The sequence below is a fragment of the Dama dama genome, chromosome 1 (genome assembly GCF_033118175.1).
Source record: "Dama dama isolate Ldn47 chromosome 1, ASM3311817v1, whole genome shotgun sequence".
Classification (NCBI taxonomy): domain Eukaryota; kingdom Metazoa; phylum Chordata; class Mammalia; order Artiodactyla; family Cervidae; genus Dama; species Dama dama.
The window spans coordinates 55,001,919-55,146,097 of NC_083681.1; the positions used below are offsets into that span (position 1 = coordinate 55,001,919).

The 144,179-nt window shown below is 39.4% G+C and overlaps 1 protein-coding gene and 1 pseudogene across 13 annotated transcripts; both read left to right on the top strand.

The window, feature by feature from the left end:
• The first annotated feature begins 21,203 nt into the window (after nt 1–21,203).
• EMSY (EMSY transcriptional repressor, BRCA2 interacting) lies at nt 21,204–101,701 on the top strand. 13 transcript variants are annotated; one of them, XM_061150744.1, is made up of 22 exons: nt 21,210–21,709; nt 23,390–23,498; nt 29,008–29,107; nt 30,627–30,701; nt 32,042–32,083; nt 35,474–35,649; nt 37,261–37,413; nt 39,350–39,609; nt 48,583–48,859; nt 53,213–53,467; nt 64,667–64,816; nt 67,555–67,725; nt 73,271–73,407; nt 75,956–76,129; nt 78,026–78,224; nt 85,974–86,138; nt 87,872–88,027; nt 89,040–89,081; nt 91,582–91,733; nt 93,617–94,180; nt 95,139–95,639; nt 99,661–101,701. In XM_061150744.1, exons 2-22 carry the CDS (start codon nt 23,429–23,431, stop codon nt 99,853–99,855), a joined length of 4,014 nt encoding a protein of 1,337 aa, XP_061006727.1. In that variant the 5' UTR covers nt 21,210–21,709; nt 23,390–23,428; the 3' UTR covers nt 99,856–101,701. The 13 variants fall into 13 exon arrangements, with proteins under 13 accessions (XP_061006820.1, XP_061006718.1, XP_061006791.1 ...); XM_061150735.1 differs by lacking the exon at nt 89,040–89,081 and having other exon boundaries at nt 21,206–21,709; nt 37,264–37,413; nt 91,534–91,733; XM_061150728.1 differs by lacking the exon at nt 89,040–89,081 and having other exon boundaries at nt 21,208–21,709; nt 91,534–91,733.
• A 19,596-nt stretch (nt 101,702–121,297) lies between these two features.
• LOC133060837 (prefoldin subunit 4-like) lies at nt 121,298–121,682 on the top strand (annotated as a pseudogene).
• The last annotated feature ends 22,497 nt before the right edge of the window (nt 121,683–144,179 follow it).

Sequence of the window (144,179 nt, forward strand, 5' to 3'; positions counted from 1 at the left end):
CAGCAAGGTCATGGAAAGTTGCTCTGAAGAAGTGATATCTGATGAAGAAGAATAGCCAGGTATGTGAAGAGCCACAGAGAGCAAGTTCCAGGCAGAAAGAACAATATATGAAGAGGAGAAAATGACAAAGTTTTAGAGCAGAATTGAAAGCAATTCCATGTAGCTGGAACACAAAGGGCAGGCGGCAGTTGCTGGAGAAAAGGGGATGGATGTGAGCTACAGGCTGGGAGCTCTGGCATCTCCTAAGGATATTATTTGTTGTTCAGTTGCTCAGTCGTGTCTGACTCTTTTCAACCCCATGGACTATACCACACCAGACTTCCCTGTCCTTCACCATCTCTAGGAGCATGCTCAAACTCATATCCATAAAATCAGTGATGCCATCCAACCATCTCGTCCTCTGTCATCCCCTTCTCCTCCTGCCTTCAATCTTTCCCAGCATCAGAGTCTTTTCTAATGAGTTGGCTCTTTGCATTTGGTGGCCAAAGTATTAAAGCTTCAGTTTCAGCATCAGCCCTTCCAATGAATATTCTGGACTGATTTCCTTTAGGATTGACTGGTTTGATCTCCTTACAGTCCAAGGGACTCTCAAAAGTCTTCTCCAACAGCACAGTTTGAAAGCATCAATTCTTCGGCACTCAGCCTTCTTTATGGTCGAGCTCTCACATCCACACATAACTACTGGGAAAACCATAGCTTTGACTATATGGACTTTTGTTGGTAAAGTAATGTGTCTGTTTTTTATATGCTATCTAGGTTTGTCACAGTTTTTCTTCCAAGGAGCAAGCACCTTTTAATTTCATGGCCGCCGTCACCATCTGCAGTAATTTTGGAGCCCAAGAAAACAAAATCCATCACTGTTTCCATTGTTTCCCCATCTATTTGCCATGAAGTGATGGGACTGGATGCCATAATCTAAGTTTTTTGAATGTTGAATTTTAAGACAGCTTTTTCACTCTCCTCTTTTGCCTTCATTAAGAGGCTCTTCAGTTCCTCTTTGCTTTCTGCCATAAGAATTATTATTATAATTATATATATTATTATAAGTATAATATTAGAATATTATAATTATTGACAAAACCCCTATTCTGCAGTTATTTGTCTGTTTTCTCTAAGACACATTCCCCCACTCTTTGCTTTCTTCAGTATAATAACAAATATAGAAACTTGAAAAATACAATTTTTTAAAGCCTCCCTTGCCAGAAGAAAAGGTATTGGCAGGAGACTGAAAGGCACTGTGAAGGGAAAAAGCCATAGTGTTGTCCCGTTTTTCGGTGGTGCCTCCACCAGCAGCACCCCTGATAGATCAGTACCTACTGTAGGGTGGCTTCTCCCAGGGTGACAGCACCTTCCCCATCTCCCCTTTTCTCTTCTAACTCTCATAAGCTGTTTCTTCCTTAGGCTACCCCCAACAATTTCTTGTTCTCAATCCTTTTCTGTTTGAAATGATCTAGAGCAGTACTGTCCCACATGATGCTCCGTGATGATAGAAATGTCCTAAATGCACTGACCTATATAGTATTCACTAGGCATATATGGCTACTGACTTCTTGAAATGTGACTAGTGTAACTTAGGAACTGACTTTTTAATTACTTTTAGTTTTAATAATTTAAATGTAAATAGCCACACATGGTTAATGGCTACCATACAGGACAGCACAGACCTAGAAGGATTTGTTTTTCTGACTGGACATTGGCTGATGCAATAGTTGATATTGAAAGTGGTTGTGGGGAACCAGCCCTCAAATATGGGGCTCTGGGAGACTTCCCTGGTGGTCCCAGTGACTAAGACTTCATGCTCCCAATGGAGGGGGCTCAGGTTCGATCCCTGGTCAGGGAACTAGATCCCACATGCCACAACTAAAGATTCTGAGTGCCACAACCAGACCCAGGAGAGCCAGATAAATAAATATTTTTTAAAAAGATGGGACCCTCAGTTTGTTAAATGACCTCACTGGGCTTGAATTCAGTGATGAGCTCATTGCCAGTGGAAAATGGGATACTAGGCAGCAAAGAACCCCAACCTTGTGGAATAACAGGCAATAACAGGACTCCAAGTTGGTTTGACATACCCCAGAGCTCCCAAAAGTAGACAAATTCAGTGGAACAGAGAAAGACAGTATATTTCACAGGCAAGCAGCAGGAACAATAACATGGTACAGCTGGTTTTATTGCCCTGAATTCCCCTGGGGACTTCAATGGGCCTAGATGGCACACCAACGGATCTAGGCAATGGGCACTAGAAGGCTTATTGGATGAAAATCATAAGCTCAGAGTTCTGAACTCTCCAGTTGTAGGCACACTGAGAGAACTGGAGAGTTTCTACTATGACTTTAAAATAATTTTTTACCTATTATAGGTTCAGGACTAATATAATTGAAAATCAGACACAAACTTTGATTCTCTGACTGCCCAGTTAAAATGTTAGTGGAATTCACAGGTTTCTTGGGTTTCTTAGAGGAAAGTTAGGGCATGAATGGGAAGGAATGGAATCCTGAGATTTAGAATAGTGAGATTTGGTTTGATTCAGACAAATAAGAGAATCTGAAGTGCCCAAATCCTCCTGAGCTCCAGAAATATTAATATAAAGAAGTGTATGGACCTCTTTTCTGTCTAATTTCTTGGGGAAGTATGAGAATATGATCAAGTTTTTTAAAATCACTCCTTACATATGGGGGTATGTGTGTGTGTATGTGTATTTGTGTATTGTAAGAGAGAAAGAGAGGGAGAGCAGAGAGACAGCACATGTGCATAAAGGTATCTGTATCCCCTAAGACCATTTAGGACCCCTATATTTGAAGATGGAATGTACAAACTCAAAGTTCTTTCCAAGTCAGAAGAATCTACGTCTCCCATCTCCTTCAAATCACTTTCATTCTATGTCTAGCCCTGGCTGTTAGCATAATAGAGGCAGGCAAGGTCCATGTGGAAACACAAAATTTTCAATCATAAATCTATCAGCCTTAGAAAACATTCACAGCCTCTTGCCAAGTCTGATTTCAGTCCTCCTCTTGAGGGCCTACATTTCTCTCTCCCATTTGTTCTACGCTTTTATTGTTTGTTTATTGAAATACTCCACTTGCTGGAAGGCTCCCAAGAAAGTAAGTCATAATGCTATTTTGTTACAGCTGGGATTCTGGGGATGAAGAGGGAGGGAAGGCACCCTCTTCCCTCCCATGGCAACTTCATTGATCAGACTTCAGTGCAGTGATAACACTTCAACACCCTACTTATCTGTGGATAGAGCAATGAATAAGTTGGGGGACCGTGCCCTCAACTTACGGTCTTACAATCTAGTGGTGAAAGTGAAAGTTGCTCAGTCGTGTTGAACTCTTCACGACCCCAAAAACTACAGCCCTTCAGGCTCCTCTGTCCATGGAATTCTCCAGGCAAGGATACTGGAGTGGGTAGTCATTCCCTTCTCCAGGGGATCTTCCTGACCCAGAGGTTGAACTCTGTTCTCCCACACTGCAGGCAGATTCTTTATTGTCTGTGCCACCAAAGAAGCCCCAACAATCTAGTGGTAAAGATAGAGAAGAAAAAGGGACTCTCTGGTGGTCCAGTGGTTAAGACTTTGCCCTCCAATGCAGGGAGTGCTGGTTTAAACCCTGGTTGGGGAGCTAGGATCCCACAAGCCTCACAGCCAAAAAAAACAAAGCATAAGACAAGAAACTATATTGTAACAAGTTCAATGAAGACTTAAAAAAAATGGTCCACATTAAAAAAAAAATCTCTAAAAGAAAATAGAGAGGGGAAAAAAAAGTACAATCCAAGGAGATCAATGTTAGAAGCAAGTGCAAGGTGCTTCAGTATCAACTGAGTTGAGAATAGGAGATAGAGAAAGAGGGGATGCTTTCCTGAACCTGATCCTGAAGGATGAGAAGAGGTGTTCCAGACAAGCATGGGAGTGGGGTTGGCGTTGATTCTGGCAGAGGAAGTAGCACGTGCAAAGTCTTGGAGAGGAGATATAGTGTGTCTTTTCGGGGACGGCAGGTGACCAGTAACCAGAATTTGAAGGGAAAGTGACATAAGATGAGGCTGCACTGGTGAGCAGGGACACCTGTTCTGGAGGAGTTCTAGGTGTAAGAGTGATATGGTCAGCTTTCTCTGTCAGAAATGTCATTCTAGAGAATGGCACAGGGGCTGAGAAACCAGTTAAGAGGCTGCTGTCTTATTCCAGGCTGCATTACTCAGAGAGATGATGGAGGCTTGAAACAGGGTGGTAGGAGTAGGAAGAGAGAAGGATTCAAGAATTTCAGTGTTATTGAAAAGGCAGAATTAACAGACCTTAGTAACCTATTAGACATGAAGAGTGAGAGAGAGAAGGAAGGGTGGATGGTGAGCCCAAGTGTATGGCCTGGCTAACTGCATGTACTCTTTTTTTTTTTCATTTATTTTTATTAGTTGGAGGCTAATTACTTTACAATATTGTAGTGGTTTTTGCCATACATTGACACGAATCAGCCATGGATTTACATGTGTTCCCCATCCTGGACCCCCCTCCCACCTCCGTCCCAATCCCATCCCTCTGGGTCATCCCAGTGCACCAGCCCCGAGCACTTGTCTCATGCATCCAACCTGCATTTACTCTTTAAGTGTGAATCAATGGGAGCTTCAAGCAAGTGCTCTTGGAATTCAGAGGCTAGAGAGACCTCTGTGGGGAGAGACATGGGAGGTGTGGTTAGTGAGGGTCTCCGCTCTCAGAGAGGAGGTTAAATGAGAAGAGTAGGAGGCAAAGATGGGTCAGTGGAAGAGCATGGGATTTTGGCATCAGAGATACAGGGATTCAAATCCCTGCTCTGCCATTAACTTGCTGTGTGATCCAGGCCAATCTTGGGTTCTCTGAGCCTCAGTATCATCATGTGTAAAATTTAGGCTAAGGCTAATTTCTACTCCTACTGGAAAAATTTAGTTTGTAAAAGTATAAGCACTGGACTTAGGCTAATTATCAATGTCTTCAAGTGCATATGTGCACAAATTCACCTTCTGTAATCCATCAGCAAATAGTAAGTACTTATGAGAACATTGTTCTTGTTGTTTTTAATCACTAAGTCATGTCCGATTCTTATAACCCTGTGGACTATAGCCCGTCAGGCTCCTCTGTCCATGGGATTTCCCAGGCAAGAATACTGGAGTGGGTTGCCATTCCCTTCTCCAGGGGATCACTTATAAGACCATGCTGCTGCTGCTAAGTCACTTCAGTTGTGTCCGACTCTGTGTGATCCTGTAGACGGCAGCCCACCAGGCTCCCCTGTCCCTGGGATTCTCCAGTCAAGAACACTGGAGTGGGTTGCCACTTCCTTCTCCAATGTGTGAAAGTGAAAAGTGAAAGTGAAGTCACTCAGTCGTGTCTGACTCTTAGCGACCCCATGGACCGCAGCCTACCAGGCTCCTCCATCCGTGGGATTTTCCAGGCAAGAGTACTGGAGTGGGGTGCCATTGCCTTCTCCATTATAAGAACATAGGCACCATTTATTAAGCCTCATTCAATTTGATAAGCATTATGTATAGCCACTGGGCTTCCCTGGTGGCTCAGTGGTAAAGAATCTGCCTGCAATGCAGGAGACCTGGGTCTGATCCCTGGGTTGGGAAGATTCCCTGGAGGAGGATATGGCAACCCACTCCAGTATTCTTGCTTAGAGAATCCCATGGACAGAGGAGATTGGCTGGCTACAGTCCATAGGGTTGCAAAGAGTCAGACACAACTGAAGTGACTCAGCAGCAGCAGCAGCATGTATAGCCACCATATAATTTAATCTTTACCATAATTCTAATGCATATTATATTATCATCCTCATTCTATAGAGGAGCTGCTGCTGCTGCTAAGTCACTTCAGTTGTGTCCAACTCTGTGTGACCCCATAGACGGCAGCCCACTAGGCTCCCCCGTCCCCGGGATTCTCCAGGCAAGAACACTGGAGTGGGTTGCCATTTCCTTCTCCAGTGCATGAAAGTGAAGTCACTGAGTCATGTCCGACTCTTGGCAACCCCATGGACTGTAGCCCACCAGGCGCCTCCGTCCATGGGATTTTCCAGGCAAGAGTACTGGAGTGGGGTGCCATTGCCTTCTCCCATAAAGGAGGAGAACAATACTCAAAAAGAACTTTGCCTAATGTCACACTGCTAGTAAGTGCTAGAGTGGGGATGAGAGCCTGGATCTGACAAAGCTATAGTTCTAGGTGCTGCGAGAAGATGGCTCCTACCCATCAAGCTTCACTCTTAAGCTGAGGACTCAAAGGCCAAGAAGTGAGATCTATTCTTGTTGGTAGATGGGTTGTTAGTCTTAGACCATCAGACCCTTGAGCAGGGGAGGCCTCTAGTGCCCTCTTGGGGCAAGGGCATCAGGGCAGTGGGCCACTTAGCAGAATCATTTCTTACAGGGTCTCCTGACACAAAGGCATAGATAATTGTTCCTGAAGGAGGAAGGCTGGCAAATTAACATGCACAATCACAGCTATAGGATGTTACATATGAGCTGCTTCTTGTGTTCATGCCTTTGACTTTTCCAGGCTGAGGTCAACCTCAGGAACCTTTGCTGGAGACCTCAGCCTGCTGCTCAAATCCTCTGGCAATAACTATGTACAAAATAAATAATTAATAAATAGCTACATTTGTAATAAATAGCTACATTTACTAAGCACCAAAGACTTTATATATGCCATCTCATTTAACTTTATAACCATCCAACAAAATAGAAAATTAGCATTATAGAATATGTGTGACTTGAATAACTTCACACAGCTCATAAGAGTTAATGACAATAGCCAACATATATTTAATGCTTATCACATGCCAGGTTTCATGACAGACACTGTTGGTTTTCTACATAACAACTATTTCACCCCTTCTCTACTCATGAAATTCTAGTTTTGTTCAGATATCCATCCCTAAGAAAAGACAACTCTATCTCCAGCATGACTGGCAGAGCCAATCATGGTGATTCTATTCCCTTCTGTCAGTGATTAGATTAAAGGCAGCCTTATGACCCAACTTCAGCCAAAGATGTTAGATGGAGCATTAGTGAGGAAGTACCATAAAGACTTCAATGGGAGAGACAGTGTGTTTTGTAATAACATCAGGGAAAGGTTTTCTTGCTCTTAAAAAAACATAAAAGAAATGACCCTCTTTTGCTTTTATACATTGTAGTGTCAGAATGTGATGTTTGGAACTGTGGCAGTCATTTTATGATCATGAGGAAGACCAATCTAGGAAAGCTTATAAGCTGAGGTTGAAAGAGCATAAAGATGGAGCAAATCTGGTTTCTTTATGAATAAACCAATCCTAGAACTTCCCTATTTCTAGACTTCTTGTTCTGTGAAATAATAAATTGTCCTAATTGTTTCAGCCACTTTGAGTTTTTAATTTGTTACTTGCAGCTGAAAACATTCTAACTGGTACGCATGAACTGCATACATGTACACATGTACTTTATAATTTATCACCAAAAATCAGTTAGGATGGTGTTATTGTCCCTATTTTACATATCAGAAAATGAAGGCTCAGAGAACTTGGGTAACGTGTCCTTAGTCAGAGAGATAGGAAATGGTAGAGTAGTGTCTGAACTAGCTCTGTCTAAATCTAGCATCAGAGTTCTTATTTATTTATTTATTTATTTTTGGCTGTCCTGTGTCTTTGGCTGCTCCTGGGCTTTCTCTGGTTATGGTGAGTGGGAGCTACTCTTCATTGTGGTGAGTGGGCTTCTCCTTATGGTGGTTTCTCTTGTTGCAGAGTACAGGCTCTGGGGTGTGCCGGCTCAGTTAGTTGTAATACATGGGCTTTGTTGCCCCAGGGCATTGGGATTTTCCCAGACTAGGGATCAAACCTGTGTCCCCAGCATTGGCAGGCAGATTCTTAACTACTGAACCACCAGGAAAGTCCCAGAGCCAAAGTTCTTAACCACATCATACTTATGTAAGACAACTAAAGCCCAATCTTGTCTGGTTGGCTCCAAGACCATGATTATTCCTTCAGGTTTTATTGCTTCCCAATTTCTGAGATGAAGTTCTCAGAAACTTGAGTTCATGATGGCTGGTACTTACGATATGATGTTCCCCCATCAGGAAGAGGAAGGGCAGTCACAGGATGCAGGCAGGATAGTTGCAATTGAAAGGGACCCAGAACTATGAGTCTGAGTCCCCGTTACCAGCAGACTGAGACTTTCCTGCCACTATGGCTTGAGGACATCTGTTTTAAGTGATCGCCTGGCCTCCAACGAGAGACAACTGGATTAACACTAATGCTTTTGTATATAAAATTCCTCTCTTGTCCCAGGTATTTAGTTCTACCTGGATGGACCTAACCACTTTCCGACTGCCCCAGTAAGAAATTACTTTGCATCATCCCTTGGTAGTGAATCGGGGGTGCCAGGAAGGGAATTCTTATCATCAAATGCAGGATAGTCAAAATAACAGTTAAGATTTCATTCCTTTTCTGAAAAGTCTAGGATTACCTGAGAGGTACCAAGAAGCCTAGAAAATCATTTTGGGATCATTCTGAGATAGTTTCAACATGCCAGGGAAAGTGATTTGAATTTGATAGGAAATGAGTAGCCAATGAGGGCTTTTGATCAGAAACACAACATGCTCAGCATTGTGATTTAGTGTATTTAGTGTTATTTCAGCAGGTACAAGCAGAATTGATGTAGGAAAAGATGGGGATGGGAGACCAGTCTGAAGATTTAAGGAACCCCTTTCTCCCTTACCACCTAATGAAGGCACTACTTTCTGATTAGCAGAGCCCAAATGTCTTGCATACCACGGAAAAACAGCTTCAGTGACCTGGGAAGAAACTCACACCTCACTCTGAATGTTCCCACCCAGCTCAAGGCTCACACATATCACGCTGCATTCAGCAGAGGTGCTGACAGAGCCAGAGGACTAGGATCAGTTACACGGAGAGAGGAGGTAAGACTGCCAGAGCCAAGCTGCAGAGAATTATCACTGAAGACAGGAGGCCCCAAAGGAGCTTGAGGCAGCCTCTCAGCCAGCTGCAAGGAGCTCAGAGCAGGAGTTCCAGGCTCTGGGAAGGCTGGAGGCTTTAGACAGTACTTGGAAGTGCAGGGTCATCAGTCCCAGGATGTGAGGACCGGGGGGTTTCTGAAGGATCCAGTAACCCTCTTCCTGAGAAGCTGGGCTAGTTCTGCATGATTCTGGGAGCAGCCTGGTCTTCTGGCTCTGGTTCTGGAAGCAGGGGTTGCACTGCATTTCCTCCACGCTGTTACCAGCTACAGAGAACTCCTGTTATTAGCTGCCTTTGGGGCCATGGACAAGCTCTTTTCTGAGCCCTCTCAATTTCTTTCTACTTGATTCATCACCTACTCAAGGCTGTGAGAGTCAGGGTTGGCTTCTCTTCGACAGGCTCTGGCCAGACATGCACATGTCTCCTACACCTTCTTTAAGACCAGCACTCCCGGCACATTCCTTCTTGATGGCCTGTGAACATTGCAAGATTTTACGAAAAGTAAGGTGGCCCCGTGAAGTCATCGGTCTTTATATAGCAAACCCCTGCAAGGCAACATAAATGAGTGAGGGGCCTGGGTTTAAGAGAAAGTTGCATTTCTCCAACAGATACACGTTTCTTCACATCTACAAAGAAACACGGTATTCCTTTTTTTCTTTTTTCATTGCCATGGCCCTTGTGATCTAACCTCCATTTCCCCACTTTTCACAGAGACATGGGTACTAAGAAATATTTGTTCTCTTAAAGAAAAACATGAGTGCAAGTGTGATGATAAAGGGTGTGGTGGAGACTAGCAAGTTATAAAACACCTTTGGCATTTAAGAAGGACAAACAACACTCGGCTCATGTGAGAATGAGAGTGTGGTAATGGCTAGATCTTCTGATTTTTCAACAGAAGCTGGAGATCCAGAATTTTTTGTAAACTCTCCCAATTTTAAAACATTGGCTCATTTCCCTCCACTTCCCAACTATGTTTCTATGCTCTTCCCACCACACCAAGCCAGCTGCCACTCCTGCCCAGGCCAGACCTTGATGTCTCTGTAGTGTTGGTCCCTTTCTGCAGTGCTTGTCCTCCCTTTCTCTGCCTAAGAATCTCTTACAATTTCTCAAGACCCAGAACAAACTACCCATCTTTCTAACAACTACCTTTCTCTTTGTAAGATCAGGTGCTCTTCATTCTTTCCCTGCCCCCACAGTACCCTGCTCATACTTCAACTAGACCTCTTACCACATTGTCCTGGAATTGCTGGCTTCCTCGTCTTTTGCTCACCAATCTGAGAACTCCCTGAGGGCAGGAACTTTTATAGTCTCTGACATGAGAACCTAGGGTAGGAGGGTGAGAAATATGCCAAGAAAGTATTGGGTTGGCCAAAAAGTTCTTTTTAAATGAACTTTTTGGCCAACCCAATAGAAATACTTTCTACTATACAGAGGAGAAGATAAATATTCAGACAAGACAGAGAGCCAAAGGCCTGAACATCTCAAGTAATAGGTCCAGGAGGTGATTACAGGTGATAAAGAGAAGACAAGCCCAGAAGCCAGGAATCAGGATGATTAAAATAGGTTGGGAACTGGAATGGTTCAAGACAGATGCTGTGGATGGAAATGGTGTCTGGAGCCTGTTTTTACAGGGTGCTGAGAATGTAATAGGGGCAGAGAAGGGTCTCATTGCCTTAAAATCTTTGTGGTGGCCTCCACTATTAGCCTGATAGTCTGGTGAGTTTTCTCTTCTCCATTTCAATGATTCATTCTCAGTAAGCATCTGCTGAGCATCTATTCTGTGCCAGGCTGTTAGGTACCATAACTATATAGTGGAATCAGATATCATCCCTGTGCTTGAACTTGTGATCTGGTGGAGGAAATAGATGCATAAATAGATAATGATAAGAAAATGAAATAAATGCTACCATAGAGAGAAGCACAGAGTGCTCTGGTAGCGCAGAGCAAGGGCTCTTGATTCATTAAGATCCAGAAATGTAATTTGCCTGAGGACATACAACTAGGAAGGATCAGACCCATTAGACTTAAAAAGCTATTCTTTTTCCATTGTAGAAAATTGGGAGAAGACAGAAATAACTTTATGATGATGGAAGAAATTTATGTGTGTCTGCTTGGTTAAGCTGCAACTGCATGAGACTAGGTTAAACTTGGTTAAAAAAGGATAATTGCGTGAGATTTGGGAAGCAGAAGTGAATCAGCAGGTGCAGCTCTCTGAAGTTGTGGGTCTGAAAGCAGACACGGAGGTCCCAGCAGGTTGGAGCTTGTCTTCATTCTCCTCCACTCCACACCTTGGTCTTCCCACTGCTGACTCTCCTGGCCAGTCCTAACTCCAAGTCCACCAGCAGACATTTGGCTGTGCACCCACAGACCTCCCCCTGAGATGTCTCCATCAGCTCCCCCATCACAGTCCCACTCTGCAGCTGGATGTGCTTGGCTTCTTCTAGGATTGGTGACTTCTAGGATTGGATCCATTGGTGACGCCACTGGTCCACTTTCAGAGCTCCACTGCCCCAATTCCTCCCACGTTGTATAAGTTCCAATTCCTACGATAAACCCCTTATCCCATACTTCAGAGTACTTCTGCTTTCTTAGTTGAACACTTACTGAAATACCATGCTTTTCCCAAAGATGAAAATAATTGAGTAGATACAAGAACCAGACTAAGATTGAAAGTCTATTTTCACCATTATCTCTGTAACTCCAATGCTTCTGCACTTAGCAATTCAGTAAGTATTTGTTGAATTGGGTTGAATTTTTAGGTTGCTTCCAGTTCATTAGTACAGATATCATTTCAAAGAATAGCTTCTGGGGAAGAGATTTTTTTTTTTTTTTTAACTTTTTTGCTTTTGCTTCTGTTTAGTTATTTTCCTAGGATCAATGCAAAGGTATGGAGTCCTTAATGGCTCAGGTTCTGACTCAGGACAGCATCTGTTGCATTGGCTGTATATGTTCATTTCCTGGGGTACAATATATTTTCCTCTGGCTTCAATTTTCCTCTTTCTTCCTCACTTTCTATCCCTCGCAAAAACAGAGGAAAACCTCACTCTTGTGCATTTTCTTTCTCCGAAGAAAGTATTTCACACTCTAATCAGATCAGAAAAAAACAAAAAACAAAAAAACCAACACCCCATATATCGAGTTACCCTTATGGGAATGATCCTCTGGCAGGGGCTGAGTTGGAAGTGAGAGAAACAAAGACATCTGGAAGTGGAGGGGCTCTGCTCACTTGGGTTGCCTGAACAGCAATCAACTCTGAACCACTTAATTGCAGGGGAATTTCCTTCTTGCTACTTAGACCATTCAGCACTGTTGAGCGAAGACACATTACATGCTCACTTTGCCTCCTGGAAAGCTGGGTTCAATGTTGTTTCAATTAGATAACCATTTATGGAATGTCTGTCCTAAGCTAGTCCCTAATGTAGCTTCTGGAGACACTGCCCTGGAGGCATTTTCAGCCAAAGAGGGAGGGAAACACCAGTTATAGCACATCAGTTTATACTAAGTGCTAGAAAATAGGCATAAACAAAGTCCTACCAACAGAGGAGGGAGCAATTACATTCGATGAGGGACTCTGGTGAAGGGGTGGGGGTGAGGGAAGAAAGCTAATGGAAACACTAAAGAATGTACTCACAGAGGGACCTAACCTTTTTAAAGCACTGAACTCGGCTTCAGAGAGCTAACAGTTACTGATAATCTATCCTGTGCTGGTCACCGACCTATGTGCCATATATATGTTGTAACATTAAACCTTCCCCAAAACCCCTGTGGAGGAAACAGAGGAACAAAGAATGGAGATAACTCATTCAATAACTTAAAAGAGGTTAGGACTGAGTTCAAACCCAAATCTTTTTGATTTCCAAGAACATGCCCTGCTCCCATCTGCTTGGAGAATGATTTTCAAAAGACATTTGAGATGGACAGTAAAGAATAAGAAGGATTTTGATAGGCTTCAAAAGGCAAGGGGCTGCATTGAAGGCATGGGGGGAAAGCATTCCAGGCAGAGAAAGAGTAGAAAGAGAACAGTCCCAGGGCAGAGAATGAAGGTGTGAGGCCTGCTTGGCAAACCTTAGGCAGTCTGGGGTGACTATGGAAAGACATTGCCACATGCACATACCACTGTCCTTTTAGGTTCAACACGCCATTCAGTAATTCACTCAATAGTGCTGGGAATTTAGAAGTCAAAATCCTCAGTCCTTGCTCTCAAGGAGTCTCCAATCTAATGAAACTCTGGTGAGATAACTATCAGCATATTGCCTTGTACATTTCAGGTAGGATGTGTGTGTGTGTGTGTGTGTGTGTGTGTGCACACACACGTACATGTGAGCATTTCCTTCCCACAATCATTTCTCACCATATATATTCCTCAGGCTCTTCATAAGCACGTGTTCCTTTATTACCTCTGCCTTTAGCAAGGATTGGACTTGAACTGCTGGCCTTGATGTGATAAGTTTAAAGCCTGCAGCATCTCAGCAAGTGCCCTCTCCATCCATGAGAGACCTGATCTGGTCTTCCACTAGTTCACTTAGAAAATAATGATCAATCCTAGGGTTACAAGGAAAAAAACTTTCACTGAAACTGGCAAGAAAGCAGACACTTTGTACTATTTCTCTGCAGACTTCACAAGTGCTCAACACTATTTGAAAGAGAATATGGCTCCAAGGCTTTCGTTCTGCTGGCTGGAGCAGAATTTTAAAAAATGCATTTCATCTCTGGCAAATCACTGCAGAACGTCATAAACAGCTGGAAACTCTCTGAGGTGAAGACAAGTTGAATATTATGTTTGGATTTATAGTCCCCTCCCCCTTACCCCATGTAGCTGATTTCCATTTCCGACAGGGTTATTATTTCCATCTTTATGAAATATCTTGGATCTCATCTCAGATAATTACTAATTATCATCAGCTCCTCACCTGAGGCACCTTAGCACTTGGGTGAACCTAATTTTTTTATTTTAAAAATGAACTAGGGAAAACTTAATGTGTGAGATTAAGTCTTTATTTCTATTTTCATTTGCAATTCCCTTTGGCTTTCTAATGATCAGGTCATTAATCAGTGTCAAATCACCATCCAGAGCACAGACAGTACTCTTGTTACTTGGGCTCCAACAAGGATTAAATGGCAGTAACTTATGTTTTTAGGTCTGGTGCTCTCTTGTGAGGTGGTGTGGTGATTATTTAGGGTACAGATAAAATCTCAGAGGCCATCTAAGGTTTTTAGCCAAGAGTGTATGTTATAGCATTCTGAAATTTGATAGAGCTTCCCAAGTTGTTCTGACAGGTACTCCCATTTGAGGGCCACTAACCGGGAATCTACTATCCCTCATTTCACTTCTATGTGTCCTACACTTCCATGCCTTTGCTTCTCCTATTTTCTCTGCTGTGATACCCTTGATACCATCTTCTTACTTCTCTGTCTGGTAAAATCCTGCTACTTTGTGAAGCTCAGCTCAAATGCTACCTCTGCTAAGGCGCTTTCTGTGATGGAAATAATCCTTTTCTCCTTGATCCCATAGCACTATTAAATGCCACAATGTCATCATGGACATTCTGTGTTATCACATTCTCCTATGGTAAATAGAACTATCTGCATATGTCTACCTTCCCCACTCAACAGTGAGGTCCAGGAGGATAACGGTTATGACTTATTCATCTTCATAACTTCAGGGCCTGACGTTCTTTCAAAGAATAAATTGATACCCAAAGGAAGTAAACATTGGCCTGCTAAATTTAGCCAGATCTGGGCTTCCTTTGCATTTATTCACTAGGATGCTACAAAGAAAGATGTGCAAGGATGTGAAAGGGAAGGACCTAAAGGCCATGATGTTAAGGTTTTAACATTTTTTTTAAGAACATCACTTTCCCAACAAACACAATAACTGCTTTTATCCAAATTAGTAAAGGCTAGATACTTACTAGAAATTGAAGATGGGTTTTCAGAAAAGCAGACAATCTCACCAAAACCCAAATCTTAATTGATTGGTTCAAATGGTAAACTTCTACATGTGCATATCTATTCATATAATCCCCACTTAGATCAAGATATAGAATATTTATAGCACACTGGCACGTTCCTACATGCTCCATTCAAGTATTTGCTCTCTTCAAGGTATTTAACTTTTCACACATCTAAAACTATAGATTATATCTGATGACTTTTGATCTTTATGTAAATATAATTTCACAGTATGATTGGAACCTCATAGTCTCTGAGCAACCCAGGTCTGCTGTCATAATGGGAAGGAATGAGTGTGTTTTGCGTGTGAGAGAGATATGAATTGTTGTGGACATTTTCCAAGAATAGGCACAGCATCATTTCTGGCCCTACATGTTTTTTTCAGAACACTACCACTCTTCCATCAAGCAATGGAATCTATTTCCCTCTTTTCCCTTGAATTCAGGTGGGCTTGACTGCTCCAGTCAAGAGTATGGCATAAAAAAGGCTCAGACTTCCATAGCTTGATCATAAAAATGATAGTTTCCTTCTCTTCAGTCACTTGTCCTTCAAATCTGGCCACATGTTGTAAGGATGCCCAGGCCACATGGAGATGCCACATACAGATGTTCCCAAGAATAATTCCAGGCAACAACCAACATCAACTGCTAATCATATGAATGAATGAGCACTCATATGCTTCCAGCTCTTAAGACATCAAGTTGCCCCAGCTCATGCCCAGAGGAGTAGAGATGAGCTGTCCCTACTAAACCCTACACAAACTTGGAGATTCATGAGCAAAATAAATTGTTCAAGCCAAAGCAAAGGTTTGTTACACAAACACAGATAACTAAGAGTCTGTAGTGTCTGTGTGTTCTTGAGAAGAGTCTTCTGGTGATATCCAACTTTGGACAATTTTTTCTCTTTAGGCCATTGTAAAATGGAACAATAATTACTATGTTAAGGGAATCTTGAGGTTTAAATGAGGTAATACACTCCCAGGTGCTCTTTTTATAATGGGACCCAAACCACCTAAAGGAAATCAACCCTGCATATTCATTGGAAGGACTGATACTGAAGCTCCAATACTTTGGCCACTTGATGCAAAGAGCTGACTCACTGGAAAAGATCCTGATGCTGGGAAAGAGTGACAAAAGAAGAGGGCGACAAGAGATGAGCTGGTCAGATGGCATCATTGACTCAAAGAACATGAATTTGAGCAAACTCCAGGATAGTAAAGGACAGGGAAGCCAGGAGTGCTGCAGTCCATGGGGTCGCAGAGTTGCACACGACTTAGCGCATGAACAAAAATGCTACCTAAAATTATTTCAACTAGTTTCATCAAGCTGTTCTAGATTTACTATTTTGTACCAAGTCCCTTTCATGGTATGCATGTGTCATATACACAAATATAAACCATCATTCTGTATACACATATGCAGGCACATCATAATACCGCAGCTTCTATGTTGCTTAAATCACTTGCTCAGGCGGAATCCAGCTACAATGTCATGAGGATGCTCAAGCAGCCTTGTAAGGAGTCCACGTAGTGAGAAAAATAACTTCCATCACTAGTTTGCCAACCATGTGAGTGACCTACCTTGGAAGCTGATCCTCCAGCCCTGGTCAGCCTTCAGATGATTGTAACCTCTTAGAGATCCAAAGCCAGAACCACCCTCCTAAGCCACCCATAGAAACTGCAAAAACTGTGTGAAATTTTAAAGGTTTGGGATAACGTATTATACACTAATATTTAACTAATAAATCAGTCAACATGGGGAGGGATGCAGGGATGCAACTGATTCAAGGTTGAGGGCTGCTTTAGGGTCTATGTGGAAGGATAGAGACAGTTGAATGGACTTGAAAGTGCTGATGAGATTGAGCTTGAAATAAATCATCTTGGAGTCCAGGGTAGAAAACAAAATCAGAGGAGGGAACAGACTTGGAACTGGGAGACTGTGAACTACAGATTTCACTGAAGTTGAAGAGCAGGCTTGGTGAGGGTAAAGGAGTAAGAAATCTGCAATAAAAGAGTTTTGATTGTGGAATACCTTGCTTAGTGATTTCAAAGTTGGAACAGATCTGGAGAACAAAGTGCAGGATGGCAATGCTGGCGAAAGGTTTGTATACCTTTCTGGGGAGTACATGGGCCAAGCAATGGGGTAACCTAAGCAGGTATCAGCAGATTATTAAGAATCTCCTTAAGAGTCTTTCATCCCTAGAGTTACAAAATGAGGGTGGAATGGAGTTTGAATGACTTGATGGTAAAAGCCTTAATACAAGAGTAGTTGGCTTTAATACGGATGGTAGTGACAATTTAGAAGAAAGTCAGCCTTTGTTTCTGGTTCAGGATACTGAAGATGGGGGGAGAAGGAAGAACTCTATTTGAAAGAGTTTCAAGGGAAGCAGTGAACTTAAAGAAAACATTAGATTTTACACAAGATTAAAAGGTGACAGCAGTGTTCTAGGTAACAGGTTAGAAGAGTAAGGATGTTTCTTTAGTTCAGCATGAGTTTGCTCATAAAAAAGCTAAAACTTTATTCTTTAAAAAAAAAAACATTTATTTTTATTTTTGGCTGTGCTGGGTCTTTTTTGGCTGAAGCTGCATGGGCTTCTCATTGCAGTATTTCCTCTTGTTGTGGAGCACAGACTCAAGTGCTCCACATATGCGGGCTTCAATAGTTGTGATTCCCAGGCTCTACAGCACAAGTTCAGTAGTTGCTCCTCAGCTTGTGGGATCTTCCTGGATGATGGAAGTGAACCCGTGTCTCATGCACTGGCAGGTAGATACTTTACCACTGAGCTACCAGGGAAGCCCTACAATTTTATCGTTAGGATCTGTGCATGCTTAGTTGCTCAGTTGTGTCCAACTATTTGCAACCACATGAACTGTAGCCCACCAGGCTCCTCCATCCATGGGATTCTCCAGGCAAGAACTCTGGAGTGGGTTGCCATTCCCTTCTCCAGGGTTACCTACCTGACCCAGGAATCAAACCTGGGTCTCCTGTATTATAGGCAAATCTTTTTACCATCTGAGCCACCAGGGAAGCCCATTGGCATGTGGGAGCTTCCCAAGTTTTATGTAGCTGACTGACGTGTTTGAAATTCACAAAACTCACCATAACTGTAGTGGCTGTATGGTGGATGTAGTGGCAAGGAATACAGAAGTTCCTTTGGAGAAAGAGGGTTGGTAAAAAGGTCCATTCCAGAGAGGTGATGAGGCATCACCATCAGCCTACTAAAACAATGAGGTCAGCTACTTAGGAAGCAGAGACTATAGAACTGAATGGTTAGCGAAAGAGAGGAATGGAGGCAGTTGGCAATGCAAAGGCCAGATCTTTTAATCACTTTTGAACCTGTTCCAGATTGCTCAAAACACTTCTGATCCTTCACTGAGCCTGGATATATATAATAATTGTCAGTTATCTCCAATTTACTTCCCTTCTTTCTTTTCTGTCCCCCAAACCCCCATATTTTTGATCTATTTGATAGTCTTTTTTTTTTTTTTTTTTAAATTTTGGTCTTGTTATCCCCTTTTAGCACACATCCTGGCTATACCAGTGTGGTAATACACAACTTTTTTGATGGTTAAGAATCTAAAGGTAGTGTGATAAAGTGGAAAGGGCTGGTTTCCAGTCTCACTCCTGCCATGAAATTCCTATATGACTCTGGTTAACTCACTTCACTTCTTTAGAACCCCAACTTTTTTAATTTAGAAAATGAATCTTTAAGGTCTTATCCATTTCAATTTTCCTATCTATACAAAATCATAGGAGCTTAACAGATATTTTCATAATAGTGAAATCTACCATCTCCAATATAGTACTGCAAAATTAGAATGGTAGATGGCTTGCATCTTGAAGTTTGTTCCAAGAAACATACTTAATCTGCTTTGACAATAGAGGAATAAAGTTTGAAATAAGTATTGTACTACAGTACATTTCCGCAGACCAGAGGTAGAGGAGAGTGGTTCTCACTTTATTTACCATACATTTCCTGGAGTTAAAGTGACTTCACTTGAAATCATGGCTTTGCTACTTACTAGCTTGTTACCTTGGGCAAACTATTTGGTATCTCTGTGCCTTAGTCCCTTCATCTATAAAATAGGGGTAATAATATATCTCATAAGGCTACCATGGAGATTAAATATGTTTACTAGATATGTAACAGCAACTGTAAGAGAAAGCCCTAGATAAGTATTAGCTATTATTATGTGCTAGGCAGAAAAGTACAAACTCTTGTGCCTCTCCTTAAAGAGCTCACTCTCTGTCAGAAAGATTTTCATACAAATGACTGTAACTCAATGTTCTGAGTTCTGTAATAAGAACTTACTACAAAAAGTGGTTGTAGGAGCAGAGACAAAAAATGCCTCTCTTATCCGAGAGGGAAAGGTAGGGACAGGATAATTTTCTTGAGAGTAAAGTTTGAGTCTGATCATTAAAGAAGAGAATTTAATGTTAGGAATATTTAAAGAAGAGAATTTTAGGAATATTTGGGGATATGGAGCAGTGAGAGGCATCGTGGGGAAGGCAGCTTCTTGCTGCAAAAGATAAGTAGGTTCTGAGCAAAGGGAGGATGTGTGGTAGATTAGAGGTAGCAGTTGATGACAGAACATCATCACTTGAGAGTCTGTTAGAAACAGGATCTTAGTCCCTCCTGAGATCTACTCAGTCAAAATCTGTATTTGAATAAGATACTTAGGTGGTTCACTGAACACTTAAGTTTGCAAAGCACTAGCCCAAGGCAGACTCTGGAGCCAAGGTGCTTAGGTTTAAATCCTGGCTTTACCAGTTACTTATTATTATTTTTCTGGCTGAGTCACTGCAGCATGGGAATTGGTTCCCTGACCAGGGATTGAACCCATGCCCCCTGCAGTGGAAGCACAGAATCCTAACTGCTGGACTGCCAGCTAAGTCCCACCATTTGCTTACTATGTGTAACTTCAGGCAAACTATTAACTTTCTTCCTATACCTCAGTTTCCTCATTTGTAATTAGAGATAAACAGCATCTACTTCATAAAAGTTTTAAGAATGGAATGAATATTTTAAAAGCTTAGAACAGTATTGGCACCTAATCAAGCACAAGGATAGGATAAGCTATAATAATTCCTGACTCATACACTAATTATGGTCAGAGTTGGTTTTATAAGCAGCTTGTCTTTCCATCTCTACTCCATTACCTGTCACCTTGACATATGTTGTAGAAGAAGACACTTGGAAGTCAGAAGATGGGGGCGGGGGGGAACCTAGCTCTCTTCAATTCCTAGCTTTGTGGAATAGGGTGAGTTCTTGATCTGTGTTTTTCTTTTTCATAGTAGGGGGTAATCTTAATTAGACTTGGCTCACTAAGATGCTATGAGACTCAAATCAAAGAATATTCAAAATCTTCTATTAAAGTTTCATTTATCATCTTTCCAAGAGTTAAGAAATTGGTCAGAAAACAGGTGATACTTTAGTAGGAAACAGATGGAAGAGAATGCATTGGAAGATCAGGAATGGGATGGTGGGAGACTATTTGTCCACTTCCTGACTTTCTCAAGGGACAGACTTGCATTCCAACACTATAAAATTTTCCTGGGCCTCGAAAAGGATTCTTAGCTAATGGGCAAACAGTACACACATGTTGTTATTTATTTTCCCTACCTAACCTACAATGGAGACCCAAGAATTTTTCTGTACGTTGTGTATCACATCCCAGTAGGGTAAAATTAACCTAACATTTATAAGAAAACTTTGTTAATATCATAAAGCAGATTAAAAACTCCTTTCCATTTGAACATTTTAACCAGAGCAGTCGTTTCCCAAAGAAAAAAATTTGAAAGACAGGGAAATCACAAAATTTAATTAGATCTTCAACAATAGCAGGTACTGGCTTCGATCTTACAGCAGCAATTAACTATATATTGGGCCCCTTTTCCCATCCATTAATTAGGGATAACAATACCCTCTTCACACAATTGTTCTGTGATTAAGAACAAAGGCTAAAGGGTGAACCTGCCAAGTCGCCGGGCCTCAAATAAATCCCTTCTCCTTGCCTTTGACAGAAATGGCACTATCATTCCCACTTCACAGGCAGATAAACCCGAAGTCGAGAACGCTCGGGTCCCGCTTCTCTACTTGCAACTCCGCAACCCCAAGTTCGGGTACGCCCAACTGCGGTGTCCACTGTGTCAGGTCTGGCCGCGTGGATGCTCTCTCCTCGAGCTGCGTTTGGCGGGGCTGGAGGCCGTGATAATTGCTCCCAATACTCTTGAGGAATCCGAGTCTAATCCTCAACGGCCCTTCAGGGACGAACAAACTTCCCAACCGTTCCTAACCCCGCCTAGAATAAAGGTCGCAGGAAACCCTCTGCTCCAGCTACCGACGCCATCTTGGCCACTACGTGTGACGCCACACGTAGCGGAACACGTAGCGGAGAGCCAGCCCATTGGCTGAGAGATCCGAGGAGAGGCGCGCGAAGCCGGGAGAGGAGGGTATGGAAGAAACTACAATCCCAGCTTTCTTTGCGCGTGCCCACCGAGAGCGAAAGAGGAGAGAGTTTGAGTTCAGACCACAATTCCCAGCAATCCTCGCGATGTCTCTCGTTTGCTTTCAAAACGTGGAGGAAAAGAGGGACAGAAGAATGGATATCTTCTGGTGTCCGTTCTTCGAAAGGCGGGAAAGGCGAACTACACCTCCCGACTTGCAACGCGCGGCTGCGCCTGCGCCCTGATACCTGTCGCCATCTTGCCCGTTCAGAGGCACCGCAAACAAACCCAATTCCTGGTGTCCCCTAGTCTTGGCGGAGGAGCCTTTTAGATGAGCTCAGAAAGGCCGGGCAGGTGGGTGACTCTCAGACAGAGTGCTGGGAGGAGCTGGCAGGATAGCCAGTCTGAAGGACCGCCGGGCCAAACATTTGGAGCCTGGCTTGGGGCGCCCAGCCCCATCCTCCGTTGTCTCCTAACGGGATCGTGGGGCTCCCCGAGGTGGGCTTAGGGGAACTGGCAGGCCTGGTGCTGGAATTGCGGGGGTCCAGCTCCTGGGGGCCTGCCGGTGAGTCTTGGTCGTCTACCTGGCTGTCCGAGCGTCTACTCTTTCTCTCCGTTGTCCTCTCCGCTAAGGAGGGAACGAGGCGCTGATGCTTACCAGAGCCCTTGACTCCGGCTGCTGGTCCTTACAGAGCTTGGGTCGCGGACTTGACATTGGGGTGGGCGCTGAGCGGCACGGGTGAGGAGGGTGGGCGGGCTACTCTTGTTGTGGTGTTGCGAGAGTGCGTGTTTGGGGAGGGGGCGGGGCGGGCTAGCCTCCTTGACACTGAGTCGGGGAAGGATTAGACAGGATTCCGTTTCCCGGAGCGGGCTCCGGCAGCCTCTGCCCAGGTTTCCAGTGCGATGCGGCCCCGCAGTAAGGTCCTCTGGCGGGGACGCATCGGGATGCCGTGACGTGGTGCTTGATTCCGGCGGTCGCCGGCCACCTCCAAGATCCTGTCGGGAGGCGGGGACTGGCTTGTGGAGGGAGCGGATTCCTTTGGCTCTGCCCCTTCTTCCTCTTCCCCACCCCTTTTCTTTATGTCATTCTGCCGACTGGGGCGCGCAGTTCAGTTCTCCTTGCTCTGGGTTGGTTCTTAGCTGAGAGGACTATGGGAAGTAGGGGGAGGGGGTTCAACTCCAGGCGTGGAGCTGGAGTTAGCAGCTCTAGCTCTTGGAAAAGAGATAGCAGTTATTACGGATCGATGCCTGACTCCTTGTCTAGACACTGGGCTCGCTCATTCTTACATTCACTCATTCATTCATTCGTGTTACTCTTCCTAGGCACTCATTTATTTAATAGGTACAGCAGATCTCCTGGGGGCTAAGCAGGTATTGTGCAAGGGCCCAGCGCCGTTGTCTTTTTCTAGACCAGGGGATTACCAGTCCGAAGTTTCTGACATCTAAACTTTTGGTAGACGCTTTTGTAAAGACTTCGGGGGGTAAATTCGTCTTTCATTGTTAAGACGAGGAGACAGTTCCATTTACCCACTTAGCATCTTAGGATCTTTACATACTGTATCTCATGTAATTCATAGTGAGAAACTTGGCATAAGTCAAGTGAATTAATTGCCCAAGATTACATAGGTAGTGGCATTTATTTATTAAATAATGTGCCTGCCACTAGGATAAGAACTTCACATACACTTTTATTCAATCCTCATAACTGGGTGATAAAACCTCTACTTTATAGTAACACATGTTCAAGTAGACCTGTTTACCCAGGATCACACAGCCAGTAACTCCTAAGATCTAATTAAAGCCTATAGGTATCTGATACCTGTGTTCTTTCCATGTGATAGGCTGGAGTAGTAAGCTCCCAAATGGTTAAATTCTTCATTTGTCAGAAGTTGGAAAGTGTGGAGGTGAAATAGGCTTTTGTGATACTTTTACTGGTGTTGCTTCTTAATGTGTGGATATCCAGGTGAGTGGGCTTTTGAATGTACTTTTGTAATGGGCTTTTGTAATTTGACTTTTTGGTTTTTGCTTTGGTAGGGAAGATAAGCTCTTTGGGGCTACCAAAAAGAAGCAGCAATGCCTGTTGTGTGGCCAACACTTTTGGATCTCAGCAGGGATGAATGCAAAAGGATTCTTCGAAAATTGGGTATGATTTTCATTTTTGATGTTTTGTGCCTCTGTGTGATGCTTTTTGCTTTCTATTTGGGTCATGACTGTTGCATGGATGTCATATTTCATGCTGTGTTAGATACCCTTTAGAGATATATAGTTCTTGTTTTACTCTTTGTTATTTTCTTAGGGCCTGGCATAGTGCTTTGTACACAGTAGATACATGAATCATATTAATAATAATAGCAGCTAAGAATTCTTCAGGGCTACTGGACTGAGTCCTTTACATTCAACATCTCATTTAATTCTCACTCAAACCAGATAGGTATTTTTCTTTTTATGTCCACATTTTACAGATGACAAAACTGAAACTTAGAACCCAAACTAATTCTTTAGTAAGTCATGGGGTCAGAATCCAGGGAATAGGATTCCAGTCTCACTTTAACATACTTTTAGCCTTCATGAGTGTGTGTGAATTACATGTGTGTGTGCGCGTGCTGAGTCGCTCAGTTGTATCTGACTCTTTGCGACCCCATGGACTGGAGCCATACTGTTTCTGAATTCTGAGTTAATGTAAGCTTTGCTGGTTTTTGGACTGCAAGGAGATCTAGCCGGTCCATCCTAAAGGAGATCAGTCCTGGGTGTTCATTGGAAGGACTGATGTTGAAGCTGAAACGCCAATAGTTTGGCCACCTGATGCGAAGAGCTGACTCATTTGGAAAGGCCCTGATGCTGGGAAAGATTGAAGGCAGGAGGAGAAGGGGACGACAGAGGATGAGATGGTTGGATGGCATCACTGACTCGATGAACATGGGTTTGGGTGGACTCCGGGAGTTGGTGATGGACAGGGAGGCCTGGCGTGCTGCGGTTCATGGGGTCACAACGAGTCGGACACAACTGAGCGACTGAACTGAACTGAAACGATGCTGACTTTCCTAAATTATATTTTACTATCAGTAATAAAACACCATTTACACTTGTAATAAATTATTTAGTGCTTCTTTTCCTTTAGGGCAGTCTTTCTCAAACAGCATTTAGGGAGAGAATTAAGCCCTAATGCTAAGGCCTTCATTGTATGTAATAAACCAACTTTTCTTCCTGCATCTAGAATGGTATGTTATGTATTATCTTTGGGAAAATTGAGAAAAAATTACTCAAATCATTTTCTGTATTCTGTGATTCAAATGAGAATCCTTGGTTGAGAAATGTAGCCTTAGACTCTAAGATTCAAGGAAGACATTTTTGTCTTATTTACCACTGTAGTCTCAGACCAGCACATAGTAAGGGCTCAATAAATGAAAAAAATAATTTGGAAAAGAACATTAAGTGTTTTGGCAGAGGATAGCAATTATTTAGATATCTGTGATTTTGAAGGGGAAAGTGAGGACTTTGAATTCACATAGATTTAGGATCTTGGTCCTGTTACTCATGACTGACATCCTAAAACAAGTTGTTTACTCTCCCTAAATCTATTGATACTTTTGTAAATGAAGGTAATAATATCTGCCTCATAAGTTTGTGGGTTAAGTATATACAAAATGGGGCTATCACAGTGTCCGACATCTGAGTATATGGCATTTTAAAGCAGTTGCTTTCAGACATTTATTTATTGCATTTATTATTATTTTCATTTATTATTATTATTTGAATCATTTCTTCACAAGAAATCTTTGTTGGAAATTCCTGTGGATAAATCTGAATCATAGCTAGTCTGGCCTTAGCTGCTAATAACCTTTGCCCTTTTTATTTTCCCTTGGGGCTACCATGAAGATTTCTATATTTTAAACTATTTCTTAGCATTGTACTTTAGTCCCTTGATTTTTTTTGGTCAATTATTCCTTTATTTTGTCTTTTTAAAATTTAACCTTATAAGTTAAATTTTTACTATCCATTCAAGGTTTTCTATACACTGATAGGCAATTGGTCTAACTTGCTAGCTACCAGTTATAAAGTTGGATTTGTATTTATTTCATAGCTGAAATAGTTACAGAGTTATTGTGATCTGTTCAGATCACAACTGCAGTCAGTTGCTTTAGTTTCTGGGCTTTTAGGACCTCAAATCAAGAGATTATGTTTAAATATAAAAATTGTAAGCTTTAAGTGTTAAATTTATCCTTAATTTTAGTCAGAGCTGTGTAGGTAATGTTGCTGAAGAGCTGCTTCTGTATTGAAGAGAACAGCCTTCCTGTAGGGTAATGTCATCTTCAGTGATCCTTCTTTTGAGAGGTGAGCTTTGATAGTGATTTGCAGAATGACTTCCTCCTTGGCTCATTATCATAACAGTGAAACCTTTGAACTGCTTTCAGACCCTAGCTCTAGGTCCAGAGTTTAGAGAAGGTACTGTGTTTAAGAATTAGCTTAAAATATTTTAAGGATTAGCTTTTAAAAGATTCTTTTAAAACAGTTATACATTATTTTAACATAAGATGCTAAACATTTATATTTTACTTGTGAAAATGTTTGTTGCTCAGTTGTGTAGCCCACCAGGCTCATCATTCCTTGGGATTCTCCAGGCAAGAATACTGGAGTGGGTTGCCATTTCCTTCTCCAGGGGATCTTCCCGACTCAGGGATCAAACTCGGGTCTCCTGCCTGACAGGCAGATTCTTTACTGTCTGAGCCACAAGAGAAGCCCACATAGAAATTGGGATAGAGAATTTCTATCTCTATATAACTCTAACATGGGGCTTTATGAAATACAGTATTCATATTGAATGGCAGGTTTGTTTAAATGGAATGGGTTGAGGCTTTATTAAAATAGTTCAGCAGATCTTTTGTTTTCTGTGGTTTTTCATGTGGTAATTATTTCATTATACTTAAGTGTCATTAAAGTTAACACTGTAATAGAATGGTATCAAAAATAATACCAGAAATTCAACTGAGCTTGATATTTGTCAGAATCTTAGGATTCTCATCAAAATGGAAATCCACAAATGTGAATGAGGTTGGGAAGCTAGCAGATGTTCTTTACAGTGAGTGAATTTCTCATTGAATGAAGGGAAAGTGTGCCTTGGGTTGTGTACCTGTGAGAACTGTGTTCTGAGTTACACAGTTTTCTGTGCGGTTGCTACCTCTTCTATCCGTGACTTTTTAGTTATACTTGGAATAAGACTTGAGATGTCAAAAATCTTTGTCTTTAGTTAATTTCACTTTCTAAAAAATACTGTGAAATAGTGAAATTTTGATCACCATAAATTTCACAGGCCAAAAGTGAACCTTTTCCTCAAATCACTTCTCTCTGACCTCTCCATTTCTTTTTATGGTATTGTCATTCTCCCAAATATCTTGGAAACTGAAAAATCTGGTTATTTTCCGTCTGCCATTCCTTCCACATTTAATCAATCACTGAGTCCTATCAAAAACTTTTTCGACTGGAAATAGTGGCTTTTCTTAGTCTGGCCCCAAATTATTTTTCTATTTTCATCCTTGTTGGATTTTAATCATTTTGAGGATAGGGACCTTGTTTTGTTTATATGAAGATTCGTCTTGGTACCTTGCAGTAGTAGTAGTGTTCAGTTAGTAGTTAGGTTTGAATTAGTGACTAGCCAAGTACAGGCATATTTTTACTTTTCCTAGTATAAAACTCTCAAAATAGTGACTATTACTGGAAGTTTAACGTCTTTATGAAACATTATATGCTCATTTACTCTCTGTTCTTTTTGCATATTTGCATTTCCCCCTGCCTGCCTAGAGCACAGTTCTATTTCTGAGTAAAGCTTATGCTTCTAGACTAGATGATGTTTTTCCTCTGTGCCTTTGCCACTGTATTGTAAACTGTATCAGAATTGTCTGATGACTTGTTTCACAGTTACTTTATTCTAGAGTTAACTTCTTAAGGCAGGGTTTAGCATACTATCTCGTGTATATATAATGGGACTCAATACTGATTTGTTGAATAAAATACTTGATCAGTGAGGCATAAACATTTAGAGTATAGTGATTTCTTAAGTTATCCCCAGTGTCTTTCTGAACTCTACTTTGGGGTCTGATAAAAGCCGAGGTATGTTTTTTAGAACGAAATATTTCCAGGGAAGCACTTTGTCCTTCCAGAGGGACCACATGAAACATCTACCTAATATCCAGTGTAGATTGAACATGCAGGATGTTTACACATGGAATAATTCAGTTGAACAAGACATGTCTATTTAATATGGTCAACTCACTCTTCTATATAAATTCTTTTTTTTTTTTGACAGAACTGTGGATAATATGAACTGAATGAGGCTACTATTTTACTGTTATTGTAGTATCTTGAATGCAGCTATGCATGCCTTAGTTATTTGGCTAAGGCATTGGCAAATACTGGTAGTAAGTTGGATCTATTAAGAAGATAGCTATAGTCTGGATACTTATGTCCCGTCATTTTGTTTTGTTCAGGTCTACTTGTCTCATAGTGTTTATGGTTTGAAACAACTATTTTATTATTTCTCATGATTCTATGGGTTGTTCATCTTGCCTGAGCTCGCTCATGTGGCTCTATTCAGCTGGTAGCTTAGCTGGTTAGTTGGGCTCAGCTAAGATGGCTGGGCCACCCTCTCCATGTGACCTTTCATCCTGTGCTTCTTCACAGCTTGGTGATCTTAAGGTTCCAAGAGAACAAGGCCCTGTGTGCAAGGCTGCTGTTTGCATCATGTATGTGATGTTCCATTGGCCAAAGCAAGTCACATGCCAAGTCCAGAGTCATTGTTGGAGGTACTATAGAAAGGTAGTACATGAGGAAGTACACTGAGAAGCAGGCATGGTTCATTGGGAGCCATTGAGGGCTTTTTGGTTTTATAGTTTAACCACTACTAGGGACAACAGTTTCATTAAATAATGGTTGTTGCTGTGGAAAGTTAGTGAAACGAAACTGTCTGGAATTAGGTTTCAGTGTATTATGTCCTGATTTCTGTAAGAGCGAAAATTCATGTTTGCTTATCAAGCCTTAGTCATTTTGCTGGTGGTTTCAATTTGGTGGTGGTTTCTTCAAGGTACCCTCAATGTATCTTCTAGGACACTAGGTAAAGAGACTAGGATCAGAGATGAGAAAGGATTTACCCAAGGTCACACAACTAATGTCAGTGCTGGAGCCAGAATCTGGTCATTTGACTCTTGATCTAGTAGTTTTTCAGTTGCACGCTACTCACAGATGGAATATAGGTTGAATTCCTAGGCACGCTTAAGGAATTATTTCAAAATTTTATCAGTAAAGCTGCCTATCAATAATACTAAGAACTTCTCTTATCGGCCTTATTATACCACTGGGAACCTATTCCCAGTTGTTGGTAGCATCCAAGTTGACTGTTCTTCAGTGATGATATGTAAAGCAAAACATTTAGACTTTTCTTCCTAAACTTTTACACAAATGACTTCTGTGAGGCAGTAAAAAAGAAAATAAGATTATAAAAGCCACATTTAATGTATGTTAGTAGATAAAATTTTTGAGAGGACATTAATGAAATATTTGCATATTGATTTTTAGGTTTCCTGCCCTGAAGTTTCACTGTATATAGCCATAGTATTAAAATATTGATGGTCTATTTTGATAAAATAATTTTCTTCTTCTAGAATTGGAGGCATATGCTGGAGTTATCAGTGCACTTCGGGCACAGGGAGATCTCACCAAGGAAAAGAAAGATCTTCTTGGAGAACTCTCAAAAGTTCTTAGGTAAATTACCATAAAAGTTTGTGAGACATGACTCTAGAAATTTCATTTTGAGGTATTGTGATACTCCTCCCTCTTAGGCTGAAGACAGAGGTGTTCAGGTTGTTGGTACTTAGAGATCCCAACCCAGTTGTGTGCTTCATTACAGAACATTATGTAATTTACCATTTATTCTGTAATCTAATCAGAAGAGGTTTAAGGCAGGTTCTTTTAGCTTTGGGCCAGTTGGAAAAGGGAAATATGTTTAACCTGGGTAAAGGAAAGAAGAGCTGGCAGTGACTGGATATGAAGATCTAGGGTGGCCAAGTGACGTTTGTTAGGGTGTAGAAGAAGACACTAGGCAGTTGTTGTCTTAGTTGATAGAAATGGGTAGTGATTATGTAGTCACAGCATTAGGGACAGTTGATCCCTTCAGCTTCCCACTAGTGTGGGACTTCATTAAAAAAAATCTGGTGAAAGGGGTTCTTTGGTACTTTGCCTTGGTCCATTCTTAACATCTTGAGCTTTCTCAGAAAATTCAGTTCTGTTTTAACTGAAATTTCCTTTCGACATTCAAGACCATTTTGTCTTATTTTTAAAGTGAAAATAGGGAAGAGATTTTTTTCCCCCTATGTTCAATTAACAGTAAAGTAGATACGTTATTAAATCCTGTCTTAATGCCTTCATACTTAACAATTTATATTTTTTGTTTGTTTATATTGCCTCATAAATTCTGCTTTTAAGCACCTTAAATATTTTAATCAATTGTATAGATTTAGCTTAGCAATAAAGATTACAGTTTCAAGGGTGGTATTCATTTTATTGAGTATTTATGAATGGAATTGGTATAGCCTGTTTTTTTTAGTTGTTTAGATTTAACTTACGTATATTTAATCAGGATCAACATAAGCACATTTTTACCGTAGCGGTGACGTGATATAGTACAGAAGACACATAGCTTCAGTGTTGAGTAATAAAGGAGTAATATCCTGGTATCAAGTTTCATACCATATAGCTATAGGAAACATTATCTTATCACTTTCATTTCTTTATTATATTCACTGAACATAAAATTTTAGACTCTTAAGCTTTAGAAAGGACTTTCTTTTGAGGGCCAAAATCTCAGTAACCATGATTAGCAGTCATTCAGTGGTTTGTATTTTTAGATAACCAGAACCTCTGCTAATCTTTCTGAGTTTTGGACGTTAATGACTTCATAGCAAACTGAATTTGTCTTTCTGTGATTTGTAATTTGTATAATTTGTATAAATTTATAATTTGTAATTTATAATTAGAATCTAGTTACAAATTCTCTCTACAATTGTAATTCTCTCTACAATTACACAGAATCAGTCTGAATCCTTTTCTATGACTTTAATTAAAGCATTTGAATATATATATATATATTAGACCCTTGTCTTTATCTTTTTTACACATCAATTCCCCTCCTCTCCCACAAAAAATGTTGACTTAAGCATTAATAGAAGTATAGAGAAGAGCTGCCTGCTTGGCAGAGTTCTATAATGGCTATTTTTTTTCATAGCATCTCAACAGAACGCCACCGTGCTGAAGTTCGGAGAGCAGTAAACGATGAGCGGTTAACAACAATTGCACATAAGTAAGCCATTAGTCATACCACCCTGACTTTTCATGACGCAGTGTACCATAGTTTTGGAACAGTCTTCCTATTGTGTAGAGGTTCCTGAGTCTTTTATCTTGATAGTAATATCTCTGTACTCAGGGATCCTAACCATAGCTGTGTTAACTGTTTATTCTATTGGTTATGTTTTGCATTTATTTGGTTAGGCAAGCTTTGAGTACTCAGGTCAGATCCTGTTACAATGTAATCTCTGTGTACCTAAAGGCCTCCACAGTTTAGCAGGTGATTCCTTTACTTGAAACAAAGTTTAATAACAAAGTACCCTGCTTCCCAAATTTGACAGCCCCATAGAGGTTCTTTGTAACAGTATTTGATGTATACATATTGCCTTATAAATAGGCATTATAAATTTTTTGACTCATATTTCATGTATTTTGAGATTCAGAAAAAAGATTCTAACATATAGCCTGGTTTTAAGAAATATGAATACAGTATATTTTAATTTACTTTGAAAAGTCAACAAGATTAAAATTATAAAGAATTTTTATCAAATTGCTTTCAAATCATTATAACTATTTGATAGATGGGGTGGAGGGTGGTAGAAGATAGGGACTGAGCATTAATGGAGTATGTATGGAGAGAGTGCCTCCTGAAAAATAAAAAAGAGCAGAAATTATCCTTTAAATGTTAATGCAAGGTGGTAGGAACATTTTATAAAATAAGGTATGTTATAGAGTAATTCATTTGCTTTTTATTTTTGTCTTAATATGAAGTAAAGCTAAAAGAAAAATTTTGATACCTTTCCATTCTGTAATAAATAGTGCTTTTAACCCAATTGGCAGTATTAGTATTGACCCTGAAGATCCATTAGCTTCATATTGTACTTCTCTGTTCCTCATTTTACTTGACTGATAAAATGGGGTGCTACCTTTTTAACTGCATAGTTTGAAAGATAAGCAGTTTTTGAATTTGGAGATTTTCCAGTGGTAGATATCTATGCACTGTAGAAATTTGGAAATTTTCCTCTAGTGACATTAAGTATTGTTAGGCCAACATGGCTGAAACATTTAAATATTAATGTGCTCCTTCTTTTAAATTTCTCTAAACTTTTAAATTGGGATACTCTAAAAATAGTAACTGAGCCTAGATTCTAATTTGAGAACTGGTAATAGGAAACTTAAGTGCTAGATAATGAAGTAGTGAATAGTAGTTTGCATTCAGAGGCACTTAGAGACAAAATTAGTACCTTAAAAACATTGGAACAATATTGTGGGACAATTAGTTATAAGTTGATGCATCAGTTTCATACTTAAAGATAACATTTATTTAGTCTCCTTTTCCTTTTTTCCCCTTTAAAGAATGAATTTATCCTTATATTTGGGTGAAAGACCAAGTTACAGGTATGCAAATAGGTTATTATTATTTCAGGCTTTTTCTTGTATTTATTTCAAAATTGAAGCTCTCAATTATTCAGGGGCACATACTTCATTTACGAATTAACCGAGCCCCTTGCTTTTCCTTCTCTTCTCCTCCTCCCCTTCCTAATACTGCCCACCCTTTAGCTATTTTGCTGCTTGAAAGTAGTCAGAGGGTGGGAAGGGAGAGGAGGTGAATATTTTAATTAGTTATTTTACTACTTGTTAGTTGTTCTGGAAAAGGTTTGATGGAAGAAATTATAAGTATTTGCCAAAGTATTTTGGTTAATATGTGAGTTTCTTTAATCTGTTTGACCTCTCCCTTTCCCTCCTCTCTCTATTAGCATGGATAATTGAGAGTTGGCTTTTACCTACCTGTTTCCTCTTTTTTTCTCTCCTTTTCTGATTTCTTTAATACATGAATTTAATTTTTTGAAAAACGTTTACTTCAGTGTATAATTTTAAGCTTCTCAGGCCTTTCCATACTCCTGTTTTAATATTTTACATTGTGGTTTTAGTTTGACCAGATGTTGTATTTACTTGTGGAGCCCAAGGGGCAATGAGTGGGTAATGCTGAGGAAGACATAGATCCCTCATTCTGTCCGTCTCCTTTGCCCTCTGTAGCAACAGAACCTAGTTCTAAAGATTATCTATAGGAGGGTTTCATACTCTGAGCCTGAAAAAAGTAACTTGAGCCAAAGGAGGAATGCTTCTGAACTGACTGCATTCCCTTTCTCCTCTCCCTTCCCTCCCCCACTCAAAACTGCAGCTTAGGTCAGAAGGAATGTTTGAAAGGTGAAAAGAAAGCCAAGAAAATTGAGCACAAAGGAGGTGGAAACAAAAGGAGTCAAGTGTCTGGGATCAAAGAAAAGCCTTGCTTGAACCATAACACGTTTTTATTATTTGATACTCTAATTCAGTTTTGAAACGTGTCAGAATATTATAGTATTAAAGCCTGGAGTGTTAAGAGGCCTCACAGTTTTTAATTGGCCCACTCTTGGCAGCATTGTATCTAGAGAAAGTAGCTATCCAGAATTACTGATCTCTTAACTCCTTCCCCATCAGCTAGACGTTCATGGATACTGTGTGAGTCTCTCTGTGAGGATTTCGTGCTGGTGCCGTGCACACCAAAGGATGCAAGGGCCAAGGTAGTTCTACTAGTGTCAGACTTCTCAGAAAAGGGGCTTGGAGCAAGGTTTCCACCCCCCTCTTGCTATATTTAGTATAAATAAAGAAATGTTCTCTGAAGCTTAGGAATCCCAGGGAAGCCATGGAATAAGATGTTTACAGAAACCTGTAAAATTCTTTTTAAATGATTTGTGCAACTAATGCATATTTACATCCTCTTTAATAAGCAAATAGGCATTTTTAATCTAATTATAACATGATGAGTAATTTTTCACTCACTTAAAAAAATTGAGCACGTTTGTGTGAGTAGAAATTTGGAAGATTTATAGATATTTTTAGAAATTGCAGTCGTGTTTTTTGCACTGCAGATTCTGTCTTTTCAATAGCATATATATTCGTGTGCTTAAATTATTAATCTTCCATAATTTCTGCCACTATTTAACAGTGTACCAGGTAAGTGTAGACATCATTTTATTTGTGTGGTAAACTTTCATCAAGCAAATTTATTAGTGACATTCTAGTAAAATGGTAGCAAGATAGGAGTAAACCAAGAAAATACTGAAGAGCTTTTAGAATTTTGTCCCTTTGACAGTCAGTATTAGCCCTTTTCTGTCTCTCTTGTTTGTACCATTCTCTATTTCAAAACTAGCGTCAACTTGGAGATTACGTGATAACAGATTTGTGAGGATTATCTGGGTCTTAGGAATCCCTCTTTCCCGTGTCTTAGGTAGGCCTGTGTTAAACCATAGGGAATTTGCAGATTTCCCACAGTAACTCAGTTGGATTCATCAGCTCCTAGAATTTCTTTTCTTAGCTGAATGTAAATTCTTCTCAAGTTGTAATTTGTTTCATTCATTGAAAGTTTGTAGATTAGACAACAGTGTCTAGTTAGTATAAATCAAAGGCGAAAGTTAGACATGAAACACATTTGAAAATTTTTATACCTTCTACTTGTGATGTGGCAGTTCATTCAAGAGCATGATATATGCTTGTTAAAGGAGCTATTTAGTAACTGTGTGACCCTAAGCAAGTTATTTAACCTCTTGGTAACTCAATTTTCCCATCTATAAAATGGAGATGATAATACTACCAATTTCATAGGCTTGAAAGAATTATATGAGTTAATACAGGCAAAATATTTAGAACAATATATCACATGTACTAAGTGCTAATTGATGTTAACTATCATCATCACCATCATCATCATTTTTCCACTATCCACTAACAAGGGCTTTTGTGTACTCTACCAGGAATCAGTGGATACACAGAATCTTCAACTCTAGGTTGGGTTGTAGAATCTTTGGTTTTGAAAAAGGTGCAGAAGTATTTCCAACTTAATGAAGAAACTGATTGATTGATTCTGGGTGAATTTTAAACCTTGACAGTCACTGTTAGTTAGACTGCTGCCTTTATTGAAGCCAAGCAAAGGGAAGCGAAAAGCTGTCTTTTCATGCTTCAACCTCTGTTTGGACTCCTAGGATAAAATTTGTTCAACAAGTTTAGAGTAAAATTGAGAATAGTGTCTGCTAAGGAATAGAGTTCAGTTGCTTCAGACATCTCTGAGAGTGAAGAATGATATAAATAAGTAAAATTAAAATAGTGGCAGATTTCTTCCAGTGTCCTCAGATCCAGTCTATTTTTTTTTTAATAGAAAGGATAATAATATAACACATTGTCAGTGACACCTGCAGTGATATGTGCAGCTTCACACCTCCCAGTACCTAGTCTCCCTCGTTTACTGCCTCAGTTTCCCTTGTTTGAAAGCCTTAGAACCTCTGGCCATGCAGGCAGTTAGGATAATTTTGCAAAAATTCAGTGAATTTCATCCTTAATTATTAAGGAAAGTCTGATTTTTGAAATTGAGTAATTCTTACATTTTTAGCCTAATTACAACATTAAGTTCTAAAAGTTGGTAGAAATACTAGTTTTCATCTTTAATACCAACCAGATTTAAACTAATGAAAATAACGTTGATGTTTATTTACAAGGCATGGGACAGTTTTTCACAGTTTCAGAGATGTTCATTATAAGATTCAGATTATGGAATAAAATGTGCGAAAACCTGAGTGTATGTAAGATTCCTTAAATTCTGATTTTTATTCATAGTTTCGATCTTGCTTAAAATAAAGCCTCTCCTGTTGACTCAGAGTACTTTTTGATAATTTAAAAAGTTATATTTGAATATATGTATTTGATTCAGTTTTAGCAATCGAGAACTCTTGTAGCAGCATTTTCTTTTTTGTTTAGTATGTCTGGACCTAATAGTTCCTCAGAATGGTCCATTGAAGGTCGTCGATTGGTACCCCTGATGCCCCGGCTGGTTCCCCAAACTGCCTTCACTGTAACAGCGAATGCTGTTGCCAATGCGGCTGTTCAGCACAATGCGTCTCTTCCGGTGCCTGCGGAAACAGGAAGCAAGGAAGGTGAGTAAAGAAGTATGTCAGTGTGCAGAGATGACTCTTCTTGGATTCTTCCAAGAAAACTTGTCTTATTTTTCATCTGTTTTTGTCCCAGTATTTAAACGCTATGAAACTAGTGAATAACTCTTGTCCTGAAACTAGAAACTGCCAAGTTTTTAGCCTCAGCCAAAATTAAATATCCCTTTTGTTCAAAGTGTGAATTACATTAATCACAAAATTGCAAAAAGCCTTGGAATGAATTTTTTGATAGGAACCTATCTTGTTAGAAGTGGATAAAAGGCCTTAATGGGTGACATAGAAAATTAATAAGGCAATAGAAGTCATTTATAATAGCTGCTGGAGAAAGATGCTGAACTGATACTTTAGAAAATAAAGTTCTGTTTTTGTCTTCTGGAATCAATGGTATATGCTGCTTCTCTGTTCCATGCAATGTGTTGAATCTGTTAGGGGTTACATGGCTGATGGAGAAGGCTTTCTTATTGTTATTTAATCTAGTCATTGACAGATGCTTTAAAATTCCTTGGAGTCTCCTAAGGTCACCAAGAATAATATTAAATTTGAGAGTGCATGTTTGAGTTGACGTCAGTAGCTTAGTTTGGTGTTATATGAAAATGACCCTGAAAATAATGCAGTTGTCAGATTATTTTGGGGAATTATCTTTTTTTGACTATGGATTGTGGAACAGAGTGAAACATTCCTTTCCTACATGCCAGACTCTGTTTTACACCTAAGGAAGCTATATTTAGGGAGAGACAGTTATCAGTGTTCAAACTTGGCCTTCATTGAATTCCTATTTTCTTTGTTGCAGGAGAGATATCTTTCTTCTCTGCCCTCTTTTATCTTTTCTGTTTACCACCTCGCTGATTCAGTGGAAAGAATATAGAGAATATAGAATTTTTGATAGCTCTAATCTAGGTTTGAGTCCTCATTTGTCATTTCCTTGCTTTGTGACCTCCACCCAGTCTTTTAGCTTCTGTGAGCCTTGGGTTCCTCATCCTTAAAATGAGGATGTGGTGTTGTGAGATTAGTGATAATATATGGGAAGAATTTAGCATAATCCATGGTACTCATTCCTGCTTGTTGCTGTTATTCAAGCAGTTAAAATACCGTGTTGTCATTACCTTAGTTATTATTGCATTGTTTAGATGGTAAGTGACTAGTGAGTTGTTTATAAGAGAAACTTAGCTTGGTTCTCTCTGGGGGCTAAGTTGGAAATTTCTGTGGTTAGGGAAAAATGATCCATCACTCCATCATTGGTACTGCTATTAATATTAGAAAATAAGTATATGCTTTTTGTCCAACTCCTGCCATGAATAAATAATGATTTTCATTTTTCTCAGTTTTGACCTTGGTTTCTTTGTAACTGTGCTCTTCTCTATTGTCAGTACCACCTGTAGACAGCTGCTAAATACTTGGGGAAAACCTAGTTAAGTGATGATTTTCAGGAAAGGTTATTAATTTTTTTAACCTGTGGATCTAATTCCTAGTATTGGCTGCTAACTTCTGGTTATATGAAAATGTTAAAATTGGCCTGCAGTAAAAAAAAGTTGTCTTTGTGTATGCGTGGACAGTTTTGGTGAAAGTTAACAGCAGACTTTTTTATCGTTCCTTCAGTAGTGGTTTGCTATTCCTACACAAGTACCACGTCAACCCCAACCTCTACCCCTGTTCCAAGTGGCAGCATAGCAACGGTTAAGTCTCCAAGACCTGCCAGTCCTGCCTCCAATGTAGTTGTCTTGCCAAGTGGAAGTACTGTTTATGTCAAAAGTAAGTGATATTCTCAGTGTTATCAGGGCCATCTTGGCTAAAAGCTACAGCATAGGCTCTGATTAGATCTGCCTTCCTGATTAATTCATTGGCCCACCGGCTACTAGCAGTGGTTAGTTTTTGAACATTGTAAAGAATTCCTTTCTTTACATATGACTAGGTATATATTGCTTTTTAATAATTTCCGGGGGTTGACTATGTATTCTTTTTTTTGTTTTCTGTGGGGAATCTGCCTTAAACAGTGCTGTCCTCTTAAGTATTCACTTGTTCTGATTTTCATGGAATACAAATGTGAATAGAAACTAAGAGAGTGTGCTTATGTCATTTATTTAGTGTTTATTCCTATAATTGTAGTCTTTGTAGTGTTTTTAAAAATTATGCAACATGTCTTCTAATTGTTAAATTTCAGTGAAGCATTCTAGAGCATCTTTCTTTCATATTTCTAGTTGACTGTAATTTTTTGAGGTTTGTTTGCAGTTTTTAACCCTTTGATTCTACCCTGTGAAGCACTTTGATGTCCAGTTCATTTTTTGCTTTCAATGTTTGTTATGTCAGTATTGATTTGCTTTTAGTGTTAACTGGAGATCATTACTATTTGACTTTGGTTTTTCTCAGTATAGTTATAAACTTAATTTCTTTGTAACTTTTAGAGGTGGACTTTGCTCTTTTAGACAGAAATAATTTTAGGTCATTGTCAGTCTTGGTTAGAGTCTAAAACTTGAAGGTATAAGGAGTTATGTTTTATCACCAATTCCATGAGTCATGCTGTGTGCTTTTGTGGATGTCTGCTTTATAAAGATTTCCTATGTATATTGCAAACTTTTATGTTTTTCATTTGAGTTTTTTTCTTAAGTATAAGACAATTGAGGCTTTAGTACATAAAGAAAAATTTTAAACTTTGGGAGTATTATACCTGATTTCTGTGAATTTAGCCAAAATGGTCTTTTAAAATAACTGTAGAGGTCTATTTTTTAATTGTTTTTTAAGTGTTGAAAGTGAATCCCAAATATGAAGAAAGCATTTCATATAATACATAGCTTGAATTAACTGAAAGTTTATTGCTTTATTCTCAGAAATCACACAGGCAGCATTAGTTTGAGATATAGTCATTCATTCTCCTAACTTCATATGTGCAAGGCACTGTACCAGGGAAACAAACCAATAAGACTGAGTTGTTGCCCTTTGAGAGCTCCTTAATAACAGGAGATGTGCAGACTGACTGCCACATTGCCATGGGATCAGTGATACCGAAAAGAATGTATGAAGTGCTTTCCAAGCTCAGAGGAGACATGGATTAGCTTTGCTTGGAGTAAGGGAAGGCTTCACTGAGGAAATAACTTACAGGATGATGATCACTGGATGGTGAAGAGGTCACTGATGGTATGTGGTGTTCCCCAAAGAACGAGAGTATATAAAGATTCTACATGGATAGAGTATGTGATAAGTTGGCTTTGGGGAATGGTGAGCATGTCAGTTTGCAAGGATTATAGGGTGGGTGGAATAGGGTATTGTGTTCTTAGAAAGATATGGGACCTTGAATGAGACAGTAATGATTTTTGTGCCTTTTCTTGTAGGGAGGTAAAACTAAAAGATTTGAGGCAGGGCACTGGCATGATTAGATGTGAGATTTTTATAACTTGTAGTAGGTTGAAAGGTAGAATGGAAGTGGAGAAATTAGAAGCATGTACACCTTTTAGGAGGTTGTTGCTGAAATACAGGCAGGAGATAAGGAGGCCTAACATGGCTGTAGGGTTAAAGAAAGTCAGGAAGACATTCAGAGATAGCTCCCCTAAGGGAAGATTGATAGAACTGTCTGATTGGGCATGAGGCAAAGGGAGAGGTCAAGGATGACTGATGACATGATGATTTTAAAATGAGGTATAAAATACAAGGTTAGATCGCTATAAAATGTAACAATGTTGTGATTGCCTTACAGGTGTTAGCTGTTCAGATGAAGATGAAAAACCCAGAAAACGAAGGCGAACAAACTCTTCTAGCTCCTCCCCTGTTGTCCTTAAGGAAGTCCCAAAGGCTGTTGTTCCGGTCTCAAAGACGATCACTGTGCCTGTGAGCGGCAGTCCCAAGATGAGCAACATCATGCAGAGCATTGCCAACTCCTTACCACCCCACATGTCTCCTGTGAAAATAACCTTCACCAAACCATCAACACAGACGACAAACACAGCAACACAGAAGGTGTGTGGTAGAGGGGATCTCTGTCTGCCAGGTGCTGTTTTACCCTCGTTCAGTCAATGTGGTTCACACTTAACAAACATGCACTGAGTGCTTACTATGTGCTTGGCATTATGGTGGGAATGTTCACATCTCTTTCTTTAATTCTACATATAAAGCTTTGGGTTAGATACTGTTATTTTACTTTTTGTATATGTTTTTGTAGATGAGGCTCAGAGACGCCACATGACTTGCCTGATAGGACATAGCTAGCAGATCTTCTAAGACTTCCATTTATTTCACTTTTATGGTTCTAATTGGAAAAAAAATTAAAATATAGAGAATTCTTTCAGCCTGTATTTGGATAACTTTACCTTTAGGAACTCAGTATTTATGTTGCCAGAGTAATGAAGTTGTCAGACAGAGTTAGGTGTTTCATAGAAGAAAGGAAGGATGTGATTAAGTGAATAATTTTTATCATATTATTTTTTAATTATTGAAAGCTATCATTGACTCATTTCTAAACTCTTCTGTCAGTATGATCAAGTCATCAGTATTTGGTCAATTTTGTTATTAGAACCCTCTACTTCCCACACTAATCTGGAAACTGATGGGACTCTAGGCTTGTTACACACTGCTGTGTCTAAGATCTCCCTTCACTGTCATTCTGATCTTCCCCTTTCTTGGTTTATTTACAAATTTGCTGAAGTATATCCTCCAGTAGCTTCTTGGTATATGGGTGGGGTGGAAAGTAGAGTTGTTAAGACCTTGTGTGTGTGCGTGCGTTTGTGTGTGTGTGCGCGCACGTGTACACGTGTGTGTGTATGCTCAAGTTCTGTCCAACTCTTTGCAACCCTGTGGACTGTAACCCTCCAGGCCCCTCTGTCCATGGGATTGTCCAGACAAGCATACTGGAGTGGGTTCCTCCTCCAGAGGATCTTCTTGACCCAGGGATCAAGCCCATGTCTCCCACATCTCCTGCATTGCACGTGGATTCTTTACCACTGCGCCACCTGGGAAGTCTTTGAGACCTTACATGGTAGACTGAAAATTTCTTTATTCTACCCTCCTACTGTCTTGATGTCAGTTTAGCAAGGTAAGTTTTCTAGGTGGGAGGTCATTTTCCTTGAGAATTTCGAAGATGTTGCTTCATTGGCTGTTGGTTTACAGTATTGCTTTTGAGAAGTCCAGTAATGCTGTTATAATTCCAGACCCTCTTTTTCTCTTGGAAAGCTCTTAGTAACTGTCAGAGTTCTGAAACTTCAAGGTATTTTCCATGGTTGTGGGTCTTTATTTTATCCATTGAGTTGTATACTCAGTGGCCCCTGTTATTCTAGTCACTCCTATCCTTCAATTCTGGAAAATTTTTTGAATTATTTCTCTTATTTTTCTGTCTTTTTTTGAATCACCTCTTATTCTGGATATTGAATGCTTAGATTGATCCTTTAATTTCAATCTTTCTCATCCCCAATTTCCATTTGTTTGCTTTTTCTACTGTAGTAAAGTAGTTAAAAGTCTGGATTTTAGAAGTAGACTTCCTGAATTTTGAATCTTACTAGCTGTGTGACTTTGGGAAAACTAAACTCTAGATGTAAGTTTTTCTGTTGTAAAATAGTGAGAATAGTATATCTATTTTATAGAGTTTTAGGGTGTAAATAAATGAGATAATAAATGCAAATGCGTAGGATAGAGCCTAGCACATAGTAAATGCTCTGTAAGTATTATTTTCTTTATTTTTTAATTTTACCCTTCATTACTTGTCTGGAATTTTTCACTTCAGTTTTTCTGTTTAAAATTTCTAGTAACTTTCTTGCTCTCTGAAAGTTCCTTTTTTTTTTTTTTTTTTTAATAGTATCTTGCTCTTTCACGGTCACTATGTTCTCTTTTCTAATGATACGATAATTAAAAAATATTTTTTTTCTTTCATATTTTCTCTCATAAATTTCTTTTACCTATTTGTTTTGATCTCTGTCTTTAATTTCAGTTTACTTAAATGTTGGCCACATCTATATATGGAAATAGGCACTAAAAAGCTGATGAATGCTTGTGAGTTGGATGGGACATAACTGGCAGGTGACTTTCATTGTGGGTTGACTTAGCAGGGCTGTTCTGTTGATAAACACTCAGTACCACTTTACCTCCGCCAGTTGTCATTCTCGTTAAGGCTTTTTCATGGACTGGATAGATTCTTTAGAGAAGAATCTTCTAGTCTTCACCTACAGTAGTAAGCCTGTCTGCCAATATTTTGGGAACAAAGGGAGGGAGAGGTCTGGATAGTCTAATCATTCAATACATAGACTTTACTAAATCCCTCTGTTTTCAGCATAGCACTAACTCTCCTCAGCCTTGTATCATCAGATTCCCTTGGATTCAATCTCTCCCTCAAGAGAATAAGTTTTTAGTCTTCCTTTAGGATAGGGGAGATTAGCTGGGGATCTTAACGTCGCTTAAACAGATTTTCAACTGATTTCCATTTTTTTAATCCCTCTGTTACCCCCACTTCAGAAGCATCTGGTACTCTCAAGTTCCTGAGTCTTTCTGGGATTCTCTGAAAGCTGTCTTATTTTTTGTTTCTCTGCTTGCTGGTCTTAGATGTTCAGTTTTTTGAGTATGCTTCATTGGTTATTACTTCTCTGTTTTCCACTTTTCAAAAACTTGGTAGCTGTTGTCTCCTTTCCATTTTAACCTTTTGGGTTTATGTGCCTCTTCTGAAAAATCCCTTCAGACTGTTTTAGAGGGATTTGGGGGAAGGAGTAGAGGTGAATTCTTGTTTTCAATAGTTTGTCTTTCCTGCTTTAAAATCTTCAGATCCATGATAACTTTCATTTAAAGAAGCTCCTTGAGTTTCTTGGAAAGATGTCATTACATAATATATAAAATTTTTAATTTTCTTGATAAACTAGAAATGATAATGAGTTGATCTGTGGAGTATAATTGTCTTCAGTCTTAGGATGAGGCATTATAGTTTAGTATTAAAAATCAGGTAAGGATTTTTGTAGTCAAAGAGGCCTGGGTTAGAACCCCAGCTCTTCCAGTATGTCCTGAGATAAATTAGTCTTTCTAAATCTGTTTCTCCATCTGTGAGATAAGGGTAATGCCTATTTTATAAGGTTATTGTGAGGATTAAATGAGACTGGGTATTTTAAAGTACACAAAATGTATGTACTCAAAAAATATTAGGTCCCTTCCCTTGCTGGTGTTTTAATGGAAAGCAGTGTCACCTAACATTAACTTTCTAATCTTTTTTGGTAGACTTATATAAAAATATTCTACTGGAAGACATAAACCTATAAGTCAAGTCAGTGAACTTTAAAAAAAATTTATTTATACTATTGGGAATGAACTGTTCCAAACAATGAATTTATTTCACTAAGCTTCCCCCTTAATATATAGAAATTGACTATTTTTGCTGACTTCTTAAATGTTACACTGAATATAATTTTTGTATTTGATGGCTCCAAGGTAATCTTTCTGAATATCAATTTTTATATATTTTAATTATTGTTTTCTGGGCAAGTTGTATATTAGGTGTCTTTAGCTTGCTATATTCCAAGAATATTTAAATCTACTTCTGTAAATTTTTACTACCTTTGCTGGATCCATTTTATCAGTAATTCTCTTCTCGTCTCCCTCTTCTCTTCTGCTCTTTTGATATTTGAGAAATAATGTAGCAAAGTTATAGCTAAAAGAGTACCCACCTCCAGTCCATGTCCTTTTATTTCCTTATTCTGTTTTATTATACTTTTATTCATTATACTTATAGCTCATGGACATTATGTTACTTATTTGTTTATTTTCTATTTCTCCCATACAGTATAAGTTGTTACTGAAGGTAGAGACTTGGTCTTATTCATTACTATTTTCTAGTGTTTAGAACAGTGCCTGACATGCAGTAGGTGTTAACTAATATTTGTTGAATGAATAAGTATATATGGTTCTAGTAATCACTCTCAATCTCTCTTGAGCCTCAGTTTCTTTTAAAAACAGAGATAATAGTAGTGCTTACTACTTAATTAATTGAGATGATTCGTGGAAAGTACTTAACATAGTACATATGATGAATACTCAGTAAATGTCACCTGATGTTTAAATTAACTTTCCAGTCTTCTTAGTAAACCTGTATAAAAATTCTTATAATAGATGGGAGCTCACCTATAAGTGAAATTGGTGAACTTTTTAATTTTAATTTTTCCTTTTCTTCTGAATTGTCAGTTGAAAATTGATAGTTGAGGTTATCAGACTTGTAATGCTCATAAGAGGACTTATTTATCTCCAAAGTCATGCATGAGTCATCCCATAATATTCCAGGCTTAGAACCTTAGATTTGTCCTACTGTGTTGAATAAACATGTAAAACAAATTAAATTGGCTTTCCTGGTGGCTCAGTGGTAAAGAATTCACCTGCCAGTGCAGGAGACATGGGTTTAATTCCTGCTCCCAGAAGATCCCACATGCCATTTAGCAATTAAGCCCGTGTACCGCAACTGCTGACCCTGTGCCCTAGAGCCCGGGAGCCCTAACTGCTGTGTCCACGCGCCACACCTGCTGAAGCCTGTGTGCCCTGCGCCCGTGTTCCGTAAGAGCAGCCATTGCAGTGAGAAGCCCATGCACTGCAACTAGAGTAGCCCCCACTTGCCACACCTTGAGAAAGCCTGCCCAGCAATGAAGACCCAGCACAGCCAAAAAAAATAAAATAAAATTAAGACTTATTCATTCCACAAATACTTACTAAGTATCTAGTATCTATTTTGTTTTAGTTGCAAAATGATACTCTTTTACTTCATGTGTATTCAGTGCCATTAGTTTTGTTATTTCTTGGAGAAGCTGAATGTGGGTAGGACTAATAGATACACTGGATTTTTGGTATGTTTTTTGTTTTCCTTTTGCTGGATAATTGGATTTTTTTGAAATCTCTGTAAAGCTGTTACCATTATTCCATTCACCTTGGATTTCTCACAAATCCTATGGAAGTCAACTTAGGAATCACTTTACATTAAGTATAATTATTTATGAATTTGTGGACTTGATTCAAATTCAAATAGACCATGTATTTTCAGGGTAGACAAATTTCCACCTGTGTTAATGTGGTGCCTTCATTTTAAATATAACATTGGTACAGCACTTATATAAACAAAGCAACAGAATATAGCTTTATGCTTTCACATGCTTGATTGATATTTTTCATTTTATCCTTAGGGTGCAAGTCCCAGCACTCTTAAGGAGTTTTTGTGAGTGCTAGAAGGTCAGTAATTTGAATTATGGCCTGAATAAACACTGTTTGGTTCTCTTGGTTTCAAAATCCCTTTGTTTCCCTTGTTGTAACACGTAACTGAAGTACAAGTAAATTTTCTTCAAGGTGGATCTCTAATTTTGGATAACCCCTTTTCAGATCAGAAATTAGCTTGCAGACTGAAATCTCAAAATATATTTTATCATTTATACCTATAACCTAAAACATGCTTTCAAAGATTCTGTATTTTGCTGAACTGTTATTGTCTTAATGTTAGAAGTCTACATATATACTCTAGTTATAAAATTAAAAATATTTGACCCAAGTGTGAATGCTTCCCCTTTCCTACCCATGACAGATATTGCCTGTTAAGTGTGGCATACTTTTCCTGCCAAGCCTTGGCGAATCCTTATCTGTGCTGCAGAGTCCCTCTAAAAGCTGTGCTGTAGGAAGGTACTGCTATTAGTTCAGAATTGGCAAATATGAAACCTACCATTGCTATTACTACTATTAATTGGCTTGGCTAGTTGGTAGTAACTGTGAGCTCTTTGGATTCTCAGGGGTATCAGAATTTGGGAAAAAGATATATAAAATTTTTTAATGAAACAAAAATAGAGTACATTAAAATAACTTTCCACATTAATTTGAATCTTAAAAAATTAATTTCCAGATTGATTTGATCTATAACAGCTTTACTGTTATCCTTCTCACATTTACTAAGTAGTAATAATAAGATACTATTAAATACCATTTGTAAACTGCCAAATATTGACCACCTGCTATGTGCCTAGCACTATGTTAGATGCTTCACATCATTATCTCACTTAATCCGTAGAATGATTTGTAAGGTAAGTATTATTATCCCTATTTTATAGATGAAAATTGGAACCTAGAGATTTTCACATATCCGGGGCACTACCGTTTGTTAGTAGCAGAGGTTCTCTGCTCAAGTGTTCTCAGGTTCATCTGACTCTTAACTTCGGGTCTTTTTACCATACTGGTCTACTTCTCAGTTTATATGATGGCTAATGGTTGTGGTTGTAATAGTGCTGTGTAGGTGTTTGCTGACTGAGTCTGTATAGAAGTATGCTGGTCAACTCTATAGACGTTTTTGCTGGTCAAGACTTGTATGTCTCTCTTGACTCCTCAAATAATCAACAAACTTCTTAAAGTAATGGACACTACTTAGAATTCTTTACCACAGGAATATATACTAATAATGCTCTGACTTCAGAACTTCTTTGAGATGTCAGTACTGAGTATAGACATCAGTAATAATCAACAAACTTCTTAAAGTAATGGACACTACTTAGAATTCTTTACCACAGGAATATATACTAATAATGCTCTGACTTCAAAACTTCTTTGAGATGTCAGTACTGAGTATAGACATCAGTATAGACATACTGAGAATGTCTGATTTAATTTCAGACATTCTTTTAGGACTGATAAAAAAGTCAAAAAAAAGAATTTCTCCCTTAAATTCTTTGGGTTTTTCAAAACAATTTTCTGTCCTAGGTAGGTAAAAAGTAATTCTGGTTAGAGAGGAAAAATTCACTCAGTGTCATTTGGGGTATCACTAAACTACCATTATACTTGCCCAGAATAAAGCTGGTACTACAGATTTATAGTTGGTTTTGTGTTCTCAACTGTAAAATGGGGATAATAATAGTAATCTCTGTGGTAAGACTGTTGGGAGATTTCAAAAACCAGTAGGTATTAGCTCTAGGAGCTAATCTTGATTCTCTTCTTTTCCTCAACTCTGCCATTTCCATACATCAGCAAGTCCTGTTGACTCTATGTCTTAAAATAATCTGAATCTGATCACATATCTTTGACTACTAACACCCCAGTCCGAGCAGCCTCTACCATTTCTTGCCTGGTCTACTGCAGTGACTTCTTTACTAGTCTCACTGCTTCCTCTCTTACCTCTCATCACCTAGCAACTAGAATGATATTTTAAACTATAAATCAGGTTTTGTTTCTTTACTTAAAATCTTCCCTTAGCTTCCCATTATACTTAGTATAAAGTTGAGATTCTTCACTCTAGTTTGCAGATCTGACCTGGCCTCTGCTTGCTTTTGTAACCCTTCCTTGCCCCATATGCTTTTGCTGCACTGGCTCTCTTTTCTGTTTTTAAATACATCAGACTAATTCCTACCTTTGATCTTTTGCACCGTCCTGTTCCCTCTGTCTGAAATGCTTTCACCTCTGTCATCGACATTTTTCAGGTCGTAGTGGTTAACCTTGAAATCTCTATCCTGCCTCTTTTTCCCTCCATTTTCTGTGTCTGTGATCAAATCCGGTTGGTTTTACCTTTAAATATATTCAGAATTCGTTCACTTTTCGTCAGTTCTACTATAGACATTTTGGTTACCATCTTCTCTGCTTGGTTTATTTCAGGAGCCTCCTAATTTGTCTCCCTGTTTCTTCTGTCTCTGCCTGGCTGTACTTTTCACCTAGCAAATTGAGTAATGATGTTTAAAAAGTACTTTATTTTTTAGAACCGATTTGGATTTATAGGAAAATCGAAAAAACAGTACAGAGAGTTCTCATATATTCTGCATTCAGTTTCCCCTGTTCTTAACATTTTGTGTTAATATGGTACATTTGCTCCAATTAATAAACCAATATTGATGCATTAATATTAATAAAGTCCATGGTTTATTCAGATTTCTTTAGTTTTTACCTATTGTCTTTTTCTGTTCCAGGACACCACATTACATTTTCTTGTCATGTCTTCTTAGACTCCTCTTGGTTGTGAAAGTTTTTCATACTTTCCTTGTGTTTGAGGATCTTGACAGTTTTGAGGACTAGTCAGATATTTTGTAGTATGCCCCACTTCTTCATTTATCTCATGTTTTTCTTACGATTACATTATGGTTATGGGTTTTTAGAAGGAAGACCACAGAGATAAAATGCCATTTTCATCATATCATATGTAGGGTATACATATCAACATGATCTTACACCGTCTAGTCCCCCATTACTTTACTAAGTCTGTCTGCTGCTACTCTCTGTTTTATAAATTCCAACCCCATTTATTAGGTCCTTGAGGTTTCTTGAACATACCAAGCTTGTTTCTTCCTCAGGAGCTTAGTATTTGCTGTTCCCTGTTCCACTGGATGCTTTTCCTCTAGGCAGCAGTGTGATTCAACCCCTACTTCTAATTTCTGCTTAGTTGTCACCTTGTCCGAGAGATCTTCATTGAACGTTTTGTAAAAAACCGTATACCACTCCCTTTTTCTTTTGTTTTCTACCTTGCTTTATTGTGTCTTCCATTTATCTCAACATGGCATATATTTACTTTTCTATTTGTTTACTACTGTTTTTCTCACTTTACTGGACTGGAGTTTAATGGAAATTAGAAATGTTTCTGTTTTGTTCATTACACTAGCTTCAGCCTCTAGAACCATGCCTGGCACATAGTAGATGCTCAACAAATATTTATAAATGAATGACTGCCCAAATTATTTTCTAGAAAAATTATGCCAGTTTATACTCCCTGAGCAGTGTATTGAAATGCTGCATCTTGTACAGCATTGAATGTTGTCTTAAAATGTTTGGTTGGTAAAAGTTGTTTCTTTTAAATACATTTTGATGATCACTAGTAAAGGAAATCTTTCATATATTTTTAGTTGTAAATTTCTTTTTCTTGAATTGCTTCATTGTGTTTCATAAGCTATTTTTAAATTGTATATAACTGTGAGTCTAGATACATTAGTAGTATGATAGGTACATGAAAATAACTTATTTTACCTTCCTTAGGTTATTATAGTGACCACATCACCAAGTTCAACCTTCGTGCCCAACATTCTCTCCAAATCCCATAACTATGCAGCAGTCACTAAGCTTGTACCAACATCAGTCATTGCTTCCACAACCCAGAAGCCACCAGTGGTTATAACTGCTTCACAGTCCTCTCTGGTCAGTAGTAGCAGCAGTGGCAGCAGCAGTTCTGCACCGTCACCTGTTCCTAATACAGTTGCAGTAACAGCTGTGGTTTCTTCCACGCCATCTGTGGTCATGTCAACAGTAGCACAAGGTAAGTGGTCATTTATCATGAAGTTCTGTCCCTGTAGTATATGGAATTTTTTTCCATAATATTTTAATTTTATGGGGTATAATTGATTTACAGTGTATTAGTTTCAGGTGTACAGCAAAGTGATTCAGTTATACATAGATTCATTCTTTTTCAGTTTCTTTTCTCTTATAGATTATCACAGAATATTGAGTTGAGTTCCCTGTGCTATATAGTAGGTCCTTGTTGATTGTCTATTTTATATATAGTAGTGTTCATCCCAAGTTTCTGATTTAATCCCCCCCCCCCCCCCCCGACAACACACACACATTTCCCCTTTGTGAAACTGTTATTTGAGGAAAGAGGGATATTTCTCTTGTTGTTGTTCTGTCGCCCAGTTGTGTCCGACTCTTTGTGACCCCATGGACTGCAGCATGTCAGGCTTCCCTGTCCTTCATCATCTCCCAGAGTTTGCTCAAACTCATGTCCATTGAGTTGGTGTTGCTATCCAGCCATCTTGTCCTCTGTTGTCCCCTTCTCTTCCCGCCTTCAATCTTTCCCAGCATCAGGGTCTTTTCCAGTGAGTTGGCTCTTTGCATCAGGTGGCATGAGTATTGGAGCTTCAACTTCAGCATCAGTCTTTCCAGTGAATATTCAGGGTTGATTTCCTTTAGGATTGACTGGTTTGACTGGTATTTCTCTTTGTTATTATTGAAATAGCTTTAGGCAAAATGAATATTCCATGCTTCCGTTTTTCATTCTTAATTTTCTCCAGGTATCTTCTGAATCTCTTGGGAACCTGTGACTTTGACTTCCCTATTTTCTCCTTTGTTTCTTAGCATCCTGTATCTCTTTGAGCCCTAAGTCGTCATAGGGGAGCTAGATAAGACATCTCAGAGATTTCTCCTAAATTCAGTGGAATTCAATAGAGCATCCAAATGTAGACACTCCAAGGAAACTGTATAATTATTTTGAGTTTTTGCTTGAGATATTTAATTTAGATATGAGTGCTAAGAAATTAAGGCATTTTCCTACAAAAAGGTAAGTGTTAGCAGAAGTAACATATAAACTGCAATTGTGATTCTGAGTGCAGGGCTTCTTTAGTAGCTTCTTTGTAGGTACCTGGGGCACTGTGGCATTCAGTGTCTGCTTCTGTTGGGGACTAAAGAGAAACTGGTTTAAAGCTGATGTATCTGTTTCTGGTTATTCTCTTAGGGGCAGCTGGTGGTGGAGGGGGAAGAGTCTTAGTAACAATAAGACCTGGTAGAGGGCTCCATGTTAATAAATATAGTTGTTGTTCAGTTACTAAGTCGTATCTGACTCTTTGTGACCCCATGGACTGCAGCACACCAGGCTTCCCTGTCCTTCAGTATCTCCTGGAGTTTGCTCAAGCTCATGTCCGTTGAGTCAATGATGCTGTCCAGCCATCTTATCCTCTGTTACCTGCTTCTGTTGCCCTCAGTCTTTCCCAACATCAGGGTCTTTTCCAATGAGTTGGTTCTTTGAATCACGTGGACAAGGATTGGAGCTTCAACTTCAGCATCAGTCCTTCCAATGAATATTCAGGGTTAATTTCCTTTAGGATTGACTGGTTTGATCTCCTTGCAGTCCAAGGGACTCTCAAGAGTGTTCTCCAGCACCACTATTAGAAAGCATCAATTCTTTGGCACTTAGCCTTCTTTATGGTCCAGCTCTCACATCCATACATGACTACTGGAAAAATCATAGCTTTGACTATGGACTTTTGTCAGCAAAGTGATGTCTCTGCTTTTTAGTGCGCTGTCTAGGCTTGTCATAGCTTTTCTTCCAAGGAGCAAGCATTTTTTAATTTCATGGCTGCAGTCACCATCTGCAGTGATTTTGAAGCCCAGAAAAATAGTCTGTCACTGTTTCCACTGTTTCCCCACCTATTTGCCGTGAAGTGATGGGATCAAATGTCATGATCTTAGTTTTTGAATGTTGAGTTTTAAGCCAGCTTTTTCACTTTCCTCTTTCACTTAAGAGGCTCTTTAGTTCCTCTTTGCTTTCTGTCATTTAAGTGATATCATCTGACTGGCTCTAAAAAGTAGAGTGTAGGGGAACTGTGTATGCTTGGCTCATGTGTATGGAGAGGAACTACATATTTGGAAAATAAGAAGTCCTAAATTCTACCAATTAGAATGTTTATACTGAATTGATCATTATGAAATAGGATAACTGAAATTTTCTTTTTTATTATGGAAAATTCCAAGCACGTAAGTAGATAGAATAGTAAAATGAATGCCCATGTGCCCATTACTCAGCTTCAGAGATGAGCAATACATGGTCAGTCTTGTTTCATCTATACCTGCTATTTTCCTCGACATATCCTTGACCTGGAATGTTTTGAGGCAAATCCTAAATATCATAATTTCAGTTATAAATACTTCAGTATGTATCACAACATGATTCTTCCCTTCTATCTCCTCTATAGTTTTCATACAGTATTTATCAGACTAGAAGTCATAAATAACCTTTTTTATCTTATCTCTTAAATTCTTCTGACTCTTGTTCTTCGTTAACCGAAGAATGGACTATTATTTATTACTCAGGTTGATTACTATTATTTTTCTACTTTTTATTGTTTCTCAGATAAATCCTGTTGCCATTGCCTTTTCTCTTACTTTGGTGAGAGAAATTTCTTTTGTCTCATTCTTTTAATAATGTTTTATAGACTTGATGAGTTACCTTACTCAATATTGTGACAGTCTTCTGCTTTTATTTTCCTCCTTGATGGCACTTCAACCTAAGTAACATCGTACTTCCTACTTTATTGTATCCACTAATACTCCTGTTCTCTTTACTATATTTATTTTTTTAGTCTGGCCCTGAACGCAGTTCCCATTTTCCATTTCTGTTTCATGAAATCCTCTTCTTATGAAATTCCCCAACCCTGTCAATTCAAATGTGGTCCTGTATAAAAGGATGTAGAGAACATGGATTAGTTAGGAAGTTACTCATGTGCACAGTTTACCTTAGTTAATACAAGAGTTCATTAATGTAATATAAAGGTTAAAGTTTTCAGATAGTTTAAAAATACTTTCACTTGAATGACACTTTATATTCATTAAGTTTTAAAACGTTGGCACTTGAAAGGGGCTCCAGAGATAATCTAGTTTAGTAAAACTAAGCAATATAGCAGACACATGTCACCAAAATCCTAGCAGTCAGGGAGGGATGGAGGTGAGCAAGGTGGGAGAATAATGTGTAAATAAGATGAGTAAGCCCTCCAGCTGATCCTAACTGCATCTTTCTTTTGTCTTCTCTCAAAGTATTCCTCAATCTGTGGTTTTACCTGATCCATTAAACAATCCTTAGAGAATTATAGTGCAGGGTAAACTCAACATTCCAGGAAAACTGAGTCAGAGTGTCTTAAGATTTCTTCTTGGTTTTTATTATTCTCCAGAAATGTTTTACATACAAATGTGATATTTAAATTTTTTTTCTGTACTGCAATATAAATGTCATAATAGGGCTGTGGGGGAGGAAGGTGTGAAATAGCCTGTTTGATAATTAGATTTTTATAATTAGGCTATTAATTTATCAGTTTCTCTTCATTACAGATAATAGTCCTGTTATGTTGTTGATGAATTGTAACATTACTGATGAAAAATCTGGGAGAAGGAATAATTTTTCTCAAACTCATAACATCTCTAGTGAAAATTGTTGGTATTTGCTTCCTGTGCATGCTTGCTAATACTAGCATTGCACTGAAAAATTTCTTAAAACCTCTTATCACGAGAATATTTTGCTATGGATATACTAAATAGTATGCCCACTTGTACCTTTCCACATGATTAATGACCCAGTTCTCAAGGAAAACTGATATTAACTTTATTGGAAGTGAGATACAGAAAAGCTGCTTTGCCATGTTAAATAATTCAAAAGGTGAATGTTTCAGTGTGAATTATTTTGTCTAATGCTATTTTTAAATTGACTCATTAAAACCTGAAAAGCAACGTTTAAAAAACTGTATTCAAAACTTAGTTTGCAAAAAACAAGATCAAACTTAGTTTGCTTTTGTTCTTTTATTCACATTGAGAATCTATATTTTCTAAGAGAAAAACCTATTGAGAGATGTGTGAGACTATGCTGGCTGATGTTTCTTCTGTTTTGACTTTTCACCAAGGGAAAATGAGTTGGTTTTTTGAGTGTTGGAGCAATGATGCCTCTCTTGCAAAGTTTGAGGACTAGATATCAGATATGTAAAATACTACATACATTATATCTGACACTAGGTGTTTAATAATCATTGTTTTTATTGATTTACCTAGTTTTAAACTATTACCTACAGTAATAACCAGAAGTAGCTTTAATTATGCTTCACTTTTAAATGTTCTTTTCCTTACTTTTCTATAGGTGTATCTACATCAGCAATCAAAATGGCATCAACCAGACTTCCTTCTCCCAAAAGCTTAGTGGGTGCCCCAACTCAGATTCTTGCACAGTTTCCTAAACAGCATCAGCAGTCTCCTAAGCAGCAGTTACATCAAGTGCAGCAGCAGACGCAGCAACAGGTGGCCCAGCCTGCTCCGGTGTCTCATCAGCAGCAGCCTCAGCAGTCTCCTTTGCCACCTGGTATCAAGCCTACCATTCAAATCAAGCAGGAGTCAGGTAAACGGAGAAATGTTTACAGGAGATGGTGATTCTTCCCCAGTCACCAGTTCTCTGAAGATGGTAATAATATATATGGATTTACTTCCACATATAGGCTCCTCAAGCACTAGAGTTTTAATTCCAAAACATATTCTGAGGCCCTCCTGCTGGAGATGTTTATATAGAGAGAACTGACGCTTGGGAATAGAGAAGAATGAAAAAGCAGTTTGCACAGCAGCAAGAGGTTTTCTTCAGTGAACTTTCAAGAGAGATAAAGGAAGCAGAGGAAACAAACCCAGATTTTAGAACTATACCCTGGAGCCCACTGGGGTTATAAGTCAGCAGTGGAAAAACTAGTCTGGGGAGTCCTGTATTAGAGGTCATATTGTGATTTTGGCATGAGTTTCTAGGTGCTAGGCAGAGGTACTAAGATTAAAAGACACTGTGTACAGTGAAGAATGTGGCATAACAGTTTATTGAAATCATCTTTAGCACAGTGGGAACTCAGAGGTAGGAGGCAATAACTAAGTTACTGAATTGTAAAGGTACTGAATAGAAAGGCAGATAGGATAGTCTTAGATTTAAGGAGATTAAAAGCCTCTTAGCATACTTAATATCTTTAGGAAAAGAAAATAGATTTTTTTTTTCCTCCTTGGAATCTATATTTTATTTAAGGGTAGAACAGGACTTTGGGAGATCCTGATATTTTCAATTTTTTGTTTACCTTTTTGATAGGAACATTTTATTATTTTTTAAGGTGTAATTGATATAACATTGTATTAGTTTTATATGTAGCATAATGATTTGATGATATATGTATATACTGCAAAATGATTACCACAGTAAGTTAGCATCATCACCACACATAGTTGCAGTGTTTTTTCTTGTGATGAGAATGTTTAAAATTTACTCTCAGCAACTTGGAAATATACCATGCAGTGTTGTTAACCAGAGTCATCATGCTGTACATTACATCCCCAGCACTTGTGTATCTTTCAACTGTAAGTTTGTGCCTTTTGACTGGAAGTTTGTACCATTTGGCCACTGCCTCACAGCTAGTATGAAGTATGGATAGTACAGTGTATCAGTAGTCATAGGGAAATTGATCTCTTGTTTTCTTTTTGCCTGCAGTCTCTGTCAGGCTTTAGTTTCAATGGTATATGTGCTTTCAAGAAAGAATTGTAAAGTTTTCAAAATGCTCTGGAATTTTTTTTAAAAAAGAGCTTTATTGAGAGAGAATTCACCTACCATTCAACCCATTTGGAGTACTATTTAATGGTAGGTAGTATATTTACTTCCTTGCAGGCTCAGATGCCTGCAATGTAGGAGATCTGGGTTCAGTTGTTGGGTCAGAAAGATCCCTTGGAGAAGGGAATGGCTACCCACTCCAGTATTCTTGCCTGGAGAATTCCATGGACAGAGGATCCTGATGAGCTACAGTCCATGGGGTCACAAAGAGTCGGACATGATTGAGCAGCTTTCACTCACTCTGTATATTCACAGATATGTGCAACCATTACCACAGTTGATTTTTAGAATATTTTCATCACTTTCAAAAGAAGTCCCGCCATGACAACCTCTTAGCCTTAAGCAACCACTAATCTACTTTCTGTTTCTAGGTTTCTATATTCTGGATTTTTATGTGAATGCAGTCATTTAATGTGTGATCTTTTATGACTGGCTTCTTTTACTTCACAAGGATTTCAAGGTTCATTTATGAAATAGCATGTATTAGTATTTCATTCCTATGGCCAAATAATATTTTCACATTCTGTTTATCCACTTGTCCATTGATAACACTTGTTTGTCTCTGATTTTTGGATTCTAGCAACTGTAGTTTGTGTGAAGTGATATTTCGTTGTGGTTTTGATTTGTGTTTCTCTGACGACTAGTAGTGTTGAGTGTCTTTTCATGTGGTTATTGGCCCTTTTTATATCTACCTTGGAGAAATGTCTATTTATATCCTTTGCCATTTTTAAATTGAGTTGTCTTTTTATTATTGAATTGAAAGGTTTTTTTCTTGCTATACATATTTTAGATATTAAGCCTTTGTCAGATACATGAACTGCCAACATTTCCTCCCATCCTGCGGGTCGTTTTTTCATTTTCTTGATGATGTCCTTTGAAGCACAAGCGTCTTTAATTTTGATGATGTACAGTTGATTTTTTTCTTGTGTTGTTGTACTTTTGGTATCTTATTTAAGAATCTTTTGCCAGATCCTAGGTTATGAAGATTATCCTTATGTTTTTCCTAAGAGATGGATAATTTTACCTCTTAAATTTAGATCTTTGATCTATTTTGATTAATTTTGTAATGGTATGAAGTGAGGATCCCACTTCATTCTTTGCATATTGAGCTTTGATTATCCCAATACCATGTTTTAAAAAGACTGTTCCCCCTCCATTCAGTGGTCTCAGTACCCTTGTGGAAAATCCACTGAAAACATGTATGACTTTATTTCGGGATTCTCAATTGTATTCCATTATATGTCTGTCTCTGTGCTGATTTGATTACCATTGGTTTATATTAAGTTTGAAATCAGGAAGTGTGAATATTCCTGTTCTATTGTTTTTTAAAAGATATTTTGGCTGTTCTGAGTCCCTTGCAATTCTGTATGAATTTTGAAATCAGCTTGTCAGTTTCTACAAAGAAGAAAGCTGAAAATCTCATGAGTTTGCTTTGAATCTATAGATCACCTGAGGAGTATTACCATCTTTATAATGTTAAATCTTCTGATCCATAAGTATGGGATGTTTCTGTGTTTATTTAGAGCTTTAATTTCTTTCAACATTGTTGAAATGAATGGTTTTCAGTCTATTAACTTTATACTTTTGTTAATTTACTTTTAAGTATTTTATTTTTCTAGTTATTTGGATTAGTATAGAGCTGCAACTGAATCTGTTGATTTTACATCTGCAACTTAGCTAAACTCACTTTTAGTCCTAATAGTTTTTAGTGAATTCCTTAGGATTTTCTATATGAAATATCAAATCATCTGCAAATAGAGATAGTTTCTTCTGCTATAATCAGGATGCCTTGTATTTCTTTTTCTTGCCTGATTTCCCTGACTAGAATGATAAAATTTTGACTATAACTGGCAAGAGTGAATATCATTGTTTTGTTTCTAGTTCCTTCTATTCATAGAACTTCTTTCAGTGTCCATTGTAAGGTGGTCAGTTCAGTCGCTCAGTCGTGTCCGACTCTGCGACCCCAGAAACCGCAGCATGCCAGGCCTCCCTGTCCATCACCAACTCCCGGAGTCCACCCAAACCCATGTCCATCGAGTCGGTAATGCCATCCAACTATCTCATCCTCTGTTGTCCCCTTCTCCTCCCGCCCTCAATCTTTCCCAGCATCAGGGTCTTTTCCAATGAGTCAGCTCTTCGTATCAGGTGGCCAAAGTATTGGAGTTTCAACTTCAACATCAGTCCCTCCAATGAACACCCAGGACTGATCTCCTTTAGGATGGACTGGTTGGATCTCCTTGCAGTTCAAGGGACTCTCAAGAGTCTTCTCCAACACCACAGTTCAAAAGCATCAATTCTTTGGTGCTCAGCCTTCTTTATAGTCCAACTGTCACATCCATACATGACCACTGGAAAAACCATAGCCTTGACTAGAGGGACCTTTGTTGGCAAAGTAATGTCTCTGCTTTTTAATATGCTGTCTAGGTTGGTCAGTTAGCAACAAATTCGCTTCATTTTTAATTTATTTGGTAAAGACTGTTTCATCTGCAGTGTATGAAAGACAGCTTTGCTGAATATCAGATTCTTGGTTGATGAATTTTCTTTGACACTTCGAACACATATTTCTACTGCCTCCTGGCCTCCATTGTTTCCACTGAAAAGTTAGTTTCGAACCTTGATGCAGTTCCCTTGTAAATGGAAAATTGTTCTCTTGATGCTTTCAGGATTTCCTCCATGTCTTTGACTTTCAGCATTTTCAATGTGGTATGCCTGTTTGTGGATCTCTTCGTATTTATCTTCTTTAGTATTTGTCCAGCTTCCTGGATGTGTAAGTTACTGCTTTTCAATAAATTTGGGACATTTTCAGCCATTATTTCTTTAATTGGTCCCTTTTCTCTCTGTTTCTTCCTTTTTGTAGTTACATTACATATGTGTTGTGCACTTAATGGTGTTTCACATTTATGTTCATTTTTTTCATTCTTTTTTCTTTCTGTTTTTCAGCTTGCATAATCTGTAACTGATCTGTCTTTAAATTTGTTAATTCATTTTTCTTCCAGTTCAAATCTACTCTTAAGCCCTTCTAGTGAATTTTTTATTTCAATTACCATACTTTTCAGCTCTACATTTTCCATTTGGTTCTTTTTTGTAATTTCTATTGCTTAATTAATATTCTTTATTTGATGCAGCTTTGTTATCATACCTTCTTTTACTTCTGTAATCATGCTTTCCTCTAGTTCTGTGAACATATGTGTAATGGCTGTTTTGAAGCCTTTTTGTTGTTGTTAAATCTGACACGTGGTTGCTCTCACAGTTTCTGTTGACTGCTTTTTTCCTCCTGTGTAGGTCATGTTTTCCTGTTTTTTTTTGCATGCCTCTTGATGTTTTTGTTGAAAACTGGACATTTTAGATAGTTACATTGATATTTTAGATTGTATATACAGCTAATAGACATTGCATGTTGTAACTGGGTACAGGTCTTCCTTTACCCTCATTTGTGATTTGTTACTGTTATTTGCATGGTTATTTGCTGTTTAGTGACTGGATCAATTATTTTGTTGAAGTTAAGCCCCCACTACTGTTCCTTAGGGAGATATAGCCCAGTCATTCTGAGGTGACAGTGGTATTGGTGTGGCTCTTTCTTCTCTTTTCCTGACCACATCTAGTTGTTAAACTTCACTAACTAATTTCTCTACTGTATGCAACAATGCTCTGGAGCATAAGTTGCTCTACAAACTGTTGCAAATTGTGGCTTCTTTGAAGGAATAATTTCAAAGTTCTATTTTTGATATTTGTTCTGACCATAGGAGGGTTCCTCTCAGCTTCCTTACTATTTGGCTGTCTTCTACAAACTATCTGGCCTATAGTCTATCTTAATTAAATCCATGATTCTACTTATAGAATTGCCTCTCATCTCATCTTCCACTGTTTTGAGATACCCTTAGGCTTGAACTTCTCCACTGTTTTTCAGTTGCTAAGTGAAGTCCGACTCTGCGACCCCATGGACTGCAGCATGCCAGGCTTCCCTGTCCTTCACTATCTCCCGGAGTTTGTTGAAACTCATGTCCATTGAGTCGATGATATCATCAAACCATCTCATCCTCTGTTGCCCTGTTGCAGGAATGGGAAACGCCTTCCAGGGCCCAAGAGTGGGCTCTTGTCTAACACTTGGAAATGAATTGTCCAAGGAGACATATGAGCTGACAAAACAAGAGATTTTATTGGGGAGAAGGAAATGGCAACCCACTCCAGTATTCTTGCCTGGAAAAATCCATGGACAGAGGAGTGTGGCGGGCTGAAGTCCATGGGATTACATGACTGAGCATGTGTGCACGAGGGTGGAGGGAGATGGGTTTGTAGCAATAAACTGGTAGAACTAAAAAAAAAAAAAAAGCAAGAGATTTTATTGGGAAAGAGGTTGCTTGGAGGAGAGCAGTAGGCTAAGGGAAGCCAGGAGAAGTGCTTTGCCACTTGGCTTGCAGTCTGTGGTTTTATGGTGGTGGGGTTAGCTTCCTGGTTGTCTTTGGCCAATCATTCTGACTCAGAGTCCTTCCTGGTGGTGCCAGGGACTGCTCAGCCGAGATGGATGCCAGCAAGAAGGATACTGGGAGGTAGCTGGACACATGGTGTCTCCTTTTGACCTTTCCCAAACTCTTCTGATTAGTGGTGGCTTATTAGTTCCATGTTCCTTGTGAGGACCTCCTGTCATAAAATAACTGAGACAGATGGTTACTATGGTGCCTGGCCAGGGTCGGTGATTTCAGTCAATGTGCTTCTCCTAACAGTCCTCTTCTCTTCCTTCCCTCAATTTTTCCCAGCATCAAGGTTTTTCCCAATGAGTTGGCTCTTCACATCACGTGACCAAAGGATTGGAACTTCAGCTTTAGTATCAGTCCTCCAAATGAATATTCGGGGTTGATTTCCTTTAGATTGACTGATTTGATCTCCTTGTAATCCAAGGGACTCTCAAGAGTCTTCTTTAGCAGCGCATTTCAAAAGCATCAATTCTGTGGCACCCAGCCTTCTTTATGGTCCAACTCTCACATTCATAAATGACCACTGGAAAAACCATAGCTTTGACTGGACGGACCTTTGTTGGTGAAGTACTGTCTCTTCTTTTTAATACACTGTCTAGGTTTATCAAAGCTTTACTTCCAAGGAGCAAGCGTCTTTTAATTTTATGACTATAGTCGCTGTCCGCAGTGATTTTGGAGCCCAAGAAAATAAAGTCTGTCACTGTTTCCATTGTTTCCCTATCTATTTGCCATGAAGTGATAGGACTGGATGCCATGATCTTAGTTTCCTGAATGTTGAATTTTAAGCCAGCTTTTTCACTCTCCTCTTTCACTTTCATCAAGAGGCTCTTTAGTTCTTCTTTACTTTCTGCCATAAGGGTGATATCATCTGCATATCTGAGGTTATTGATATTCCTCCCGGCAATCTTGATTCCAATTTGAGCTTCATCCAGCCCCACATTTAGCATGATATACTCTGCATGTAAGGTAAGTAAGCAGGGTGACAGTATACAGCCTTGACGTACTCCTTTCCCAATTTGGAACCAGTCTTTTGTTCCATGTCTGGTTCTAGCTGTTGCTTCTTGACCTGCATACAGGTTTTTTCAGGAGGCAGGTCAGGTGGTCTGGTATTCCCATCTCTTTCAGAATTTTCCAGTTTGTCGTGACCAACACAATCATAGGCTTTAGCATAGTCAATGAAGCAGAAGTAGGTGTTTTTCTGGAATTCCCTTGCTTTTTCTATGATCCAGTGGATATTGGCAGTTTGATCTCTGCTTCCTCTGCCTTTTCTAAATCCAGTTTGTACATCTGGGAGTTCTTGGTTCAAGTATTATTAAAGCCTCACTTGGAAGATTTTGAGCATTACCTTGCTAGCATGTGAAAGGAGTGCAGTTGTGTGGCAGTTTGAACATTCTTTGGCATTGCCCTTCTTTGGGATTGGAATAAAAACTGACCTTTTCCAGTCCTGTGGCCACTGCTGAATTTTCTAAATTTGCTGGCATACTGAGTGAAGCACTTTCACAGTACCAACTTTTAGGATTTGAAATAGCTCAGCTGGAATTCCATCACCTCTACTAGCTTTTTCGTATGGTACTTCCTAAGGCCTGTTTGACTTCACACTCCAGGATGTCTGACTCTAGGTGAGTGATCACATCATCCTGGTTATCTGAGTCATTAAGACACTATTTTGTGTAGTTCTTCTGTGTATTCTTTCCATCTCTTCTTAATATCTTCTGCTTCTGTTAGGTCCATACCATTTCTGTCTTTTATTGTACCCATCTTTGCGTGAAATGTTCCCTTGGTATCTAATTTTCTTGAAGAGATCTCTAGTCTTTTTCATCACATCCTCCACTGTTTTTGAGAGCACCCTTAGGTTTGAACTTCTCTGTGCTCTGTTACAAATGAGTTCAGTTTCTCTGGGAAGAGACTAGGGAGCTATCTGTTTTACGACCTGTTTTTTATCCTCAGGCAGCTCTAGAACTCTGGGGGAAGGGTAATGGCAGGCTTTTCTCTGAATGTTAGCCCTGCTCTATGAGCTGAGAGCACTCAGTGAAGTCAAGTGTGGGAGAGTGGGCAAGCAGCCTGAGATCCTCTCGGCTTGCTTTCCCCAGTGGTGGAGCCACTGTCTTACAAGCCAGAGCAGGAGTGGTCACGAGCCCAATATTCTCAGAGGCTTTTTACCCAAGATAGAGCCATGGATTGGGGGCTGGGCAGAAGGGTGTATCCACCTCTTGACTGCAGTGGCCTGTGACTTAGCAGCAGGTACCAGGGAACAGGATGAGATAAGCTGAAGTCCTTCTACTCCTCAGAAGAAAGCCTTCCAACTAGGAGCTGGAGAAGGAGAAAACCCTGTGCCTTTGACTATGGCAGTCTGGAGAGGAGTCCTTGCTTCCCCTGTAGGGAGGGATGAGGAGGAACAGGTCTTAGTTTAAATATTATAGATCTTTCCTGTCTTACCAAATGTATTCTTGAATAGATGTTTTTCGTTTGGTCTTGGGACTGTTGCCAGAGCCTTTCATTGGTTGGTTTTATTTATTTATTTATTAAAAATCATTTTCACCAGTTTCATTGTCAGCAGAGCTCCTCATGCTTTCTTGTCAGAAATCAATCTCTGGAATTGTTTTTGTCATTTGCTTATTTTAAATTGAGGTATAATTGACATATAACATATTATTAGTTTGAGATATATAACATAATGATTGATATATGCATATGTTATGAAATGACCCCAATAAGTTTAATTAACATCCATTACCACACAGTTGGCTTCCCAGGTGGCTCAGTGGTAAAGAATCTGCCTGCCAGTATAGGAGACACAGAAGATGCAGGTTCCACCCCTGGGTTGGGAAGATCCTCTAGAGGAGAAAATAACAACCCACTCTAGTATTCTTGCCTGAAAAATCCATGCAGAGAGGGGCCTGGTTGGCTACAGTCCATGTGGTCGCAAAATGTTGGACATAACTGAGCAATTGAGCACACCACACAGTTTGTTTTGTTTTGGTGATGTTAGGGCCCAAATCTTGGCTTTCTCTGCCCTCTGAAGCCAAATAAAAAAATACAAAGACCCAAGAGTTTGGAGGAATTAGAAAGATGGCTTTAATCATCAGCCAGCAGAGGGCGGAGGAGCCTGGTAGGCTGCAGTCCATGGGGTCACTAAGAGTCGGACACGACTGTGCTACTTCACTTTGACTTTTCACTTTCATGTATTGGAGAAGAAAGTGGCAACCCACTCCAATGTTCTTGCTTGGAGAATCCCAGGGACGGGGGAGCCTGGTGGGCTGCTGTCTACTGGGTTGCACAGAGTCGGACACGACTGAAGCGCCTTAGCAGCAGCAGCAGGGGGCGACACAACAGCCTCTTGCCTCAAGAACTGTGCCTCCACTTCCATGAGGAGTCTAGGGGCTTATATAAGATGAGGGCTCGCAGTCAGGAGTCAATGATGAGAAACAAAGGTGTAAGGATCTTGTATTCTTCCTCTTGCATTGTTTGAAAAAAATGATAGAGTGGCATCAGGTAACCCAGTAATTGAATTTGGCAGTTTGGCAGCCCTGTGGCCTTATTTCTGTAGTGCAAAAAGAGAAAAACTATGAGGGGTGATCTATGAAGCGAGTGCTATAAAGGTGAGCACCAGATTCAGGATGTAATTCACACAGAGTCAAAGAATAATAGGTGCAAAATGTAGCTCATGTCGAGTTAGGGGGCAGAAAAGCAATCTTACTTACAGACTAGAGATTAGGATTGATGCTTTTGAATTGCGGTGCTGGAGAAGACTCTTGAGAGTCCCTTGGACAGCAAGGAGATCAAACCAGTCAATCCTAAAGGAAATCAACCCTGAATATTCATTGGAAGTACTGATGCTAAAGTTCCAATCCTTTGGCCACCTGATGCAAAGAACAGACTCATTGGTAAAGACCTTGATACTGGGAAAGATTGAGGGCAAGAGAAGGGGCTGACAGAGGATGAGATGGTTGTATGGCATCACTGACTCAATGGACATGAGTTTAAGCAAACTCCAGGAAATAGTGAGGTACAGGGAAGCCTGGCATGGTGCAGTCCACGGGGTTGCAAATAGTCGGCCATGACTGGGTGACTGAACAAAAACAACAGATTAGGAACAGTTAAAGTAAAAAGTAGGAATGATCAGGCCTGCTCACTGTTTCTCTTTATCTTCTATGTTCTCACGAAAGGGAAGGAAAAAACTTAATTCCTCTTTTTTCCTGTTTACTGCAACAATGAGAGGAATGGTTTTAAAAGCATGAGAGTTATCTTCTTTATGTACCTTAAGCATTGTTGTAATTCATTAATGAGATAATTCTAGAAATCATTTTTCCCCTACAGCTTTATAGTTTATGATTTATTGTAATCAGAATTTGTTTATACAGTAGTAATACTTTTTTTTCTATTGAATCCTTGCTGTGTATTAGGCAATTCACAGTTTTCCCATAATTAATCTTTACAACAATCCTAGAAGGTATATATACTAATGTTATCTTTATTTTATGAATGGAAAGCTGAGTCATAAAGATCATTAAGTAGTTTGACTAATTATGCCTAGATGTTATTATTTTAACTTCTTTGTTGGGTATAAGTATTTTATAATTATTTAAGGCTATTAAATAAATATATTTATTTGCTACCTCATATCTTAACCTAAATCACCATCCAAAAAAGTAATAAAAATTTTAGTTGTCTATTGAAATATATTCTATTCCATGAATTATTTCAGTGAAGTTTAGTGGGGAAAAAGTGTTACTAAAATTTTCCTTCCTTAGTTAGTAGCTGTTAGGACTTAAATTTTTTGTTAGCATGAGACATATTTTTTCAATGGACATCTGAAATTTGGAAAGTCAATGTAACAGTAATATTTAAATAAATTTGAAAAATGTGTAAAAAATATAACATCACCACCCTAATATTTTAACTTTATTTTTGTAATTACTTTCAAATTCTTGTCCACATGTGTATTTTATGTAGGTTCAATAACAGCATATTCTTTACTTTTGACAAAGTAAGCTATTTGAATACTTTAAGTCAGTTTAAAACTAAAAGGTCCAAAAAGAAAATGTTTTTGCTTTTTGTAATCTTCAGAGGTTAGAAAAATCTTTGATAGAGTAGAGAATATATAAAAGCTACATTACCTTTTATTTTTGTCTTCTTATCCTAATCCTTTCATCCCAAGTATTTGCATGGAACACAGATTGTCTGTGAAAGTTAAGATCAATGGCTAATTTGGTTTGAAAGCTCTCATATGATGTAATCATAGACAAAAATCATTTTTCATTAAGAACTTGTTAAATAGTTTTTGTAGTATTTTAATTATATTCCTGAATCAAAGAAATTTGGAAAGATAGGAGTTTGAGGGATAAAAGTTAAAAGAGTATATAATTCATCAGTATGAAAGAAAGCTTCTTTTTAGTCAAGACTCAGTAAATGTGTTTAGCTGCTGCCCTCTTGGGTTGATATAAAGCACGTTATTAAAAAATAATTTGTATTGAGATTTATCTTTCTTCTTTCAAAGGTGTTAAAATCATCACACAACAAGTTCAACCAAGTAAAATCTTACCCAAACCAGTGACAGCAACTCTGCCTACCAGTAGCAATTCCCCTATTATGGTGGTTAGCAGTAATGGTGCAATTATGACAACTAAACTGGTAACCACTCCTACTGGTAAGTTATCTTGAGCATCAGTCCATTCATTCATCATACTCATTGAGTAATTTCTCTGACCCAGTAATTTGCTTAACATTGGGAATATAGAAATTCAGGAGATAATTCTTCAAAGAGGCCTCTCTTGACTGTTCTCTCCTCCCAACTCAAATTAGCTCTCTGCTGTTGTCATGATCCTCTTCTTTTCCTTTGTAACACATACTACAATTTCTAATTATTTAGGTACTTTTTTTGTCAGTTTGTTTGATGTTAATCACTTTATTAGCTTGTGAACTCCATGAGGATAAGGGTCCATATCTGTTTTATTCACCATATGTATGTAGAGCTGATCTGTAAGTAGGTGTTCAGTCAGGATTTGCTGAGTGAATGAAAACACAGTCCCAGCCCAAGAGAATCTCACCCTGATGAGGCTAAGAGTCTTTGTTAAATTATTGTATGGTAAGTGTTAGTCTGACTGAGAGAAGCATTGGATGCCATTTTCCCCAGTTATGAGAGCATCCAGACTATGGCCCAAGGAAGTGACAGTATAGAACATTTTAAATAGTACCATCCTTTGTTACTTTGACCAATTTAATTCCTCTCAGTCTTTTCCATTGTCTATTTCAATGTGATCATAATACCTCTACTAAATCTGGTATGTTAAGTCCCCAGGAGAGTGCTTTACTAGCCATTACTATTAACATAATTAATTAATTCTAACATTATTAATGTTAGAATTAGTATTATCCATTGCTATTATTTTAAATTTGTGTAACTCTTACCAGACTCTTTGAAGAGGGTCAAATTTAGATGATGAGATGAGATTGTTGGATGGCATCACTGACTCAATGGACATGAGTTTGAGCAAACTCCAGGAGATAGTGAAGGACAGGGAAACCCTGGCGTACTGTAATCCATGGGGTTGTGAAGAGTCAGACATAACTTAGCAACTGAACAACAACAGATTTAGATGATAGAATCTGAAGAGTGTAAAGTGATTCCTTTCTCAAGTTTATAAGCTATCACCTATTGGCTATTATATAAAAGTGTATATAAACATTACCCTTAATCTCCCTTAAGCTTTAATGTCTCCGTTTTCAGAGACGAAACAGAGATTTATGTATAGCAGCATTACACAGCCACACAGTCTATAAAAGACAGGACTGGAATTTGAATCCAGGACTGTTTGACTCCCAAAACTTTTTTTTAAAAAGATTGTGATAAAATCATAGATAACATGAAATTTATCATTTTCACCATTTTTAAGTGTACAGTTCATTGGCATTAAGTACATTAATGTTGTTTTGCAACCACTGCAACCATCTAGCTCCAGAACTTTTTTTGTCTTCCCGAACTGAAACTACCCATTAAACAATAACTTTCCATTCCCACCTTCTTCCATTCCCTGACAACTGCCATTCTACAATAATCTACTTAATCTTCTTGCAAAGCCTGTGCTTTAAAAACAGTTTTTCTTTTATTGAATCTATCGTTCTTCACCCAAAACTTTTCTCCATTTGCTTTTACAAAGATATGATTCCTCATGTTAGGAAAAGGTAGTAAAAAATAATGTATGCTTATGTATCTATATTAGAATAAGTGTTTCTGCAAATTTTAAAACAAAAGCTAAAGTTGAAATATTTTCCAGTTACAATTAATTCAAGCTATGTATCTTCACAGCATATTTATTTTGTACTAGATTTATTTTTCTGATTTAGATGTATGTTTGTAATCAATTTAAACTAATTCTACTTAATGTTCCTCTGCCTCTTCCCTTTTTTGGGGTAGTGATTGTATTTTAAAATGGTAAATACTAACTGGATAAAACCAATTTTAGGGGGGTTTTGAAAATGATTATTACAGTGACTTCTGAACCTAATTATGAGAAAAATGTTATCAGTTGAAGAATGTGTTACCTGAATTATCTTCTTTCTCCCCAGAACTAACTGTTCTTAGAAACAGTTTTAGAAACTTAGGAATAGTGTTTCTGAGTTACCAGATGTGTGAGAAGCTACAATAGGTTAATCTGGTTAATTTTTAGTTCCTATTTGGGGGAAGGAAAAAGTCCTAGAAATGGTGGGGGAGAGTGTAAAATCTTTTTGAGAGACAGGAAGAAAAATATTCTAACAGGTCAGTTAAAGTTGAGGAAATATGTAATTGGTGAATTTTCTTGGTAAAAAAATATTCCTGGCAACTCTTGGCAGCTACAACTTTAATCTCTAGTAAAATGTTGGAATAACTCTTTAATGATGGAAATGTATTTAGAGGGTAGCAGAGTACAAAAAGTAAAAGTTTATAAAATTTTAGGCAAACAATATACTGCCTTATTTGCTGCGTGCTGACATTGGATTTGGCACTGAGACAGCATAAAACAGATGCAGAGACCTTGAAATCTATAACAGAAATATCTAAAATGCTCTGGCAGGAAAGATGATTAAGTTTCTTTTGGCACCAAGCTAGTGGAAGAAGGGTAGTGGAAGAAGGGAACAGAGTTAGTTATACTTTTTCTTGGGGTTAGTAATTTGATGCAACACATCACAAAATTTTATGTGTAAAGTTAATTTAAATTGAGTTGGCTGTAGTTCTTGCTATGTGCATTGAAAACTGGCTGTAAATTGTTACTTAATGGCTTGACACCTTGAAATTCCATTTTCAAGTTAAAGCAATGTAGATTACATTGAATTACAGTTAAACTGTATAAATTGTCATTCTTCTAAAAGTGATGACAAGTTTTTTTCTTGGCTTTTCCCTTTTTATAGGCACACAGGCAACCTATACTCGGCCAACAGTGAGCCCATCTATAGGTCGGATGGCTGCAACCCCTGGAGCTGCAACCTACGTGAAAACTACCAGTGGTAGCATTATTACAGTAGTACCCAAATCATTAGCTACCTTGGGGGGCAAGATAATTAGCAGTAATATAGTTTCTGGTAGGTATATCTGAAATGTGTTAAAGGTATAGGTGACCAATAAGAGGAAAAAACATTTCACTGTCAAAGGATACTGGTTGATGTCAGTTTTCTGCTTAGAAATCTAGAACTTTGTTTTTAGCCCTTATGTCTAGTGATGAAGTATAGTTTTTTAGTTCCAGTATAAAATCTTTACATGTTAAGCTTTTGAGAATTTTAAAATAGAAAGAACATTTAGTTGCTTTTAATCAGAATGGAAGGATTATAGTTTACATTTGCATAGAGATGTTTCATCTACAAAATATTGTCCCATCTATCAATTCATTTCTACCTCAAAACTCTGAAATAGTTGGTATCATCTCCAGTTTATAGGTATAGATGTGTTTTACATTTCGGAGATGAACTTGACCTGTCCAAAGCCACATAAACTAGACAGTGAAAGAACTAGTATTTATTTGTCTAAATATGTTTGTGGGATCATAATCTCAGTTACTAACTAGTATTTATTTGTCTGCATATGTTTGCGGAATCATAATCTCATAGTTTCAATTACTAATATCACTTTAGCTTATTAAAAATAAAAATACTTGAATATTTTTATTTGCCTTTCACCGTTTATATTGGCTGTTTACTTTTTAAAAATATTTAACTTAGATAATGAAAGCTAATATTTATTGGTGTTTTAGAACCCTACCTGGTTTTTAATGGCTCATTTATTCCTGCAGTATTTGAGTTGTGTACCCTGAAGTGGAATGTTAACATGGTATCTGTTTTCATTGATTATTATTTTTTAATTAAAATGATGTGAATAATCTCTGACCAGGCAAGCCCTGTGGACTTTTACTGTCTACCGTTTTTGTAGACTAGCCATATTTTGTATGCCCCCAGTGAACTGTTCTGACATTTTAAAGTGAAGGAATTGAAGTTCCTGGCAGTAATATGATGTTGCTGATAACTCAAGGAGTGGAAAAAAAACAAGGCAGGACGTGGTATTGGCATAAAGCTCTATATTTAAAGCTGCTAATTTTGGCTCTAGTTTTTAAGTGTAAGTGAGAAACTTTGATGTTTGCCAAACTAAGGAGGGTGAAACCAGTAGGGAAAGAATCATCATACTCCAGCTTTTAAGAGGATATTTTAAATAAAACAGTTAAAACTCAGATTGTAATTTATTACCTGACAATACCTTTAAATAGTATAGAGCACATACTTAAACATTTTTCAAAAAGTAATCATGTTTTTTATTAGTGTATAACTTTTTATGACCATAGGGTATTTCTTTACTTAGGTAAAGGAATGTCACGAAGCCTCTTGTTTTCAAACCTTATGTATGATTTAGCTGCTCTTTCTGAGGTTAGAGCAGTATACACAAGCACATTTTCCTAGAAGCAAAGGGGCAGTGAGGTATATACCCTACACTTGTAAACACATCATCTACCTTTGTTCTAAAATATAAAGTAACTGGTGGTTCGTTGCTGTTTCAAGTGTATAGATATATAGGGGGAGTTCTTAAACCTTTTCAGCGCTGTAGGAGGTAATGGACTCAAAGCTGAATTAGCTCATGGAGCTCATTTTGCCTTGACCTCTACTTTGCTGTTTGACACTTTCATTCTAAAGAACTTCTCTCATTTCTGAGTACTTTAATCCTTATGTTATGTGTCAATGTTTCTTACTATATTCTTGTTCCATGATACTGGGGTTATTGGTCAGTTTATTTAGTTTTCAACCCCTGTCTTTTCACAGTAAACCAGTAAGCCAGGTTGAATGAATTTAGACAGTTTTCTACCTTCATCCGTGATCAGATGCTGGATGCTAGAGTCAGTGCCCTCACCAACCCCACAACAAACAAGAAATGCTTTTCTTAAAATACACTCATACATCTGGCTTTAAGAATAGAAGGCTTTTTAAAAAAATAATACTTTTATGTTTATTGTGGGGAATTTGGAAAATACAGAAAGGTATACAAAGAAAACTAAAAACCTATAATTTTTGCCATCTAGGGAAATAATCTGTATCTTTCTGTTTATTCCTTTTTCTATTTAGATTTCTGTATAAATGTTTTTGTGCATATATGTATATTTTAAAAATTAAATTTAAATCTATATAATCAGTTTTAATATTTTTTCATATAATAATATCATTTTCTCATTCCATTAAATATATTTTGATACCTCACACCCTAGATTAATGACTATACAATATTCTCTGCTATAATGCACCATAATTTAACAGTTTATTTGTTGCTGAATGTTTTAGGTTACTTAACAGTTTTTTTCTCATTGATAATCCTATGAAGAATATTATTATACATAAATTATTATATGAAATTCTTATTTCCTTTGTATAATATCCTGGAAGGCAAATTCATGCTTCCAAAGTACTTTCTAGAAAGATCAAGTTTTTATTTTTATTAGAATAAGCAGTTAAGTTGAAGGCATGACTGTTTTTTCAGTTATTTCATTTATATCATATTTACTTATATGTATATATATAGAGAGAGAATTATCAGATACGTAAGTCTATTGGTGAGCTTTGTTGAAGGTTGGTTGAAAAATCATGTCTATTTTATGCAGAAGATGGATCCTTTAGAGGTAAAATCATTATCTTGTATCTAAGGACATTATGAGAACCTGTGACAATGGCAGGACTTGATTTTGATTCCCCTTATCTTTAGTACAATGTCTAGGCAAGGGGCTAGTGTTTGTATATTTGTTCATTCATTTATTCATTTGCTCATTGTTTGAGCAGAGTAACATATAAAAAATTACCCCAAAACCAAAATTGCCAGTGATTTAAGGATCAGTGAATAATAAAATCTAGGCCAATTAATCTGTGTTCTTTAAGCCTACGTTCCATAATGCTCAAAGTTTTACAGGCATCTTATTTTTGAATAGGAATCTCTGGAATGCGTCAGTGTCATAGCCTATGATCCAAATGTGATTCACAGTTACTTGCACCTATTGTATTTTGACTCTTTATAAGTAAAGACTGTGTGTCTAGGTGAGTTCTCTAATATGCTATGAGCTAGATGTGGGGTTGGGTGCTGTGATACACAGTGATGTACACAAGGGACATTCTGTGCCCTACAGGATGCTAAACAAGTGAACTTTATACATTCTCTTGTCACATGAGAACTATAGGCTGAATACTATGAAAGCATAGAGGAAGACTTTTTTTTAAATGGGTAATACTTCTTACTTCAATATAATAGATAACACCTGAGATACAAAAATATACTACTAGAATTTTAAATTTTTATAATTTGATAGTTCTAGTTATAAATCGTATTCTATCTTAATATAATGCTATACTTGCTTTTCCTTATGTTATGCCTTTTTCTTCAGTTTTCTAACACCCCGCCTCCCATTTTGTTAAGCTAGGGAACTTGGTTTGCAGCTGTCTCACAAATTGACACACCTGTGATAGAAAGGATTTGATATTTTCATAGTTATAAAGATAATTCATTTGTTAAGTAAGTTTTGTCAAAAATGTGACCCTTATACTTTGCCATAAAGTTAAAGCTTGGTTTACATTTCCTTGAGCTACTATTTAATGCTTACTTTCTAAAAACACTTTTTTATTAACCAAATATTTGGTGAGGGAGCATTGTCAGAGAAGGCATCATAGTCAATCACATTTGAGGAATTGGAGTTAATAAGAGTTAAAGTTGATAAAAGCAAATAATAGGCAGTTTGGTTTTTGTGGCTTTTAACAACTTACTATTCACAGACCACAGATAAAGGAAAAATATTTATGGAACTGGCCCATAGACAAAAGTGCTTTTTTATGTAACCTGAGCACCTTACCTCTGACTGATGAGGCATTAGATGATGGCAAGTGTATTATATTGTAACAAGAGTGCCAAAAATTGACACATGACTAGAACATTCGTATTCTTATCAATCTTATTTCTGAAACAGTAGAGAATGCTAAGGTTTCTCAGTAGAAAAGAATAAAATTTTAATTTTTCTTCTCAAGAGTATATTAATCAGTCATGTATTTAATGTGTATCCATTCTATACTTAGTCATTTGATAAATGATATGCAAACCTGTAGAAGAAAAATATGACTTGCCTGTTTGCATAGCCAGAGGAAATTATAGGTTAAAAGAGCACCTTGGGTCTAGTATGCTCAAGGACTGATGTGGAAATCAGCACACTGAAGAAGAGATATATTTGGTAATCCTGAAAATTAAAGTCTGATGGAACCTGGAGGGCTAAGCTGAAGAGTTTGGTCTTTGTGTGGTAGATAATAGGAAGCCATAATAAAAGAAATTACTCATTAAATTATAAAGTTTATGGTGTACATTGTGCAGTGGGAACAAATAAGATCAAATTATAAAGGATTTTGAAACCCAAGAAGGGAAGTTGAAACTAAATACAGTGGGGATTTGGAAGGTGTTTGACCAGTTTTATATGTTGTTGGTTTGTGGCATGATGAAATGAGGTGGTGTGTGTTTGTTTTTTAAGAATGTTTGCTATGGCAGGATACATCAGAGCTATTTGCATGACAGAGAAACTTGAAATAGGGAGAAGATACAGGAAAGCAAGAGAGATGTGGGCCTGTCTGTTGAGCTGACATTGATAACATTTTGAAAGAAGACATTTGTTATGACAAATTTAGTTCATTCATATACTCATTGAATGATAACTTGAGTAATTGCAATACGATGTGTGCTAAACACTGAGGAGTCAGTGGCATAAAAAATTACAGTTGGAGCTAAGGGGCTTCATTTTGTTAGCGGATGCAGAGTGAAGACAAGGCAAGAATCAAAGATTTGCACCAGGATTTCCAACTTGAACAATTAGAAGAGTATAGGGTATGAATATGATAGGAAGATAAATTTGATAGAAGAGAAACAGGTTGTGGAAAGATGTGGGGGAGAGGGTAAGATACTAATATGTTTGGATTGGTAGATATAGATCTACTATATACATCTTAAAGATTGAAAATATAAATTTACATATTTAAGTGTATAAATTAGGGTTTCATCCTCAGACTTTTCAGAATATTGCAAATTATAAGAGTACACGTTTCATCTGACTTGGTCTGGGACTAGTGTTTATTTTCTTTTTTGTTCACATAAAAATAAATGACATTTCTTTTTCATAAATGTTCTCTATAGTGTTACATGAGAATTTTGATATACATTTACCCTTTTTTATGTTCTTTTTTTGAAGCATTTTCCTTTCATACTAGTCACACAGGTAATACTATTGAGTTTGGGAGAAATGTTTGTTATGAAATAGTCTAATTTGTTTTGGTTAACTAGTCAGAAGAAGAATATCGATAGGGAAGCAGATGGTGATATATTTAGATTCCGAGTTTGGTATGTAGGTCTTTAGATTCCGAAAAGATAAACACTGTAAGAATTGATTCTTAACATTCTTTTCATTCTAGGACAACTTTTAATTTATTATTCCAAGGCCTTCATTTTCATCCTCATGACAGCTTTGACATCTCTGGGGTGACACTGACTACATGTATTTAATTGTGTACAACATAAATAGAAATAACCAAATATCACTAGTCCTTAACTCAGGCCTCCTTTTCTCCCCCCTTCTCTAAGGAACGACTACCAAAATCACTACAATCCCCATGACTTCCAAGCCCAATGTGATTGTTGTGCAAAAGACTACAGGAAAAGGAACCACCATTCAAGGCCTCCCGGGCAAAAACGTTGTCACAACGTTGCTAAATGCTGGAGTAAGTAAGAGCTTGAACTGCTAATTTAGCAGTCTACTAAGGATTTTAAAGACCAGCTCTATAAATATTTGTCTAAGGACTTTAGAACCCACAATGGCTAGAATGGCTTGATTTACTCCTACTGTGATGTAAAAAACACCACCTACTGATGCCATTTTTTACAGTAATTTGTAAAACGTGTTGCTCATATACTATGATTTTCAATCTTAGCTTGGTTCAGATGGAAGATTCTACCAGCCTAACTCAGAGGGAGCTCTGTCAGTGGACAGTTTTATTCCTGCTTATGGCCAGTAGATACCAGTCTAGTACTGGACGTAGGTTAGGCAAAGAGAAATATTTGCCGCTAAGACTAAATTAATGACAAGGATTTGTTTCTTTCATTTTTACTTTTTTTGAACTAGTGGAAAAAAAAAATCAAGTAAATTAGAGAGGCATTTATAGTTCTGAAGGCAGTTAAGAGATTTGAACTTAGCCAAACCTTGGCTTTGTCTCTGAGTATCATAGGTGTTTGGCTAACTTATTCAGCTTCTCTCATCCATAATTTCCTCATTTGTACATTGGGGATGATGATCTCTACCAGTGAGTTTGTTGAGTAATGAGTAACTAACTGGTAACTGTTTTAAAAGTGCTTAAAACAGTACCTGGCACATAAGTCCTCAATAAATTGTTTTTTCTTACTGTTATTACTCTTTGTACTTAACTACAGAGGTTTGGTAGTATCTCTACTTTGCTAGAAAAAGGAATACTATACTTCATTGTAGTTGATCTCTAGTGGCTTCCTTGGCATCATAGTCTTTACAGTGCTGGTGGGTGTCTAGTATTAGATTTTTTCATCATGTAGGAAAGCGTAGATTGTTCCTAGCTTCAGTTCACATAGTAAGCCAAAAATAAAGCCAGAATTAGAATATAGATTTTCAGAAATTTCATGGTTTGTAATTTCATGGAACTTGATATTAAAAGAGAGTGGTACCATGTACTCTAGGTCCTACGGTCATATAGATCTAAAAATAGTATATGTGAGTACTAGCTGCCATGTATATCTAATAGCAAAAAGTTTGACTCAAGAAATGATAGTCAAACAAGATCAGGGTATAAGACCATCCTCTTCACCACATACGTACATGCACGTATACTCATAACTTGCTTACTTGTGCATGTACACACATACACACACACCTGTGCATGTACACACACACACACACACACACACCTGTGCATGTACACACACACACACACACACACACACACACACACACCTGTGCATGTATACACACACACACACAACCAGAAGAGCTTTTTCAAAAAATAAGCCTGATTGTTTTGAATGGGTCTTTATAATTGTACTTGGACAGGGCCCGTTGAGCTTCTTAATAGAAGGGCACACCCACTTGCAAACTAGCAGCTTTTGGCAAATGACTATAGAGCTCTTTTCAGAGATGCTGCCGTGAAGGGTGTGTTATGTATTAAAATAAGTAATCACATGGTTGGCAGACACTCCATGTTTTCCTTAGATTATTGCAGCAGATATTTAAACTTGTGAAGTTTGTAGTCATTTAACCTAAATTCACAGAGTAATTACATTTTTGCCAGTTCACCTAGGTATTTTGTTTTTACTGGCTGCTAAATTTCAGTGGCCACACATTTAGGTGATGGTGACTGAAAAGAAAAACTGATAAGGTGAAAAAATTTTAGATATTTTCCTTTTTAATTTTATGGATTTTAATTTTTAAAATTTTAGTACTTTAGTAAAATGACTGTATTTGACTTTAATTTGTTAAGCTCAAGTATTGACTCCATAAATGATCAGAAAATAGTACTTAAGAATAAAGCAGATGAAAATGTAGAAAATGGTGAAAAGTTAATGGGCTTAACTACCTAGTTAATAGACTAAAGTGATATTAGTAACATGCTAATGTGGGAAATGTCCTATTTCTTCTTTGTTTTTTCCAGTGTAACCTCACAAAAAATGTTAATGTCACTGCTGATTACATTTCTTGCCCATACTATTTCACATAGACATTCTGCTATATAGCCTTATAACTTCATATTTGGGAAATTTAGTTTATTTTGTATGTGAACATTTAGCTATCGGTAGAATGCACAGTAATTTTTTTATTACACATGTTTATTTCATATAAACTGTCACATAAAGATGAATATTGGGGGAGCACGACCTATGGTTCCAACACTTAGAGATAACCATTGTTAACATTTTAGTATATATTCTATAATTTTTGACTCTCTTTTAGTATATACATTCTGTGAATGACAGAGAATACTAAGTATTCTTAAATAAGGTAATTTTTAAAATTGACTCACCAAGAAATATTTACTGCCTTCTTTGGACAGAAGGTTAATCAGATGACTTCTAAGATCATTTCAACTATTTCTAACATTTTTGATCACCTGGAAGCTTATACTTTGTTGCACAATTTGCAACCCTTTCCCCATCATCCTGGTAAAACTTTCCTATGATTTATCAGTAAAAGGACTTTCTTTCCCCATTTAAATGTATGTAAATCTCATGTATTTACTGACTTCAATTTAGGGAGAAAAGACTATTCAGACGGTGCCAACAGGAGCAAAGCCAGCTATTATCACTGCTACAAGACCCATCACCAAAATGATTGTAACTCAGCCAAAAGGTATAGGTTCCACAGTTCAACCAGCAGCTAAAATCATCCCAACAAAAATTGTTTATGGGCAGCAAGGGAAAACACAGGTATGCTAAGATATGGTGATTTTTCTTGACTCTGGTATATTTCAAATTCATAAAATTCCAAGGTAGAAATCTGAACAAAAAGATGAGTAACGTTAAAGAACCAGATTATTAAAAGTTATGATTGGATGTTTATAACCATCTGTTTTCAAAACCTGTGTTTCTCTTTTCAGTACTTAAAAAAAATTAAATATTTGTGTCATGTCATGAGCAAAATTTAGAGAATAGAATCCCCTGGAGTAAAATTTGCTGAAGGTGTATGTTGTTATTTGAGAAGTAGATGGTTGACAGAGGATGGTAATTATTCATAATCTGTCAAAGAATATTTTTGTATAAGCTTATATGACCTTTGAAAGCACTTTAGATATTTACTTATAAAATTTTATTTCCTTGAAACCTAAATAATGGAGAAAGTAGAGATCTGTTCATTTTTCAACCACTAAATGATAAGGGAGCTTTTCTAGAAATTTACCTGGGAAATTGTGTTGCTGGGCTACTGTTTATTTTGCAGGTACTTTACATTTTTGAGAATATAAAAGTAAATGATGTCAGCTCTGGTTAAAAAATGCTATTTTAGAATTTTTGTAAAAGATAATAATTTATAAACTAATAGTTTGCCTTTAGAATCAGTTCCGTCAATATTATAGCCAAATAGTTTATCTATCAAAACCATTAGTTCTATGATTTTCTAATAAGGTCAAATTGCTTTAAATTTCAGTGTTAACTGTTATATTTGCTCCATCATCTTTGTCATAACCCATGTTTTCATTCTTGAATTTTTGGACATGGGTGACAATAGAGTCTGAAAGATTTAGATTCTTATAAATGGAGAAGTAAAAAATAATTGTGGTAAAGTAACATTTTCATTCCATGTACCCAATTGAAGTTAACTCCTGGAGTCCACACTTTGAATTGAATGGTTCAGTGTGAAACTTTCTTCCCATTTCACTTGTTCTACTGTCTGTGGTTTTGATCTTTGCCAAGAGCTGATCTGTCACATGTTCCATATTGACTATAGTAGTTGTCTAAATTGTGGCTCAGCAGTAAAGTATCTGCCTGCAATGCAGGAGACGCAGGTTCAATCACTGGGTGGGGAAGATCCCCTGGAGGAGGGAATGGCAACCCACTCCAGTATTGTTGCCTGGAGATTCCCATGGAGAGAGGAGCCTGGTGGGCTACAGTCCATAGGGTCGCAAAGAGTCAGACATGACAGCATGCACGCACACCCAGTTGTCTAAATTAGTGTTCCTTTCGAGATTTCTTAAAAGATGACTTAGGTCCTAAGCAAGATTACTTTGTGCAGGTGTGTTAATTAGGAATTTCATTTGGTTGCTAAAAAGAAACCTGAAGAACAGTGGCTTAAACAAATTAGGGTTTTATTTTTATTATGTTGATAAATATTTAAAGGAAGGAAATCCTGGACTGTTATTGTGACTCAAAAATTCTCCTGGGAGATCTGAGGAAATCTTTCCTCTTATGCTGACTATGTATAGTATACATAAATACTTAAATTCTATCACACACACACAGACATACACATACTTCCCCTGGGAATCTAGGCTCCTTGTGTCGTTCTGTTCTGCCGTCCTTAGCTTGTGGCTATCATTCTACCATATAACTGCAAATTGTAAAAGGATTCCTGAAGTCATTATAGGCAAGAAAAAACAGGGCAAAGGCTCTTGTCAGGATTGTAGCTGTTGTAGCATGAAATGTATATGTGGCCTGGTATGATTGATTCATAGATTGAATTTGTCTGTGATGATCAATACTGTGCCCCAAGTATAATAAATGGCCAGAGTACGGTTTTCCATGTCAGGAAAATATTTATTTGATCTAGAAGTTAAACATATTTTAAATGCTCAAAAATTTATACTGGTTGTATTTCCACTTGTCTTCTAGGTTCTTATTAAACCCAAACCAGTGACGTTTCAGGCCACAGTTGTTAGTGAACAAACAAGGCAACTGGTCACAGAAACATTACAACAAGCATCCAGGGTGGCAGAGGCTGGTAATTCATCTATTCAAGAAGGAAAGGAAGAACCACAGGGTTATACAGATAGTAGTTCCTCTTCTACAGAGTCCTCCCAAAGTTCCCAAGGTAAGAACCATTTTACTTCTGATTTATATAATTATTGCTGAGATTATGCCTTAGTTCTAAAATAGTTGAATCTAAGGATCTCAAATATGTATGTATTTGTATACATATACAAATATGTATACTTTGACTTGTCAGTTCTTTTGATTTTATTGTTTTTTGTTTGATGTGAGCAGAAATTTTGTTTTCGGTAAGGCTTACCATTCTTTCTTGCCTGGCATATGTTCACCAAATAATTCATAAACTAGATGATGATTTTGGCAGATAGGTATTACCAAACTGGATAGAGCTGTGATTCCTTTTGTTTGCTTTGAGTAAGTAGAAGTGTGCAAGAAAGTGAATGTACCTTTTGAAATGATTTTTGCTGAACCTTGAGAAAGGATCATGGTGGCCAGAGATGGGCCTATAAGTGGGCTGTATGTGGGTGTTCATACATTGCAGTTTGCAAGGGATAAGTCTTAGTTTATTTCTGTTCTAGAATAATAATAGCATTCTCTTTCACTCTCATAGGTGTTCCAGTTTAGATGATAATTGTGTGGTTGTCCTAATTATGAGGAAGGTGATATGAAGCCAGTCTCCATAGTAGGGAAACTAGTTATAGTTAGTGCTATTTTAATTGTGTTGTTGTAGGGAGTCACTTGAAATAAACTCAATAATCATAAGCTTTGAGATTTTCTACAAATCTAGTACCTGTGCCTGTCAGTTACCTTAACCACCCATATTGATCATAAACTTTGAGACTTTGTACAAATCTAGACCCTGATCCTGGGAAAGATTGAGGACAGGAGGAGAAGAGGGCGACAGAGGATGAGATGGTTGGATGGCATCACTGACTAAATGGACATGAGTTTGAGCAAACTCAGGGAGATAGTGAAGGACAGGGAGGCCTGGTGTGCTGCAGTTCATGGAGTTGCAAAGAGTCAGACACAACTGAGCGACTGAAAAACAACAACAAATCTAGTGCCCCTGTGTGTGTCAGTTACCTTAACCACCCGGGCAGTATATTTATGCCGGTACTTACAAGCTCTGCTATATCGAAACAGAACTGTTTACCTTTCTTTGATCATTCTTACTCACACTGTTTCCTCTCCTTACTTCCACATTATTCTCTCTGGAACGCTTTCTTAGCACCTTCAGTTTTTCAATACAGTTTCTTCATATTGTACAGGCATTATTATTTTAACCCTTTAGTGGAATCATCCCAGGTTAGTCTTACTAATGGTTCATATCGCTAATTATTCCATTACTTCAATTTGAACATTTATTTTTAAATTTATACTATGTAATAAACTTTATGAGAAAGCTTCATGAAGAAGGTAGCATTTGAAATGGTCTTTGAAAACTCATTGATAAAAAATAAAATATTGATTTTAGCAAACAGTATGGCTCTCATTTTATAAAATGGATAATTTTCTTCAGCATATTAGTAATAGTAATATTTTCTGAATCAATTTGCTAAGGTTTAATATATCATTCTATATTGGTTATGAATCAGTTTATGTCTGGTTACAGTGGGGTGATATTTACTCTATTTCTTTTAGACTTACTGATTTGATGTGTATAGATTCTGTTCTTAAACTAACAATAAGATTCTTTTTTCCTCTTTTATTTTTAAGTCTGTACTTACTTGAATAATTCCAGCTGTTTTTTCCTTTGAGAAATGTTTTCATAAAAGGCAGGTAAAATGTTTAGGTTATGAATTGGTGCTGAAATGGGAACTTGAACAGTAAATTATATATACACAATCTCAGGTTACCTTTGAAATTGCTGGTTTTTTCCTAAGGGAACTATAAGCCAGTCATTACTTCCCTAACATGCCATTACATTAGGGAGCCTTTAGTTTTCATTCTAAGAAATGGACAAGAACTTGACTATTTTTGGAAGTGATTGAGTGCAGTTTCTTGCTCTTAGATCTGTTATTATATGTGGCATAATTTATTTTTACTTTTGTTATTTATCTTTCATTGCATATTACTTCCTTTAAAATATTTTATAAAACAGAAAAAAATCACCAGAGAGGGATATCTAATATAGTTAACTATAAAGCCAGTTTTTAAAAGTATTTATGTATTTGCTTTTTATTTGGCTGTGCTGGGTCTTCACTGTTTCGTGCAGAGTACTCGTTGTGCTGCGCAGCTCTCTGGTTGTGGCACACAGGCTCCAGAGCGCGTGGGCTCAGGAGTTGTGACATGCAGGGTTAGTTGCTCTGCAGCATGTAGGATCGTAGTTCACTGACCAGAGATCAAACCCATGTCCCCTGCCTTGCAAGGTGGTTTCTTAACTACTGGGCCACCAGGGAGGTTCCTAAAGCCAATTTTTATAGTCTTCATTTACTCCTCTCCCCATTTCACTGTATAGTTTCTTAGTACATTCTCCAAAGCCAAGGGACTAGGAATATATATATGCTGTGTTATAAGAGAAAGGGATAAGGTTTTGCTAAGCCTAAGACTCAAGTTTGGTTTTCATACCTACTGGGAATATAAGCACTGTGTAACAGTCCATTTTTTTCTTTATATTGTTTTTGTAGTTTTTAGCACACCTCTGTTTAGTACTTTTAATGTAACTTCAAATTTATAAAAAGTTGCAGGAGTAAAAAGAACTTCTGTGTATAGTCTTTTACTAGATCCACCACTTATTTATATTTTGCCCTATTTACTTTGTTGTTGATTCTCTTTCTGTGCCGCCCTCTGTGTGTTTATAATTTTTGAATTTTTTAACCATTTGAGAACAAGTTGTAGATGTCATGCCCTTTATCTCTCAATACTTATATTTGTTGGCTTATATTTCTTAAGGGTTAGTCTCTTTATAACTAAAATACAGTTATCAAAATCACAATTTAAAATTTTAGTTGTATAATCTACAATCCATTCAGATGCTATCAACTATCCAATCATGGTCTTTGTAGTTTTGCCACTACAACAACCTACCCCCACCACCAGTCCATGGTCCACATCAATATTATGCATTACATTTAGTTGCATTGTCTGATGTTTATTATTTGATTCAGCATGATTTCCACAGATGTAGTGTATCCTTAGCTTTATCTTATCAGAAGGCACTGATGTCAGTTTGTCCAAATATTGATGATGTTAATGTTGATCTTTTGGTTAATGCCTTCCCTTTTTTTTTGCATTATGAAATTACCATATTTCCCTTTGAGTTTAATGGTAATATATGGAGAGATGGTTTGAAACTATATAAATATCATATCCCTCATCTTTATCTACTAGTTTTAGCATCCAGTGATAATTTTCTAAAGTCTATTATTTGTTACCTAGTTTATAGTTGGCATTCTGCTGTAAGAATAGATTGACTTTTCTTGACTTCGTATTCTTTTTCTAGTGACTTCCTTTATACTAGTCTTAGAATAAAGATGTCTTTTTATGCCAAAGGATTCCTTGATTCTACTTGTGGTTTCTAAACTTTCCCCACCATTCCCTGCCTGAAAGGAGAAGCAGTTTAGACCTTATACCTTATTTCTGAACTATCTCCTCACGGGCTAGAAGAGACCTTCATCTTCACCTTGTTATGGCACTTTCCTTAATCACCCTGGGAGGTTTCATTACTGCTTCTATACTAGGCTTCCAAAATTGCTTTGTACTACCAGCTAGTTTATCATTGATCATTTTATTTTGTACTTTTTTTGTTTGTTTAATATAATTATTTTCTTTTCCACTAGGCTACTAACTTTTCAGAGGCAAGCGTCATACTCATCTCTGTATATTCAGTATTTAGTGAAGAGATTAGCTAGCTCTAAGTAGACACTAGTAAAATTTTCTCTGAATGAACAAATAAAATAGCAACTGTAGCAGCAACTGTGGCACAGGGTTAAGCTTCAGCCTTATAAATTCATTTTTGTTGCCTGAATCCAAAACATTTTTTCCTTTCTGGGGTTTCTCCTAACCTAGTGAGTGGACCTTTTAAGTTCTATACACCTGAAGTATTTTTACATACTGATAGACAGCTAGATGACCAACTCTAATAGTTCAGGGTCATACTTGCCTAGGTCGCTAAATGAAAATTGGGCCACATGCCTTCCACAACTCCTCAGCTTTCCTTCCTATTTGGATCTTCTTTTTTCCCCTTTTTCACTTGGGAACAGGGTTATTGGGCTTATTTGGTTCCATATTTTTTTTTTAAAAGAAAGAAAAAAATGTTAAAAGAAAAATTTATTTCCCAAAAAAGGTTTTAAGTAGACTAGCTAGAATACAAGATTATGTGAAGTAAAATGGAAGAGAAAAAGGAGACAAAATCAAGGGTAGGGATTTAAGATGGAACATATATGAGGCAAATACAAAAATGCATCCTATGAAGACATTGTTTTAAGTAACTTGGTTTCTAGGATGATTTTTCCAGAAGCTTCATGATCTCAGCAGGTCATGGTGAGGGTAAGGAATGAATGAAGGTTAAGCAAAACATACCAATACTTATTGCAGAACTTTTCAGAGTCATTATGTGGTGATATATATTGTGAAAGATCAAGAGTGGCGTATATAATATAAAATGCCCCCCAACTTTTTTGAGCATGGAACCCTTCTTTTGCAAAACATCTTAAAGAACTTATGTTCTTTAAGGAACATTTGGGGGAAAGCTGTGTAAACAGTTAAATACTGTGAAGTTCTTGTTTTGTATGACAGTATTTCAGAGGAAAGATACCTATTACATCAGGGAAAAGATACATCCTGGGTTTAGTATAGAATAGATGAATTAGATGCATGCAACATCTGGGAATCATTTTTATGAAGAACAGTAGGTGGAGACAGGACATTTATCATAAAGAAGAGAAGATGAAGATTGGGTTGGGTTGTGGGGGACACAGGAACTGTTGTCAGTTATCTTAAAGACTGTGACAAAGAAGAGGGAAAAGAATTGGTCTTTGGTAGGTACATGGGCAGAACTAGAACCATTGAGTAGCAATCAGAAGACCTGTTTCCACTCCATACAAGAAAATTTTCTAATTGTCATAACTGCGCAAAGATGGAAAGGAAACTGCCTTGGAAAACAGTGAGTTCTCTAGTGCTAGATTCCTGGACTGGTGGTATTATTTTGAAGATTTTAACATAGGATTGATGGTAGTATTAAACATACTTTTAGATTTATTTTTTCTAGCTGAGAGGTCTCATGTGAAAGTTTAAAGTAGCTCAGTCATGTCTGACTCTTTGCGACCCCATGGACTAATATATAGTCCGTGGAATTCTCCAGGCCAGAATACTGGAATGGGTAGCCATTCCCTTCTCCAGGGGATCTTCCCAATCCAGGGATCAAACCCAGGTCACCCTCATTGCAGGTGGATTCTTTACCAGCTGAGCTACCAGGGAAGCCTGAGAGGTCTTACAATTCTATGCAAATGTGATAGAAAGTTTTTGTAGTAAAGACTTAAGAGACATTCTTCCATAGAGATGCCTGAATCTGCCTTTGGATATAACAGTATAGTGTACATCTCTAGTACATAACATGTAGTATATGCCCAGTAAATATTTGTTAAATGACCTATGAAGAAAGATATCTGAGGGTCAGTAGGCCGCCATCCACCTACCACCAAGAGAGGTAGGGAAGTCTGGATGGATGCACACTGCATAATCAAATGGGACTGTTGTATCAGGCTCCTGCTGTCTCAGTTATTGCACTCTGACCTCAGCATCAGATTTGGTAGGCAGTAGATTTATCTAGTCTAAGTGTGAGCCAAAAGTAGAGAGGAAAATCACTCAAGGAATGTTTTTTACGTTTAGGTTCACACTCATTCTGTGTCACAGCCATTGGGGTTGCTGCATTGATTCTTTGTATGGTTAGCTGCACTTTTTGTGTATGGGCAAAAAGAGAAAAACCAGTCTCCACAGTCCCTATGGGATGATGTTATGTAGGGTGATGTGTCTGATTAGGTGCTCCTTGTAGAAATGTGTTTTCTTTTTCCAGTCTTATTTTACCTTATCTCTCTACCAATGCAGTTTTTGCTTTCTTTTGGGTATTTAATATATGTATTTTACAGAGTTGGGTTGCAGAGTCATTCTTTCCCTATAGGTCCTTTCACGTAACGAAGGGGTACTTATAGCATCATGAGAGATTCTTAAAATTGAGAACTAAGTTTGTATAAAATGAATGATTCCCTAATATAATCAGGTCTCTTTAATTTCTTATATATGCTCTTAGAATCAGTAAAGAAAAACTGCTATAGGCCTCATGTGGCATTTAATATTACTACATGATGTTGTTCTTCAATCATCTAGGTTTTTTTTTTGAAGTTTAGTGGAAGTTACACATCCCTGGTGTGGCATATAGTCTACTTAGAGTTTAGAGGATAAGGTAGAGAGTGGAAATAGAGTTTTGTTTTTATGGTAAATAAAAATTCCAGATATTTTGTATATTGATCTTGTTTTTTGGGGAAGATAGGTTTTTTGTTTTTATTTTTGAAGGGTCATTCCTGCTGCTTCAACCTTTTTGAACAACTTTGTGGTTTTCAAAAATAAAAAATTCATAGAAGGGTGAACTTAAGTTGTACTTATTCTTGGTTTTGGGGCTGCATGAGTTATTTTCTGTGATACTTTCACTGACCATTCCAATTCATAGTAGTCTTTTTCTTTCTATTATATAATTGCCCTAATCATTTGACTTTATCCCAGGATACAAAGCTACACACACACACACACACATTTTATGTCTCCTCGATTAGAATCTAAACTTGGGAGTAGGAGTCATGCTTTTATAGCCTATGTAATTTCTATGTGGTATCTTGGACCAAGGAGTTTAGGAACTTAACAATAGTGTAGTGTATACTACACTTATACTATTTATTCCATCTACTTATTCTGTAGATGGAAAACTCAAATAATTTGTTGTTTGATTTGATGTGTCTGATATTTACATGCATACTTATATAGCATGAATACAATAAGCCTTGAGTTAGGGCTATAATTTATTTTGAAACTAACAAAAAGGCTTAGAATTGAGAAATTGTCAGGCCGCAACCAGAACAACAACAACAATAAAACATTTCTTTTGCCCTTCATAGTTTATAAAGCTCTTTTACATATATTATTTCATTATATCCTCAGAAAGCCTGTGAGGTAGAGAGGTAAATTTAGTGTTGTCATTTTAGAAATAATGATACTAAGACCCAAAGAATCAACTTGCTGGTAATTGATACAGCTGGGACTGTAACCTAAGACTTTGAATTCTGAATGTTATACGTGTCCTATTATATCATGCTGCTTCTAGATCATTTATCCATTTTTCTTGTCAGTGGACAGGATTTCCTTTCAGTGACTCCAATAAGTGTTGACTGAATGCTCAGATTGTAATACAGAACACATTTTTAGGTGCATTGGGGAAAATAAGACTCATACTGCATTTCGTTCTTATGGTACATGGACATGCACCCACCTACAGAAATGCACACCTATTTATTATAGCAGTTATAACATTGAATTGTAATTTGTCTCTTTACATGTCTGTCTCTCCAACCAGATTGTGTGCTTCTTGAGCGTCCGTTGATTATTCTGTGAGCTCCTTTATATCCTCAGTGCCAAATGTAGACTGGCACATAGATGCCCAGTCTGTTGAATCAATGAATGAATGAATAAATGAATACAGACATGAAAGACATTATACCCTCTGGGAGCTTACAGTCTTTTTGGGGAGATAAAGCATGAAGTTTGTAGTAAAACAAAGATTTTTTAAAAAGAACAAATTGTTTTTTTTTTTTTTTAAGAGAAACTTTGTTTATAGGGTTTTTTTTTTTTAACTAATATAAAACAGATTCCCAGCCTGTAGTTCATGTAATTGCTTCCCGGCGTCAGGATTGGTCAGAACATGAGATTGCAATGGAGACTAGCCCCACCATAATTTATCAGGATGTATCCAGTGAATCACAATCAGCTACTTCAACAATCAAAGCTCTGTTAGAACTCCAACAGACAACAGGTATGAATTCACATGCTCAGTTGAATGAAGCATGTTTTCTCTAGAGATGGGTTGTGCTAAAATACTACTACTGTTATATTTTCTTTGTTATTATTTGAGCACATTTCCCCCCTCTGGACTTGTCTATAATCATTGGTTCAGTCTGTTTACTTGTCAGTTCATTAAGATGTTCACAGGAGTACTGAAGGATAGATAGACTATAGTCTATTGTTTCCATCAGAAGAAAGAAGAAAAAACAGCACAGTTCTTTTCTTCTCTCTCTCCTGCTCAAAATGGACAATCCTGTTGCCTTTTGTCACCAGAAAGAAGTAGGTCTGTTGATTTCTAAGCACAAAGATAAATGCAGTACATTTGCCAATTTTATTCAAGAATAGTAGAAGGCAAATTGGAGGGCTTCTGCCATCCTGCTTGATATTGGTGGAGCAGTTTTGTGGTCATAAAACATTAAGGGCCTTGCTAACATTCTAATTTTTTTTTATCTTCATAGTTCTTTGTATAATTTAAGAACCTGAGCTTCCATGCAAAGCTGTTCTCATTTAGCAAGATCCAATCAGTATTTCCAGTTACTAAATATCTTCTATAAACTCTAGGCAAAACTGTGTTAGTTATACTGACTTTTCTATTATAATAGATCAGATATTGTCAGAGTTCTTAGGGGACCTTAGTGATGATATCGTCCAACCATTTCATCATGGATAAACATACTGAGACCTAGAGAGGTTATCCAGTTGGCTAGTGGCAGAGTGAGATTCCATGTCTTTTGATTCCCAGTTCACTGTCCTCTCTACTTGTGGGGTGACTTTTGTATTCCTTTGGTTTTGTTTTACTTTGTTTAAATGATTATCTTGATTTTATCACATTTTATGCTTTGGTGAGAATAACCTGAATGATTGCTTACTGGACTTAATTACTGGTTACTGTTTGTTGTAACATCCACTCTACACTACCCAAAGAATACTAGCATTTATTTTAAGTCTTTGATTTTTTTTATTGGTGTTATTTTTGGCTTTAGGCATTTCCTTAGCTCCTTGTCTTTGACATACTCAACTATTTCCGTTAATGCCTTATAGAGGGTGGAAACCAAATAATTTTGTAGAAAAGGTGATAATTTAGAAAGTTATTCTATCCATGGAAACCATTCTTGATCCCAGACCATTCCATAGACATTTTTGCAGGAACAGAGAGACCATATTTTCCTAACAATGAATATTTTTATTCTTCAAGAGTCATAAAAATGTAACATTTCTTTGGGGATTATCTTGAATTTTTTTTTTTTTTTTTTGAATTTTTAATAGATCAAATTAAACTGGTCACTGTGTTGTGCTCTTCTGGGCAGTTGTGTCCTGGAGCAAATAATGTTATGTACTGCTTACTCACCCTTTGTTTTCAGGTTGGTGAACTCAAGAATACCAGGTACTGCCTTGACTAAGGGTAAAGGAAATGTTCTAAAGGGAGTGTGTACAAGGGAAACAGATCCAGTGGTTTGGCCTGGTGATAATAGGGGGAGATTTTAGTCTGAACGCATATGAGTTCTTGCTATGCTACTGAGTATGGTTGTACAAGCTGTGCACTCTATAGCCATACAGTAGTCTGCCCTTTTGTTTTCAACTTCCTAGCTTCTTAGTCACTGCCCATGTGGCACCCCAGAGGTCTTGTTCATTTTTCCATGAACAACTCTGGCTTTAGTACTTGTTTGTAATAAAGTTAATTTTTCCCCTGACTTTTTTATACAGTGAAGGAAAAATTGGAATCTAAACCAAGACAACCCACTATTGACCTGAGTCAAATGGCAGTGCCTATTCAGATGACCCAGGAAAAGAGACATTCTCCTGAAAGTCCATCAATTGCGGTGGTAGAGTCAGAACTAGTTGCTGAATACATCACTACTGGTAGGTGTCCTTTTAAAAAGTAGTATTAAGGTAGGAGTGCCACCTTTCTGGATTTCATGGGATGACTGTTTGGGGGAAAATATATTTTTTATATTTCTCCATCTCTTCCAGTTTTCTCTGAGAACAGATTCACAGTGTCTTTGGGATTTACCCTGTCTTTAATGATTAGAGGGAGAAAATTGATAGATTTTACAAAGTTTGCAAGTAATATAAAACTGCAGTTGGCCTTAAAGAATATCTGTGAACATCAGGCAGCACTGGTAGTGAGAGGATAGAATATCTTTTCTAGGGGAATAAACACTCATATACATTTGGATTTTTTAGTTTTGGGGAAGGGGAGGTGGGTCAAGGGAGAAAGAACGTATAAAATCCAACCCTCCTCCCCCTTTTTAATGTAAAGAAAAAAATGTGGAAACTTTTAAGTCCTTGTAAATAGTTAAGAGTTGTGATGGAAAGCACATTAGGTATTCATGTGGTCTGGCAGCAAAACACTGATGATATTTTTGGATGGCATATGTAGAGAAGTGGAGCAGGAACGGTAATAGGTTCTTTCATATTCTGGTGAGACCACACCTGGAATACTGCTTTCTGTTTTAGGCACTCTATTACTTCGAGATTTGGAGGAGTTCAGAGAGTAGTAACGTGAATAATTAGGGCTTAGGAGAGATGACTTATGAGGCAATATATAAAGAACACCTGTCTTCTGTTTTCTTAAGCATAAGAGAACATAGAGTTGCAAATATTTGAAGGATGTAAATACCAAAGTGGAAAATGAATTTTTTGGCATAATTTTAGGAGCTATTGTTAAGACTAATGGATTAAAATTGCCAAAAGGGAAAATCCAATTAAAAATTATGTAAAGCTATCTAGCATCTTTCTTTAGAGATACTTAGCAAAAAGCAGAGGGCAGTATGTTGGGAAAATCGATAATAACCTCTGGGGATAGACTAGACTATCAAACGGTAAATAGATAACAAGACCTATGATATCTTCCCTTACTTATCCTTTTCAGAGCGCACTGATGAGGGGACAGAGGTTGCTTTTCCCCTTCTAGGTAAGTGGTGTGCATCCATTTGTAGTAAAAGTGACTGAAGGTAAAAGATGATTGTTTTGGGGGCAAACCACTTAATGGATGCGCTCTACTCTGATCTGGTAGAGGAAAGGTAAGCTCTACTCAGTAAAAGGGAGAGAGACTTTCCTTTTGCAGAGTAGTCAGATTCTTTCTCAGAAATGAGCAGTTTGACATTGGAAAATAAGAGTTGTTTAAAGAAATAAGTGACTGTTTTATGGTGTTTATATGGCCCAGATAAAGGTCACTTCAGCTGTTTTCCAAATATCTACTCTGTGACCTCCCTTCTATAATCTTCTCCCATCATATCATCAGCCTCACTGAGTTTTTTTTTTTTTTTTTTTACTTCAAAGCCAACTTCCTGACGCTCTTGTATTATTCTGCAGTGGATGTTATTTTTCTTTAACTTACCTGCACTCTGGGGAATTACTATGAAGAGATTTATAGTATCTTGAATTTATAGTATCTTGAGGATTATTCTTAAATGGTTTCAGTTGATCATCTATGAAAACCATTTCATTTCTTAATAAATGTAATAATTATGAAGATTAGGGTGGGCAGCAAAAATGTTACATATAATCTGATAATTTCATCAGAAATTATATTTATTATTTTTCAAATGTCATTCATTTCTGATGATGCTTCTATCTGTAAAAAGCTTCATTGATTTGCTTGCTTAGTTTTAATATTATTAATATGATTTGTTTTTGCTCTTACTCAGTTATATTGTAAATGATTTCAGTATTTGTTATTTTAATACAAACCATGACTCCCTTTTTTCCAGTTTCGTTGAGCACATATGAAAGATTTTATTAACTCATATAATTTAAAATGTATATATAAAGCTTATTGTGAAATGCAGTAAGATGCTATGGTGCATTTATAAAAGAGTACTAGTGGTGCTGCCTGTCACCTCATATCACATGTAGGCATATATGTAGCAACAATAGAAAAACCACATTTGTAGGACTTCCTTGGTGGTCCAGTGGCAGACACTCTGAGCTTCCAATGTAGGAGGCCTGAGTTTAATTCCTGGTCGGAGAACTAGATCCCACATGCTGCACCAAGGATCAAGGATGCTGCATGCAGTATTGGGACCCAGTGCAGCCAAATAAATAAATATTAGAAAAATGTTCAAAAAAAAAAAAAGAAAAATGTCATTTTTGAATATAGATAAAGTGTGTTATAAAAATGAAGCTTATTTGTATTTCACTGGATAGCTTTAAAGTTCTATACTCACAATGGCACTTTTACATTGATTTTGTAGTGATCATCTTATCCTTGGGCATTTGACTATGACTTTTCTAAGTATGGAACCACTACTACTTGAAATTGTAGATCAAGATATATGAGAATTAGAACCATAGATTATTGAGAGGTTTTGATATTCTCAAAATCCTTAGCTAATTTTACAGATTTATTTTTATCTGTTTCTGATTCAAAAAGTTGGTTTCCAGTAACTATAAACATTTTTAAAACTCTGTAGAATAAGAAGTGTTTAAAAAGTTGAAATTGAGGCTGATTAAAAGTGATAGTTTGGCATCAACATAGATGTGTAGTTTAAATGTATAGTTTACTCCATGGAACCTTACAGCAAGAGACTTAAGAGGTGGAATTATGTCCTGAACTGTACTCTTATTCATTTGTTTTGGATGAGCTGAATTTGAGAAGATGAAAGAACACTGACTTTTCTGTTATTTTGTTAACTTTATATTTTGGTACTTAATCTAAGGACCATTTTCAACTCATTACTTCATTTGGTCCTCTTCTAAGAAATGAAATTTTATCCTAATAAAAAACAAAAATAGACAAAATAAAACCTCTGAATTTTAGAGATTAGTAACATAGAGTTTAAGTGACCTCTTCAAATTCACATAGCTGATTGGTGGCAGAATGGGACAGAATCCAGTTGTGACTGTTGATCCAGTTTTCTTTCTGCAGTATCACTTTGACCTCCTAAATCTTTAGGATATGAGAGAATGTCTTTTGTATATAAGGGAGTGAATGCTTCTGGCTTTTGCATTACATTCAGAACTGGGATCAAGAGGTTAAAAACGTGTACTGTCTCACTATCCTTAAAAATATTAGTCTAGGATTTGATTGCAGAAATTGATTGTTGTTTTGTTACCTTAATGGGGTAAAGGTCACTGGAGAAAGAGTGCAACTCACAGGAGGATGTAGCTTTAAGGGATTTGTTCCTCCTTTGTGGTAATAGTTTTCACAGTGCCTCCACATACATTTCTCATCTCATCCTTATAATAGCTCTGTTATTCCCATTTTACAGATGAGGACACAGAGTCTCAGAGAAGATAAGTGACTTTCTCAGAGTTACACAGCTCATAAATGGGCAGACTCTGGTCTTCTGCCTCCTAGTACCACACTTTCTCTCTGTGATGCAATCTCACAGACAATTGTTTAAAATGACTACTGGTTACAGATGCTGTGGTGATTTCTGGAGAAATATCATCACCTCCTCTATTTTCAGTCAGCCACCGCTCCCAGCCCCAACAGCCCTCCCAGCCTCAGCGGACCCTTCTCCAGCATGTGGCTCAGTCACAGACTGCAACACAGACATCCGTGGTGGTGAAGTCCATCCCAGCTTCTTCCCCGGGAGCAATCACCCACATAATGCAGCAGGTTGTATCTCTTCTTTTTCCTTCTACCTTCTGTAGCTGCTTCCTTCCTGAAATAAGATTCAGTTTCATCTCCTATTATAAGAGGGGAAATAACTAAGTTAAAGAGTGTTAGTGTAGTTCTTTCATCTGTGAGGGGTGAGTACAGGAAATGAACTGAGAGTCTTAACACCAGAAAGTAATTAAGAAATAGTATTCTTGGGTCTTCTGTGAACTCAACATTTCAAAAGGGTAAAGCTATCTAGATGAATCTATGACATCAGAATTGGTCACTGTTTCTATGTATTTTCTTGTTATGGAAGGGTTTATCACTGAGGCAAGATTTTCAAATGAAATAGAAGTTGGCTTCTTTAAGCTGTTTGATGCTGAGATTTTCATTTGTTTTACTTTTTGCTTTCATAATGAATCCTTATGGGAGCATTAAAAATAACTAGATAAATATTATTTGACTTCTTTTACTGAAATGTGACCAATTGAGGAAGAGATTCAACAGGAAGGAAAATGAATTAATATAAGACAAAAAATGTGGTACCAAGGGTAATGGGGAAAAGGTAAAAAATACATTGACATATTGATTTTGTGCCAGATACTGTGCTTTGAGCTTTAAATGCTTTAACTTATTTAATTCTTGCTATGAGCCTGCAAGGTGATTATATCATCCCTCTTACAAATGAGGAAACTCATGCCCATAGAAATTAAATAACCTATTCTGGATGGCAGAACCAGGATTTAAATCTAAAGATTCTTGCCTCTATTATAAAGTGATATCATAAATATCAGATTTAAGCATGACTTATCATTACTCAACTGGTAGCAGTTGACCCTAATTACAGGCAAACTACTGGAAAGGCATGAAGAAATAGTTGAATTAAAAACCTGTACGCGTAAGGTCATTATGAGATAAGGGAGAGTTTCGATTGAATCTCAAAGTTTTAAAGTTTAAGTAGATGTGTAGCATTTGACAAAGCAGTGGGAAGGATGGGATTGAGATGGATCTTCTGTCACTGAGGGAAATCAGATGGCCAGAGATTTTGCTGGGTGTCAGCTCTTAGCCTGGAGTCTGGCCCTCGTCTGGCTGTCCTGACATTGACTTTTCTCAAGACACCCGGGGAGGTCGGACAGCTGGCTCTAACCATGTCACTCAAGATCGCTGCTGCCTCCCAACACTATTATAACTGATATCAGGCCATCTCTGTTTCTCCTGACAGGAGTGCTCTTATTGCTGCCACAGTTTCCTACCCTCCTGGGAGGGAGCCAGGTGTCTGAAAGCCATGCCTGGTGGGCGTGGAACCTAGGCGAGGAGGGTTGGGGCAGAGGGCAGATCACTCAGACCTTGGTAGGCCTGGCCACCCGTCTCCACCCTTAGCAAAGAGGCCCTCTGCGGAGACTGGGATGGGCACAGCCCTCAGACAATGCCTACCTCCTGGACTGTGCTAAATGGGTGCACAGCACAAGTGGGCTTCTCTGAACCTTGGATTTTCTCTGGGTACCTCACTTCTGGGTTGCTGCATTCTTCCTTTGGACAGATGAACAGCTCTGGAGCTATGTCCTGAGCCAGGGAGCCTTTTCTTTTCTCATCTTGTGCTCTGCTTGCAGAGCATCCTTGTTTTTCTTACTTTTTAAGTTCTGGGCCCTCTGAGACTTTTCTTACTGCAGTACATTTGCCAGTTTTTGCAGTACTTAATGTCTAAGAGTTGAAATTTTAAGAGTCTCAATCTAAGGCTGCCTTTAGAGTTAGAGACCTTGAGAGTTTTTTTGGTCTTCTTAGGTTCTCCCTTCTGAAAATTTTGAATGATTCTCATAATCAAGTCTTTTCCAATTTGAGGAAAATGTAGCAATATAGGTATTTTTCTTATTTCATTCTTACTTTGTGCCTTTTTTACTTAGGCATTAAGCAGTCACACTGCTTTTACCAAACACAGCGAGGAACTTGGAACTGAGGAGGGCGAGGTTGAAGAGATGGACACTTTAGACCCTCAGACAGGTCTGTTTTATCGATCTGCCCTGACTCAGTCACAGTCAGCTAAACCGCAGAAACTTAGCCAGCCACAGCTGGAACAGACTCAGCTGCAAGTGAAAACTCTGCAGTGCTTCCAGACTAAACAGAAGCAGACCATCCACCTGCAGGCAGACCAGCTCCAGCACAAACTCCCGCAAATGCCCCAGCTTTCCATCAGGCATCAGAAACTCACCCCTCTCCAGCAAGAACAAGCACAGCCCAAGCCAGATGTACAGCACACACAGCATCCCATGGTGGCCAAAGACAGGCAGCTTCCTACCTTAATGGCACAGCCCCCCCAGACTGTAGTACAGGTGCTTGCAGTGAAAACCACGCAGCAGCTCCCTAAACTGCAGCAGGCTCCGAACCAACCAAAAATCTACGTGCAACCCCAAACCCCCCAGAGCCAAATGCCGCTCCCAGCCTCTTCAGAGAAACAGCCGGCAAGCCAGGTAACGGAATATTGATAGCATGCAAAGTTAAACTTCTCTGTTCACGGAAAAAAATGAAAACATCACGACCCTATCGTGATTAGCGGTGCATTCTCCTGGCAAGAGGAAACTCAAAAGCCTCATTACGCTGGTATTACTTTACTACATCAGAAGGTTGACATTAGGGAAGAAATGTACGCACTAATATAGGAAGAAAAAAAGCATAGCACTCAGAACTTGAATTTCCAGGCAGTTTTTAATGAAATAACTTCAGCATTGATCAACAATGCATAGATATACCTAAATTATTTTCATTTTTTAAGCATAAAGTATTTATTTCCGTGCCTGTAAACTCTTATTTCTGTGGCGGTAATGCTAATAAGTAAACTACAGTCTTTTAAGGAGCTTCATTGACCGTTTTCCTTTGTAGTTTACACCACCACCATTTGGTTAATAAATTTATCTTCTAGATTTCAGAGGAATTATCTGTGAATATTGAAAAGAAAAATTATATTAGGGAAAAGTAGTGGCTTTGGAGTGATGTATGTGTATATGTGTGTATTACAAATACATATATATATAGAATATGTTTGTATAAACGTATTTTGAAGCAAAAGATTGAAAACCCCCTACCTTTATTTTAAAAAGCTGAAGATTATATGAAATGACTTGAGATGGGTTTAAGGTGTACTGTTGGGGATGTAAACCCCAAGGCAAACAAGGCTGCTGTGACTTTTTTCCTTTACTGCTATGAACCTTGGCTGGCCGAACAAAGGTTCTTTTGACCCCTCCTCTTTCGCTAGGTTTCTTAAAAGTAACCAGATACTTTCCCATCAGCCCTCTTATTGAAACACCAAGCTTCAAAATATCTTCCTAGTATACAGCACAAATGTTTCTTTTGCCATTATTGTCTGGGGTGTTTGATAGGTTTTCTCAAAGATATGTAGCTGTAACACACACAACCCCAATTTGTTTTCAGGTGGAGCAGCCAATTATAACCCAAGGATCCTCTGTTACAAAGATAACTTTTGAGGGGCGCCAGCCTCCCACAGTTACAAAGATAACTGGTGGCAGTTCTGTGCCTAAGTTGACATCACCAGTTACAAGCATATCTCCCATTCAGGCCTCTGAGAAGACAGCAGTGTCAGACATTTTGAAAATGTCTTTGATGGAAGCTCAGATTGATACAAATGTAGAGCATTTGGTAGTGGATCCCCCAAAGAAGGCTCTTGCCACTAGTGTGCTCACTGGTGAAGCAGGATCATTACCCTCCACCCATGTGGTGGTGGCAGGGATGGCGAATTCCACTCCCCAGCAACAGAAATGTAGAGAGTCCTGTTCAAGTCCATCTGCTGTTGGCCCTCCCCTAACGACAAGGAAAATCGATGCACCAGGAGTGCCTGCGACAGGCCAGTTCATGCGTATTCAGAATGTAGGCCAAAAGAAAGCTGAAGAGAGCCCAGCAGAAATTATCATCCAGGTAAGAATCAGAAGGAACACAAGAAATCTTGGGTGTCTTGAGGGTTGTGGGTTTGGTGTGTTTTGGGATGTCACAGGAAGAGTCAAGCCAAAATGGCAAAGAGATTATCAAATTTGGCTTATTACCTATTACAAATATACAAGTTTATAATTATTTTTTGAAACAGAGTCCTAGAAAATTGATAGATATTGTCACAACAGTACACCTCAGAGACAGTCAAGGGCCCTGAGCCCTTGTGTCCACTTGATTCATAGATGCAAGCCACACTTGCCAGTGTTGACTCAGCAGTCAACCTACAAGATCAGCAACTTTCCAGGTCAAATTTTGGGCTTCTCAGTCTTTGCCCAGAGTATAAGTAGTTTGTACTTCTGGGATATAACTGGATTGTACTCCTATTTCGAGTTAATTTCAGAGACCCTTGTAGAAACACAGTTCTTGATCTTGATCCAAATATATGGTTTTCAGCACTATAAAATCTTAATTAACTGAAATGTCTAGAGAACCATGTTGTAAGAGAATGTTTCTTAGTAATTTAATTTTATAACTAACCTGGGATTAACCATAAAGCTTTGCTTTTTATTTCAATCATTATATTATTGAAAAATCTTATTATGGTTACTCTCCTGCCTTGGTAAGTACAGGCTAGTGAACATGATGGATTATTCATTGACAGTAGATTTTCCTATGCCTCACATTCCCTTCATTCTAAAACTCATCTGTCATCATATATAATCCAGACTGAAGAGTTACTGGGTCCAGACTAGCTTTTAGAAGTTGTGTTTTATTTCCCTCTCTCCTTGCAAGGTTTCAGGTTTTTTTCTTGACATTTGTCATTTTTTGTTTGGAAGGTATCAGAGCAGCACATTTTAGTTAATTGAGAATTTGGATTTATTGAAATGTGGATAATCTAGTATTTACTATGGATGGTAGTATTTATTGTACTATATTGTGTGACTTAGATGATTCTGTAGTAAATTTTGCCTTTCCTGTGATCCCAAGCCATGAAAGAATGCAAATTGACTGATGTTAACCCAGATAGGATTTATCTTAGTATAGGGGAAATGGCTAAATGCAAATAGATCTGGCCATTGAATTTATTCAAGCATTTTGTTCCTGTCAAAACAAATAGTGAACTAAATAATTGTTGACCAAATGAATTTGTTACGTGTTTTTTCCTGCTGAAGAGATAGCATGCATGCTAAGTCGCTTCAGTCGTGTCCGACTCTTTGCGGCCCTATGAACCAGTCTCCTCTGTCCATAGGACTCTCCAGGCAGGAATACTGGAGTGGGTTGCCATGCCCTTCTCCACTGAAGAGGTAGGGTTTGGTGGAAAAGGAGGTTTTGTGGCTTCGCTATTCACTCTGTGACTTTGGGCAAGACTCTTAACCTCACTGTGCCTTAGTTTCCTCATCAGTGAAATGGGAATAAGGAATGCCTGCTTTATGTGATTGACATAAGGATTATATAAAATTGAGATGAAGCACCTAGCACAGTACCTGGCTTGTAGTGATTGCCCCATATATGATAGCTATTCCTGTTTTTACCAGAGTTTACTGTGGCCCCTGGGAGTTTAAGTTCTTTAAGTTCATATACTTACTAAATTCAAAATTATTTTGAATAGCTTATGTGGAAATTATTTTCTATACTTCATGAACAGGGGTGAAAATGTAATTTGCTTCATGTATCAAAGATGATGGCTAATGAATAGGTTCTCTGCAAGAATACTGAGCTAATTTTTAGCATTTACTATATCCTGGGTTGATGTGTCACTATGTCAGAGGGAAGAGCAGCATTAAGGACCAAGCTTTTGGAGTCAGAAATAGCTAGATTTGAATCCCACCTGTAATCCTTACCTACTTTGTGGCTTTGAGCAACAGTTAACCTCTGTCCCTGTGATGAAGGGGAAACAATAACAGCTCAAAGAGTTGTTTTGAGGATTGAGTAAATATCTGATTAAGTGTCCTATATAGAGTAATACTCAATAAGGATAGCTCCTGTTGTTATAATCATCACTAACAGATTGTTAAAACATTTATTTTCAGGTCTCACTGGTTATGCTTAGCTTTGGCCCAAAGTATTGATTTTTACTCATTCAGTAAAATACCTACTGACTTGAGTGAAAGAGTGAGCTGCAGAAGTTCTTTGATTTCTTGAAAAATGTTCTGTAAAAATTCAGCATGTTTAATATTGAGTACTTTGTAGACAGATAATCCATATTTCTTTTATTCATTCATTCATTCATTCATTCCACATGGATTATTTGACCTCTGTGTTCCAGGCACTGTGCTAGGTGTAAGGATAGAGGAGTAAACAAGTTGAGTGTATCTTCTATTTTGAAGGAGTCTGTATGTATATGGAATTCATAGAATTTAGATCTGTAGGGATATTTAAAGCATATCTTTTCTAATTATCTTATTTTACACAAAATTAAACTAAAGCTTAAGAAGGGAAGTGACTTATTCAGAGGTCCACAGCAAGTCACAGCTAGAGCTGAACTAAAATTCTGACCCCACCAGAGACTTTTTCACAGTGATCAGCTGTATGGAACAAGGGTAGGAGGGTGAGGGAAGACAAAAAACTTTACCACTTTAGAATCAATGCCTAGGCATCTTGCACTATTTTCTTGATAGTATTAAAACTAAATTTGCATCTCCCCTCAGTAGAAGGTTGTTTTGGTTAGGTATATTTTCAAAATGCTGATATTCAACTTTGCTCTAGGTTTTTTATGTTAAAGATACATTATTCATTGGGAAGGTAAAGAATCCGCTGGCAATGCAGGAGACCTGAATTCAGTCCCTGGGTTGGGAAGATCCCCTCAAGAAGGGAAAGGCTACCCACTCCTGTAGTCTGGCCCAGAGAATTCTATGGACTGTATAGTCCCTGGGGTTGCAAAGAGTCAGACACGATTGAGCGACTTTCAGTTTCAATGTGTGCCGGACCCTGTTCAAAGTTCTGGGTATCTAGCAGTGAAAAAGATAGTCAGGATCTGTGCTCTGGTTCAAACTGTCTTGGATCTTACATTCTAAAGATGAGAAGAAAACAAAGAGATGATATGATAAATCAATAAAGAAAATGTTACAGAACATAATAGGGGCTAGGGGTGGGATCGACCCAGTACTCTGGTTTCCTTTCATAGAAGGAAGGCTTCTCAAAGCCTTTTACTTGAAGCATTTGAGCTAAGATGCAGATGATAAGAATGGAACCAGCCATGTAAAGATTTGGAGGAAGGATATTCCAGGAAGAGGGGAAGAACTAGTGCACACACCCTATGGTACAAGTGAGTTTGGCATAAGGCTGGAGACACAGTAAGGTTTTTGATTTATAGCAAGAACAGTAGGAAACAATTGTAGAATTTTAAGTAGGGGTATGATATGGACTGATAATACCTTTTAAGAAGGTATATAATAAAGTTGAGAAAAAAAGAATCTGACAAGGCAATATGACCTAATATGTGTTTATCTTTTGGTACTTTTATTGTTTAAAAGACTGTTTGTCTTCTCTAGCCTTATTTTTAGTAAATATTGTTACTATGTGACCCAAACAAATAAGTTCACCTTTGAACTACCAAAGGGCTTAAAAATATTGTGGTATCAGTGGATTAATCATTCATCTTGCAGAAGCAAAATCTGATGCATTTACATTTAAAATTTGCTTAATGACCAAATAAAAATATCCTCAGAGCCTGTCTCTTGAATTAGGCATGGACTTCAGCCTGCTTTGTTAGAAGAGGCACCATCAAGGAGTGGAGAGATCACTTTGCGTTGCAGAGGACTTGGATTTGAATCCTGGCATCCTAGCATTAACCCTGACCAACTGTGTGACCTTGATTAAGTCACTTAGTATCTTAGTTTCCTCATTTGTTAAATGGGAATAATATTAAGCATCTAGCATAGTGCCTTGGCATCTAGTAGTTGTCCAGTTAATGTCAGTTTCCTTATTTCCTTCCTTGTTATTGTTGAGGATATCCTTCTATTACCTTTTTTTTAACCATGAAGCTTCTCTCCTCTGTCTTCTCTTCCAGGCCATTCCCCAGTATGCTATTCCTTGCCACTCCAGCTCCAACGTGGTCGTAGAGCCCAGCGGGCTCCTTGAACTGAACAATTTCACCAGTCAGCAGTTGGATGATGATGAGACGGCCATGGAGCAGGACATAGACAGTAGCACAGAGGATGGAACTGAACCCAGCCCCTCTCAGAGTTCTGCTGAGCGATCCTAGTGTTTTGGACACAGGAGTGCACTTTAAAACCTACTTGGTTACCAAGTGTCCAGGGAAGCCCTTGTAATTTTGATGTCTAAAGAGAGCACTTTGCCCATGCTTAGACTGTGGACCCTGAAACAGCAGTGTTTCAACAAGAATTGCTGCAGGAGTAGCATTTTAAAACAAGATAAAACTCACAGGGGAATGTACTTTTTTTTAGAAAAAGAAAAAAGATGCACATCTACAGCGACATAAGACCTGATATTCTTTCTCTATTGGACCATGGCTAATGGAAAAGTTTGTCTTGCAGTGAAAAGAGACTTTTCCTGTGAATGTTCCTCAACTGGTTTCTACTGAGCAAACACCATCAAAAAAGGAGAATGTGAATAGTTTGTATTTTGAAACAGTGTGTCAGGAACAGTTTTTTTTTTTTTTAATCTTGTATGTTTTTGCAAATCCCTGCAAGTGCTGAATTGGTTAACATTTTACATCTCCTCAGTTCATATTTTATAAAATAACTAGTTCTTTGATACTGGCATTAAAGAATCCTTGTTAGATGGTGGAAATCAGGTCCCTCACCAGTGGGAAGTGCTTCTTTGGGTGGTTTGTACATTCTCACCAGTTGTATGCTAATTTATTGTGTTGTTGTTCCTTTGTGCTCTAGGCAGCACACTTGCTTTCTATTTATTTAAATGTAAACATTTCAAAGCAGGCCATATTCCTTCTGACAAATTTCCTGTAAGCCAGGATTGTCTACCCTTTCCACCTCCCACCCCCGCCCCCTTTCTCCTTTAAGAAAACTTATGAGAAAATGTTTCATTGTGGAACAGAGGAAAAGAAATATTTTCTAGTCCAAAGGAAATGTTCAGTTAAGTTCAGGAAAACAAGTTATTCATATGATGCTATCTTAACACTGAAATTGCACATTCATGTTGGACTGAGACTTTGAAAATAACTTTTACATACCTTTGTTTAATCCCCTTTGAAATGTATAAAAAGTTAATTTACAGTTCTAAATGTAATGTTTTTAAGCATTCTACCTTTTTAGGACATGATTTGTTTAAGCAATATGTTTGGGTCTTGTGATCACTGTCTGTCACAAGTAGAGTGAAGGGTAAGAGGGTGGGAACGGGTAAAAGTCAGTTTTGACAAGTTGTGGCAAAGGAAACTATACTTTTCATTTTTTAAAAAAATGTAAATAGAAAAGTTTTTAACGGTTTTATATAGATTTCACTATAAATAAGCATTTTAAGACTGACAAATGTTGAACTGTATATACATATATCAGCATAACTGCCCAATTTTTTGGTGCTGAAGTACTGTAAAGTAGAATTCATCAATGGTCTCCTAATTTTTACATCTATATCTGGAAAAAAAAAAAAAAAACTGTGATCCTATAGTTAATAAATTCCCACTAGAGTGACACTGACGATTTAAACACAGGCATTCACAGATGCACTGATTTCTTGTAGTTGTCATTATTTCTGCTACATGATAATGACTTATACCCATAGATGGAGCTGTTGGGTATTATTTTATTGTACAAATTCCTGTTTAAAAGACTTTGTGATTGTTTCTAGTTAAGTAATTTTTTTAACCTTTTGGGTCATAGACTTCTTTGAAAATCTGATGACACTTTGAACTCTCACCAAAAAGAGTGAAAACTCGCACATGCCAATATACATGTTAGGTTTTGCAATTTTTAGGGGTTCATGGGCCTCTAAGCCTATCTATGTGTTCCAGGTTAAGCCCTCTGTTAATGGTCAGTCCATTACTTACAGATGTAAGTTTTTATAAAATAAAATATCTTTTAAATATTCGTGGATCAGGTAACAGCAAACTTGAATAAAGTCACTATGTTCTACTTCTGCATGTTCCGGCACCGTAGCATATCTGTGTCCCTTTGAGAATTTAGCCTTAATATGTTTTAGCAACTAAAATGGCAAATGAAATTTCCATAGTCTGCATTTTTAAAAATTAGTATAATTTTAACAAATTATCAAATGAGGGATTTAATTTTTTTCCTTTTAAAAGCTGTTAATCTCAAGGACAGCATGAATTTCAATTTATTTGACAAATATTAATTAAACATCTTCCATGTGCTAGATGCTAGGCTAAGCACCACGTATGTACCATAGTGAATAAACAGACAATCCTTCCCTTATGGAGTTGACAAGCAGGGTTACCAGCTGATGAAATGGATATGAAGGCTAAAGGAAAGAAGAAACAAGAGTGGCTCTTAGGTTTCTTAATTTAGTGGGTGGATGGTAATGCCATTCATGGATCTCTAGGCATCCTTTTACTGAAAATCTTAGCATTAGTTCTTTTACTGTTTCATATGTTTAAGTCCATAAATGTAAGTTTACGTCATCTGTGTGAAAGATAGTCCAATATTACAATGCAAATGCTACAAAATTAATAAAACCCTAACAACTGTTAGAAGCAGTGATAAGAAAAATCCGTTTGGTTTAAAGGAAACTTTGATAAATGCTTCGTACTAGCAGTTGCAGTTTAGGGTGAAATTACAGAATTTAAAAAAAATTAGCAGTTTTACTGAGATTACTTCACGTCATACCATTCATCCATTTAAAGTATTACAGTTCAGTGGTTTTTTAGTATATTTAGAGCTGGGCAGTCATCACTACAGTCAATTTTAGAGCATTTGTGTAGCCCCCCAAGTAAACCCTGTGTGCCTGAAACCACCACCAGCCTGGCCCCAGGTATCCTCTAATCACTTCTGTCCCTGTGGATTCACCTGTTCTGGACGTTTCACATAAATGCAATCATATAATAGGTGGTCTTTTATGACGGTCGCCTTTCACTTGGTGTCGTGTTTTCAAGGTTCATTCATGTTGTAGCGTGTCCCAGTGCCCCATTCCTTTTTATGGCTCAATAACAGTCCGCTGTGTGGATGTACCACATTTCTTCCATCCATCAGTTGATGGGCATTTGGGTTGTTTCTACTTTGAGGCTCTTATGAGTGATGCTGTATGAACATTTGTGTACAAGATTTACATAAGTTTTCAGTTCTCTTGGGTAAATATCTAGGAGTGCAATGTCTGGGTCATGTGGTAAGTATTTTTAACAGTTTGAAGAACTGCCAGACTCTTTTCTACAGTGACTGCACAGTTTATATTCCTGCCAGCGGTGTCGGAGAGCTCCAGTTTCTCTGTCTTGGCCAATACTGGCTGTAATTTTAATTGTAGTTATGCTAACATAGGAAGGGTCCTGATATATATTTCCTTGATGACTAATGATGAGCATTTTTTTCATGTGTTTATTGGCCATTCATACATCTGTGGAGAAATGTTCTTTGCCTATTTCTTAATTGAATTATTTTCTATTTTATTATTTAAATTGAGAACTTTTGAAGTACAGAAATATTACTACTCTTAAAAGTAAGTTGTTTTCTGTAAATTAATTCATCACCCTTAAAATCATAAGCAGGTTCTTGTTCTTCATCTCTAATGTAGCAAATTACTTAACATCCTTAAAAATGCATAGAGCTTTATAGTTGAAAATGCTTTTAAATACATTTCAATACACTGCTGTGATAGGAGACTTCAGTAGCGCCGGGGATGGTGCAAAGGAAATAGTGGTTAGGTTTTGAGTTCCAGGCTCCTCTGTTTACTTGTCATGTGAACTTGAGGAAGTCACATTTTCCATAAGTCTGATCCCGTAGAATTATTGTGAAGATTAAATGAAATTGTTTATGTGAAAATGCCAAGCACAGTTGTGCTCTATTTTGTAAGTCTTAAGTTTGGTGATCTATTTTTTTAAGTCTAGTATTTATACCACTACCACTTAAAAAACTGGGGGCTCAGAGACAGGTGATGTACCAAACCTCACAGGTTAAATGCTAGTAGGCATCATGCTGAGCCATGAGTTGCTGCTTTCTCCAGAAGAGTATGTTTGTGCCACCAGACACAGGACTGATCTTTGGAACGTCTGAGGAACTTGGTGTTGGTCTTTAAGATGATCATTACACCAGCCTAACATGCCTTCTCTCAGAGGTGCTCAACTCAGTTTAATTATGTGTCACAAACTCCTGATAAGAGGAAGTAGAGTGAAAAAGCACCATAGGGCCAAGGCCTTTCCAAGAAAGGACAGTGAAAAACAGTCTTTTGCCTCTGCTTGCAGGTTTATAAGCCTTTATGTAAGTGAGGTTTGATGACCTGTGTGTGTGTGTGTGTGTGTGTGTGTGTATATATATATATATATAAATATATATAAAAGAAACACTGTACATTTGTACTTGTGAGAAGGCCGACTCTTGCCTTTTTCTCTTCCTTACTTATGTACACAGTGTACCTGAAAACGTGCCTGCTTTAAAAAAAAAAAAAGCCTAAGTTTGATTCCTGACAAGCCATGTGAGTTTGGACAAGCTCTAAGGGGCTTAAAACAGCAGAAGATGGAATGAATTATAATTCCTACTTTAAAAAAAAAAGAAACTGATAGATGAGCAAATTTCCCCCAAAGTGGTTCTTTCTGACTTTTTTTTTTTTCCAAAAAATACCAGTAGTTACTGTATACTTCCTTTGCATAGACATCAGGGACACAGTTGTCAGCTGGGGGAGAAGCCCTTGTCCTCATGGAGCTTCAGCATAGCAAAGGAGATAATGTTCATCAAAGATCACACCTAGATCTATTTGCTGTTAAATGCTGTGACAGAAAGTGCCATGATAGCATATAAATGGGGAGGTTGGGGAGTTTTCCTTCAGGAAAGATTGTTTAACCTGGAATCTGAAGGAAGAGGACTGATAGGCAAAGAGGAGGGCAGCAGCTGTCTGGTAGATGGACAGCAGACACAAACCCTTGTGGTGGGAGGGGACTTTTAGGCCAGGGTGGCAGCAGTTCGGAGAGCAAGGGCAGTGAGTTCAGTGGGAGTGGAAAGGAGAGACCAACCTATATGGATCTTACAGCTTGTTACAAAAGTTTGAATATTTTTTATAAGAACAATGAGAAGTCATTAAAAAGTTTTAAGCCATTAGAGCCAGTAAAATGAATTAATACATTTACAAAATATTTGGAGTTAACGGTTCATTGGAACAGAAAAACATTTAACATTTCTTTTTTGATGCCAGTCTCATCTCTTTATGTCCCTTTAACATCTACAATGGTTCCCCAGTACTGTGGAATAAATCTGGTATTCAGGGTTTTTAGCTATAGCTTCAGCTTAGGTTTCTAGATTCATAATTCATTTCACTACCCTGGCCTATTGCCTATATACCCCACCACACACACAGTTTATGCTATGTTAGAAAGTCTCACTCATTCCTCAAAGCCCAGCTTGAATTTCACCTCCTTCACTAAGACTGCCCAGATCTCTTGAAGGAGAATTCATTGCCCCCGCCACTGCTAGGTTCCTCTAGCATTTTGGGAGAAACATGTGTTTACTAATCACTTATCATTAGTTACCTACTGTGAACTGTTTGTATTGCATGTGAATCTTCCTTATAGACATCTTTTGGGGAGGGAGTCAGTACTTAGTTCAGTTCAGCTCAGTCGCTCAGTCATTTCCAAATCTTTGTGACCCCATGGGCTTCAGCATGCCAGGCTTTCCTGTCCATCACCAACTCCCAGAGCGTGCTCAAACTTAAAGTGTTGCCAATTCTATTGATCTCTTCTGATAAATGACTTGACTTCATTGATTCTATTGTTTTTCTATTCTCTGCTTAATTTATCACCATTCTGTTCTTTATTATTTGCTTTCTTTTGCTAGCTTTGGTCTTAACTTTTCTTCTTTTTCTAGTTCCCCAAGATGTAAAGTTAGGTTATTGATTTTGAGACCTTCATTTTTAATGTAGGCATTTACAGCTATAAATTTACCAGATGCATTACTTTTGCTATATTCCATGCATTTTAGTATGTTGGGATTTTTTTTTCCCATTCATCTCAGGCATTTTCTAGTTTATCTTGTGATTTCTTCAACCATTGGTTATTTTAAAATGTGGTTTTCCACATATTTGTGAATTTTCAGTTTTACTTATTTTTAAAATGTTTGTTTACTTTTGGCTGCACTGGATATTTGTTGCTTCACACAGACTTTCTCTGGATGCAAGGAGTCTGGGCTCCTCTAGTAGTGATATGTGAGTTTCTTGTGGTGGTGGCTTCTCTTGTGGAACACAGGCTCTAGGGCACACAGGCTCAGTAGTTGTGGTACACGGGCTCAATTGCCCCATGACATGTGTAGTCTTCCTAGACAAGGGATCAAGCCCATGTCCCCTGTATTGGCAGGCAAATTCTTAACCACTAGACCACCAAGGAAGTCCCAGTTTTACTTCTTTTATTTTTTTCTTCATTCTACCATAGATATTCTATCCATGATTGATGAAAGTGGTGAACTGAAGTCTCCACAAGTCTCTTTTATTGTGGAACGATTTCTCCCTTCAGTTTTTATTAATATTTGCCTCATATACTCTGGAGCTCTGTTTGGTGCATATATCCTTATAATTGTTTTGCATGGACGGAGGTGCCTGGTCGGCTACAGTCCATGGGGTCGTGAAGAGTCAGACACGACTGAGCAACTTCACTTTCACTCATTGGAGAAGGAAATGGCAACCCACTCCAGTGTTCTTGCCCGGAGAATCCCAGGGACAGGGGAGCCTGGTGGGCTGCCATCTATGGGGTCGCACAGAGTTGGACACGACTGATGCAACTTAGCAGCAGCAGCAGCTTGATGAATCAACCCTTTTATCATTGTTACATTGTGCCTCTTTGTCTCAACAGTTTTTACTTAAAATCTATTTTTTCTGATATTAATATAGTCACCTTAGCTCTCTTTTGGTTACCATTTGCATGGAATATATTTTTCTATCCTTTCACTTAACATTCTATTTTATCTTTAGATCTAAAGTGAGTCTCTTGTGGATAGCAGATTAGATATTTTTAAATTTAGTCTGCCAGTCTTTTTGAAAGGAGAGTTAAATCCATTTACATTCATGTAATTATTAAGAAGGAAGGATTTACTTCTGCCATTTGGTATTTGTTTTCCATATGTCTTATACCCTTTTTATCCTCCATTTCCTCCATTACAGTCTTCATTTGGGTCAATTGATTATTTGTAGTGAAATGTTTTTACTCCTTTCTCAATTCTTTTGTGTATATTTTTTAGATATTTAGATATTTCCTTTGTGGTTACCATGGGAATTACATGGAATATCTTAAAATTACAACAATCTAATTTGAATTGATAATTTTGATAGCATACAAAACTCTGCCCTTATATTCGTTTGCCTATATAGTTGTTGGGTATCTTTATTTTTTCATATGTCTTCAAGTAACTATCCAGTGGCCTTTTGTTTCAACCTGAAGGACTTTAACATTTCTTTTAGGGAAGATCTATTGGTAATTCAGTCCCTCAGCTTTTGTTTGTTTGAAAATGTCTTAATTTCTCCCTTATTTTTGAAAGTTTTGCCAGATATTGAACTCTTGATTGAGTTTTTTTTTTCTTTTAGCACTTTTAAGTATGTCATCCCACTTCCTTCTAGACTCCATGGCTTCTGGTGAAAGATTGGCTATTGATCTTATTGTAGAGCCCTTGTACATGATAAGTTGCTGCCCTCTTGCTTCTTTCTACAATTATTTCTTTGTCTTTTGAGAGTTTGATTATGATGTGTCTTAATGTGGGTCTGTAAGTTTATTCTACTTGAAGTTCACTGAACTTGAATATGTAGATTCATGTCTTCATCAACAAACTTGGGAAATTTTCAGTTATTATCTATTCAAAAATTTGTTCTGGCCTTTCCTCTCTTATTCTGAGACTTCCTTAACACATGCTGCTACTGCTAAGTCGCGTCAGTCATTTCCAACTCTGTGTGGCCCCATAGACGGCAGCCCACCAGGCTCCCATGTCCCTGGGATTCTCCAGGCAAGAACACTGGAGTGGGTTGCCATTTCCTTCTCCAATGCATGAAAGTGAAAAGTGAAAGTGAAGTCGCTCAGTCGTGTCCGACTCTTAGCGACCCCATGGACTGCAGCCTACCAGGCTCCTCTGTCCACAGGATTCTCCAGGCAAGAGTACTGGAGTGGGTCGCCAGCACCTTCTCTGCCATAATGCATATATTGATCTGTTTACTGGTGTTCCATAGGTCTTTAGATGCTATTCATTTTTCTTCATTCTCTTCTCTTTCTGGTCCTCAGACTGGATAATATCAATTGTTTTATCTTGAAATTCAGTGATTCCATCTTCCGCCTTTTCAAATTTGCTGTTGAACCCTTCTAGTGAAGTTTTTTTAAGAACTTACCAGCATATCCCCCATTTTCCCAGCCCCTGGCTACCACCATGCTACTCTCTGCTTTTATGAGTTGTACTTTTTTAGATTCCACATATATGTGAGATCATGCAGTAGTTGTCTTTCTGTACCTTGCTTATTTCACTTAGCATCTTCCAGATTCATACATGTTGTTGAAAATGAGTTTTATTCTTTTTAAAAGCTGAATAATATTCCATTGTATATGTATACAAGAGAGTTCCAGAAAAACATCTATTCCTGCTTTATTGACTATGCCAAAGCCTTTGACTGTGTGGATCACAATAAACTGGAAAATTATGAAAGAGATGGGAATACCAGACCACCTGACCTGCCTCTTGAGAAACCTGTAAGCAACAGTTAAAACTGGACATGGAACAACAGGCTGGTTCCAAATAGGAAAAGGAGTATGTCAAGGCTGTATATTGTCAGCCTGCTTATTTAACTTATATGCAGAGTAAATCATGAGAAACCCTGGGCTGGAGGAAGCACAAGCTGGAATCAAGATTGCCGGGAGAATAATAAGTGTCAGATATGCAGATGACACCACCCTTATGGCAGAAAGTGAAGAAGAACTAAAGAGTCTCTTGAAAGAGGAGAGTGAAAAAGTTGGCTTAAAGCTCAACATTCAGAAAACTAGGATCATGGCATCAGGTCCAATCACTTCATGGCAAATAGATGGGGAAACAGTGGCAACAGTGGCTGACTTTATTTTCTTGGGCTCCAAAATCACTGGAGATGGTGATTGCAGCCATGAAATTAAAGGACGCTTACTCTTTGGAAGGAAAGTTATGACCAACCTAGACAGAATATTAAAAAGCAGAGACATTACTCTGTCAACAAAGGTCCATCTAGTCAAGGCTATGGTTTTCCCAGTAGTTATATATGGATGTGAGATTTGGACCATAAAGAAAGCTGAACACTGAAGAATTTATGTTTTTGAACTGTGGTGTTGGAGAAGACTCTTGAGAGTCCCTTGGACTGCAAGGAGATCCAACCAGTCCATTCTAAAGGAGATCAGTCCTGGGTGTTCATTGGAAGGACTGATGTTGAAGCTGAAACTCCAATACTTTGGCCACCTGATGCGAAGAGCTGACTCATTTGCAAAGACCCTGATGCTGGGAAAGATTGAAGGCAGGAGGAGAAGGGGACGACAGAGGATGAGATGGTTGGGTGGCATCACCAACTCAATGGACATGGGTTTGCGTAGACTCCGGCAGTTGGTGATGGACAGGGAAGCCTGGCGTGCTGCGGTTCATGGGGTTGCAAAGAGTCAGACACGACTGAGCAACTGAACTGAACTGGACTATATATGTATACAACACACACACCCTTCCTGTATCCATTCATTTGTTGATGAACAAATGCCTTAACTATTGAGAATAATGCTGCAATGAACATGGAGTACAACTATCTTTTAGAGATACTCTTTTTATTTCCTTTGGAATTGCTGCACCATATGATAGTTTTATTTTTAATTTTTTAGGAACCTTTACACCTTTTCCATGACGTTTTCATTTTAATAATTATATATTTCATCTCCAGAATTTTTGTTTGGTTCCTTTTTATAATTTATTGATATTCTCCTTTGTTTAGACATCACTTTCCTTTATTTCTTTGTCCATGTTATTCTTTAGCTCTTTGAGCATATTTAAGACAGTTATTTTAAAGTCTTTGTGTAGTAAGTCCAATGTCCGAGTTTTCTGGATGACTTTCAGTTAATTGATTTTGTACTGCTGAATGTGTTGTACTTTACTCTTTATTTATGTACTTTGAGTTTTTTGTTGAAAAGTGAACCTCTGAATATTAAGATATGGCAACTCTATAGACATCAGATTTTCACTTTCCCCCGGGATTTGAAGGGTTTTTTGTTTGTTTGGTTTGGCATTTTTTTTTTTTTTCATTTTGATTGTTAAAGGCTATAGTGGTTCACTTGTCTAGTGACTTCTCCTAACTTCTTTTCCCCCCGCCAGAAATTGTTTTCTTTTACATGTGTGGTCACTGAAGTGTCTATTCCTCAGCATGTATTCAACTAGTGTTTTGACAGAAATTTCCTTGAACCCTAGAAGCTAAGCAAATACACACACACATACACACCTCCTTGTGTTTGCAGACTAACTTTGTGCTGTGGCCCTTCAGCACTTAACCAGACTTCCACTGAACTTAGAGACCATCCTAATGTGAAGCTTGAGGTCTCAGGCTTTTTCCTAAGTATGTGCATGGCTTTCTAAATTTCTCCTAACATACAAGTGCTTTTGAATGCCCTAATTTCAAAAAAACAAAAACAAATGACTCCCTAGTCTTTTTTCCCAGTCCTTAGGTGATTTATTGATGGTTGGTGTCTCAACCAAACCTTGTTCTTCAGGTGTGTGTAGGTTGTCTTCCAGCAATACCATGTTTTCCAGCAATGTCTGCTGCTTTTTCAGCCTGAGTGAGTTTTTATTTAAGTGAGACAGCAGTGAGTGCCTTGCTTTGGTCCTTCAAATAACCCTGAGGCAGCTTAGAACAGATGTACACAATAATTTGCAAATACGGTTTGCTGTCCTCCTCCCAGAACCAGAGACCAGGCCCCTACACTGGTAACTTGACATCTTTAAGCCAAGTCAGGGAGAGTGGGATGAAGGCTAGTAAAATGCCATAAAGCTTTCCTGTTTTTTTTTTTTTTTTTCTATCTCATTTTTTAAAATTCTGGTAAAATATACAGAAAAAAATTTACCATTTTAAGTACACAATTCATTGGCATTATGTACATTCAGATTGTTGTACAACCACTACCACTGTCTGTCTCCAGAACTTTTTCCTCATCCCCATTTGTTACCTGTTAAATAGTAATTCCTATTTCTGTGCCCCACACCCAGCCCCTTATTAACCATCCTATACTTTTCAAGTTGCCATTTGCTTGATTCATCATTTGGTTATTGCTGTAAACCTTTGACTGCATTCCAGAGTCTGACAAATTGGTTCTGACAGTTTCTGCTTATTTTTCAGTGTTTCTGTGGGACCATGGGAGCTTGGAGTTGACTACCATTTATCTGCTATCACCATCAAGATTTTATCCTGAGCAGTTTGGAAGAGTAGAATAGCCATTAACTGAAGTAGGAAAGACTTTGGGAAGATTAAATTTTGAAAGAGGGTATCAAGGGTTCAGTTTAGCATAAATTATATTCAAGATACCTGTAAATAGGTAGGGGAAAAAAAGAGGTACAAGGGCTGATCCCTGGGCAGTCCAGCATATAGAGGTCAGGAAGATGAGGCAGAATCAGAAAAGGAGACAGAAGAAATGACCAGAAGGATGGGAGGTAAAGCTGGAGACTGAGGTGGTAGTGTCTAGGAAACAGCTAAAGAAAGCTGCTAAGTCAAAATGACAACTCACAGAGTTAGTCATGTGAAGTCATTGGTGACTTTGGGATGAGCAATTGTGGTGGAGTTAGGGACAAAAGCTAGAGAAGAATATGAGGAGGAAACTGAAAACTGAGAATAAAGATAATGAGTTGCTATAAAGAGGAGCAATTGCTAGAAAGACAAGTGAGGTCAAGAGGTTTGTTTTTTGTGTTTTGTAACTTAAGAAAATGGGATTCCTGATGGAATTGATCCAGTGGACAGAAAAAAGTTTATAATGCAGGAGAGAGGAGAATTGCTCATGTACTGTTCTTGACTAGTGGGAAGAGAAGGGATTTGTGGAGGTGTTGGGTTCATCCATTACAACATAAGAGAAGTAAATTCAGGAACAGGAGGGTAGGTGGGGAGATAACATTTGCTTCAATTTTCTGCTGAGTCTCAAATCCATATCTATAATATTATCTCTTCCCAGAGCCAAAACCCACTGCCTTGACGCATCTCCAACTGGATTTCTCCTAAAAGTACTTCAGCCTCAGGCTGTCCCAAACCAGAATAGATCAATTCCTTTTCTTCTAATTTATGGTTTCATTCATTAGCAACCCCAGAGCTGATGCTGGAAGGAGGGTAGATATCTTCCATGGGCCAGACAGTAGGAGAATGGAATAGGTAAGATAACCCAGACATGGTGGGATATTGGGGTATGGGGTGACTAGGGAGCAGGGAGCTCAGAGCAGGCCCCTGGAAACTATTACACACCCAGAGGTCAACAGTGCATTCTGTCAGGGTCTCATGGAGTTATCCATGGTTTTTTAAGTGATCTAAAGGGCTATTTATCTTCTGTTTTTCTCTGTAGCATTAGATTGTTAACCAGCTGGAAAAACCTGACAAATGCTTTGCCTCCTGGGCCTTGTATTCCTTCCTACTATACTGTACTTACCCCTGACCAAAACCCATATTGACCAAAACCCCTTCTCACCCTCCATCCCCAAGGTCACTTCCAGAGATATTTCCCCAAATTCTTCCCCCACTACTGTTGAATCTGTCTCCTTTATAGCTCTTCTGAATTTTCATTATGGCTTCCAATTTCTGCTCCATGAAAGTTTTGCTCTAAGAATTGAATTCTTCTTCATGTCCCTAGAATAGGATCTGGCATGGATGAGGCATCAACAAATTTGTTGATTGTGTAAAAAAAATTCAGACCATTCTCGTCCTGGGGCTTTGCTCACAGGTGCACAAATGCTTACTAACATTAAAATGCACGAGCAAATCCCAGAAATAACATCCTCATTGCAGGCTCTTTTTGGATGAGGATGTTATTGTTGTGAGATATTTGTGTATCAGCCTCTCTGGACTCCGAGCACAGTGCCATCCTCTTCTGCCATTTGTTCTGTCACTTCAAAGTGCAGGAAAACCATGGGTGGTGATTTTAGAATCTTATTCAGAACCCTCAGGGAATGAGTCATTTCATACTGACGACTTTTCCGGATTGCCACAGTTCAAATAAATTAAGCAACAGGACATTGTTGTTGTTGTTGTTGTAGTTATTGTTGTTAATTTTAACCTCTTTAGAAGGTAAATTTCAGAAATATATTATCATACCATCCTGAACATGATCCTCCCATCTCTTGTTTCTTCACAATCTTCGTTATGAACATAGTTATAATGATTTTCCAGCTCAGCAGTGAGAGTACACAGCCTTGCTAAAGGAGTGAGAGGAGGCCTAAGTCAGGCTCAGTCTCTCCCTGGAGCAGATCCGAACTAAAACCCCAAATCTGACCTGGAGGCAACCGAACTGCCCCAGGAGTCAGAGGGGTAAGTGGCGGCAGGGGGAGGGCAGAGGCGAGCTCTGACCTGAGCACAGGACCAGTGAACCTCCTGCTTCTTTGTGCATTTGAACTACGTGAGGATTTGTTAAAATGCAGTTTCTGAGTCAGTAGATTTGGACTCAGTCCTGGGCTGGCATCTGAGTTCTGCATTTGAAACAAGCTCTCGGGTGATGCCAGGGCTGCTGGACCACAGACCACACTTTAAATATCAAGTCTTCTGTTGACCTACCGGAGGTTTGCTTGTAACCTTCTGTGGGTTTTCTTGGGAAGCTTATCTTCAGTGAGTCTTTCTCTGGGGCATCTTACAAGTACCTGATGGCCTCTGGCAGCGTGCACATAGTGGGTAAGTTCACAGAGTGCTCTCAATGCCCTGTTTCCCTTCGTTCTCACAATAGTCCTGGGAGGTAAGTTAGCACCATTTTCCCAACTGGGAAACAAGTTCCTGACATCTCACAGCTCACAAAAGGCAGAACCAGGACTCGTGGCTCCACATTTCATGCTCTTTTTGTGGCTTCTTGCTGCCCACACCACATCTGTGCACCGTGTGCCTTCCACAGCCCTGTGGACTCAGCGCAGTGGGGATGCACTGGGGAAGATGGTTGCGTGTGCACACATGTGTGTGCCTGTATTAAAATCAAAGGCTTATCAACAGCTGGAGCACACTGTGCAATGTGTAATCTCACTTAGGACACCCCAACTGAGAGTGACATTTTCTCTCCCCTCAAATGTCCCCTTCAGACGATGGCCTCACCTCGTATTGTATAGACTAAACCCTGAACTCAGAAGTGGCAGTGACCCTCTGCAGTGTACACTGAGATGCTGTTGGCATCCCACGCACCGCTCCTTTAAAGCCTTTCCATTTCAGGGCTGGTTGGCCAGACTCCTTCTGCCGGCATCAGCCTCTTTGCCCACCCAAGGGCTTTCTCTGGCACAGGGATCTGCCTCTGCCCCCATGCTGGTGCTGAAATGTTGGGAAATTTACGGCCCTCCAGTTAACCAGGGACTAATGGGAGTGGATATGAAAAAATAACCCAGTTCTCGCACCTCTTAATTTGGGATAACTTAAGAGCATCTTCCGCACGTTAAGCCCCAGTTACCCACAGTGGTAACTGGCTTGGTAATGTTGCCTTTATTTGCTGCCTTCCCCTCCCTGCCTCACTCCCCGACTCCTGTAATAATGTTTCCTGGGGCCCCCTCCTGAATGAATGACTTAGACGTGATGACTCCTCGTCTTGTGCTCTGCTGGGGGAACCCAAATTAAGATACTTCTTCCACCCACTATTTCTAATGACCTACTTACATGTGGGCCCACATGCCTGCCTTCAGTCATAATGGAGAGAGCATTCCAGTTCCTTAGTAAGGTCACACCATCTCCCAGGGACCTGGATGATATCCTCCTGCTTCTTTTATTGAATGCTGATTGGTGCGTGTGTGTGACGACACTATCAAAGATGGGGGAAAGATCCACCTGGAAGGATTAGAGGAAGTAGTAGCTGTCACTCACACATGGCCAGGAATAGAGTTGGTTCCCACCAGCCAGACTGGAAAGCTACTTATTTCACAAGGCTGCAGGTAGAGTGCACAAAAGAGTTTTGCCTCAGTCGTGGGGAATAAGTCCTGGATGAATTTTCGTTTTTGTCCTGCCTAACACATCTTAAAAGAAATATACTGAGAAAATCAAACTGTTTCAAACCCATTTAAATGCATCCTAGAACAAAGCTCAAGAAATTTATAGAAATAAATATCTAGCATTCAACAAGGTAATAGTCACCATTACTTGCATTGAATAAAGATGATCAGAAATGCAAATAAGCAGGAAAATAAAACCTACAGTGAGAAAAATCAAATAAAACAGACACAGGCTTACCTCAGATAAAAAAACTAAGAAGAACATTTAAAAATGTCATTATCACTACATATATATATTGAAATATTAAATGGAGACATTGAAGATATAAAGATGCAAATGAAACTTTTAGAGGTGAAAATTGTAATATCTGAGATATATGTTGAGTAGGATTAACAGCAGATTAGGCATTTCAGAAAAAAGATTATGGTACTTAATGACAATAATAGAAATTATCCCCAATGAAACACAGAAAGTAAGAAGAAAACATCTTAAAATGAACAAGAGCATCAGTTGACTGTGAGAAAATTTTAAGCAGTCTAATATATGTGTATTTTGGCACCCTGGAGAAACAGAAGAGATGAAGAGACAGAAGAATACCTGAAAATAATGACTAACATTTCCCCAAATTTGATGAAAACTATAAACCCACACACCTTGGAATCTCAGTGAGCCCCAAGGACAAGAAACGTGAAAGAGTGTACATAGACATTTCATAGTCAAATGCTCAAAACCAATGATGAAAAGGAAACCTTAAAGCACTAGTGTGAGGAAAAAGACACGAAGGAACCAGAATAAGGATAATAACAGATTTCTCTTAAGAAACAATTCAAGCAAAAAGACAGACTGATGCTTGAAAGTACAGAGGGAAAATACCTATCAACCTAAAACTCTGTAGCCACTGAATGCAAGCTTCAGTGATGGTTTTTCACAACGCACTGTGATTATTCGGGATTTCATCCTTGAGGGAAGCCAGGTGAGCATACAGGGGAGCAAAGAAGAGACAGATCAAATAGCAAGACAATGGATTTAACCCTAACCATATAAAAAATCTGGGCTTCCCAGATGGACTAGTGGTAAAGAACCCACTTGCCAGCACAGGAGACATAAGCAATGCAGGTTCTATCCTGGGGTCAGAAGGATCCCCTGGAGAAAGGAATGACAACCCACTCCAGTACTCTTGCCTGGAGAATCCCGTGGACAGAGGAGCCTTGCAGGCTACAGTCCATGAGGTCACTAAGAGTCAGACACGACTGAGCGACTTCACTTTCACTTTTCACTTTCATGCATTGGAGAAGGAAATGGCAACCCACTCCAGTGTTCTTGCCTGGAGAATCCCAGGGACGGGGGAGACTGGTGGGCTGCCGTCTAAGGGGCCGCACAGAGTTGGACACGACTGATGTGACTTAGCAGCAGCAGCAGCGTGTAAATAATCACATTAAATGTAAATTATCTACTCTCAACTAAAAGGCATAAAGCATTAGATTAAATGTAAAAACGAGACTCAACTACATGCTGCCTCCAAGAAACTCACTTGGAAAAAATCATAAATAGTTTAAAAGTAAGTAGATTGAGGTACAAGCTACTATGTATAAAATAACGCAAAATTATAGAGCAAAAGAATCGGACATGACTGAGCGACTAAACACACACACACATTGTACATAACATGGAATATAGCCAATATCTTGTAATAATTTTAAGTGGAGTATAACCTATAAAAATATTGAATCATTATGTTGTGCACCCGAAACTAATATAATATTGTAACTCAACTATACTTCAACTTTAAAAAGTAAATGGAGGGACTTCCCTTTTGGTCCAGTGGTTAAGAATCCATCTGCCAATGCTCGGGACATGGGTTTGATCCCTAGTCTGAGATGATACCACAGGCCGCAGGACAATAAGTCCTGAACCACAACTACTGAGCTCATGTTCTAGAGCCCATGCTCTACAACAAGAGAAGCCACCACAGTAACAAGTCCATGCTCTACAACTAGAGTAGTTCCCGCTCGCCACACTAGAGAAAGCCCGCCCGTAGCAATGAAGACTCAATACAGCCAATAAATAAATAAATACAATTTTTAAAAAGTTAGTTAGAAAGTAAATGGATTGAAAATATATATACTATACTATCAATAGTACAAAAAGAGTTGGAGTGGCTCTATGTGTTAGATAAAGTAGATTTCAGAGCAAAGAATATTATCAGAAATAAAGACTACCATTTCTTAATAAGAAAGGGTGCCATGTGCATGCTCAGTCATGTCTGGCTCTTTGCAACCCTATGGACTGCAGCCTGCCAGGCTCCTCTGTCCATGGGATTCTCCAGGCAAGAATATTGGAGTGGATTGCCATGCCCTCCTCCAGGGGATCTTCCTGACCCAGGGGTCAAACCTCTGTCTCTCACATCCTCCTGCATTGGCTGGCAGATCCTTTACCACTGAGCTACCAGGAAAGCCCTAAGAAAGATAAACTCATCAAAAGCACGTAATTCTAAAAGCATATGCATGTAATAAAAGAATTTCAAAGTGTAGTAGAGGAAAAAAGCTGCTAGAATTGCAAGGAAAAATAAACCAACTCACAATTACGTTCAGAGACTTCAACATCTCTTTCTTATTAATTAATAGAAAAGAGATAAAGAAAGCGTTTACACTGAAAAATGGGGGAACCCAAAGCAAAAACATTATGCTAAGTGAAAGAAACTAATCACAAAGCACCATATACTGTATTGTTGTTATGTTTAGTCACTCAGTCATATCTGACTCTTTGCGACCCCATGGACTGTAGCCTGCTGGGCTCCTCTGTCCATGGGATTCTCCGGGCAAGAATACTGGACTGGGTTGCCATTTCCTTCTGCACCATATACTGTATAATTCCATGCATGTGAAGTATAAAGAATAGGCAAATTCATACAGAATGTAGATCCATGGTTGCCTAGGGCTTGGGGTTTTGGGTAGTGACTGCTATTGGGTACAGAGTTTTTGTCTTTTTAAAAAATATGATGCAAATGTTCTAAAATTGTTTGTGGAGAAGATTGTTCAACTCTGAATAAAAAAATTGAATTTTCACTTTAAAAGGGTGAATTTTGTGGCTTGTGAATTATATTTCAATTAAGCTGTTATTTTAAAAGTTGTTCTAAATTTTGTAACGAATTCCTGGGTTAAGTGTCAGACAAATGCCTGATGGCTTCTCACTGCTCTTAGGATGACTTCCCAACCCTAACCCTGGTGCAAATGACCCTATCCAGCTCATCTCCTCCTTCTCTTCATTCTTGTGCTCCAGCCACAGTGGGCTTCTCTCTGTTCTTGGACATGGCAAACTGATTCCTGTCTCAGGACCTTTGCACTTGCTGTTACTTTGATCTTGAAGTCTTTTCTACAGAACCGCTTCCTTCTCATCAACCATGTTTCATCTCAAGCATCATCTTCTCTGAAAGGCCTTCCCACATTGTCCTGCCAAAAGCCTACTTCTGGTTCCATGTTATCTTATCTATTTCATGCAACTTAGTTCCTTAAACAACCTTCTTTGTTTATTGACATATGTGTCTACCTGCACTAGAATGTAATGTAAATTCTTTGAGGAATAGATTTCTTGTCTTGTTCCCCGCTGTATCTGCAGTTTTTAGAACAGTGCCTGGCTCATGGTTGTTAACTGAATAAGAGTTACCCAGGTCAAAGAAAATCACCAGAAATACGCACTGCTGGTAGAAATAATGGCACTAGGGAGCGAGGCATGAAGGGTAGAAGGAGTGGGTGAAGGTCATGCCTAAGTGACACCAAGGGGATCAGGTTGACTGCTTTCTGTAGGTTAGCAGGCTCAAGTGCTAGCGCTAGAAAGAAGCTAATGCAGTAGGAATAGATGGTTCTAAACTTTTCTTTAACAATTTTTAAAATTAGAAATATATAATATATGCAGGAGAGTACATAGTATTTTTATACAGTTTAAAGAATAATTATAAAGCTTCCCTGATAGCTCAGATGGTAAAGAATCTGCCTGCAATGCAGGAGACCCAGGTTCAGTACTTGGTTTGGGAAGATCCCCTGGAGAAGGAAATGGCAACCCCCTTCAGTATTCTTGGCTGGAGAATTCCATGGACAGAGGAGCCTGGTTCATGGGGTTGCAAAGAGTTGCACATGACTGAGCGACTAAATACAAACGTTCATGTAGTTACCACCCGAGTTAAGAAATGGGAACTTGCCAGTCACCCTGCAAGTCTGTATGGTTCTTGTCACATTCCTCTTCTCAGGACAAAACCACTCTCCTGATTTTTTTAAAAATTTTATTTATTTATTTAGCTGTGTTGGGTCTTTGTTGCTGTGTGTAGGCTTTCTCTTGTTGCAGCGAATGGAGGCTACTCTCTAGCTGAGGTGCACGGGCTTCTCATTGCAGTGGCTTCTCTTGTTGCAGAGCACAGGCTTTAGGTATGTAGGGTTCAGTAGCTGTAGCATGCAGCCTTTTTAATAGTTATGATGCAGGGGCTTAGTTGCCTTGTGGTATGTGGGATCCTCCTAGACCAGGGATCAAACCCATGTCCCCTGCATTGGCAGGTGGATTCTTAACCACTGGACCACCAGGGAAGTTCCACTTTCCTGATTTTTGTTATAGTTATGCACTTGCTTTTTTTTTTTTTTTTTTTTAATATTTTGACATCTACTTGTGTGTGATTAAATAATGTATTTTTCAGTTTTTGAACTTTATATAAATGAAGTTATACTGACTTTATCTTCTATGATTTGCTTCTTTTACTCAACACTATGTTTCTAAGCTATTTCTATGATGACAGATTTGGCTGTTCATTATTACTGTTGTATAGGACTCCATTGACTGAACATACCACAATTTATTTTCCAGTCTACTGAAGTGGGGTGGCTTCTAGTTTTTTGCTATGCTAGAAATATTTTTGTATATGTTCACGTTTTCCCAAGCCCAGTATGTGTATACTGTTTTCTCTGGAGAACCCTGATGTTATACTCAGTTTATTTATTCATCTATTGAAGGACATCTTGGTTGTTTCCTATTGGAGCATTTATGAATAAAGCTACCATAAATAAACATTCATGTAAAGGATTTTGTATTTACTTAAATTTTCAATTCACTTAAGTCAATACCCAGGAGTGTGATTGCTGGGTTGTATGGTAAGTCTATATTTAGCTTAAAAGAAACTGCCAAAGTAGCTGTACCATTTTGCATTCCCACCAGCCATGAAAGAGAGCTCTTATTACATCACATACTCATCAGCGTTTGGTCTTGTCAGGTTCTTGGACTTTAGCCATCCTGTTAAGTGTGTAATAGAATGTCACTATTGCTTTCATTTGTATTTCTTTAATGACAAATTATTTTGAGTGTAATCATATTTTTAACTTTCACTTTTCTGATTATTATTAAGGTTGAGTTTATTTTCATATGTTTATTGGCCATTTGACTTTTCTCTTAATGAAGTATTTGTTCATGATTTTTGGTCATTTTTTTCAATTTGACTTTTATCTTTTTCTCATTATTTCCTGGAACTTCTTTATAAATTCTGGGTGTAATTTCTTTTCTGGTGTAAGGCATTGCACATGTTCTTACTTACTTTATGGCTTGCTTTTCACTATGTGATGCCTTTTGATGAACAGAAAACCTCTGTATTTGAACTAGAGCACAGGCTCTTGAGCTCTTCATGTTGCATTGTGCGGGCTCTAGAGTGCACAAGTTCATTAACTGTGTTATACTGGTTTCTCTAGTTTTGCACATGGGTTTAGTTGCCCCTCGATATTTTGAATCTTAGTTCCCCAACCAGGGATTAATAAGGAAGTCCCCAAAAGTAAATAGGTTTAACTTCTTTTGCCTAAGTCCCGCTCCCCTCCCTGCTGGCCTCTGATCCGGTTCCTCTGTGCTTACCCTCCAACCCTATTCTCCATTCCCAAAGGAAAAGGTCCTACCTGGCATCGCAAGACCCCTCTTTATACGGTAAGAACTGAAAGGGAAAACGTAGAGTCTTGTTAGTGGGTAGGAGTTGTTAGGACAAGCTCTTGAATGCTCATATGCTAATCTTTTTTGTCCTGTCACAGCTTTAAATCATAGTAGTAATCTGCATGGAACAGGGATCACTACACAGAATCTACCGTGCCCAAGGTAATCGTATGAGGGACCCTGCCGTTTTCCCCTTTATTTTCTCTGTTGCTGGGCAAGAAGCCAAGTTGATCCACATAGTAAAGTCCTGGGGTTGAGGGGAGGGAAAATGAGAAAGAACTGAATAGCATGGGGTTGGAGAAATTTTTCAGGGCATTTGAGGTGAGAGGAGCCAAACTAAGAAGAGGATAGATGTGACAGGAGGAGAAAGTGGATTCTCAGAGCATCACATGGAGTGTATTTAGATTCATTTTTCTTTTCAACAGAATCAAGCAAAGAATGAATTGTTCAAAGACGCCACTAAGATGGCAGCCGCTCTGAGGAAGGTGGCTGTAGAATATGTCAGTGTTACTTTTGAAGGTAAACAAAAGACACATTTGCACAGAATACAATTAGAATCCCAGAACTGAAGGAAGAATTAGAAGTAAAGAAGGAAGCAACTTTGAAATTTAGAAGACGCTTGTCAGGGCATCATGCTTGCGGATAATATCAAGATGATTCAAAGTTGGTGATGTTTTCATTAACCATTCTCAGTAATGAGCACAAGAAGTGTCAGAAGCAGCAAAGAAAAATTTCCTAGAAGAAACTGATGCCTTAGAATCCAAACTGGGATCAACTCAGTGGGTGTTAGACTCGAAAGTTGAGTTTTAGTCAAGATTTGAAAGCAACATAAGCCTTGAAATGAAGTGAAGTTGCTCAGTCGTGTCCAACTCTTTGCGACCCCATGGACTGCAGACTGCAAGGCTCCTCTGTCCATGGAATTTTCCAGGCAAGAGTACTGGAGTGGGTTGCCATTTCCTTCTCCAGGGGATCTTCCTGACCCAGGGATCGAACCCAGGTCTCCCACATTGCAGGCAGATGCTTTACTGTCTGAGCCACCGGGGAAGCCCACTCTTTGCGACACTATGGACTGTAGCCCACCAGGCTTCTCCGCCCCTGGGGATTCTCCAGGCAAGTATACTGGAGTGGGTTGCCATGCCCTCCTCCAGGGGATCTTCCTGACCCAGGGATTGAACTTGGGTCTCCTGTGTCTCCTGCATTGCAGGCGGATTCTTTACCACCGAGACACCAGGGAAGCCCAGTTTATTTGCTTATTTTATACATAATAGTTGTACCTCTTAATCCTACACCCTCTGCTTCCCTCTCCCCACTGGTAAACACTAGTTTGCTCTCTATATTAAACTTCAATAATGTCTAAATTGAAATGACTTCTTTAAAAAGAGAAGGATGAATTATTCTGCTGGCTTTAAATGCAATGCTAGTCTGACACTGAACCCTGAGTGTCTTTGGCTTCAGAAGGACTCCACAGCCTGCTTGCTATGGATGTACAAGGCTGTGTTAAGGCTTTAAGGATGAAGAAACTGAGGGTCTGAGGTGGTGGGTGCCTTGCCCCTAGTCACAGAACTAAGAGATGTCAGAGCATGGACACAAATCCAGCTAGGTCTGACTTTCTAGCCTGAGGTCTTTGTCTTGCTGCTCAGATGGGTCTCCTTTGATCGGCCACTGACCCCAGCTCATTCCTGCCCCCTCACACTTCCTGTTCCCCCCTCCCCCTTCCCCCTCATCGTCCGCAGGGCCAGGCCTTGCCTCAGGGCCCAGCTGAACCTGTACCCGCTCCAGCTCCTGTCATATCAGCCTCTAGAGACATCTCCCCCTGCCTCCTCAGTGAGAAGGAGAGAAAGCGCTTTGCATCCTGACACTCTCCAGACAGCCAGGCCCCAGAGCTTGCAGCCAAGTGGAGCCCCTCCGGGTGCCCCCAGCCCAGACTCCGGGTGCGCTCCCCGTCACAGCCCAGGAATGTGGGCATCCGAGTATCAGCAGCAGACACGCTGGCTGTCAGCCGAGCCAGGGCCCCTGATAACTGACAGGAGCTGAAAGAACCATTAGAGAGGAAGGCTGGGCCCAAGGGGCACCTTTCAGGGTCGCTGGGCTGGGCAGAACAGCATAAAGCAGCCAGGGCTGGCAGCTTTGGAGAAGCCATTGCTTAACAGGCCTCAGTTTCTCCATCTGTAGAATAGGGATGATATTTCTTTTTTTTTTTTTTTTAATCATTTTATTTATTTATTTGGTTTTGGCCATGCTGGGTCTTCATGGCTGCTGAGGCTTTTCTCTAGTTGCGGCGAGCAGGGGCTACTCTCTAGTTGTGGTGTGCAGGCTTCTCATTGCTGTGGCTTCTCTTTTTGCTGAGCATAAGATCTAGGGCACATGGGCTTCAATAGTTGTGCTGGGAGGGCTTCAGAGCACAGGCTCAGTAGTTGTGGCGCATAGGCTGTTGCTCCGCAGCCTGTGTGGTTCTCCCAGACCAGGGATCAATCCCCTATCTCCTGAACTAGCAGGCGGATTCGTTATCACTGAGCCACCAGGGAAGCCCCAGAATATGCCTTGACCTGCCTGCCTCACCAGGCAGCTATAAGTAAATGAATGTGGTTGATTATACCACCCGATTTTATTACCTACTCCAGCCCATCTCAGAGAACCACAGGGGAAACTGAGGCCCGAAGAGTGCAGGTTACACCTGGAGCTGTTAACAGAGCCAGGCTCAGCCTCCAGGCCCCTGTTTCCCCAACCAAAGCTCTTCTCCCTATTCTCGCACTCGGGTAGAAGGGATAACTTCCTGCATGGGGGACCGGGATGAAGCAGAGCTGGTCCAAGATGAGGCCGGGAGAGCTGGGCTCCAGGCTTAGGCTGTCGCTGACTTAATGTGAGAAACCGGGATGGGATTTCTCCTCTCAAGGCCATTCTTTATTATAACGTGGGGGCATCACCATCAAGAGCGCTTCTTAGACTTTCGTGTGCTGGTGAATCGCTGTCATCTTGTTAATAGGCAGATTCTGATTCAGCAGGTCTGGGGCAGGGCCTCAGAGATGACATTTCTAACAAACTTCCAGAGTCTGCTGATGCTGCTGGCCCTTGGACCACTTTTCTTTTTCTTCAGCTAAGACAGCAGGAGAAACGATTTACTGTACACGTTACATTCAGCCACAGCTGACAAGAGAACTAGTCCATAATATCACAAGTCCAGGGCAAAGGACCAAAAGGGACTACTTTAATATGAGCATGGTGGGTCTCTCAAAGGTGGTTGAGGCAATCAGAATGGCCACAGATGTTCCAGATAGATGTTCCATTGAGACAAGTTCTAGATGGTAGGCATGCAGTCGAACAATTTGTACCAGGGTCCCTGGCCTCTGGCTTTCCTTGTTTCTGCTTCTGTGGCTTCCATGATGTACAAGTTTACTTGGACCTCTGCCTCATCTTTCTTCTTTTACACTTCAGCCTGCTCATTCACTTCTTCCTCCAGTTCACTCTCAAGGTACGGGGGTTTCTCCAAAAAACGCCCTCGGACCACTTTTTAAGAACAAGCCACTTTTTAAGAATAAGCCCTAATGGCTTCTGATCTGGCCTTTGTTAAGTATCTGGGGCTCTGAGATGTCTCCATCCCTTCACCCCAGCAAACCTCCACCCTGGGGCTGTCCAGAGGTTCCTGAAACTCCACCCAGGGACCACTTCCTCTCTTCTCTGAGGCTCTCCCTTCCATCCACTCCTGCTTCACCTTCAGAAGCAAGAAGTCTCAAGTTGTTCCTTCCTCCAGCCGGGACTTGCCTCACGAAGACCCTCCTCCAGCCTTTCATAGGAGCCAGAGCCCCATCTCTGTTGAGGATGTGAGGAGCTTGTTACACAGCTTCCCAGCTCCACGGTGAAGGCTGGGAACCCTTAGAGGGACTCCCAGGAGGCCCTCGTCCCGAGGCCTGGTTCTTGTCTCTGGCGTGGGGCCACCTGGGCTTTCCTGCCCTCAACACCCGCCCAACAGCAGCAACTTCTGCAGTAAGATTTATGTGATGCCATTGGAGTTTTTTTTAAAAAAGAAGAAAAAACAGGGTGTGTGTTAAGAAGGAAGGAAGAAACACAACATTTATTAAGGTCCTATTGTGTGGCAGGCATATTCACAAACATCTCTTCCTCCCAACCCTTGGCCCTGGAAGGCACTTGCCTGAAGGTCATGGTGAGGATGGAAAAGAAATGAAGCCTGTGAAACTCCTGACTGACTTGTCAGCAGTTTGAGGAGTGGATAGAGGCCAGCCTGGGTTCAGAGCACAAAGAAAGAGGAGGCTGGGGCAGGCAGAGGAGGGGCATCCAGCGCTGGTGGGGCCTGTTGATCACAGATGGAGTGGAACTTCTCTCTGTGAGCAGTGGGAGCTGGTAAGGATTAGGCAGATTTGGGGCCAGATCAGACTGGGTCTCCAGAAGGACACTGCGGCCACTGAGTGGAGATGTGTGGAGGGGGCACTGCTACACGTGGAGCCTCCGAGGAGGTCCTTTCCCGCCTGGGATCTTGAACTGCACAGGCTGTGTAGCGGTCCTGTTCGTCTACATCCTAAGTATCTCTATGGCACGTTCATGTCCACAGCCCGAGTTCCCTGTCAAAATCCCCAGGAGGGGGCAGCACAGACCTCAGTCTCCCCTTTGGGAGACAAGGTCCAAGGACCGCCAAAGGCTTCCCCGAGACCCCCCGGGATGAGTCACTGGGCAGGAGTTGGAACCCAGGCTCCCACAGGCTATGTTGCTGCCAGGACTCCAGGGCCTGGGAGGGAGAGAGACCGGAAGGCTGGGGCCCAGTCCGGGTCAGCCAGCGTCCATCACCAGGAGCATCACCAGGCTGGCCCGGCTCAAAATAGCTCTCCAGACGCAAGGAAATATTTTATCCTACTCTGTTTTCCCACCAAAGAAAATAAACATTCCCAAATCTCAATGGGGCCAGACTCCAATGAGGGGGAAAGGGAACGAGAACAGGCCTGGCCGCCCACTGAGAAGACGGGTTTCTGTCCTCTTGGCTCCTTTCTTCAGGGTCAAGACTTTGCTTTGTGACATGAGTGTGGCGACTCCCACGACTTTCCCAGTGGTGACTGGCTTTCTCTTGGTGTCAGACTGCCCTTTCCCAGGGGTCGCTCATCTTAGACATGATGATACGACTGGACGCCTGCAGAGACCATTCTTGAGGGGTATAAGTATGAATTATTTAGGACACGACTCTGCCCTTGAGGGGCTTACAAGTGACTGGGTGTTAGGGCGGGGCTTCCTCTCTCCTTGAGGAGCTCTTGGAACCTGGGGGAGAGAGCACTAACATTTACTGAGCATCAACCAAGTGTCTGGTACATGCCAGAAACACCCACAGACAGAGTCACCTCAGTTGACCCTCACAGGCCTTCAAGGTATATGTTATCACTTCCCATTTTCCAGATGAAGAAACTGAGGCTCAGTATGGGCATGAAATCTCAAGATTTCATGACCTGCGAATGATAGATCTAGGATTGAATCATATGTTACGCAGCTCTAAGACTGTCCTTTGCATCATGGTGACTCTTGTGGGGCCCACATGGAGGCTGGCCTGTGGATTGAATGGGCCCTGGATGCACTCATGTACAGAGCTCTCCCCTTCTCCCTCTGGCTGTGGGAGCCCTAGGTCCTGGGACACAAAGACCTAATCAGGAAGACAGAAATGAGGCTGGTGTTATGTTATGGATTGAATTGTGTTCCCCCAAAAGATCTGTTGAAGATATAACCCTCATACCTGCCAGTGTAACCTTATTTGGAAATCAGGTCTTGGCAGATGTAGTCAAGTTAAGAAAAGGTTGTAGGGTGGGCCCTAGTCCACTATAGCTAGTGTCCTTATAAGAAGAGGAAAGATTGTCATGTGAAGACAAAGGCAGAGATTGGAGATATGCTGCCCTAAACCAAGGAATGCCTGAGACTACCAGAAACTATAAGAGGCAAGGAAGAATCGTCCTCTGGAGGACTTTGGAGGGAGCATGACTGCCAGCACCTAGATTTTATAGTTCTATCCTCCAGAACTGTGAGATAATACCTTTCTGTTGTTTTAAGTCATCTAGTTTGTGGTCCTCTGTTATGGCCGCCTTGGCAGACTCCTATAGCTGAGGTCTGCCTGGTGTCCCCCTTGGCTTCCTTAGGAAGCAGGCAGACTAGAACTTGTGGGAGAGAAGAGCTCAAGTCTCAGCTCCATGAGGGAAAAACTTCTCCCAGTCAGAATGAGTCTTCAGTGGGGGCTGCTTCAACGGAGTGAGGGTCACATCATAAGGTGTATATGTGAAGGAGTAGATGGACCTTCTATAGGAATATTTGGTTGTCTCTTCTTACTGCTGTTTTGGGAAGTCATGAACATATATATCGATATAAAAATAGAAAGGATTGGCCTACCGATAAATTTGCAAACATGTTTTCTAGTTAAAGGCTTATCTTTTCATGTTCTCTGTGGTATCTTTTAAAGAATAGAAGGTCTTAGTTTTAACGTTGTCAAATTTATCCATCTTTTCCTTTATGCTCTGTGCTTTTGTTGTCTACTTCTAAAAATCCTTGTTTCATCCCAAGGTCATGAGAGAGGCTCCTATGTGTTTCCAAAATTTTTCAATGCTACCTTTCACATGCATCTTTAATTCATCTGGAATTGGTTTTTGTGGAGGGTGTGAGGTAGGGCACTAGTTTTTAAAATATAGATAAGCAACCACTCAGCATTCTTTTTCACTCTGCAGCACTGTCTCTGTCTCATATTTAACTCTGAAACAATATCTTACAGTGTTAATTACTGTTGTTTTAGGGTAAGTCTTAATATCTGGTAGGGATTCCCAGGTGGCTCCCTGGTAAAGAATCCACCTGCCAGAGCAGGAGATGCAAGAGATGAGAGTTCAATCCCTGGAAGATCCCTTGGAATAGGAAATGGCAACCCATTCCAGTAATCTTGCCTGGGAAATTCCATGAACAGAAAAGCCTAGCAGCTACAGTCCATGGGGTTGCAAAGAGTCAGGCACAACTGAGCAACTGAACATGCCCTTGTTTAATATCTGGCAGAGCAAAACTTCCCCATCTGCACTTTCTTTTTCTGGAATGTCTTCACTATAGCTTTTGGTATTTATTAAAGGTCATTTAAAAAATCCTTATCCCTGCCCATTTATATTAAAGTTCTCTTAAAATAATAGTATCACTATTAATCTGAATCTGAACAATTTACTTTAAAATTTGTATAAATATTTGCATAGTAAAAGTTTAAAAGTTTGGGATATAGTCATAAAAATTTTTAAGTGTAGATAGCAATATACATACAGTGTATTTATGTCTACATTATGATGAAATCCCTGGAGAAGGGAAAGGCTACCCACTCCAGTATTCTGGCCTGGAGAATTCCGTGGACTGTGTAGTGCATGGGGTCGCAAAGAGTCGGACATGACTGAGCTATTTGCACTTCACTTCACTACGATGAAATCATTCTTCATACACTATTCAGCCATTTGACTTTTTCACTTAGGTATATGTTCAATATATTTTCAAGTCATAAAAATCAAACTGACAACCCACTGACTCTGGAAGAGGAAGACCCCATGGCTGGGGCTATTGCAATCATGATTGCCCAGTCAGTGACCTGAATCAAATAGTCATCAGAATGCTGGGCAAAGAAAAAAAAATAGAACTGCTTCATTGAAAAAATGTTCACAGTGTATCTGATTTTAGAGAAGTACTCTAATCTAGTCAATCAATTTCTTGAGGTCCAATGATACTTTCAACAGATCATTTAAAAAAAAATTCTAGGGACTTCCCTGGTGGTCCAGTGGGTAAGAATCTGCCTTCCAGTGAAGGGGATGCAGGTTCGATCCCTGGTTGAGAAACTAGGATCCCACATGCCTTGTGGGCAAATAAGCCTGTGCACCGCAACTAAGACCCAAGGCAGTCAAAAATATATAAATAAATAATTTTTAAAAATTATACATCTCTAAACAAACTACCTTCAAAGAATTGTAGCCATTATTTACACTCCCACTAACCGTGGATCACAGCGCCTGTGGGATTACAGTCACCAACACAGGGTGTTTTCAAGAAGGGGATTAGACAGATACTGTAAAAATAGAGCAAAGATTTACATGTGTTCCCCTCCCCCCAACTAATAAAAATAAATGGGAAAAAAAATATATATATAAATAAATAAACAAATAGATAGATAAAAAATAAATTTCCCACAAAAAAAAAAAATAGAGCAAAGAACATAATAGACATTATGAGCACATCACCCAGCTTTGCCTCATATTTACTGCATGAGCTTTTTATTACATTTTCTTTGGAAATTAAAAAGAAAGTAAGGACATTTCACACATCAGTAAAAGTGGAGTGAATGAACCCTGACCACCTTCAACAGTTATTGATTCGTGGCTAACTGTGCTCCATCTAGACTCCCAACCACAAGTTAATGAAACAGACACCAAACTCCATATAATTTCACCTGTAAATACTTCAGCAAGTCTTTGCAAAAGATAAACAGTTTCACACCTTAAAAGTGAATGATTTTCTAATATAATCAAATACCAATGTAACAAATTTTACTGGTTGTCTTTTTACATATATTATACATATATACATATATACAAAATATAACATATAATATGCATATTCACTTATATATTTTTTTATCTTTATGTATATATATTTGCTTGAATAAGGATCCAAAGTAAGGTCCAGACATTGCGTTTGATTGTGTCTCTTAAGTTTTTCTTTTTAATTTGAAACAAGCACAAACACAGAGAAGTGGCAAGTACATTACAAAGAACTTCCCTTCCCTTGAACCTTTTGAACGTGAGTTGTGGACCTGGTTTCCCATCACCCCCTGAGTCTGTACGATTTCCTACGAAGACTGTCTCCTCTGTAATACAACCAGCAACACCAGGAGGCTAACAGGGAGTCATCGCTACCATTTACTCCTCAGACCTCCTTCAAGTGGCTAATTGCCCCAGTAGTGTCTTGTATAGTTGGAGGATCCAGTTCAGACACACTTGCTGTACTTAGATGTCACGTCTCTTTAGCCTCCTTCAGTCTGGAAAAGTTTCTCAACTTTTGACTTTTAAGACTTTGACATTTGGGGAGTGATTTTCTAGACCAGTAGGAATTCGTCTGACATTTCCTCATGATTATGCATCATTAGCAGGAATAGCCCAGAAGTGACCCTGTGGTTTTCTCATTGCGTCTTCAGATGGTGTGTGATTTTGACCGGTCCCTTTACTGATGAAGGTAGAGGTGATATCTGCTAGTCTTCTCCACGGTGAAGTTACTCCTTCCTCTTTTGTGATATCATAGAAAAATACTGTGAAACTGTGAAAATGTCTCATTTCTCATCAAGCTTTCAATTTATTCATTTGTTTATATCAGTGTGTACTTATGATTTTCTGTTTTATTTGCTGGGCTGTATTTAGTTTTGTGATCAAATTATTCCTAGCTTGACCAGTCCCTTCAAGCTGGGTCATGTATCCTTTTGAAAAGTCCCTGTCATTCTTGGATACTTCCATAATTTCTGGCACAACAAGATCTTCCAGGCATATCTTGTACTCTTCCTGCCCCTATCCTGTGATTATCCTGTGATTATCCTGTGCCACCTAACAGAAGGCAATTTTGCCATGAGAACTCAAGATTTACTCTAACTACTTTCATATATAACATACAGTGGTGTTAATTTCATTTATTGCATTGTATATTTCATCCCTAGTACTTATGTATTCCAGGCACATCTTGTACTGTTCCTGCCCCTATCCTGTGATCAGGCATTCTCTAAGGAAATGCAAAATGGTGACATTCTAATTTTATTATTCTTTCTTTGCTTATTAGCAAGGATTCCTTCATTAAAAACAAAATTAAAAGACTTTCTTTTCATCAAATACACGAGTTCATTTCTTTGAGGTAGTTTCAACAGCAAGTCAGGATAAATGTCTTTCCCTTTACTTGTTAGCTTTCATAATAATGGGTTTATTTTCTAGCACCCTCCAAAGCTGATTAATAAGACTTTTTGCTTCCAGTTTTATTGATATATAGCTGTTCTAAAGTTTAAGGTGTACAGCGTAATGTTTTGATTTACATATAGCATAAAGTGATATCATAATAAGTTTAGTGAGTGCCCATCATGTCGTATAGACATGTAATTAAAGAAACAGAAGGCAATTTTGCCATGAGAACTCAAGGTTTACTCTAACTACTTTCATATATAACATACAGTTGTGTTAATTTCATTTATTGCATTGTGCATTTCATCCCTAGTACTTATGTATCCTAGAAGTGGAAGTGTGCACCTTTTGACTACCTTCATCCAATTCCTTCTCCCCCAGTTTCCCACTTCCGGTTACCACAAATCTGATCTCTTTTGCTAAGAGTTTGTTTAGTTTTGAAATATAATTGACCTACAACACTACATTAGGTCCTGTTACACAACATAGTGATCCAACATTTCTATACATTTCAAACTGATCACCATGATAGGTCTATTATGATATGAACAAGTATTGTTATGAACTTGCTGACTTTTAAGTATTTCAATATATTTGTCATTATTGTTATGAAGTTCAGATGGTCCCATATTTGGTCAGTGGGAGCCTGTCTTAGTTTGTTTTTCCATATGAATTAATCATGAGGAAACAGGAGAAATCACAAGGAAACTGAATTCTTTCCCAATGAAAAAAGTCACTGGGAATTTTGTTTGGGATTGCACTGAATCTACAGATCAGTTTGGAGAACAATGACATCTTCAAGATAGCAAGTCTTTCCATTTATTAATGTGATATACATCTCTGTTTATTTGGTAAAGAACCTGTCTGCCAGAGCAGGAGACTTCAGAGACTCGGGTTTGATCCCTGGGTTGGGAAGATCCCCTGAAGAAGGATATGGCAACCCACTCCAGTATTGTTGCCTGGAGGATTCCATGGGCAGAGGAGCCTGATGGGCTACAGTCCATGGGGTCACAAAAGGACATGACTTAGTGACTAAACAGCAACAGCAACATCTTTCAATGAAGTTTTATTAATAGTCCTGTACATCTTTTGTTAGATTTATTCCAAGATATTGCACATTTTTATTAGTACAAATCATATTCTTTTTAAACTGTATTCTCTAACAAAAAATGGAAAAAAGGGTAGTATATAAATGTGCAATTGACTTTTGTGTGTTGACTTTAATCAGACAAATTGCTAAACTCTCTGAAGTCTAATAATTTGACTCTAGACTACTTTGCTTTTCTAGGTAGAAAGTCATATTAAATCATAACAGTTTTGTTTCTTCCTTTTCGATCCTTAATTCTATTTCTCTTTTGTCTTATTGTGTTTTCTGGAACTCCTCGTGCAATGTTTAATAGAAATGGCAATAAATACTCTTCTTTATCTTATTCCTATTTTTAAAAGAAGCACTTTTATTGTTTCAAAATTTAGTAAAATGCTTCCCATAGATTTTTTTGGTAGATATCAGGTTTAGAAAATTCGCTTATATTACTAATTGTGAAGAGTTTTATTTAACTGCAAATGGATGTTAAAAATAATTCTAATTTTTCCCTTTAATCTGTTGTTAAAAGCAGTTCATTTATAGATTTTTCTAATGTTGAACACTATAGTCAGAGAACATGGTTTATATGATTCTTTGTAGTTTTTTGGTACTTGTTTTATAGCCTAGTGCATTATCAGTAGGCAAAGGTGGTCTATGTTCTTTAAAACTGGGTTTATTGTCCAGTTATTGGATATAGGATTCTAATTAGATCATTCAAGTCTTTCTGATGATTTTTTTTTATGTGATCTAACAAGTTCTGATAGATCTCCCCCTGTATATGTCTTTTTTAAAGCTGTGTATTCATGTGTGTATGAATTAAACAGTTTTATATCTTCCTGGTTAATTGAAATATTAATTATTTCCTGATGGCCCACTTGATCTCTCATCGTGTTTCTGTCTTCAAATCTGTTTAGTCTGATATTCATTTGGCTACACCAGATTTTTTTTCTTTTTGGTTAATATTTGTCTGTTTCATCCTTTGAATTTTCTGTTTTCTTACAGCTATTTTTTTTACTTTCTTTAACCATCTTCATTTCGCTATTGTGATTCAAGTTATTTCTACTCTATAGCACATAGTAGGTATTCAGGAAACCCGCCATTGTCACCCTCAGGTATCTTTGAGACCTTCTAGGGGTAAGGGACTGGGAAGGGAAGTGAGGTCTCGTCTCACTATTACCCCTCAGTCTGGGGGGCCTACAGGACATGGTTTTTCCTGAGAAAAGCATGGCGTTTCCAGAAAGACCTGGCTGAGAAAACCCCACTAGTCTGAGGCCACATAACTGTTTCCTAGAAACTAGATGTGAGTGAAACTCTGCTGGTGCCCGAGTCACAGCATACGTTTCCTGTTTTTCATCCACGAGCTAATAAAGTTATTTCCTTCACATGCTGCACTGCTGAGCAGGAAGGCCCCGCTGCCTCAAGGCTGGAGGCCGGCCCTTATCCACCTCGCTCCAGGCGAGGGAGGAAGTGGCCTGGGCTCTCCTGGGGGAGGGGCTTCCTCCCGGGCAGGACTGCTGTCAACTCTCCTCCCCACACACTCGACCCCTCAGCTGCACGGGGGCATCAGAGCCAGCTCTATCCCGACAGTCCCCAAGGCTCTGTCCCAGGGCCTGGAGCCCTCCGTGGGTCTCCTGACCATCTATCTGGTTCTCTTGGAAGACTCCTCGATGTGTGAGCAGCACCTCAAATTTCATGTGTCCCACACAGATCTCTTGCCTCACGCATGTCCTTCCTCACAGTCCCCATCTCTGTGGTTCTCTCGCCATCCACCGGTTGCTTAATCCAAATGAAGGGCATCACTGGACCCCCTGCCCAATCCGTGTAGCCTGTTAGCCAGATGACTTGATCTGGGCTCCCTGGCCCCAGCCTAGACTCCATGCCCAGCAGTGTGGAGAGGACTTTTGGGGGGTCCCAAGGGCAGGGATGGACTGGTGTCATCTCTTTGCCCTAGCACAGTGTGGCGTTAGGGAGACTACTCTGGAAACTGTGTTGAACGGTGGAGTGAATGAATGAGTGAATGAATGGGCAGGGCCCTCTGGAGTCTTCTTCAGGATAACAGCCTGCCAGGCCGCCTCTTCTATCCATCCTCCCTAGTTGTGGTTTCACCATTGCCCCCCGCTCCTTCCTCCAAACCCTGTCCCACTTCTCTCCCACATGAGGAACCTGGCTGCAGACATAACTCTGGTCGCTCCTCTGGGGCAGGGCTCTGGGGGTGGTGTGCTTTTGCACAGTGTTGGCTCTAGGTGCCAAGGATACTGCACTGAGTCCTTTGTTTCTGATTCACTCAGACATTTCTGGAGCCCAGAGTGTGTGCCATCCACTTGGGATATGACATCACACGGATGAAAAATTCCTTCACCTGAGCCTCACTGGCCAGAGCGGGGAGTTGAGGACCAATAGCACCCAGCCACCAGTACGTCCAGGTGAGCTGGGGCATCCAAAGGTGGGCTTGGTGGGTACAGCCACATGGTAACAGGGCAGGAAGGCTGTGGGGAGCTTGTGCAGGTAAAAACCTGGACAGCAGGCAAAGCTGCCGGGCTGAGCCCAGCTCCCAAGATATAGTGTCACAGAAGGATGGAGGGTGATGGCCCCAGGGGGCTGGGATCCACCGCTGGCCCCAAACAGACAGTCAGTGAGAAGGTCATGATTTAGGAGTCAGGCAGCCCTGACACACTGAGGAAGCCGCTCTCCGAGCCCCCATTTCCTTTTCTGTAGCGTAGATGTGAACAACCCTTGTTTCACTAGACGATGAAATGAAAGCACGTCAGACAGGCCCCTGGCACCTGTGAGGGGCCAAGCTGAGGACTGGGAGGTGGGGAGCTATCGGTCCCGGAACAGGGGCCAGGGGCCAGAGCTGCTCAAAGCCCCTTGCCGTCTTCTGCTCAGGGGCTCTCAAAGCTAAGACAGGGGATGAGGCTTAGGGTGAGGGGCAGCGGAGGGCGGAAAGATTTCGTCTTGAGTCAGGCAATGTACGCCCGTGAGTACAATGCTCACGAGCTTCAGGTGGAGCGGGTATCACCCTGAGGAAATGGAGGCTCGGAGTGGAGGTGACCTGCCACAGGTGGTGGGCACAGCTGAGCTCCAGCCTAGGTGTGTGGGTTCCTGCGCTCAGTCAGGCCCCCTGTCTTGCTTGCGCTGAGGTTGGGGACCTCACTCCAGCGCTCACCTCCTTCCTCAGAGTCGCGACTCTAGAGCCAGCTGATTGGTAGACCTACCGCTGCATTGTTGAACCTCTTATCCGCCCTGGTCAGCTCATCTTTTGTTTCCAACCCAGCCTGGAAGCCTGCAGATGCCCCGTGGTCTCCATTCTGCTCCTGACTCTGCCCTTCCGTGTCTTGGATTGGCCTCCCTGCCGAGTTCTAGGGGGGTTGGGCCTCATCTGTGTGTCACTATAGCACCCAGCCAGGACCCCAGCACGGCGTGGAAACCAACAAAAGGTTTGCTGAAGAGGAAAGAGGTAGAGAGTAGCCTGGGTTACCAGAATGCTCTGAGTGGGTGAAATTTCCCCACCCCGAAGACGGGAAAGGCCCCCAATTGTGCCCCCACGGTTCTAGGTACACACAGCACCTTGGCTATTTGTTTCCAAATTCCAGTCAAATATACATAACATACAGTTTACCATTTTAACCCTTTTTAGCCACAACTCGGAGGTATTAAATAATACACGTTGTTGTGCAACCATCGCCACCCTCCAGCTCCAGGACTTTTGCGTCACCCCACACTCTTGGCTGTCTTTTTCTTGTTTTTGGCTGTGTGCTCCCGGGAGAGCAAGCGCCCTGCCTCGGAGCCTCAGCTGCTCATTTACACTCCAGGAAGCACGGCTGCCTCACAGCTTGTTGTGAGACTAAAGGAGGTGGGTGTGGACCATGCTTCCTGGGTCAAAGGGGCTGCACCCGGGAGTGGCTGCTATTCTTCCCAGGTTGGCACAGGCCAGCTCCTCAAGGGCACTTCCTAAAGGCCAAGGTTGCTTGTAGTGAATACGATAATTGTGGCACTATCATGACAGTGAGGCATGAAGGAGAGGACGCCGGCCAAAGGGGAGCCGGGAGACCTAAAAATTCTCTGCTGTGGACTATTTGTGGCCTCAGCCGTATCCCTGCGCCGCCTGGGCTCTACTTTCTTCTTGCACACAGGGGCGCACAGAGGGCGCTTACCGAAAGCCGCTTCTTCTCTGTCATCAGCCTCAGGCCTCCCCTCCCCTGGGCCAGGAGGCTGGGTGAGCAGTTCCCGGTGCACGCAGAGGGGCAGTCAGTGCTTCCCAAGGGTTCTCTGTTCCCTGAGCAGCTTGTGTGCTAGTCCACCAGGCCACAGGCCCCTCGAGGACAGAGGCGCTGGCTTTCTTTCACTCAGCCATCCGTTCATTCACCTGTGTACTGTATGAACTCTTGTCTGTGCCAGGCCCTGTGTGGGCTCCTGGTCTGGTGAGAGGTCAGAGCCAGGCCCGGACAGGGTGGTACAGAGCTGGGCCTGCAGGGACAGAATGGTATTCCCGGCGCCCTGTGCCCGGCAGAGGGTGGGGTGGGAGCGGCCTGCGGTGCAGACGTGCTGGGGCAAGTGCCCGTCTCCTACAAGCTCTATCTCCTTATCTGTAAAGCAGCTGCTCCAGAAGGGGGTTGTGAGGAGCCAAGGAGGGGGGTGCACGTGGCAAAATAAGAGCGCAGCTGCTCGGCGAACACGATCTCGTGTGAGCAGAGGCCACGGTGGGGTGGCCCCACTCGGGAAATGCTGCTCCCATGTCTGTCCGTCTGTCCCTTAGCCAAACCCTCCCAGCACCTGTTGGAACAGCGTATGGCAGACATCACACAATCTGGGCTGTCACTTCTGCGAGGTACTTCTTGAGAACCCTTAGAGATGCTTATCTTCACTGAGCTGGGGTTCTCAGAAGGGACCTGCTGCTGGGTGAGCATGAGACGTGGGTCCGCGACACAGCAGCGCAAGCCCAGGCCCCGCCCTCCAGGTCCTCGGTCTTGTGGGGAGAAGTCAGGTGTGACACTGCAAGCGACCTGCTCCCGAGCAGGGCAGACGATGGGACCCCAGGCCCGTGTTCCAGTGGGGGTGGGGCGGTGCTGAGCGGAGGAGGGATGGACTCAATTCATGGACGGAGGATAGGATTGAAGCTGAGGTAAAGAAATGTTTGGGCCAGTTTTAGTGTTTAGTCTCAATAGCACCACTCACCCACCCCACACACAATTTAGTTATTATATCTACAATCCCCATTTTACAGATGTGAAAGCTGAGGCTTAGTAAAGTTTCTCCCTCTCCAAGGATCACGCTGTTGGCAGGTGGTGAGGCCTGGACTTGAATGCCATGCCACGCCCTGTTGCCTCACACAGTTTTTTTTCTCTCTCTCTCTCCTTCTGGGGACCTGCCCTCCCCTCTGCCTTTTTCACGATCCCATGCTCTGACCTCCTCCAGGTTTCACCTTAAAAACCACGGCACCCAGAAGACTCCATCTCGTTTCCTGCTACAGGCCTCCGAGTACCTGGGTGCAATCTGCGAGAAAGCCATAACTTTGTAATCCCTTCTTCTCCCACAGCCCAGGCCCGGGAATGTCTTCCTGGCTCTGGGAAGGCCTAGCTACACACGCTCCACCCTAGGGTGTGGGCACGGACAAAGCCTCTTTGTTCCATTGTCTGCCCCAATGCTCCACCTGAGCAGGAAGCTGTGCCAAGCCAGCGTGGGTTTGCTGATGAGGCAGCGAGGGCCACAGATCCACAGATTCAGTACCTGGGCTCTCATCTCCACCTGCATGTCAGTATCACCTAGGAGCTTATAAAAAAATCGCAAGGCAGGGTCCCACCCCAGACCCATTACACCAGAATCTCTGGGTGGGGCCAGGGCATTGGCATTTATGACAACCCCTTATGGGGGTCCGTCTCAGTGGGCTGTCATGTGGTCCTGATGGTCATGCAGGGGGGCTTAGCCTGGACAGTAATTTGTACTCCTCTCCTCTCCAACAACCTCTCCTCCAACACGTTTTATATTATTCATATCTCATGTTTTATGTTGAATTTTGTTTCCCTGCCTGCCAATTCATGCATGTGTGTGCCAAGTTGCTTCAGTCATGTCTGGCTCTTTGCGATCCTATGGACTGTAGCCTGCCAGGCTCCTCTGTCCACGGGATTCTCCAGGCAAGAATACTGGAGTGGGCTGCCATGTCTTCCTCCAGGAGACCTTTCTGACTTCTGGATCCAACTCACGTCTCTTATGTCTCCTGCACTAGCAGTTCAGCTCTTTACCACTAGAGCCACCTGGGAAGCCCGCACCAATTCATATGAAGTCTTAATTCCCAGGTTCTCAGAATATAACCTTATTGAGAGATGAAGTCTTGATAGAGGTTTGGTTTAGTTCAGTCACTCGATCATGTCCAATTGTTTGTGACTCCATGGACTGCAGCACGCCAGGCCTCCCTGTCCATCACCAATTCCTGGAGTTTACTCAAACTCATGTCCATTAAGTTGGTGATGCCATCCAACCATCTCATCCTCTGTCCTCCCCTTCTCCTCCTGCCTTCAATCTTTCCCAGCGTCAGGGTCTTTTCCAATGAGTCAGTTCTTCACATCAGGTGGACAAAGTATTGGGGTTTCAGCTTCAGCATCAGTCCTTCCAATGAATATGCAGGACTGATTTCCTTTAGGATTGACTGGTTGTATCTCCTTTCAGTCCAAGGAACTCTCAAGAGTCTTCTCCAACACCACAGTTCAAAAGCATCAATTCTTTGGTGCTCAGTTTTCTTTATGGTCCAACTCTCACATCCGTACATGACTACTGGAAAAACCATAGCTTTATACAGACCTTTGTTGGCAAAGTAATGTTTCTCCTTTGCAATATGCTGTCTAGGTTAGTCAGAGCTTTTCTTCCAAGGAGTAAGTGTCTTTTAATTTCATAGCTGTAGTCACTATCTGCAGTGATTTTGGAGCCCAGAAAAATAAAGTCTGCTACTCTTTCCACTGTTTCCCCATCTATTTGCCATGAAGTGATGGGACTGGATGCCATGATCTTAGTTTTCTGAATGTTGAGTTTTAAGCCAGTTTTTTTCCACTCTCCTCTTTCACTTTCATCAAGAGGCTCTTTAGTTCTTCTTCACTTTCTGACATAAGGGTGGTGTCATGTATATATCTGAGGTTATTCATATTTCTCTTAGCAATCTTGATTCCAGCTTGTGCTTCATCCAGCCTGGCATTTCCCATGATGCACTCTGCATGTAAGTTAAATAAGCAGAGTGACAATATACAGCCTTGATGTACTCCTTTCCCAATTTGGAACCAGTCTGTTGTTCCATGTCCAGTTCTAACTGTTGCTTCTTGACCTGCATACAGGTTTCTCAGGAGGCAGGTCAGGTGGTCTGGTATTTCCATCCCTTTAAGAATTTTCCACAGTTTGTTGTGATCCACACAGTCAAAGGCTTTGGCACAGTCAATAAAGCAGAAGTAGATGTTTTTCAGGAACTTTCTTGCTTTTCCTATGATCCAATGGATGTTGGCAATTTGATCTCTGGTTCCTCTGTATTTTCTAAATCCAGCTTGAACATCTGGAAGTTCACGGTTCACATACTGTTGAAGTCCAACTTGGAGAATTTTGAGCATTACTTTGCTAGTGTGTGAGATGAGTGCAATTGTGTGGTAGTTTGAACATTCTTTGCCATTGCCTTTCTTTGGGATTGGAATGAAAACTGATCTTTTCCAGTCCTGTGGCCACTGATGAGTTTTCCAAATTTGCTGGCATATTGAGTGCAGCACTTTCACAGCATCATCTTTTAGGATTTGAAATAGCTCAACTGGAATTCCATCACCCCTACTAGCTTCATTCATAGCGGTGCTTCATAAGGCCTACTTGACTTTGCATTCCAGGATGTCTGGCTCTAGGTGAGTGATCACACCATTGTGATTTTCTGGGTCATGAAGATCTTTTTTTGTATAGTTCTTCTGTGTTTTCTTGCCACCTCTTCTTAACAGCTTCTGCTTCTGTTAGGTCCATACCATTTCTGTCCTTCATTGTGCCCATCTTTGCATGAAATATTCCCTTGGTATCTAATTTTCTTGAAGAGACCTCTAGTCTTTCCCATTCTAATATTTTCCTCTATTTCTTTGCATTGATCACTGAGGAAGACTTTCTTATCTCTCCTTGCTATTCTTTGGAACTCTGCATTCAAATGGGTATATCTTTCCTTTTCTCCTTTGCCTTTAGCTTCTCTTCTTTTCTCAGCTATTTGTAAGGCTTTCTCGGACAACCATTTTGCCTTTCTTTTTCTTGGGAATGGTCTTGATCACTGCCTCTTGTACAATGTCATGAACCTCCATCCATAGTTCTTCAGGCACTCTGTCTATCAGATCTAATCCCTTGAATCTATTTGTCACCCCCACTGTATAATTGTAAGGGATTTGATTTAGGTCATACCTGAATGGTCTAGCGATTTTCCCTACTTTCTTCAATTTAAGTCTGAATTTGTCAATAAGGAGTTCATGATCTGAGCCACAGTCAGCTCCCGGTCTTGTTTTTGCTGACTGTATAGAGCTTCTCCATCTTTGGCTACAAAGAATATAATCAGTCTGTTTTCAGTATTGACCATCTGGTGATGTCCATGTGTAGAGTCTTCTCTTGTGTTGTTGGAAGAGGGTGTTTGCTATGATCGGTGCTTTCTCTTGGGAAAACTCTGTTAGCCTTTGACTTGCTTCGTTTTGTACTCCAAGGCCAAATTTGCCTGTTGTTCCAGGTATCTCTTGATTTCCTACTTTTGCCTTCCAGTCCCCTATAATGAAAAGGACATCTTTTGGGGGTATTAGTTCTAGAAGGTCTTGTAGGTCTTCATAGAACTGTTCAACTTCAGCTTCTTCAGCCTTACCGGTAAGGGCATAGACTTGGATTACTGTGATATTGAATGGCTTGCCTTGGAAATGAACAGATATCATTCTGTTGTATTTGAGATTGCATCCAAGTACTATATTTCGGACTCTTTTGTTTACTATGATGGCTACTCCATTTCTTTCAAAGGATTCCTGCCCACAGTAGTAGATAAAATGGTCATCTCAGTTAAAATCACCCATTCTAGTCCATTTTAGTTCGCTGATTCCTAAAATGTCGATGTTTACTCTTGCCATCTTCTGTTTGACCACTTCCAATTTGCCTTGATTCATGGACCTAACATTCCAGGTTCCTATGCAAAACTGCTCTTTATAGCATTGGACTTTACTTCCATCACCAGTCATATCCACAGCTGGGTGTTGTTTTTGCTTTGATTCCATCTCTTCAGTCTTTCTGGAGTTATTTCTCTACTGATCTCCTGTAGCATATTGGGCATCTACCAGCCTGGGGAGTTCATCTTTCAGTGTCCTACCTTTTTGCCTTTTCATGCTATTCATGGGGTTCTTAAGGCAAAGATACTAAAGTGGTTTGCCATTCCCTTCTCCAGTGGACCACATATTGTCAAAACTCTCCACCATGATCCATCTGCCTTGGGTGGCCCTACATGGCATGGCTCATAGTTTTATTGAGTTAGACAAGGTTGTGGTCCATGTGATCAGTTTGGTTAGCTTTCTGTGATTGTGGTTTTCATTCTGTCTGCCCTCTGATGGATAAGGATAAGAAGCTTATGGAAGCTTCCTGATGGGAGGGGGAAACTGGGTCTTGTTCTGATAGGGCCATGTTCAGTAAATCTTTAATCCAATTTTCTGGTGATGGGCGTGGCTGTGTTCCCTCCCTGTTGTTTGACCTGAGGCCAATCTATGGTGGAGATATGAAGATATGGCGACCTCCTTCAAAAGGTCCCATGCACACATTGCCACACTCAGTGCCCCTAGCTCTGCAGCAGGCCACTGTCAACCCACACCTCTGCTGGAGACTCCTGGACACTCACAGGCGAATCTGGGTCAGTCTCTTGTGGGCTCACTGCTCCTTTCTCCTGAGTCCTGGTGCACACAAGGTTTTGTGTGTACCCTCCAAGAGTTTGTTTCCCCAGTCCTGTGTAAGTTCTGGCGGCTCTGTGGTAGGATTAATGGCAACCTCCTCCAAGAGGGTTTATGCCATACCCAGGTCTGCTGCACCCAGAGCCCCTGCCCCTGCAGCAGGCCACTGCTGACCTGTACCTAATCAGGAGACACTCAAACACAGTTCTAGCTCAGTCCTTGGGGTCTCTGGGTCCTGGTGCACACAATATTTGTTTGAGCCCTCTGAGCGTCTCTGGCAGGTAAGGGGTTTGATTCTAAACATGATTTTGCCCTTCCTATGGTCTTGCTGGGGCTTCTCCTTTGCCCTTGGACGTGGGATATCTGTTTTTGGTGAGATCCAACATTCTCCAATCAACAGTTGTTTAACAATGAGTTGTAGTTTTGGGGTTCTTGTAGGAGAAGATGAGCGCACGGCCTTCTACTCTGCCATCTTACACCATTGCAAAATGCTAGAAGCAATCTTTATCACCAAAAAACCCTTATGTTTTCCCAATGCCAGCTTGCATAAACAATATCTTTAGGAGGCACTCTAATTGATGAAATACAGAATCACCCAGAGGAGAACATTTTAAAAATGCCAGGATTTCTTTTCTTCTGTGTTCTCCTTTGATGCCTTCGGATGCCACTGTGGCTGGGACTGCAAAGCACAGAGGTAGTCAAGGTAAAACAAAGTCATTAGGGCAGGCCCTAATCCAGAATGACTTATATAAAAGGAAAATTTGGAAGCAGACCTGCCAGAAATGCTGGGTTGGATGAAGCACAAGCTGGAATCAAGATTGCCAAGAGAAATATCAATAACCTCAGATACACAGATGACACCACTCTTATGGCAGAAAGCAAAGAAGAACTAAAGAGTCTCTTGATGAAAGTGAAAGAGGAGAGTGAAAAGTTGGCTTAAAACTCAACATTCAAAAAAAAAAAAAAAAACTCAATATTCAGAAAACTAAGATCATGGCATCCAGTCCTATCACTTTATGGCAAATAGATGGGGAAACAGTGACAGACTTTATTTTTTGGGGCTCCAAAATCACTACAGATGGTGACTGCAGCCATGAAATTAAAAGACACTTACTCCTTGGAAGAAAAGCTCTGACCAACCTAGACAGCATATTGCAAAGGAGAAACATTACTTTGCCAACAAAGGTCTGTATAAAGCTATGATTTTTCCAGTAGTCATGTACGGATGTGAGAGTTGGACCATAAAGAAAACTGAGCACCAAAGAATTGATGCTTTTGAACTGTGGTGTTGGAGAAGACTCTTGAGAGTCCATTGGACTGCAGGGATATCCAACCAGTCAATCCTAAGGGAACTCAGTCCTGCATATTCATTGGAAGGACTGATGCTGAAGCTGAAACCCCAATACTTTGTCCACCTGATGTGAAGAACTGACTCACTGGAAAAGACCCTGATGCTGGGGAAGATTGAAGGCAGGAGGAGAAGGGGACGACAGAAAATGAGATGATTGAATGGCATCATCAACTTAATGGACATGAGTTTGAGTAAACTCCAGGAGTTGGTGATGGACAGGGAGGCCTGGCATGCTGCAGTCCATGAGTTCAACACGACTGAACAACTGAACTGAACTGAGACCTGCCCAGAGAAAATATCATGTGACAACAATGGCAGAGATTAGGGTGATGCTTCTATAAGCCACAGAATGGCACCAATTGCCAACAAAGCATCAGAAGCTAGAGCAGGGGCGAGAACCAGATCCTCCCTCTCACCCTTCAGAAGCACCCAACCCTGCCAACACTTTGACCTTGGACTTGTAGCCTCCAGAACTGGGAGACAATACAATTCTGTTGTGTAAGCCCCTAAGTTTTTGGCACTTTGTTACAGCAGCCCCAGCAAACTAGCCCATCTCCTTTTTACAGATGAGCAAAACTAAGATTGTGAAGTGACCTTGTGGAGGTTACCTGGGTGCAGTGGACCTTGTCAACTGGTTGTTATTTCTCTGCCACCTTTTACATGCTGACCCCCAACACACCCCAGTCTCAAGCCCTCAGCTCTTGAGGATTTCATCCATCCATGCATCTCTGAATTGTGCAATATTCTAAGCACAGAGGCCTAGCCGAGAAACAAACAGATATACAAACAAACACAAACAAACAAACACAAGCTCCCTGTCTTTCCCCACCCCCCATGGGGAACAGACAGTGAATAAGGTAAGTGAGATATAAGTTAATAGTAGGTTGCATGGTCTAAAGGGCCATGGGGAAAAATGAGGCAGGGGAAGGGTGTAAGAAGTATGGAGGGCTGGAGTTTTGAACAGGTATTTGCTGAAGGCTCACCAGGAATGTGACTCTCCTGGCGCCATTGCACCCACCCAGGCTGCAGCCTCTCCAGAGAGACACCTCTCAGTTCCTGCTCAGGTTGTCCTCCCCAGGGGGCCTC

What these genes read in the sequence shown, in the direction of transcription:
- EMSY (XM_061150728.1), top strand. Translation starts at nt 23,429, where the DNA reads ATGCCTGTTGTGTGGCCAACACTTTTGGATCTCAGCAGGGATGAATGC. An exon ending in ACTGGTAACCACTCCTACTG is followed by an intron (nt 64,817 to 67,554) that starts GTAAGTTATCTT and finishes CCCTTTTTATAG; the next exon opens with GCACACAGGCAACCTATACT. An exon ending in TAGCAGTAATATAGTTTCTG is followed by an intron (nt 67,726 to 73,270) that starts GTAGGTATATCT and finishes CCCTTCTCTAAG; the next exon opens with GAACGACTACCAAAATCACT.